Source organism: Xenopus laevis, chromosome 6S (assembly GCF_017654675.1).
Source record: "Xenopus laevis strain J_2021 chromosome 6S, Xenopus_laevis_v10.1, whole genome shotgun sequence".
Taxonomy (NCBI): Eukaryota; Metazoa; Chordata; class Amphibia; order Anura; family Pipidae; genus Xenopus; species Xenopus laevis.
This window is the reverse complement of record NC_054382.1, coordinates 101,202,744-101,333,931: the sequence shown is the minus strand read 5'-3', so window position 1 is coordinate 101,333,931 and position 131,188 is coordinate 101,202,744. Positions and strand designations below refer to the sequence as shown.

The window sequence follows — 131,188 nt, the reverse complement described above, 5'->3', positions numbered from 1 at the left end:
CACATGGTAGACTAGGATGAGGCGTCATATGGGAACAAACGAGATAATGGCATGAACAAGAAAAACACAATCCACAAGCAGAGCCATGCCTGAGGAATATATTTTTCTCCTGGCAGTTTATAGCCAGGGTTCCTGAAAAATATTTACTGCTTTGAAATTTGACATGAGCTTCATTAAACTGGAAAGGCGTTTGTCTATGCTGACCAGCCTTCAGCTGAGGCTTTAGTGTATGTCAAAACAGACTTTCCAATAAAAATGAAGCAGTGATTTTAGATATAAGTGAAAAGTAAAGTTCTTGTATATCTTTTTAGGCATGTATCTTTTTAAATTTTTTAGCTTTACTCTTTTTATTGAAGAGAGGAAAAACTCTCCAGAAGATGTATTGATCACCAAGAATTCCCCCTAGGTGGTCTAACCCCCACCGTGAGTAACCATTGTAGATGAAGAGGTAACTCTACATCAGGAAGAAAAAGGAATGTTAATGACCTGTAACTCTTTCCTGTTGGTCTTAAATTACCAGGCATTCATCATTATGTAGTTTCTCCATGCACACTTACATTGGATGGAGACTTTCCCTTGTGCTTAAATGCCGAATGCAAGGTTTTTTTTTTTTTGGCGTTGTAGAATGTTATTGTAAACATGAATTTGAAAAAATTACTTTTGATAGATAAAAAAAAGCATATTTATATACATTAAATAAACAATACAAACAACACCACAAAAGCTACTGTGATGTGTCTGGGGATCCCAAGATACACCCAGTTGTAGAAATTATATTATTGTACAAATTTCATCCTAGTGTACTCCATCCCTTTACATGGAGTAAATTATATTATACCCATGTTTGACGACTAAAAGTTAATTTAAGGATAAACGTTTTTTTAAAAGGATTAAAGAGGGTGGAATTTATATGTACAGTATATTGACTTTATTAGATACTAATTAGAAGTTAGTTGCAGTTAAATGATCACATGGTCTCTTGATAATTTTCATTGTTTACAATATTCACTTAAAGAATACGTAAACTTTTATATTTTTCTCTAATATTACTCTAAACAGCCCAGAATAACATACTTTTCCCTTCTCCGTTTAGTTTTATTTAATTTGTCTGAAACCGAATTGTAGCTCTTTTAGCTACTTCCTTATCTAGCGTGAAGCTCCGTCCCCTGAACTCTCCTCCTCTACTCAACTATGAAGACTTCAAAGAGGTGCCTACCACACATGTCTGGTTTCCATTAAAGTTGGTAGCGAGGATGCCCAGTAGGCACCTCATTGAGATCTTCATAGATGGAGAGAGAAGGAGAGTTCTGGGGGTGTAAGATAATAGTTTACTTCAAAGTAAATGCAACTTTGTCATCAGAATCTAAACATGACAGCAAATTATTTTATAATGTACTTAAAAATATGAATTGCACAGTATCTTAGCCAAAAGAATTCGGTTCTACACAAGACCCCCCCCCCCACACACACAGCTCCTTTGTATCATATAAGGCCATGTCACCCAAAATTCTGGCAAAAGCTACTTCACCAAAGGAATTGCTCAGTTACTGCAACTGGAATGACATACAGTCATATGAAAAAGTTTGGGGACCCCTCTTAATTCTTTGGAGTTTTGTTTATCATTGGCTGAACTTTCAAAGTAGCAACTTCCTTTTAATATATAACATGCCTTATGGAAACAGTAGTATTTCAGCAGTGACCTAAAGTTTATTGAATTAACAGAAAATATGCAATATGCATCATACCAAAAGCCTCTAGACGCCTCCTATAGCCTTTGATGAGTGTCTGGGTTCTGGGTGGCGGTATTTTTGTCAATCAGAATAGATAGAACCAGCGCACACCCTTGTCCAGTTCAGCCTGGAGCTCAGTCTTAGAGGCTCCAGCAACCTCACATCTGCTATAGAACAAGAGAAGATCGGCACACAGGCATTCAAATTGCAGGGTATACCTGCTCGTTTATTTGTGCGGAATGCAACGTTTCGGGGTCACGCCCCTTTGTCAAGCATGTGAAAACCATGACATGAACCAACCAAAGAGAGTGATCAATTAATAAATTAGCATATATGATTAACAATCAAAAATCCGTAAAAAAATTTTTAAAACAGTGTACATTATTATTATTAAAATTTTCCCCAAGTGAACATAATTAGTGTTGAAAGTGTAATAACAAAACTGGGTCAAATCCCCATACGAAATGTCCAATACACCCTTCTTCTGTGTTGAAAAATTCTTTCAGTGAAAACATCCTGAAATGGATTAAAAAGTAACAACCTAGGAACAAGTTGGCAACAATTATAAAATTAACAAAGTATCAAATAATCCACTATTTAACAAAATACAAGATGGCAACATTAAAAAGTTACATACTAACAAGACTACCCCTATCTATAAGGGGAAGGACAAAGGGAAACATTTTTTACCTGTCCCTGGAAAGATGTGAAGCTGTTTTTCATCTGTTAATAAAACAAAAGAATGTGTCAAAATTTAGGGTTACCATTTCACAAATAACAGGACAAATTATACTCTTCATTGAGACCCTTAGGATTTTTTATTTGGAGTAGCCAAATCCAAAAGCACTCTCCTATGTAACTGACATTTTATGTCTTGACCCTGACATGCCTCCACTTTCTCCAATATCTGCCAGGCTAGCTGAGCTACGCGATGTCCATGTGTAAAGAAATGTTTGGCTAATAAAGTTTCTTTCCTAAATGTTTCTTTATTCCCCACAGGAACAGCTATTGGTGTTGATGGTTTATAATTGCGTATAGTAGACTGATGTTCATTTAATCTAACTTTGATGGATCGAGAAGTTTGGCCAACATAAGCCAAGCCACATGGGCACTTAATACAATAAATCACACAATTTGTATTGCATGTAAAAAACCCTTTGAGGGTATGTTTTGAACCTTTTCGTGGATGTGTGACCAAATTACCTGCAATGGCCACAATTCCTACAGGGAAACGTGCCGTTGGCCTATTGAGACTCTGTTCACCACTCCTGGGTTTTGATTTAATCAAATCTCCAATGTTTTTTCCACGTCTGTAAGAGAAAAGTGGTGGTACCTGGAACAAGTGGCCATATTTGGGAATAACTACTTACAATGGGCCAATGTTTCAGCATGACATTACGTCTAGCCTTAGAATTACTATCATAAGAAGAGATAAAAGGAATTCTTGATGACCTGTTACTGTTTGTGTTCTTTTTTGTCAATCACTCCTTCCTCGGGTAGCACCTATATCCTTTCTCATAGACTCAAGGCTAGTATGATCGTACCCCTTTTATACAAATTTCATAAGCATATCCTTAGACTCCCTTTCATACAATTCATCTGTAAAATGTAATTCATCTTACACGTGCTAACTGACTTTTTGGGAGGCCCTTGAACAACCCAGGAGGGTGATACCATGTGGGTCTCAATAAATTGTCAGTGGGTTTTGTATAGACAGAGGTAATGAATGCGGTACCTTTGACAGTAATAGGGATGGGCGAATTTTTTCGCCTCGTTTCGCCGAAAAAATGACGCCCATAGACTTGTATGGCAGCGTGCGTCAAAAAAAAAAAGACGCGCGACAAAACAATTTCGCCGCGCGACAAAATGTTTTTGACGCCCATAGACTTTAATGGGCGTCTGCGACATTTCGCCAGCGGCGAATTTTTGGCGAATCGAAACGGGTCAAATTCGCCCATCCCTCAGTAACATTAACATCCAAAAAATGTATTTTATTGGAACTGGTTTCCAATGTAAATTTGATAGTTGTGTGTACTCCATTCAAATAGATTAGAAACTCATCAAGCTCTGCCCTGGTGCCTACCCATACGAAAAATGTGTCGTCCACATAGCGCATGTAAGCCTGAATCAAATTGGAAAATTGGTTGTTAATAAAAATACATTTTTTTCAAACCAGTCCATAAAAATGTTGGCATAAACAGGTGCCATGTTGGCACCCATGGCACAGCCTTGTAACTGTAAGACAAAATCATCTTTATACCGAAAATAATTTTTTTGCAAAACAAGATCCAGTAAATCACATAAAAAATTAACCATATGATTAGGTAAACACCCTTGTGCCAAATATGTACGAATACATTCGATTCCTTCACAATGAGGAATTGAGGTGAAAAGGTCCTTGACATCCAATGAACACAATAAAAAATCACCAGATGGAATAATAATGTTGTGAGGAAAATGCGCCGAAAGGGACGATCTCGGGAAAGTAGAGCGGTGATCCTGTTGCATCTATTAGGCAGCCATTCCACTCCAGTCACGTGGTATTCCAGAAGACAAAACGAAAAGGCACTAAGACTGCCATAGATAAGGGATCCGTAAGCAAGAAAATATTAAAAAATGTAAATTTTATTCAAAATGTTGCATTAAAAACATAGTGCAAACAAAAATAGATTGCAGGCAGGGTGAGAGCATGGCTCGACGCGTTTCGTGACTCAAAACTGGTCACTTCCTCAAGAAGCCTTCTTGAGGAAGTGACCAGTTTTGAGTCACGAAACGCGTCGAGCCATGCTCTCACCCTGCCTGCAATCTATTTTTGTTTGCACTATGTTTTTAATGCAACATTTTGAATAAAATTTACATTTTTTAATATTTTCTTGCTTACGGATCCCTTATCTATGGCAGTCTTAGTGCCTTTTCGTTTTGTCTTCAATAATAATGTTGTCCAATCTATTCCGAAATGCCACAGTGTCTCTTAAACACGGTTTCAAAGTAGGTAAAATTTCTTCAAGGTAAGTGTCAATATACATTGCCAACGGTTGCCAAATTGATCCTATATTCGACACGATTGGTCGCCCAGGGGGGTTAACCAATTGTTTATGAATCTTAGGAAGAAAATACACATGGGGGGCCTTAGGATATTCTGTGGTCAGAAGTTGACAAAGTTCATCAGATATCAATCCCTCCATTACTGCAGAGTGAAGTAAGATATTAATTTCGTTTTTAAAGGAATTGTTCAGTGTAAAAATAAAAACTGGGTAAATAGATAGCCTGTGCAAAATAAAAAATGTTTCTAATATAGTTAGTTAGCCAAAAATGCAATGTATAAAGGCTGGAGTGATTTGATGTATAACAAGTCAGTCAGAACCTGCTTTTCAGCTCTCTTGATTTACACAGACTGGTTACCCTGGTTACCAGGCAGTAACCAATCAGAGACTTGAGGGGGGGCCACATGGGTCATATCTGTTGCTTTTGAATCTGAGCTGAATGCTGAGGATCAATTACAAACTCACTGAACAGAAATGTCCCATGTGGCCCCCCTTCAAGTCGCTGACTATAGGTGGCCATACACGGATAGATCCGCTCGTTTGGCGATGTCGCCAAACGAGCGGATCTCCCTCCGATATGCCCACCTTGAGGTGGGCAATATCGGGCTGATCCGATCGTGGGCCCTAGGGCCCAACGATCGGATCCTAGCGTTCGCCAAACGGGCGGTCGGATCGCGGGACCGCATCAACGAACAGATGCGGCCGCGATCCGACGGGATTTTTAACCCCATCCGATCGAGATCTGCCCGACTTTCGGCCAGATCTCGATCGGGGAAGCCCGTCGGGGGCCCCCATACACGGGCCAATAAGCTGCCGACTTGGTCTGTCGGCAGCTTTTATCGGCCCGTGTATGGCCACCTTAACTCAGAGTTATAGAGCTGAAAAGCAGGAAGTTGGATTCTGGCTGTTTTATTAGACATCTGTTCACTCCAGTCTTTATAGATTACATTTTTGGCTAACTAACTATATTAGAAACATTTTTTATTTTGCACAGCCTATCTATTTACCCAGTTTTTATTTTCACACTGAACTATTCCTTTAAATTTAAACGTGGGATCATTAGTCAATTTTTTATAATGAGAGGTGTTCCTTAATTGACGCTCCGCCTCTACATTATAATCCACAGAATTCTGAAACACTATCCCACCCCCCTTATCAGCCTTGGTGATGGTAATAGAAACATTTTCCTTCAGAGATTTTATTGAAGCTCTTTGACCTGAGGAAATATTGGTATTTTTATACCTGGAGTGTGCATGCTGTATCTTACTTATTTCAGATGAAACAATAGTCTCGAAAACATCAATGTTAGGAAAATTTCCAAATGGAACAAACTTCAAACAATCTTGTTGGTCTTGTAACCTCTTTAGCACGTCTTTTTGGGACTTTGTGGGGGCTTCTTGCCAATAGTTAGGCTTCTAATTGTGGAAAGGCGTATGTTGGGAAAACCAAAATAGAAATCCGGGTAAGAATTGGCTAGCATAAGAGGGCAATTGGTAATTGTGACTTGGAGAAACAGAAGTATGTTACACCATTGAGCAAGCACTTCAAGGAACAGGTCCATAACAGTAAGCAGTTTAGGTGGATGGTACTGCAGATAGTGGATACTCCTTCTAGAGGTGGGAATTATAATAGACTCTTGTTACAAAAAAAAACAACGTGGATAGATAAACTTAATACAGTGTCCCCCATGGGGTCGAATGAAGTTCAGAATCATGCATGTTTCTTTTCGTTAAGTGATACATTTCTCAATTGTAATATGGAAATGACCTGTTATGTGGAGATAGAATTTTAGGTAATATATCTGTTTTATTTTTTATATTCACAGTTAATACAATGATACAGATGAGAACACTATATACTATATACTAAGTATATATATATATATATATATATATATATATATATATATATATATATATATATATATATATATATATATATATATACTTTTCCACGAGGAACTTCGGGTGATTTTGAAAAACAAAGTGCTCAGAGCTCCATCCCACTGGCGATTTAGATTCTAGCCAGCAAGAAGGCAGTTCAGGGAGATTAGTCGCCTGAAGAAGATGCGATTTGTTGCTGGGCGACTAATCGCCCCAAATCTCCACGTGTGTCTCTGCCCTAAAATGCAGAAGCATAAATCCATATTAAATTAAAAATAACGATTAGGGCAATAACATTACAATATTGTTAATAATATTAATTGTTAATAATATATAATTTCATACTTTTTAAAGCATTGTGAACATCACTTGCTTAACTGCTTAAAGAACAAAAAAAGCCAAAATTTTTAAAAGTCTTAGATCCCATATGTCTCTAAAGTGTTTGTGTGTGGTGAGTTTAAAAGGCCACACTGTAATCTTTTATATGAAAACTACACATAAAGGTTGGATTGGTCTCCAAATATACTGCAGCTTAAAGTTGTAATGTAAGCCCCCCCTCACCCAGAAAATATAGTTTTTCAGTAGTGGTACTTATTTTCATTTTACTTAAACCATGTATCTCAACCTTTAGTAGGTTGTTGATATACAACATGAATTGAAGTATTGTATTCTATTCTAGCCCCATATGTAATAAAAATAACACAACGTTTTCCCAGTTACAATAATCCTCAACAAACAATACAGGTGACCAGTAAATGCTGATAACTGGTTGTCATAGTTGATAATACCTGTAGCAAACTCTGTATCTTTTATTGCATGGCCCCATTAATATTAGGGAGATGTTATTGTAGATCACATTATCATTGGCATCATTTATTTATACAAAGCCAGCAGGACATGGCACAATTATATGCTTCCTTATTTTTCATCTGAATCATGTGAATGTAAAGGTAATATTTTGACCAAAAGAGACACTGGTGCTTAAAATTAATAGTAGAAAAATGTTATTCAAATATCTCAAAAATTTACGGTGTGAACAGTGAATACACAGTTTCTTTGAAGTTTCTTATGACGTTTGTGCAAATCCTACTTTATAGTATTATAATACACAAAAGCCATAAATGTCTTGTAAATTTTAACGGTGGCTAGTGATGTTATCAGTTATAAATGGTGAGTAGTGGTAATTTTTGTCACATGACTCACTAAAACTTATAATAAATAAGGTACTCCTTGTTGTAAAAATATGAGGATATTAGAAGTAACCTCAGAGTTCCATGACCTGTATATGATCATGGAACTCCTTGATGACTTATGATATCCTTTATTTTACTATAGGGGGTACTTTATTCACTATATATTGGTATTGGTCTTACTTTTTGGCCTCTTTGTGATTGGCTGTTTTGCCTTTAAATGTCCCCACGCATTGTCTGACTCACTGAGACTATGAAAAAGTTCCCTACAGGCATGAAATGCACAAGGCTATGTTTTTTAACATTGTGTAGTTTTTGTGACACTACTGTGGTCCAGTTCCAGCCTAAATATCCTAAATATATCCACTTCTTTGTGCTGACGGTCTGGAGTGTGTGCACCTGGACCCTACATTTATTAGAATTAGTGCTATCTACCTTACTTATTCCTCTTTTATTATCTATTATCCTAATGAAATTTGCCAAATATGTGTTGTATAATAAGGACCGTGGACTGTAAGCTCCACTGGGAAAGTTAATGGTGAATAATATATGTAAAGCACTGTATAACTGTAATGGTGCCGTATAAATAATGCTTACAGAAGAAAACAGGAGGTACCAAGAAAAAACATCCTAATTATGAATGCCAAGGGTTCACTGAACAGTGCCAATTGTGCATATGATTACCAAAGTATCTGGAGCTTAGAGACCCTGAAGTTAGCAAATGCAAATTGTCCCAGAGGCCACTTCAGCTACTGAACACATTTACTGCATTTTTGGGGGGTAAAAGCACAACAAAATACATTTACCCCACAAACCATATATTTTTGGAAAGTACACATTCTGACAAATCCAAAATGGGTAACCATGTCTTTCTACTCTTCACTAATGAGTTGCAATGCTTTCCCAAAATTGGCAGTTTTGATGAAATACCAGAAAACTATCTCAAAGCTTCCACTTTCTAGCATTTTATCTCCCACATAGCATTAGGTACCAAAAAAAAAATATGAACGCCAGGGGTCCACTGAGCAGCTAGATACCCCAAAATGAAGTTAGTGCATATTAATTGGCCCAGAGGTCACTTTAGCTACTGAAAAATGTATACATTTACTACATTTCATGGAGTGTAAAAAACCCACAAAATAAGTTGACCATATATTTTTGGAAAGTACACATTTGGCAGAATCCAAAATGGGTAACCATGTCTTTCTATTCCAAACTACTGAGTTGCAGTGCTTTCCCAAAATTGTTGGTTTTGATGAAATACCTGCAAATCACCGTATTTTATCTCCCACATAGCATTACATACAAAGCGAAGACATCCTAAATATTAATGTCAGAGATCTACTGAACAGTTTGATGCCCATTGTACTTAGGATTACCAGGCGCTGTCGCTTAGAGACCCCAAAATGAAGTTAGTGCATACACATTTGATAGCATGTATTTTTACTACCAAAATAAATACTGCCTGATTTATGTAGGGTAAAAGCAGCAAATTAGTAAGTCCACTACATAAAACCATATATTTTCTGAAAGTACACATTTTGATGAATCCACAAATGGGTAAATATGCCTTTCTACCGCAAACAACCACACTGCAAGGACATGCTAAACAGCGGTTTATATAAAATTTCTGAAAATCATCTCAAAGCTTGCACTTTACCCATTATATACCCCAGCTTTCATAAGTTACCAACATGAAACATCATAAATAAGCATGCCAGGGGTCTACTGAACACTTTGATGTCCAATATGCATAGCTTTACCTGATTATGTGGCATACAGAGACCCCCAAATGAAAACAGCACATATGAATTTTCATGTCTGACACTCTGGCTACTGCAATATAAGCACCTGATATGTGTATTATATGCTACTAGACATTAAGCCCGTTAATTTAACAGGCGCTAGAACATATGTAGTCAAACATTTATAAAAACAGAATTGTTCTTGTCTAAAAAAAATTCGCCAGAGACGGTCCGTGGGGCACATGCGCAGTAGCGCAATCCAACGGACACAGGGACTGGACGCAGAGACACTTCAACTTTATTATATAGGATAAGACCCACTAGCAGTAAGCAGACCCTAGAAAATCATATATTTTCAGAACATACACATTCTGACGAATCCAAATCGGATAAATATGCCTTTCTAAGGCAAACTACCAAACTGCAAGGCCATGCTAAAGTAGCAGTTTTTATGAAATCTCTGAAGATTGCCACAAAGCTTGCATTTTACCCCATTATATACCCCATATTTCTTAAGGTACCAACATAAAACATCCCAAGTAAGCGCACCAGGGGTCTACTGAACACTTTAATGTCCATTATGCAAAGATTTACCAAACAAGGTGGCACACAGAAGCCCACCTACGGAAAGCTGAAAATGCAATAAAATGGCTAAAAATGCTCCAAAATGGCTAAAATGCACCAAATTCACCAAAAGGTATTGTATAGTGTGGTTAGCAAATATGCTTTTTGCAATGGCAATAACACATTTTTTCAGGAAAATAAAAAAAAAAGATGCAGTAAAAAAATCCATAAAATTTTGTAAGTACATTTGGGGAAATGCGTGTTGTATGCAGGGGCGGAACTACCGGGGAAGCACTGCGCATATCCTGGCCAGTTCCGGGTTTACGGAGGGGGGCGGGGGGCCCGGCTGTGCGTCCTTCTAGTTCCGTTTCTGGTTGTATGTGTGCGCATGTGTACGAGTATGTGTTAGTTCTGTGAATGTGTTAACCCCCCCAATCCCCCAAAAAATGTATGTGTGTGTAAGTGTAAATGCAAGTGTGTATTAGTATAAAATGTGTGTGTTTGTGTGTGTGCATTGCAATAACCTGCGGTGTGCGGGCTGGAAATGCTGCAGGAGGACGAAAAGACATCAAACATGCAGAGGAGTGCGCCATCCTGCAGGATCCGGGTCGGGGCATTGATGTGGGTCCAGCCCACACGTGCCTGCCTAGGGGCACTAGGCTAATCATGGCCTAGGGTCCACTCATTCCCTCACTCTGTTGCCTAGGGGCAGGAGAACAAACAGGTCGTAAGGGAGTTGTTTTACAAGTCACTCCTCCACTCACAGACCTAGAAGTGCAGCAGAATGTAGAATCTATGTTCTGTGGCACGTCTGTACTTTTATCCACAGTAAGTAGATTCCACGTTCTGTGGCACTTAAAGGTTTAAGTTGTTCTCAACAAAAAAATGTATTTCTTTCCCACAGATAGAAAATCCAAATAAATAACTCATGAATTCATAAATATCACACAAGAAATGGCACGTGAAATTTCTCACATACAAATTTGCCAAGAAATAATTGTGATTGTGATAAAGCATCTCCTTAAATTGAGTCAATATCTGGGTTATTAAAAGACAGCATTATTAAGAACTTTTTACAAACTTATCGCCTTTTCTTTTTGCAATAGGGCTGAGTTTCTTCTTTTCTAAATAATAAAGCAATTTAGGTATATATCCTCTTTAATTTTCATATGCTTGATTTTTTTTCACTCCAAATACCTGCTGTTTGCTGCCTTGTAGAATTCCAAAGATCATCAATATATATATTTATGGTATAATGCCAAATTAAGTGTACTAGACTGATGCCATAAAAATGGAAAGATCATGTATGAGCAAGATGGACTTTCTGATTTAAACAACTGTGATACAATCTGATAAATCGTTGTTATGTATAGGAACACAAAAGGGAAAAAAATTATATTTGCCTTTTGTTTCTAACATGTTTACATTCACTGGCATGTACGTACATTTATATAATCAAGCTAAAATGGTTTAAGTGCTTATAATAAAATGTAGTTGGTTTTATTTGTGGGGTCATTGTCTATATGATTCTTTTACACTTCTGCCCTTTTCTAAACTTTCCCGAAACTGGTCATCCTAAAAAAATAAAAAGTCCTATGAAAACAGAATATGTTAAATAAGGCTGTTCCACTTTTTATTTTTTTAGGCAAAAATAAACCTGAGCATTTTCAGCCCCAAAATTATTTACACCAGCTTTTCCACATCAGCTCAATGAATAAGGATTTTACCAAACACACTTATTGGCTAATCTGTTAATCGTGACATGTTTGTTACTAGATCTCGCTGAAACAAAACAAAATAAATTGATCCAACAGGTTTAAAAATCCTGTTTAGAGCAAGGACCGCATTATTGAGTCAGTGCAGCCCAAACAGTCAGATCAGCCTAATCACCCAGCACAGTGCAGGCATATCAGGGAAAGATCCGCTCATGTTGCAACCTTGCTAAATTAGGAGATTTTTATATACAGTATATGGGCAGCTTTAGAACTGTTTATTTGTACAAATTACCATTATCAATGATGCTTTAAATAAACATGACAACTAGTGATGAGTGAATCTGTCCCATTTCACTTTGCCGGAAAATTTGCAAAACGGGACAGAAATCCGAAGCGATCCCGCCGGCGTTTCATATTCTTGCCGGTGGGAAGGCAGTGCAGGGAGATTAGTCGCCCGCAGTAGAGGAGATTTGTCCCTTGATGACTAATGGGCGTTTTTTCTTATAGCGACTTTTTTTGTCCTAATGCATGAAAGTCAATGGGTGTTTTTTTTTTATGGCGACTTTTTTTGTCTTAATGCATTAGTGCAGAGACACGCTGCAATTTGGGGAGATTAGTCACCCAGCGACAAATCTCCTCTTCTTTGGGGCGACCAATCTCCCTGAAACTGCCTCCGCCGGCTAAAATGTAAATCACCAGCGGCATGGTGCGCTTCGCTTTCGAAGTTGCCTTACGAGGAAACTTCAGGCGACTTCAGAAAACGAAGCACTGCAAGTGCCATCCCGTTGCCAATTATCATTCTAGCCGGTGGGAAGGTTGCTGGGAAACTAAACTCCCCGTATTGCAGCGTGTGTCTCTGCCCTTAAAGTTAATTGGCGTTTTTTCTTATGGTGACTTTTTTTTGTCCTAATACATTAAAGTAAATGGGAATTTTTTCTTATAGCGACTTTTTTGTCCTAATGCATTAAAGACAATGGGTGTTTTTTGTTATGGGTGTTTTTCTCTGCAAACTCTCCTATGGCGAATTTTCCCGAAAATTTGCACATGGTGAAATTTGGAATTTTGCCGCAAACCCATGGCTGGCGAATAAATGTGCTCTTCATTAATGACAACTTAAAAATTATACTTTTGTCTGAAACATAATCAGTAGCATATTTAGGCTGATGCAGGGGCATATGGTATGCCTATATGATTAAAAAAATATTTCCAGAAAAAACCCTATTTTCCCTGCTGTCGATTGCTTTCCAATTAAATCCAGCAGCAGAGGTAAAGGGTCCATCTAGTGGCGCAGCACACCGAGACTGCAGATTTCACAAAGGGGGTGGTCACAAGTACGTTGCCTTGGGTGGCACCGGACCTGAATACACTACTAGGCTAATGCCACACATGGAGTTTTTTCGGCTGCTGTTTTTAAATATCAATCTGACCTGATCCACCCAGTATTTATGGGCTTCATAGTGGCTCAGTGGCACTGCTGTCACTTCCGACATGACCTGAGCACCATCTCCAAGGAGTTTGTATGATCTGTTTAATATGATATTTGGACCCAAAACATGGAGCTGTGTAGTTGTACCAGGCACCAAATTAGAAGGATTTTCTGATGGCAGCCCTGCCTGCAACATGTAGATTCTAAAGGTATTCTATTTCAGAGGAACAAGGTGGCAGTCCTGTGCATTTGTAATCATAAATCATTTTCTTGCTGTACAGAGCTTTAAAAGACTAATCGATTGTACCTTTCTTCTATATACTGAAACACATTTCTGCCTGTGTGTTCTCACTAAATTTATATCCGTACAATTCTTGTTTCTTTCCTCCGTTTTACTTTGCAGCGAAGCATTGATGTTCATGGAGTGCACAATATATACAGGTCTCTGTTTAAGGTTCCTTTTAAGAATACAAACCAAGAATAAATACTGTGAGGTTTTTTTTTTCATCCCCTCCCCCAAAAATGTAATTAGATACCATGGGAAGGTATTTTCTACACAGTTCATAAACTTCACGTGAGGATCTAAGGCAGGAATGCAGAATAGGGTTAGTAAGGCGCATGCAGGCAGATGTTAAATGCCTATACTTACACACTATAACAATCAACTACCAAATATCAGCAATGCACAAATGTGCCTTCATTCATACATGGTGACCGCATGCCTGTGTATGTCTGGGTCAGTGTCGCCTTGAAACACTTGAAATGTACACTTGATAGGATTGCTATGAACAGAAGCTGACAAAGTCTGAGCGGAGTTCAAATTCATTTTCAGAGAAAATGTTAAGGAGAAGATTTGTTTGTGCATTGTTATTGTTCCCAGAGTAATGTTTTTATTTATTTATTAGCTCCTAGAAATCGCTCTCTCTATTATATATATATATATATACATATATATATATATATATATATATATATATATATATATATATATATATATATATATATATATATATAATTATTGAAGAGACCCACACTCCATTTCGTGAAGAAAATCTAGCTTCTTTTATTATGTACACTCTTCAATAATCCGGCAACACCAGGAATTTCTTGTGGTTGAAAAAAGTGTAATTGCATGTATGTATAATAGAGATATATATATATACACACACACATATACTCTCTCTCTGTCTGTCTCTCTCTCTTTCTCTCTCGATTAAGGGAAACAACCCTGGTGCAAACAGAGAATATGTATATAAATATGAGATCCCTTTTCCTGAGCACTCTTATCCAGAAAGTTCAGAAATACAGGGAAGTCGTTATAATTATATTTAAAAAAAAAAAATTACCTTTTATTTTCTATAACAGTTATCTATAAAACATTTCTTTGTACGTCATGATAACTAAGCAGCATGAATCCATATTGGTGGCAAAACAATCTCAATAAATAAAACAATTATTTGTATATATATATATATATATTTATATATTTGTATACGTATATACACACACACAATATGGGGCAGATTTATCAAGAAAGTCAAAAATACTTCGAAATTCGAATTTAAATATTGCTACATCGAAATCGAAGTTTTTTTCAGCGTATTTGGGTATCCTGCGGTCAAATTAAAATCGAGCGATTCGAAGGATTTCAGCGATTGATCGAACGATTTTACTTTAACTTCCAAAAACGTAGAAAAATGCTCTAGAAGGTCCCCATAGGCTAACATAGCACTTCGGCAGGTTTCATTTGGCGAAGTATTAAAGCCAAAGTTTTTTTAAAGAGACAGTACTTCGATTATCGAATGGTCAAAGTATTTTACTTCAAATCAAAGTCGTAGTATCCTATTCGATGGTCGAAGTATCCAAAAAATTACTTCGAATTTTTTTACTTCGAAAATTCCCTCAAATTCACTTCGACCCTTGATAAATCTGCCCCTATGTGTGTGTATTAGAACAGAAAGGGGTAAACAAATACTGTTTTCAATTGAAATTACACTGAAAAATCATTTCATGTATACATAGGGTACTTCTCCGAGCACTTTTGCAATGCACATTTATTTTGTATTATAAGCGGTTTCCGAGATATTTCCATTTTTTCAGAAATAGGCTTATTTTAGAGACAGCAACCCTAGGATTAACTGAGTACAGTTAATTGACAGTTTGGGTCACTGACACTCAGCAGAAACCTGTCTAGCAGTATAAAACTGTCTAAAACTACTATATATGTTCAAAACCATCAAAAATAGAAAATTAATATTAAATGCAAAAGTGTTTAGAGAAGCACCCTGAGCAAGTGTTTATCAATTTTCTTTAAAGAGATACTGACACCAGAAATGAAAACCTTTTTTTACATCATAATATTGTCTTTGCATGCTATCTATAATTTTGCCATAAAAGTATTTGCATGATGCTTTTACATTACCTGTCTGATCCCCCATGTTCCTGTATGAGAGGGCTGCCATATTTGTGCAGCAGGAATCCGTTAGCATTAGCAACTCTGACAGGTTAAGAAAGGACAGTCAGGTTGGCAAAACAGTCAGTTTTAGGAATTTCAAGTAACAATTACTTACAAAAGCCGCCCCATGAGTGAAAATCAATCAACATGACCTATATGTAACTTTTGATGTACATTAATATTTTGAATAATAATTTTGTGTCAGTATCACTTTGTTTAGATGACTGTTAATATAGTTAAACATTTGAATGAATCCCCTTGAATTGAAAATTAACCACATTTATAAGTAGGATTTCCATTTGAGGCTACACACATGCTAATATAATTGACACAATTTCAGAGACTAATAAATAAATGTCCTATCTGACCCACAGATAGGACAGGAGGAAAAGGCAGCTTTACAAAAATATTTCCAAGAAAATGTTTCCTCCAAGACTTCTCTTCAGAAACTAGAATTAAACAATCATAAAAGATTTCCCACTGTGTGCACTAAGGGGCAGATTTATCAAGGCTCAAAGTGAAAAATTGAATCTAAAAATTCAATTTTGAGCAATTTTTAGTGTACTTTGACTATTCGAATATCCAAATTTATCATGTACTGTCTCTTTAAAACTTCAAATTTGACCATTCGCCATCTAAAACCTGCCGCATTGCTGTTTTAGTCTATGGGGGACCTTCTAGAACCTATTTGGAGTCATTTGGTGGACTTTAAAAAATCAAAGTATATTTGGGGCAAATACTTCGATTCAAACAATTCGAATACAGCCTATAGACCCGAAGATTTTTTTAATAAATTTAAACTGTTCTTTTTGTATTCTAATTTCGAAGTTATGGGAGTTCAAAAAAACTCCCATTACTTCGAAATTCGACCCCTTGATAAATGTCCTGTCCGAATTTCCTAATATGGGAATTCAGACAGGTAATTTTCGCCCGAACAACCCTTCCAAAAATCCTCTGATCTGTGCAAGTCCTTCATTGTAGAGGGTGACACAGTGACTGGTCATTTTTTAGTCGTGTTTTAAGTGCAATATCCCAGCAGGGGGCAGCAGAGAACAATATATTTTCTGGTTAATTGGAATTTGTTGCAGCCTGTTGGTGTGTAAAACTATGATTTTATCTAGATTTGAAAAACCGAATCTAAATAAAGACCAAAACCTATTTTGTCAAAATAGGGACAAAAAGTTCAGGCTCACATAGTGTGGCAGATTATGGAAAGTCTGAACACATTTCTGAGGGTTTTATTGTTATTACAGTTTTGCTAATGAAGGTAAATTGCCCTTTATGCTAGGTCCACACGTGGGTGAAATCAGTTAAAATACGCTGGCTGACTCAGCAGATTTTGGTGAAGAACCACAACTGTTTTCATTTTCCACCAAAGTCAGTTTGTGCCACTTCTGATTCAACACTTCTGAATGCGGAAGAGAAAGCATACTACTTCCCACAGTTAAGCTGGCCATAGATGCAAAGATCCGATCGTACGAATCATCGTACGATCGGACTTTCCCATCTCCCGACCCGCCACTAACCATTCAGATCAAAGTCTTACCAGTCAGATTAGTTAAAGAACAGATCAGCAATGTTCTGCCCCTGACAGCAATCGTACGATATCTATGTCCAACCAAAGCTGGTGACAGTCTCCCACTGAAAATCGTACGATGGGCAATACACGCAGAGATATTATCGGCAGCCGACAGAAATTTTCTAACCTGTCCGATCGACCAAACGACCGATCTCCGCCTGACGAAAAATGTTGGGACTCTCCCCACACGGTTCGAAAATCGTGCAAATCCTGGATTTGTACGATCAGATCTTTGCGTCTATGGCCAGCTTAAGGCTGATATCAGCCAGCGTATTTCAACTAGCTGATTTTGGCCGACGTGTGGCCCTAGCCATAAGCTGCATTTCTCCCAAGAGACCTGCTCATCTTAAATAGTTGCAAATGTATGTAAGTGCGGGTGCTGAATATTCTGGGCTATTGACCAAAAAGCCTCTTATTTAATTTTCAGAAACCTTGTGGGGCTCATTTGTAAACTTTGCACAGAGCAGAACACAGAGTAAACACATTAACTGCACATTAACTGGAATTATGTTTTATTCAACTGAGGTGAGGGACCTATTACCTGTAATAGGAGTGGGAAAAAAGATCTAAATATTACAATCACATTTCCAACATTGGATAAGATTTTAGCTACAACACATAAATGATCCAGAGCAGTGAGAGTAAAAAAGATGAATTATAAATTAGCAACTAAATATATTTCCAGAGAGTTTGGATATATGTTGGAGATGCGGCCTAGATATAGGGACACAAACCCATATATGGTGTGTAAGGTTTTGAAGGAATATTGGGGTAAGATATTAAAAGCAATAGCTGAAATTACACATATAATAATTAATGAGAAAGATATACCATTAATTCTCTAGGAAAAAAAACAGCATATAGTCGGATCCACTTATTTTGCAGTTGTTAAATGCTGCCAGATCCTTAATGCCTAGATACTGGAAGAACACAGCACCTCCGGTATAGAAGGAGTGGCAGCAGTTAGTAGAGGAAACTAGAAAGATGCAAGAGATAACTCATATACTACAGAACACGAGCAAAAAGTATTGGAAAATTTGGGAACCCTGGCTATCTTTTCTCAAAAAAAAAAGTGAGGTGAGAATATCAAGATGATGGCATGCAACTGTAGATGAAAGAAAGAGACATACAAAAAATGGATAGAAAAAGCTTTATTGCATACGCTATGAGGTCACAATATGCGGTTTTAAAAAAACTTTCAATTGTCCTTTGTATATTAAGAAGTGATTTTTTGCAGAATTTATTTCCCTTTTCTTTTTTTTTTTGTATCTCCTTTTAACCCAAAAAATTATTTGGATGAAAAAAAATTGTGAAAAGTCACCAAAAACATTTGTCAATGGGCTTTTTTGCTTTTTTTAAAACATGCAACATTTTTTTACTATCCAATATATATATTATATATGGGTGTTTTTTCTTGGTGAAACGATGAAAAATATTTCCCTCATCCCTCAAGCTATCGGGTGGAGAGCACAGACTGACACCCTTGATAGAGACCCCAATGGAACAGATGTGGTTGTTGCATTGCTGGCTTGCTATGTCCATGTACAATTCTTAAAGGACCAGTAACATAACATTTTTTTTTTTTTTTTAAACTTTGTTTCTACTTAACGAAAAAAAAAACCACCAAGGCAGTTTTAAGTTTCATTTCTCAAAGTCTTTATTAATAAATTACCGATTCTCTGCTTGTGCTCCTCTTCAGAAACGGCGATACAGCGATGATCCATCGTGCGGCGCTCAGTTTCTCCTCCCTGGCTATCTCCTATAGATGAATATACAGATTGCAGCACTCCAATATCGCGTTAAAACCGCCTTTATTCTCAATGTAGCATAGCGACGTTTCGGACACAAAAAGTCCTTTATCAAGCAAACAAAGTATCATTAGCATTACCATTTCCTTTTATACTTATATCCACTAGTGGCCATCACCAGAAATTACATGTATTATATCATCCATATTGCATGGTTTACATATAATTCATACATGTCTGTATAACACCATTATTTACAAAACATTTCATATACTGAGCACTCCATTGTGTAAACTTCAATATTGTATTTTTATTCATGTCATAGGTAATTTCTACAACAGTCTATTTGTCTCTGTTTTTCCAATATGTTCGGCAGGTCTTTATGGTGTTCTCTAGAGAATAAAGAGTATAATGTAGTTAAAACATTAAAAGAATAAAATTATTTAAAAACAATCCTGTGTCATATCTATAGCACTGCACTTAATTCATATTCTTTGTCCATACCCTTAGGGGCTAGGGTCTCCAGATCCAACCTGCTTCACATTTCGTAGTTGTTTAACTCTATCTCCCCCTCTCCTGGGTTTGGGAACCAGCTGTAATACTTGGAAATGTAAGTGGGCTACAGAATGGCCAGCTTCAGAGAAATTATTTGCTATAGGTCTTTGTGTCATCTTTCTCCTGATATCAGACTTGTGCTTTCCTATTCTATCTTTAAGTTTTATATGAGGTGGATGAAACAAGGAATAAAGTAACAGTGTTTTTATCCGTTGGTTTTACATACAAATCTGTTGCTAATCTACCCTCATATTTATATACCAAAACATCAAGGAAGTTTATACATGACAGATCAAACTGTATAGTGAATTTCAAGGCTGGTAGGTATCCATTTAATTCCTCAAAGAAGGTTAATAGGGTCGAATGTGGCCCCTCCCACAGCATAAAGATATCGTCTATATAGCGATACCAAGCTCGACAATGTTGCTTAAATTCTCGATTTTTATAGACAAAATTCTTCTCAAATAAATTTACAAATATATTAGCATATGTGGGGGCCACATTTGACCCCATTGCAGTGCCGCAACGCTGTTCGTAGAAGGTGTCCTGAAACATAAAATAATTTCCTTCCAGTATGACACTTAAAAGATTATCAGACGTCTCTGAGCACCATCCCAACAGGGGTCATTATTGATACAGTGTTCAACGGCCTCCACACCACCTGAATGGGGTATATTGGTATTAAGACTCTCTATGTCTAGTGTAACCAAATGCACTTCCTCTCCTATTTCCACAAGCTCCTGCAACTTACCCAAAAATTGTGTTGTATCTAAAATAAATGATCTTTGTGTTTCTACATATGGGCGTAATATTTTATCAAGGAACACGGCTATGGGATTAAATACTGATTGTACACCTGCCATAATCGGACGTCCCGGTGGACACTGTAAATTTATAGATGTATAATACACAAAAGCCATGAATATCTTGTAAATTATATCCTTATAAACGGTGAGTTCTGATGTCATCAGTTATAAACGGTGAGTTCTGATGTCATTTCTGTCACATGACTCACTAAAACGTGTGTATTATAATAAATAAAGTACCCCCAGTTGTAAAATATGAGGATATTAGAAGTTAACTCGGAGTTCCATGACCTGTATAAAAACACTCGGCCTTCGGCCTCGTGTTTTTATATGGTCATGAAACTCCTCGAAAACTTATAATATCCTTATACTTTACAAGAGGGGGTACTTTATTCACTATATAAATAGATGTGGTACCCAGTAGTTTAACTGTCTGAACCCAGTGTCCACCAGTCTGGTTGTAGCAGTCTGTTTATTGCACAAAAAGAGATGTCTGTATGGTAGAAATCCATAAATATTAGGGATGCACTGAATCCACTATTTTGGATTCGGCTGAACCCCTGAATCCTTCACAAAAGATTCGGCTGAATGCCGAATCCTAATTTGCATATGCAAATTAGGGGTGGGAAGGGCAAACTTTTTTTACTTCCTTTCAGATTCGGTTCAGCCGGGCAGAAGGATTCGGTCGAATCCGAATCCTGCTGAAAAAGGCCGAATTCTGGCCGAATCCCGAACTGAATCCTGGATTCGGTGCATCCCTAATAAATATATTTGAAATTAAGCAAACAATGTGATATCATCATTGTGCCCTCCCCCCTCTACACTTCAGAATGTAATGGACTGATAATGGGTTTACACTTTATCACCTTGATGCACTTACACTGAATATACTTTAGACATCTCTCGCTGGCAGTCACATGGTTAAATATCACCTGTACAAAAACTGAATTTTTCTGCTGTTTTAAGTGATTCAGACACCTCGGGATTCCTAAAAATGTTTCTGTAGACTAAGAGCTGTGTGTTTCTGGTGCACATTAGCCCCAGCATTGGTCTCTCTGGAGCAGGGAGTGCAGCACTGGGAACAATGTGAAACAAGCAATGTCCCTGGTAATATACCAGCAGCCACAAGTTTTATACGTGTCCATGTTTGCCAAACACACAAGGCTATATTCTCATAACCAAGGTGTCCATAGTCTGTGGCTGTTCAGTTTTTGAATGAACTTTTAGCAGCTGCCATATTCAGTCTCCCTTCGAGAGGATGCTGGGAGTTTTTCGTTTACAAAGCACTTGTGCCTGCAAGTTTACATTTCTGTATGAATCACTGCCTTTAATCTTTCTTTATAACATTGAAAAATACCAGCAAGGATTTAAATAGATTTTTTTTAAAAAAAATGTGTTGAACATTGCATTGCTGTTAAGTGATAACTTTCCATATGTGAATATATATATATATATATATATATATATTTCTTTATAATAAAGAAATTGCTTTAATTGCTGTGTTGTTGAGTATCGGGTATTCATTAAGGGGCAATGGAAACCGTTAGAGCAAATCACTGGGGAACATCTACCAAGTCATGGCTGTAGAGCTGCCTGTCTTGTTTTCTGTGGGGAGTACCCCGGAAATACCCCGGGAGGGGGAGGGGTTACCCTACAGATAGTGACAGAACACCCCATGCACTACTAGTGATAGTAGCATAGTATCTGTATGTCTGTTATTATCCAAACTCCGAATACTTCATTTGCCATTAAGCCCCCCTTACTATCAGTGTTACATGGAAAAGCCTACTCTGGATACATGTCAGGCACAGTTACCAGCAATAAATACATCGAAAATCGAGTTTAGTGTTATCTCCAGATTCCTATTGACTGCAAATAGGGAACAGGCATTATGTGTTTTTCAGAGCATGGAATAAACATGGCAGTAGAAACATGGTGTGTGCTGCACATAGTTGTAGTTGTTGTCTTGAAAAAAATCTCCAGCATATATTCTTGAGCTTAAAGGGGTTGTTCATCTTTAAATTCACTTTTAGTATGATGTAGAGAGAGATATTCAGAGACAATTTGCATTTTTCATTATTTGTGAGTTTTTTTTTATTATTTTATTTAGCAGCTTTCCAGTTTGCAGCTTCAGGAAGCTGGTGCTAGGGTCCAAATTAACTTAGCAGCAACCATGCACTGATTGACTGACTAGATCAGACTGACTAGATCAGGATATGATTAGCAGAGGGCAAAAAAAAGGAATACTAATACTATAAATTAGATTTGCACAATATATTTGTAGCTTTTTTTTTTAAGGGGCCAGTGACACCCCCCCCCATATGAAAGCTAGAAAGAGTCAGAGGGCAAATAAATAAAAAACTATAAAAACAAATGTAATAAAAATGACTAGTTAAAAAATGCTTAGCATTAGTCATTCTATAACATAAAAGTTAACTTAAAGGTAAACCACCCCTTTAACAGAGCAAACAGGGACATTGAAGCTATGCCATGTTTGGTCCTTGCAACGTAGAGTATTAAATTACCAAAAGCACAGATAATCCCTGTTAAAAAAAACCTCAAACCTCCTGTTAACAAAACAGTCACAGCAAAGGAAGGTGGGCCATAAACTAGCATCTAATTATCTGCCTCACTAGAAAAGTAGATGATAGATTTCCAGGAATATGTCAGTCCCACTGACTTCCGTATGTTAGTCAAGGAATCCATTGCTTTTTTTTCACCCAATTCTCCAGTTTTGTCACTCTAATTTGGATTTTGAAAGAATGCACATTTGTCAGTCTATACAGCAGGGGGTTCTCAACCTTTTTTTACCCAAGAGCCACAAGCAAGTGTAAAAAAGAGTTAGGGAGCAACACAAGCATGAAAAAAATGTTCCTAGGGTGTCAAATAAAGGCTGTGATTAGCTATTTGGTAGCCCCTATGTGAACTGATAGTCTACAGCAGACTCTGTTTGGCAGTAAACCTGGTTTTTATGCAGACAAAACTTTAAGAGGTGAAAAGGACACTGCAAGCATATAGTAGTTCCCTAATCAATAGGGAATTAATTATTCTGGTTGCAGTTCAGTTTATGGGTTACCCTAAATACGTAATTTTAGAAATTAGAATTTTGTTAAACTCAAAGGATTGTACTCATAGTTTACCACACTTGGCACTTATCAATGATTCCTTACCTACTTACTAACATCATCACCACATTTTTAAAGGAGACAGAAAGTAATTTATACTTGGGAGTGCCAAAAATTAGGCCTGTGCTCTTATCAGCAGAAAACCACCAGTCCGGGGTTCTGCCACCGAGTTCCATGAAGTGTTTGTCTTCTCTCTTAAAATTTTCTGGGGCAGACGAATGCACAGTAGCTGGCTTTTTTGTTAAACTTCAGCTTTTCAACCTACTGCGCATGCACAGCCGCAAGAAAAAAAAAGTAGCAGGTAGAGGATCACACGTCACCGTGGTGCTCACTGGAAGAACCCCGAGCTGGTATCGTTTTCTCCTGATAGGGGCACCGGCCCGGAGTGTCAGGTAAGTAAATAAAATCACTTAGGGCTGTCTCAAGTTTTTGCACCGCCAAATATTAAAAACACTTTTTAAGCACTATTGAAAGGAAGAGCTAATCAGAGACTAAATGGGCATAAATAAACTACCAATTATATTTTGTGTACAATCCCATATGTAGGCTCAAGTGTGGTATATTGCGACAATTAACATAATGCATAAAGTAGAGAAAGTACAATCAAATATATCAGATAGTACTATATAGGAAGCTCAATGCCCCCCTAAACGTTGGCAGCATTTTCAATCAACATATATTACAGCTGCTTATCAGTCCCATGGGGCTCCCTATAGTTCCTTGGCCCCACAGCATTTGCGACTTCTGTTTCCTCTATAGTTACACTCCTGCTTCTTAAGAAAATGATCAGTTAGTTTGTATTACAAGCGCTATGTTGAAAAAAAATATATCCAACAAGTTCAACCTTTTGTCCCAGCACCTACCTAACTCCTTGTTGATCATTTGTGCAGCACATAGGGGATGTGGCCAAAAATGTTGCTACTACTCACTTGTGTTTATGGGGGGCCCCAATATTTCTGATGGCTGCTTTGCAGATAGACTAAATTAGCAGCTTATTGGGCAGTGTATACCGCCCTTCGATGGGCTTCCCTAGATCAAAATTTGGCCTAAAGTAGGCTAGATGATGATCGGGCAGTTCTTAAAATCCAGTCTGATAGAGGACAATGTTGGAGATCTGACTGCCCGTATTCTTCTGCTGAGGAAAGCGGACAATCATCTATGGGTGCCCTTGCACTTAGGATCTGGGGATCCTACTCCGAACTCCTGCATTAGGCTCTCTGGCACCCCTTACAAATGTTTTTTTAATCCCAACCAATGCCACCCAAGTGGTTGGCACCTCTGACTGGTGGAGACTATTGGCTTTTACATTGCTCATGAAAAGTAAAAATTCACAGTTCCATATAATATGTGTATAGATATATTTTCTGTACTGTAGAACATTGCTTTTTCTGGCTAGTGGTATATTCACTCTACAAGTATACGTATACTTAAACTAAACAATGATGTAAAGCCATAACATTTCTCGTGGTACAATTGCTCCATGTTGAATGAAACAGGAGGGGGGGGGGGCTGGGGTTCACAAGAAGGTTAAAGACAACTGGCAAATTGTTGCCATCACATTTCTAAAGCAACAGAAGAGGGCTATGAAAAAGGAATGTCGGAATAGTTTAGGCATGATCAAAGTGTGCAGGGTGGAAATGAGAGGGCTGAAGGTGAATGGAGGTCACAAACTGAAATCAAGCATTGCTTTCTTATTAGTATTCAACTGACTAGCCCGAGCCAAAAACCATAAATGATGGGCTAGTAATTTACCGTTTCTGTCATTTCAGGGTGACTAATGAAAACGTGGAAACTATTTTTTTCATATAATCTACACACTGAAGGGGTGTATGCCACACTTTGTTTTTCATGTAACCGCCTTCCAAACTGCTTGCAGAACTCATCACGATATTACTGAGGAAACAGACCCTGCGGATATTGGGAGGCCCAGGAAAAATGGGGGGGGGATTGGCAATAAGTAGTTTCAATCTATAGTTGTGGCTAAAAATATTGGCAGCTTTACATAAAATAACATATAAATAATTCACAATTTACTCTAAAATAAATTGATGCAAAACAAGTTTGAAGTTGACAGGTTGACAATTCCTTGTTCACAGAAGTAAAGCCAAAAGTTAAAAACAACCCTACCCCCTCCATTCTCCCACCAGCCTAATTGTTACCCCGGGCAAATGCCCCTAAGACTTCACTTACCCTGCTGTGCAGATTCTGTCCAGCGGAGTTCACGGGCACCATCTTCTTTTCTTCGGTAATCTTATAAATGAGACCAGCTGAGCGGCACATGCGCAGTTGGAGCAATTTTCTGTTTCGCGACAACCGCGCATGCGCCAAAACTCACAAAAATTGCTGGTCTCATTATGAAGATTACTGAAGCGGCTGAAGATGGCCCCCATGAACTCCGGTGCCTGAATCTGCACCGAGGGGTAAGTAAAAAGTTAGGGGCATTTTCCCGGGGTAACACTTAGGCTGTGGGTCTATGTAGGGTAGGGTTTTTTTAAATTTTGGGTTTGCTTCTCCTTTAAGCTTACTGAAATTTGATTTAAAGGGGCTGTTTACTTTTTGGTTATCTTTTACTATGTTAAAGAATGCCCTTTTTTTATATATATATAGTTAATGAAGTATTTGCCTCTTCTAGATCTTTTCCGCTTTCAAATGGGGGTTATTAACCCCAGCAGCCAAAACAACTATTGAACTTGTCAGCTTACAATGTTATTATTATTTTTCATTCCTGATATTGCTATTCAGGCCCTATCCTATTCATATTCCAGTCTTTTATTCAAACCACTGCCTGGTTGCTAAAGTAAACAAGACCACAAGCAACCAGATAGCTACTGAAATTCCAAACTGGAGAGCTGCTGAACGAAAAGCCGAATAACTGGAAAACCACAAAAAAATAATAATAAATAACACAGTTGCAGACTGTCTCAGAATATCAATGTCTATTTCATACTATGGGGCATATTTATTATGCTTTGTAAAAAAAACTGTGGGATAATACATCACACATCACCAGGCTTCGCCGTGTAAAATATGGCGTAATTTTTTTTAAATCCTGCAAGAAGCAATGTAAATTAACGATGTCAAATCTGGCATTCACATGGCGTCAAATTACACACACCTTGATAAACTCGCCATGTATTTTAAACCTTTTTTTCAATAAATATGCAGCATAAACGTTAACTTAAAGGTCAACAATGACTTTAATTCGGAACTTTACATATACAGGTATGAGACCTGTTATCCAGAAGGCTCAGGACCTGGGACTTTCTGGATAATGCATCGTTCCGTAATATGGATCTTCATACCTTAAGTCTACTAGAAAATCATGTAAACATTAAATACACCCAATAGGCTGGCTTTGCTTCCAGTAAGGATTAATTTTATTTTAGTTTGGATCAAGTATAAGATACTGTTTTATTATTACAGAGAAAAAAAGGAAATCATTTTTAAAAATTTGGATTATTTGGATACAATGGAGTCTATGGGAGGTCACCTTTCCGTATAATTATTAGCAAACTCCTCTTACTATATAATTCACCCTTTCCTAAATGAAACTCAGATCTACTTTGTTCTTCCACAGTTTAATGCAAGGAATAAAAACAATGTTTTTTTTTTCTGAACATCCAAGCAAAGTGAAATCATCATCTTGGCATTATATACAGTAAATAAAGGATGATAGTGATCTCTTAGATACAATGAATTTGTGAAACGCCGGTATTAGACATTCCAAGGAATGCGCAAAATCAGCCAAAGGTCAGGTTACTTTTCTAGTAAGGGGAAACCCTCCCTACTTGAACGTGACTTCATCTTTTCTGGACCCTTTGCTTTCCTAGTATTTAGTATTTCCTCCTGGTTCCATTCAATCAGTAATCAGAGCAGCAGGCATGAATGCTCAGTTTCCCAAGCTAGGGCTAAACTGGCAGAGAAAGGGTTAATCTTTTTACTGAAGTCCCTGCATACCCCACACACTGCACAGGAAGCAATAGGTCTCTAAATATGTTTCACATTTAAAGCGCAAGGAAACTTATATGCCACCCTGAGAAGACTCACAGCCATGTGTTGTTCCTAGACAAAAACACTCAAGTGCAACATGTGCCCCCCAGTGGCAGTAATTGTACATTAAAGCAGAAAAATTAAAAGCTGGAATCACTGCATTGTATCTGCTGTCAACTTGCTTGTAGTTCTTGCAATGGCAAACATAGCTTGAGTGGTAGGCACCACTAACCACAAATAAATCTGCAAAAATTAAGGGGGTTATTTATTGGAGTCCACTTTTTTCTCATTGTCCTTTAAAGGGAAAAAACAGTTTTTTTGTGGAAAAAAAATAATCAGATTTTTCTGGATTTATTAAACCCAGAGGGCATTAAAAGTCCAAATAAAAAAATACTCCAATTTAGACCTGCCGAGTTCATGCAGAAGTCAATGGGAGAAGTCCCAAAGATATCCTGATCTGCGCTGGGTTTCATGCAATAAGATTTCATGGTTTTCGTGCATCAAATCCAAAAAAGTCACAGTTTCCTGCAACAAATTCGATTTTTTTCATGATTTTATCGAGTTTTTACCGGATCAAGAAATTTTCAGTAAAATGTATTGATAAATAAAGGGGAAAAATCTTTGCGAATTTGGTCGGAATAGTTTTCAGAAAATTCTGATATGTTTTTGAATTTCTATAAATAACCCCCCAAAAGTAAAGCAGAAGCTGATGTTACCAGATAGGCCACAGTGAGGCTACCTTCTTCAAAGTATTATCGTTTATCTAGAGAGAGGTGGCATTAATGTTTAAAAGGTACAAATTAAAAATTAAAGCTAAGATCTGATTGGTTGTTATGGGTAATTGCATCAGTGAAATATAGCACCAGTGTTAGTAAACTAGTCTCACTTTCTAGACCTGCTAATTAATGCTACCTGTGCTAGAACTAACAGTACACAAAAACAAAGCTAAACAACCTGGTACCAAGTTAATTTGCAAATACGCCACATTATCTGGCCCTTCGATTAAGTACAGCATGAAATGCATAAGGCAGATATTATGGCTATGCTTTAAAGGGGTTGTTCACCTTCAAACAACTAGTTGTTTTCAGATAGATCACAAGAAATAAAGATTTTTTCCTATTACTTTCTATTTTCAACATGTCTGTTTTCCTAATATTGAAGTGTAAAGTGTAGTTTTTCACCTTCTGAGGCAGCTCTGTGGGGGGGGTCGCCGACCCTGTAAACTGCTCTAAATTGATACATTTAATTGATACATTTCTTATCTTTGTCCCTGCTGAGCAGAATCTCTGGGTTTCATTACAGGCAGCTGTTAGAATTGATACAATAGTTGCTGATACTCCAGAGATGCTGCTGAGAAATGTATCAACTAAATGTTACAAAATTGTATCAGTTTAAAGTCTGCACCTGAATTACTGAGCTGCCAGACTCAAACAGCAGAGACACAAACATTCAACTTTAAACTTAGATTTTGAAAAAACAGTAAAAATAAATAAATAACGGAAAGTAATTGAAAAAAGTCTCTTATTTCTGGGGAACAATTTGAAAACAACTGAACTGAAAAAAAGTTCAAATACATGTTTTTTACAAGCCTGCTTTGGAGTTTTCCCTTTGGAGCGTCTGCTATATCAATATACTGTTTATAAGTTTCCTCAATGCCAGGCAGATTTGGAGCCTGTACAGTAAGTTATGTCCAGCCTTATGAATGGAATGTATGCCACAAGATGGCTCTTTTCAGAAAGGTTTCTTACTCTATTCTGTAAGTAGCTTAAATAAAGGAAACATTCCTTAATAATAGCATATGATATATATTTTTTAAAGATCATTATAGAGAACTTTTTCATATAACAAATGTATGCACCTATGATTATTTGAGTTGGGCAAAGTTAGAAAACATCTTATCAGAGTACACAAAGGAAGTTATGATGCATGTAAAGGTACAGTACAAAATTCAAAGAATAGAACTTTCACATACCTCCCAATATTTGAAAAATGGAAAGAGGGTCAAAAAGATCTGCTGTGCGTATCCACCACCCCTACTAATCACCATTTACATTTCACAACATTTGGCAGGTTATGAAAGTTTGAACACATTTATGGGAGTATTAGGGCCATGTTTTATGTGTCAATTTTGCTAACGAAGGTGAAATTGCCCTTTAAGTCTCAGTTTCCCCAACAGACTTGCTTATCTTAAATAGTTAAAATTGTTTCTTTGCATATCTTAAATTGTTACAAATGTATCAAAGTGCTGGTGCTTTGTGTTCTGGGTTTCTGCCATAAAACCTCTTATTTTAATTAAGTTTCAGAAACGTTGCCACTTTTTCTCGCGTCAGTGCAGGAGATCAAACTTTTAGACTTTTAATAAAATGTCGGGACTGTGAACTGAGCTATTTCATACAAATACCCACAAAAATGCCACTGTTCAAGCCTGATTTGCCTCTAAGAAAATGATGGTGTAGATATAACAGAATATAACTAAATAATCTACAATTTTAAGCAATCTTTTTTTTCCTAGGTTTTATTTAAAATCCATAGCCTATTCTAACATATAGTACAATAAGGTTGAAGGGGATTATATATAAAACTCAAGGACCACACACATATTTACTATTCTACAATCCCTTTGAATGCCCATGCCAGAAAAAATATGTTGGTAAAATGTTGAAAAAACGTATACAGAAACACTGCAGCACTTTTAGAAATGCTGACAGTGAGAGTCCACAGCATTTTAGACACACACAAGTGGAGAGACTGTAACATGTGTCCAGGCAGCGTGGAGTCTAACAATTCATTTTTTTGTTTCAGATGCTGAGATATACTTTTGGCTATCTTTTGGTTTTCTCAAAAACATTTCCATAAAATATTATATTATACCAGCTCCTTTTACCATACTTACTTTTCCATGGTCTTTCGAAGTACTGTCTCTTTAAAAAAAACTTCGACCCCCTACTTCGCCACCTAAAACCTACCGAGGTGCAATGTTAGCTTATGGGGAAGGTCCCCATAGGCTTTCTAACAATTTTTTGGTCAATGAAAAATCGTTCAATCGATGGATTAAAATCCCTAGAAACGAACGATTCGAAGGATTTAATCGTTCGATCGAACGATTTTTTGTTCGATTGAACTATTTGCGGTAAATCCTTCGACTTCAATATTCGAAGTCGAAGGATTTACATTCGGCAGTCGAATATCGAGGATTAATTAACCCTCGATATTCGGCCATATGTAAATCTTCCCCTTAGTATTCTTTTGCAGTGGTAGTTAGACACGGTAACAACTGAGACCACTGCCCCTTGGTTCCTGCCTTCTCCCACTTTGTGATATCCCAGGACATCAGTTCGCCAAATAATTCAAGATAGTAGATTTTGGGATATATCCACATTTCATTTTCATATCTGCATATTAAATTTCAGGCTTTTAACTCTACATCAAGTTAGGGGAATAGCATTTTTTTGAATGAAGAGGATGATGAGCAAGTATATATAAAACTCAAGGACGATACATGTTTTTACTACTCTCCAACCCCTTTGTTTTGGTGAGCCTTTTTCAGAATTTTTGTATGTTTTGGGTTGTTTATCAACATTCTTATTTTAATGGTTTTAGAAGCCATGAATAAACTCTAAACTCTAAAACCATGAATGTGATGAAATATATTAAAAGATCAGACTATAAAAAGCACAAATAAAAAAAATCCAAATAAAATCATGAAAACCTCTAAAAATGTAAGTTTTTTTGGATAATTACTAGTGAAACTTTTTTTTAAAAAAAAAGTCAGAATTGATTAAAAATGGTCCAATAAGGATCTCCCATTCTCCCATGGAAGCAAGACTCTCTTAATTGGTGTCTTCATTTGCTCCAAAAAAAGATGGGGTTTCAAAAAAACTATTTGGTATTTTACAATGTGGTATGTACCCCTTTTTAACTGTAAGCAATGCAAACATGTGATGCGAGGTTAAGTGTTTCAACACCCTAGTACCGGACAATGTTTTGAGTTGCAGCCACACTTTCCATGTCTGTCCCAATATGATGTACTGTATATGTCATAGTTAGGGTCAGATTTATCAAGGGTCGAAGTGAATTCGAAGTTAAAAACTTTGAATTTCAAACTATTTTTTGGGTACTTCCACCATCGAATAGGCCTAAATTCCACTTCGATTCGAAGTGAAAATACTTTGACTATTCAACCATTAGATAATCGAAGTAATATCTCTTTAAAAAACTTCACTTCGACACTTCGCCACCTTAAACCTGCCGAATTGCTATGTTAGCCTATGGGGACCTCCTAGAACATATAGGCAACATTTGGCTAAGTTTTTAGAAGTGGAAGTATAATTGTACGTACGATCAATTCGAAGTACGATCGTAGTACAATCGTAGGATGTTAAAAATCTTTCGAAGTCTACTTCGAATTTCGAAGTATGCAATTCGATGGTCGAATTTCAAAGTTTTTTCCACTTCGAAATTCGACCCTTGATAAATCTGCCCCTTAATGTGGGAAATGTGATATTCCCATTATCAAAATATTTTAAGGAACAAGGACATACCTCTGACCAACTTAAATTCACTCCACTAAAAGGGGACCCGTCACCCAAAAATCATATTTTATCACATTAGTCAAGCAAAATGCTCTTTAATTACAAAATATAGATTATTTGAATCTTGTTTCCTTCAGTCTGGGAACTCATAATTATAACAAGCAGGCAGGAGCCATTTTGTGGACACTGTTATTAAGACAAGCCTTGTATCATCTCAGAATCTTGTTTGTGCACCAGAATGGGGGACCTGATGTCCATCCCCATGCCCTGGCTACACAATTAAATGGTTAACAGAATGGGGGAATATGGGGAGAGCAGTAACAGTGAAAGTTAATGTCTGCCCCGCCTCTATGCCTAAGGCATAGAGGAGGGGCAGACAATATTTGATCGACAGTTGAGATTACAACAGCTATGAATGCTTTAATAAAAAAACAGAAATTAGATTACATGCTTTGAAAAGGACTTTTGTTATACAGATTTTTGTCTGGATGACAGGTCCACTTTAAAATAGGAGGTGATCGGGAATTAAATCGTAACAGAGAGTGATATTGTGGATTAGGAGGTTGAATTCCCTGCACCCTAATGGTCTTAATAAGGATTATAATCAATATTGTTTTATGAATATATTTATACTATTCTATTTTAATATATGGACTATTAGGGGCTGATTCACTAAGGGTCGAATATCAATGGTTAATTAACCCTCGATATTCGACTAGGAACTAAAATCCTTCGACTTCAAATATCAAAGTCTAAGGATTTAGCGCAGATAGTACGATCGAATGATCGAAGGATTATTCCTTCGAATCGAACGATTCGAAGGATTTAAATCCAACGATCGAAGGAATATCCTTCGATCAAAAAAAGTTAGCAAAGCCTATGGGGACCTTCCCCATAGGCTAACATTGACTTCGGTAGCTTTTAGATGGCGAACTAGGGGGTCGAAGTTTTTCTTAAAGAGACAGTACTTCGACTATCGAATGGTCGAATTTCTGTTCACATGGCTTGAAGGAGAATATCACAAGACAATGATGTAATGATTTGTATTATATATATATATATATATATATATATATGCAGCACTTTACAAGAATTAAAGCATATACAGGGGTACAGTTTTGTACAGTTTTGTTATTCCATACACAGGGAAATTCTAATTCTTGTTCTTACAAGGCCAAAGAAATTATCAGTCCCTGTGAAGCCCTCCATGTAATAATCTCTCCCTTATCTCAGAGTATCTCATCCCCTACCTCTCCTTATCTCAGATCTAACAGGCTGCAGCTGGGGTGGAGTTTTGTCACACAGAAGGACACACACAGTGGACTGCGTAATTGCTATTGTTGTGTTCATAATAACCAAAAGTAGAATGTGATTTTATTTTCAGATTCTGCCCTGTTCAGTACAAGAATGAACAAAAACAAATGAACTAACTAATGAAAACTTTGTTGAGCACAAGCTCCATTCATTGACCTCATGCTACAAAAGTTCATGGCCATGTCCCTGATCATGCCTGAATTCTGACCCAAACTGTGTACTTTTGAGAGATAATTATGCTTGCATTCAGGTGCAGACTGATGCAAATATGGGCGTGGTCAAAATATCTGTCTCTCTTTCTATTTCCAAATTGTACTTGGGAGGTATGTGCATTTTACAGAAGAATTCATATTTAGCACTAACAATATTATATTTATTCTAAATGAAACGGCAGTGGCGATTCAAACTGAAGGTCATCCGCTCTGTCAATAACAGAACACGACCAGTTTTTAATCAATGTATTTCTCCAGAGTGAGGGAACTGACTGCCACAAACAAAAATGGCTGCAGAGACCGCCGTCTCATGCGTATGTACGAGTTCCTGTCGCAGTGACGTCACGGCGGCGGGGTTATAAATAGAGAAGTCGCTTCCCCCTTTTCTCTCTTTTCGAGTGTAGGCAGTTTGGCTTTACACGCGGCTTCTCCTGACTCACCGCTGTTCGCTCGGCAAGCACCGGAACACTCCGTCGGACGAATAAGTCGGTCAGGAAGGCGCTAAGAAAAATGGTACGTGTGACACACCGGGTTTCTGGTAGTTATTCTAAAGGCCTTTGTGTTCATTTCGCGCGGTGAGGCCCATGCTTTGAATGTAGCGCGGCTCTGGTTTAGGATTTGCGGCCCTGGGCCTCATGAGCGCAACTTTCCAGTATTCGCTTTAAAATAAAACTCTTTTTGACATTTTCTTAAGTTGTGTAAATTAAACTTACAGGCGTTGTTCACCTTTAAATTAACTTTTAAAGGAGAAGGAAAGCTACTGAGGCATTTTATTGCCAATAGATTAACTGCAATAGTGCAAGCTAGAATGCTATATTTATTCTGTAGAATGTTTTACCATACCTGAGTAAAAAGCTCTAGAAACTCTCTGTTTGTTTAGGATAGGAGCTGCAGTATTAACATGGTGTGACATCACTTCCTGCCTGAGTCTCTCCTTGCTCTGGGCTCAGATTACAGTAGAGAAGGGAGGGGGTGGGGGAAGAGGAGCAAACTGAGCATGCTCTTGCCCAGGGCAATGAGGTTTAAGCTGAAGGCAGGAAGTCAGATACAGAAGCCCATGTGTACACAATAGAAGGAAAGAAATGCAGTGTTTCTTTTGACAGGGGACTCAGAGCAGCACTACTTTGGGGGTTTACTGGTATATTTAGATGGACCTTTCTGATAAGGCTTACTTAGTTTTAACCTTTCCTTCTCCTTTAATATGATGCAGACAGTGATATTCTGAGTCAATTTGCTATTTTTTATTTAAGGTTTTTGAGTTATTTTAGCTTTTTATTCAGCAGCTCTTCAGTTTGCTTTTTAAGCAATCTGGTAACTAGGGTCCAAATTACCTTAGCAACCATGCACTGATTTGAATAAGAGGTATTAAAATTTGTCCATTACAATACATGTGTAGCCTTACAGAGCATTTGATTTTTTTAAAAGGGGTCAGCGACGCCCATTTGAAAGCTGGAAAGAGTCAGAAGAAAAAGGTGAATAACTATAAAACTATAAAAAAAATGACAACCAATTGAAAAGTTGCTTAGACTTGGACCTTCTATAACATACTAAAAGTTACCTTAAAGGTGAACCACCCCTTTAAATTAAAAACACTTGGTCTGACACGATGTAGAGGTCGGTTGTACTGGGCTGCTGCGTTATTTCAGGAGTCAGGAGCAGCAGTGACGAGAACACAAGCACAATGCCTGTCTCTTGCTTGTAGTTGGGAATAGTTGTTAAATCACTGATTGGAAAGTTGCTGAGACCTGAATGAATAGTACAGTTTTGGGTATTTAGCTGCAAATTCTAATTTCTAATCTCCACTGCAACTGCCAGTGCCTGGTGCTCTGTTGTGGGACATCACATGAAGCTTTGTGGCCTTGTAAGTCACTTATGTTTGGCACATAACAAGCTCCCTGAATACATTAAGTGGTGTCTAAAGCTGGCCATAGATGTAAAGATCTTTTCGTTATCGTGAGACCACGATTATTTCGAAACAATCGTTTAAATTTAAGATTTGTCCATCTATAAAGCTGCCTGCTTGGCCCTGCAAACATAGATTGCACTGGGACGATACATTTTTTTTTTTAACCTGGCCGATCACAATTTTCTGACAGATGGATGAAAAATCGTAACATGTACGATTGTTCGAATCCCACTAACGGTCGTTCACCAAAGGGAAAATCTTTTTGCGTCTATGGGGACCTTAATGCAGGGTTGTCTGGTCTAATTTTCAAAACCAGCCAAAGTCCACTACAAAACCAGCCCAAAAGTAGCCAAGAGGCACTTCAGGGCAGTAGCACACGCTGCTACTGGGCGAGATTAGCCATCCAGAGTCACATTGCCTCATCTTCGGGCGACTAATCTCCCCATAATGCCTTCCTGACAGCTAGAATTTAAATCGTCGAGCAGGTGGCACTCTCAGCGCTCTGTTTTCTGAAGTTGCCCGAAGTTTCCTTGTGAGGCGACTTGGGAAAACGAAGCATTCAGAGTGCCATCCCACGGGCAATTTACATTCTAGCCAGCAGGAAGGCATTTCAGGGAGATTAGTCGCCCGAAGAGGCAATTTGTCGCTGGGTGACTTAAGTTCCCCTAGTAGCAGCGTGTGCCAATGACCTCGAAAGTAGCCCAAAAATAGCAGTTTGCAGTGAAAAAGAATATATGTGAAAATACACCTTTCAAATTTCATGAAGCAAAATGGGACATAAATGCCAGTCACCAGGGATGTAACTACAGAGGAGTTATAGGGGACCCTAATACATAAACAATTTCAATAAAAATTGGTAAAACAGGCTAACCTCTAAACTTTAGGGGGCCAGCAGAGTTGTCCCCCAAATTCTCTGAAATTTTAAGAAAGTCGCTAGAAAATGTGATGCTTTAGACTAGAGTAACAAGAGACTAGGGTACAGTGGCCGAAATCTAACCCTTGACCCCTGACTACAGAAGTCTGTCCCATTAAATGCTGGGTATTGTAGCCTAACTTTAAACTTGGTATTTTTTAAATTATTAAACTGCATTATCCAACGTGCATTGGGAGACTCGGGCTCTGCACATTAGGGCAAGAAAAAACTGGTTTCCAAGGTACAAACCAACCAAAGGCCCAAATCCGTACCTTGGCTAGTTTGTACTTTCAAAACCCATCTGTGCTTTAAATTAGTAGCCCAATTTGGCTGGAAAACCGGCAACCCTGTTTTTCTTGTTTGTTTTTTGAATTGATACCTTATAAGTACTGGGTAGTTGTGAGCCAATTTAGTTAGTGCATGTGGAATTTTTAGGTGTACAGACTGCAGTACAGAACCAGTTCATAAGCACCCCACTTCAGTTTCCTACATGTTTGTATTCATGCTATCCTGTAGCTAAAAGTGACTTAATGTTGCATTTCTCTGGCAATTTGTGATATTAAATGGAAAATTAAAGCTTGTCTTACATTGTACTGTAGATTAACTTTTACCCATCTGTTACAACCCACCCCTTCCATGCGTGTAGTTTCTGGTAGGATTACTGAATCTAGATGTACAAGTACAAAGGGTAAACTTACACCGTCACAGGTTGTGTGAGAAAATCCCTTCAATTCTGTGGCTTTTGATTATTTGACAGCTCAACCTACAGCTTCACTTGATACACTGTCTAATCTGCCCTGCCTACCTCCTGCATTTTATTTACATTGACACTTACTTTCCTGTATTTCCAAGGTGCTGCCCATGCTTGGTGCACCCACATGGTCTGAGGGTTACCCCTGCACACTGTATAACTAAGCTCCGACCATATAATACAATCGCGCCTCTGGAATGCCAGAAAGTAAAGGCATATCTGAGGTTGTTATATTGAGGTGATAGGGTTGTGTTGCACCACACCTCTGCTGGTGTTGGGTTTAAATAGATTTACAGGGCTTAAAGGACCAGTAACATCAATTTGTTTTAATTTATTTCTTAAAGACTTAGTGAAAAATTGATGATGTTACTGATCCTTTAAGCTGTGACATACATGTTAAGAGACACTTGTTTGGCAAGGTTGCCAAATGGAACATAACTGCCTTATTTTTTCTCTTTCAATAACCTTTTGGGGTAAATCTTCCTTATCGATTTTTATTTGGCCTCCAGATCAAATATTGTATCGGAATAGGAAGCTATGCAGGTCTTTATCAATAAACTATGTAGTCTGACTGACAGAATTTTTAAACCTGCCCAGTAGATATCTGTCTGAATCTGTCCAATATCTATTGGATAGGCTGTCTGGGGGAGTAGGCAGCTACCTTTAAGTATTAGAGCACAGCTCCCCTTTGTGTTTCACTTAGGCTTAAATAAAGCCATCTGCTATTTCTACATTCTTTTGTCCCTTCATTCCACAGTCTGGGTATATACTGTTGTACATATATTGGCTTTTGAAAGTTAATCCTGGTGTCTGTATCTTTGGGCGAAAGGCTAACAAGGCTGCACTATGAAGCATATATAACCTGCTGACCAAGGTTCTGTTTTTGTATTTGAACAGGCTTTTAAAGACGCAGGCAAAGCCCCTGTAGAACAGGAAGTGGCAATCCATCGCATCAGGATCACTTTAACAAGTCGTAATGTGAAGTCTCTGGAAAAAGGTACATTTATTAGTTGGTTGCCACAAACCTTTTATAAAATCCAGAATTCAATAAACCGTTGCTCTGCAAAGGCAAGTTTCAGTTAAAATCAATATATTAAATTATCTATGGACTTGTATACTTGTGGGCGCCATCATCTAAGACTTTGAAAGAGAATTGGAAGAGGTTGGCAATGAGGATAATACTTTTCATGAATCAAAGTGATTGGTTTATACGCTATTCTGAGCTTTTTATACCTCGCTGAAAGTTTGAACACTGCACTCATACTAGACTTGTAAACGTCATATTTTTAAACTGTTTCTTTCATTCTGTTTTTAGTGTGCGCTGATCTGATCCGTGGTGCCAAAGAGAAGAACCTGAAGGTTAAGGGCCCAGTCCGTATGCCTACCAAGGTAGTTAAAAGCTGTGGAAAAGCTCTACGTTGGCAAGGCAAAGAATATACCATAACTGGCACAGCTGAGCATAGCAATTTACTGTCCAATGCATTTGCTCTAGAATACTTGAGCCCTTTATCAGGGAAGCCAATGCGTGTGATATTGCATTGTGGGCACGCTTAACTTTAAAGGGATACTGTCATGGGGAAAAAATTTTTTTTCAAAATGAATCAGTTAATAGTGCTGCTCCAGCAGAATTCTGCACTGAAATCCATTTCTCAAAAGAGCAAACAGATTTTTTTATATTCAATTTTGAAATCTGACACGGGGCTAGACATTTTGTCAATTTCCCAGCTGCCCCATGTCATGTGACTTGTGCCTGCACTTCAGGAGAGTAATGCTTTTTGGCAGGCTGCTGTTTCTCCTTCTCAATGTAACTGAAGGAGTCTCAGTGGGACATGGGTTTTTACGATTGAGTGTTGTTCTTAGACCTACCAGGCAGCTGTTATCTTGTGTTAGGGAGCTGTTATCTGGTTACCTTCCCATTGTTCTTTTGTTTGGCTGCTGGGGGGAAAAGGGAGGGGGTGATAATCACTCCAACTTGCATTACAGCAGTAAAGAGTGATTGAAGTTTATCAGAGCACAAGTCACATGACATGGGGCAGCTGGGAAATTGACAAAATGTCTATCCCCATGTCAGATTTCAAAATTGAATATAAAAAAATCTGTTTGCTCTTTTGAGAAATGGATTTCAGTGCAGAATTCTGCTGGAGCAGCACTATTAACTGATTCATTTTGAAATTTTTTTTTTTTCCCATGACAGTATCCCTTTAATGTTTAACCTTTAGTGTTGTACTGCATTACTACTGTTTTCTGGGGAATATCTGGTACTGTGCAGTATTGGTTAGTGTTTCTCAGCTGAAATAGCACCCTGCTTACGCTCTCAACATAATAGTGGCTTTTCAAGTTTCCTAATATATGGATTGCAATTTTGACCTGGCTACTGGCACAGCCCTGCCGAGATTATTAACATTAATATTTCCTCTTCTCCTTAGACTCTCCGTATCACAACAAGAAAGACACCTTGTGGTGAGGGTTCTAAGACCTGGGATCGTTTCCAGATGCGCATCCACAAGCGCCTGATTGACTTACACAGTCCTTCTGAGATTGTTAAGCAGATCACTTCCATCAGTATCGAACCTGGTGTAGAAGTTGAAGTTACAATTGCTGATGCATAAATGACACTTCTTTAATAAAAGTCATGTGGATTGTCACTTTCTGTTTTTTCTTTGCATATTACCTAGGCTGGTGGTGCTAAGCAGCACTTTATAAAGCCATTAAATCTGCACAATGACTTAAAAAAACAATTGTACATAAAGTGCTATGCCTCACTTTAAAATCTGGCATATGGCTGTTTGGGTGCCTGTCTGCTTAGAACTGTGACAGACTAACTGTCAATACTGAGCTTACTTTCCTATTCATATAAAAGGGCTCATCGGTGAAGGATATTGCTTGGGAGCTATTGCGTTTTTTTTACCCCAGAATTTAGAATGCAGAACATCAGATTTCAAACATTTTTTTTATGGATATTTGAGGTGGCAGTGAATATGAAATATCATGCTACTTGTTGCAGTATAGATAATGTGCGCTTCTCCACAAAGCATACAATATAATGGCATGTGCTAGAATGAAATAAAAACTTGTTCTTTACACCCCACAAAATATAAACTAAATCATAGCCCCAGCACAAGAGATGTTATGGTGTTTTGTATACCTGCCCTTTCTTATTACTTGTATCCAGCTATAAGAATATTTACATTGCGTAGACAGTCTGTATGCTACTACACTGTATGATGCTTGACTGAACAGCTAGTATTGTCTTTTGCTCCATATCCCAACATCAGTCATTGGTCCACCTTGGTGGGTATTTAGTGACAAAACACAATTTGGGTGTGTGTACCCAGGGCAAACAATTATGCTATGTAAAAACATTGGTTGCCCATAGCAACCAATTACATTTCAACATTTCCCCAAAAGCTGGAAAACAAAGATCTGCAATAAAAATTCTTACAAAGAAACACTAGAGGGTGCTGCTAAGTGAACATTAGTGATGGGCGAATTTATTCGCCAGGCGCGAATTCGCGGTGAATTTGCAAGATTTGCCGCCAGCAAATAAATTCTCGAAACGCCCGTGAAAATTCTCGGCAAAAATTCGCCAGCGTCAAAAAAAATTTCCAAAAAACGAGACGCCGGCGCGATTTTGCAAATGTTTTGCGAATTCCGTGCAAAATTCGCAATTTTTTCGGCAAAGCGAAACGGCGCAAATTCGCCAATCACTAGTGAACATATAACACACTAAACAGCTGGGACGTCCTTAGATTTGTTTTTCTGTTAAATAGTTTGCCAGAGAAGAAACCTAAAAAGTGCCTGGTCAGATCACGCAACTACCAAAAGGGCAAAAAGGCCTTGATTTAAAGGAACCGTTCAAAAATAAACTGGGTAAATCAGCTGTGCAAAATAAAGTGTTGCTAATATCGTTAGCCAAAAACATCATCTATAAATACTGGATGTCTAACAGAACATCCTGCTTTTCAGTTCTCTAAATTTGAGTTAGTCAGTGACTTGAGGGCATAACTTCAGTGATTCAAAAGCAAATAATTATGACTCATGTGACCCCCCCTCTAGTTTATGGTTACTGCCTGGTAACCAATTGGTGGAAACCAAGAGAGCTGAAAATCAGGAATTAGTGTTCTGGATATTGTTAGGCATCCAGTCATAAAAAAAATATAAACTGTTTTAATATTACAGAGAGAAATGAAATACATTTTAAATAATTTGAACTGGAGTCTATGAAAGATGCAGGTTAAATAGGGAAAGAAGCACAACAACTTATTCTGGCAAATGTCTTTATCACATACCAATACTCACATATACATATATTCAGTTCTGCTATAAAATGTAATAAAGGCATTTGTCAGAATAAGTTGGTGTGCTTCTTCCCTTTATATAACCTGGATGGTATATTTGACCTGAAAGTGGTCTGGGATGTGAATGCATCCGGTAGAGACAAGTAAGTGATGTGTTGCAGGAAAGAATTGTCTATGAAAAATGGCCTTCCCATATTCGGAGCTTTCTGGATAACTGGTCCCATACCTGTAATTGATACTTCATCTCTGCACTTGATTCAAGCATGTTGTAACCCTGTTGGTGGGGCCAAAATTATCAAAATTGAATAAAATTGTTCCCATTCAGGAGAATGGCTAGTGATGGGCGAATTTGCGCCGAAAAATTAGCGAAACGGCGGCCGTTTTTGACGCCGGCGTCTGTTTTTTCCGACACTGGCGAACATTCTTTTATTTTGACGCCGCCGAATTTTTGCCGCAAATTTTTGCCACAAATTTTTGCGGGCGTTTTGCGAATTTATTCGCTGGCGAATTCGCGCCTGGCGAATAAATTCGCCCATCACTAGGAATGGCGCATGTTTTTAATTTCTAGTGTTTTGACTCTGGGACATAACTGGAGACCTAACTGATTTACAGTTTCAGTGTATATGTGATATACAGATTATCCTCCCCATAAGGTTTATGGTGAGGACTAAAAAACTTTGCAATAGGGAATATTAATCCTATTTATGCCATGACTGCTTTGGGGAATTCCGCCTCAATTTAACAGTGAATATTTTTGCTTCCTCAGAACAATCAGGTTTCTCATCCACTGTAAGAATACTTTTCCCTTTTCAAAAGCAGAGCTTGCAAGCAACTGAGCACAGTTAAATGTCTTGCTTCATTATGATTATGGTGTCCACCTTCTTGTAACTGGGCATTTTTAAAGTTTGTTTTTGTTAGGGTCAACAGAAGTATGGTCCCTCAGCCTAGCAATCCCAAACAATGTCTCAACTGATGTTGCCTTTCAATTAACACCACATGGGAAACCGAACCAGGTTAGGATGAGAACGACTGAAAGAAGCCAAAAAGCCCTTCACTACCAATTACATGCAAAGTGAAGCCTTCTGAAATCAGAAGGTATTTACTTGTCTCATGCCATACACACAGCACTGCCTAGACACCAAAATGAGAGTTTTGATTCTCCCATACAGCATCATGGGCAGAGACATGCAAATCACTCCTTTATGTTCCTTTGGCCAACTATGCATCCAGAACCACTGGTGTATAGCACAAATACAGCCTAATGGTTAAGAGCCATATATCCAAACTTGCAGCCTGTTTCCATCTTGTTAGATCTCATCAGTGCAAGATATTGGAACATGGCTTCTGAGGGGTAGGACTTGGAGAGTAGCGAAATGGGAAACCGAACCTGGTTAGGGTGAGAAGGGCTGAAAGGAGCCAAAAAGCCCTTCAACAAAGTCTAGCAAAAGCTTACTGCTGATTGGTAGTTCTGGGTTTCTTCTGGACCAGGGAAAAATATTGCCACTTTATTATAGTAACCCACTTTTACCAATCGAAAGAATATACAAATGTTTCATCAGATAAGTAGTTGCTATAAATTTGTGGATCATCATATAATGTATAGGCGCCTAATGCCTTGGTTGAACCAGTTTATATATATATATATATATTTATATGTTTGTGAGTGCCAGAAGGCATAAGTCAGACTGCACTGGGGATGGTTCAACTGAGCACAACCCCCGACTCTTAGCCGGCATTGTAAAATTCAGGGCATGTCAGTCACCCACAATATTTTGGTGCTGACTTAACCTGTGTACCCTGTATGTTCTCTTAAGCAAATATGTGAGCTGGAAAAGTGTTAACGTTCATGCATGTAAAAGCAAATAGATTGGCGCTCACTTGTGTTTTTTCCATCATGCAGGGTGCTTTCATTAACCACCTCAACTCTGCAGCTTCCACCATGGGGGAGGCCCTTAATCATTGAACATTAGCTGGATAATTGACAATTTCCTGAGAAGTAGCTTACCCATCTGGTGGTTTTTCCCAAGCGCTGCCCTTCCTAGTGAAAATTAATTGCTATTTGTTCTGCATGGGCTCCGCTAATTGTTTGCTAGAACTCAATGTTAATTATTGCATTTATTTTCTTCCTATTGCGAGGTGTGTTTTTTCAGAATTTCCCAACGTAACAGTTTTTCCAGATTTCTGCAATTCTTGTGCTATTTCTATACTTTCTTTGCACATTCCATTTAAAGTAAAGGGTGGCTGGTAGATCAGAAGTCTGCTCCGAACGAATGACTTTTTCAAAGGTTGTGAATTTCTTGGCTACAGAAAAGGTTTAACCACGTTTGTATTAATTGCACTTGGATTTATTAGCAGTGATCAGTCATTGTATCCAAGCAAAGTATTTAATTCTAAAAATAGAAATATTCCTCTGTTTCCTACTGTGCTTTTTGATAGCTGCAAACTACTTACTGTGAATTAGTGGAATACTTAGCTGCAGTCTTAACTGCCTTCCTTATGGAGAACTTATAGTGGAATTGCACTTGTGGAGCTGCAGAAGATTCTGAACAGGGAACTGCTTTCAAGCAGTATGTATGCTTTCCCACATAGAAATTTAGTAAAAGTATGCTTACCATAATTTACATTTCTCCTAGTCCCTTTGGCAGCAAACTGAGATTTATTCTATCTTTCCTCCTATGTAGGAGAAGTGGAGGGAAAAGAGGGAAAATAAAGAGTTAATAGCCACACCCATAAATAGGAGAGGTCATTAGTGAATAAAGGGTAGACAACACAAAAAAGATGAGTTGTTTTACTGCCAGCTTCCTGAGTTGTCTTACTGCCAGATTCCCGAGTTGTCTTACTGCCAGCTTCCCGAGATGTCTTACTGCCATCTTCCTGAGTTGTCTTACTGCCAGCTTCCCGAGTTGTCTTACTGCCAGCTTCCTAAGTTGTCTTACTGCCAGCTTCCCGAGTTGTCTTACTGCCAGCTTCCCGAATTGTCTTACTGCCAGCTTCCTAAGTTGTCTTACTGCCAGCTTCATGAGTTGTCTTACTGTCAGCTTCCTGAGTTGTCTTACTGCCAGCTTCCTGAGTTGTCTTACTGCCAGCTTCCTGAGTTGTCTTACTGCCAGCTTCCTGAGTTGTCTTACTGCCAGCTTCCCGAGATGTCTTACTGCCAGCTTCCCGAGATGTCTTACTGCCAGCTTCCCGAGTTGTCTTACTGCCAGCTTCATGAGTTGTCTTACTGTCAGCTTCCCGAGTTGTCTTACTGCCAGCTTCCTGAGTTGTCTTACTGCCAGCTTCCTGAGTTGTCTTACTGCCAGCTTCCTGAGTTGTCTTACTGTCAGCTTCCCGAGATGTCTTACTGCCAGCTTCCCGAGTTGTCTTACTGCCAGCTTCATGAGTTGTCTTACTGCCAGCTTCCCGAGTTGTCTTACTGCCAGCTTCCCGAGATGTCTTACTGCCATCTTCCTGAGTTGTCTTACTGCCAGCTTCCCGAGTTGTCTTACTGCCAGCTTCATGAGTTGTCTTACTGTCAGCTTCCCGAGTTGTCTTACTGCCAGCTTCCCGAGATGTCTTACTGCCATCTTCCCGAGTTGTCTTACTGCCAGCTTCTTGAGTTGTCTTACTGCCAGCTTCCCGAGTTGTCTTACTGCCAGCTTCCCGAGTTGTCTTACTGCCAGCTTCCCGAGTTGTCTTACTGCCAGCTTCATGAGTTGTCTTACTGCCAGCTTCCCGAGTTGTCTTACTGCCAGCTTCCCGAGTTGTCTTACTGCCAGCTTCCCGAGTTGTCTTACTGCCAGCTTCATGAGTTGTCTTACTGCCAGCTTCCCGAGTTGTCTTACTGCCAGCTTCATGAGTTGTCTTACTGTCAGCTTCCCGAGTTGTCTTACTGTCAGCTTCCCGAGTTGTCTTACTGCCAGCTTCCTGAGTTGTCTTACTGCCAGCTTCCCGAGATGTCTTACTGCCATCTTCCTGAGTTGTCTTACTGCCAGCTTCCTGATCGGCTAAAATGTCCACCCTGTACAAGCATTTTAGGATTACTGCAAGTCGCTTCTCTGCTCTTCTGATTCATAGACACTACTGCAACTTCAGCCCATGTTCTAATTCCTAGTTGAGTGAGCTGTGATCTGGAAGTCTGGTCTGCAAGGGCCAAACAGTCATTGATGCATGCCATCTTTATGGTTGAATCTCTATAAAAGATGATTTGGACACTTTAAGACCTTTACTCTACCCTGCATAACTGATAAAACAGATTTAAATTCCCTCTGAAGTCTTTAGTATAATCCACATAGATTCTCAAGATTCTTGCTACATCCAGAAGAAGAAGCTCATGATCTTCCTGAATCTCTTGATTAATATAAGGAAGTACAATCTCTTGGGGGCCCATTTACTAAGGGTCAAATTCAACCCTTAGTAAATGTGCTCCTTGTTAGAAGAGGTAGATAGTGATAGGCAACATTTTTTTTTTGCCAGATTTTGCAGTGAAAAAACAACTACAGACTGATTGTACATAGACAGATTGTATAAAAAAGAAAAAGTGAAAACGCCCATTGACTTCAATGCGTTCAGGAAATTTTTTAGCAAAGTGAAACTGGTCAGATTTGCACACAATCTATCTACACAATCCTGAAGAAGACACACATCTTGTAACTCTCCAATTTGTTTAGTATGTAATGGCTACTGATAAAAGACAACAAAGAAATATGCCCCATTTTCCTATTTCGAAGTATTTTTTTAGGTACTTAGACCATCGAATTGGCTACTTCGAAATAAAAATCGTTCGACTATTCGACCATTCGATAGTCAAAGTACTGTCTCTTCGACCACCTACTTCGCCACCTAAAACCTACCGAGCACCAATGTTAGCCTATGGGGAAAGTCCCCATAGGCTTTCCTAGCAATTTGTGATCGAAGGAAAATCGTTTGATCGATGGATTAAAATCCTTGCGGTAAATCCTTCGACTTTGATATTCAAAGTCGAAGGATTTAATTTCGATGGTTGAATATCGAGGGTTAATTAACCCTCGATATTCGATCCTTAGTAAATGTGCCCCCAAATGTCTAATGTCTAAATTACTCTAAATTCTTTCTTGGGTAAACAAAGGGGGTTATTTATTAAAGTCAGATTTTTTTTTTCTCATTGGTCTTTTAAAGGGGAAAAATGTTTTCGTGGAAAGAAAAGCTCGAATTTTTTGAGAATTATTAAACCCTGAGGGTTTTAAAAGTCTGAATAAAAAATACTTCAACTCAGACCTGCCAAGTTCATGTAGAAGTCATTGGGAGATGTCCAGTTGATATCCTGATCTGCGATGGGTTTCAGAAAAAGTTGCGGTATTCGGACGTTCAGGTACAGTTGTGGGATCAGTTATCCAGAAAGCTCAGAATTACAGGAAGGCCATCTCTTATAGGCTGCATTGTAAACAAATAATGCACATTTTAAAATATAATTTTTTATTTTAGCTTTGGACATTCTGTATGCATTGGCTTTCCATTACTAAAACAGCAAAAAAAAGAAAAAAAAAGCTATAACTGTATTAGTAGAATTCCACTAGGTGTCACTGCAATGCAACTTTGTTTCCCTTACCGAGGCACTGCACTTGTGCACAGTGTTGCAAGAAGTTGCACAGAATACTAACACGTGGATTTTGTTGCTGCTGTACAGTCTGTGGGTCTCTTAGCAGTGAGGATGGAGATGCTTCTTGGGTGGCTTTCTTTGAAACCTACAATGAGTATGTTTACGATTTGCTGGACCAGTTTCCTTCATTTAAGAACCAAAAGTGACCAGCCCTCAAAATCTATGATAACCAATCAGGCACTTCTTTTTTTTTGTGTATTCACTTTTATTAATCAAAAAAATATTAACACATCAAAAGAATGTAACATTTTACACAGTATATTTGGCAAATGCATCAGATTCATTGAGTTATAAACATTGTAAACATTATACATCTTTGATATATGTCACACATTGTTTAATTAACCTAACTAAACTTCCTTAACTTTTACTGCCTTTCTTTTATCTCTGCTGTTAAAGCATACTTGAGTATAACCTAATTTTATTTTCCTCTTGTTTGATCTTAGATTACTTGGATGAAGCCCTCGAGTTCTACCTGAGGTAAGTATCCAAATAAACACAATAATATCCTTTCGTTGAACCCAATAAAGTCTTCTTTTAGGTTGTTGTTCACCCATACTTGATGGGGTCATCCTACGTATTGGTTGTTGTACTAGTACTAGTATTCTTTCCAGGGTAGCCATGTAGCATATGATTCGTACTTATTATTTATGTATGCCGTTAGTTCTTCCATTAAATAAATATCATTTACAATTTGGAACCATTTATCTTTGTTTGGTATATTTTTGCTCCTCCATAAAAGGGGGATTTGTGCTTTAGCTGCATTCAATAATTGTAAGAGTAACTCTTTATCTAACAGTCCCATTTTCTTGAGAATTACCGATGTTCTACACCATCTAGATAATAATTTGTAGGACGATTCCTGTAGTTTGTTACTTATTAGAGCACTTAAAAATATTCTTTCCCAGTCTTTTCCTGTAAGTTCGACATTTAGATCTTTTTCCCATAGTTTAGTGGGTATTCCGGATATTTCTTATCTATTAGTAACTTATATATAAGTGATAACATATGTCTTAATGGTATCGGAAACGCACAAATGCTCAAAGTTTGTAAGTGATCTTCAATCAGGCACTTCTTATGTAAAAGGTATCAATGTACTGTTCTGTGATCTCTGGGGCCCACCTTTGGGGAAAATGTTGTAACAGGTTAAAGAAAACAATGTAAATTGGTGACTATTTTAATTGGGCATCTTTCCTTTAGAAATGTGATGCTATTATGAGCACAAAGGTTACTCCCAAGTTTTGCTGAAATAATTAAAAAAGGATCCGGTTTACCAAATCTGCTCCACTGTATTCCATCAGCAGACGTGCACAAATAGTGCTGTTTGGGAGGCTGCGGCTTGAAGAATTCCAGCAAAGATCATGGACAAAGCAGAGGGGAGATGTGTGTTGTGTACACAGAGTAACTCGGCTTTTCCCTGGGTGATCGTTTGCATTTATGTATATTGTATATATTTAGTGGTGCTTGCGAAGCAAAGCATCACTACTGTTATCTTGCAAACTTATTTTTATTCTTCTTCCGTATGAAAGTTTGGCGCGTAACTAGTCCCGCACCGTTTGTCCTAGACCCATGAATGAGGTGTCAAATCGTGCGGCTTAATCGGGAATGGGGTGGTATGACTTTTCTAAGGGGTGGGTGGTTAATTGCCCCTTGCGGGGGCAATTAACCACCCCGAAAAGTCCCATAGATTAACATTGAGGCCAACTTTTGACGGATTCTAGCGCAGAGAGGGAATCTTGTAGAAACGTTAAATTTACCACATTTGAAGAGGTTTGTGCCCTTTGTCAGATGATACCCCACACGAGGGTATAAGTTTTACCCCCGGGGCAGGAGAGGTCCCCAAATTTGCCCCATTGACTTATAATGGGGAATTTATCGAATAATTAGTTTGTCGCAGACCCATGAATGAGGTGTCAAACCGTTCAGCTTATTCGGGAATGGGGTGTTGTGACTTTTCTGTCCTATTTTGGGGACCCAAAAAAGTGAGCGGAGCCGCAAACAACCAATCAGATTTTCCCTATTGACTTCAATGAGAAAATGTAAACAGCTGTAATTCTCACAGTAATAAAGCCAGAGCTCCCAAACTTGGCACCGTGGGTCACTGGGTGACTGCGGCCAAAATTTACAAAAAGTGGGCGGAGTCTACAACAGCCAATCAAATTTCAGCCATTCAATTAAATAGGAAAATGTTAAACTGCTGCCGCTCTTAGACGGTTAATGGCAGCCTCCTCAAAGTTGGCACAGTTGGTCACTGGGGGACTGGGATTAAAATTAAGAAAAGTGGGTGGAGCCAAAACCAACCAATCAGATTTCTTTGATTGGTTTTAATGGGAAAAATTAAGAAGGCTGCCATTCTCTCAGTATTGATGTCAGGGACCTTGAATATCACAAATGTGGTCGCTGGGGGTTTCCACTTCAAGTTTAGAAAAAGTGGGCGGAGCCACCAACAACCAATCAAATTTCATTCATTGATTTTCAATAGAAAAAAATAGAAATGCTGCCATTTTTACACATTAAATGACAGCATTCCCAAACTTTGGTATGTTAGTCACTGAGTGACTGTGGTTCACAATTAGGAAAAAAAGGGGCGGGGCAACAACAGCCAATCAGATTTCAGCCTTTGACCTTAATGAAAAATGATAAACTGCTGCTATTATCACGGTTTAAATGCTAGGTGTACCAAACTTGGCTCAATTACTCACTGGGTGACTGCGGTCAAAATTTAGGAAAAGTGGGTGGAGCCATAAACAGCCAATCCGTTTTCACCTATTGACTTCAATGTAAAATTTTTGATTACCGCCGTTCTCACAGTTTTAAAACCGGAGGCCCCAAACTTGGCACTGACCATGACTAGGTAACTGGGGTTAAAATTCAGAAAAATGGGCGGAGCTTAAGACAGCCAATCAAATTTTACCTAACGCTATTCAATGGGAATATTTAAATTCCTGTCATTCTTACACTGTTAATGTAAGAGTGCTCAAACTTGGTCCATTTGGTGACTGGGTTGCAAATTTTTAAAAGTGGGCGGAGCCAAAAATAGCCAGTTTGTTTGGATTGATTTCAATGGTAAAATTTGGTTGGCTTTAAATTTCACCGGTTTAATCCGGATTCTACCGACTTTGTGTACTCTCTAGGCACCAGGGGCGACTGGGCAAGACACCCAACATATATGGGGGGCCTGAGTTTTGCCACGGCAAGCACCACTCACATTTTCTTCAGGAAATGTACCTCTCTAGTTATTTATATAGTACTAAATATGTGCACAGCACTGTACAGTAGAACAGTAAAAGAAAAGAACAGTTTATTAAAGATACAACAGGAGGGAGGTCCCTGTCAAATAGAGCTTAACATTTTAAGTGGGTCACTTTCCCTGTAGAGCAAAGGAGAAACGTTAAACTATGTGGGTTTAAGAATCCATATATTGCTGGACTGCAGCTCCCAGCATGCTTTATCTCTCGGTTATATGTAGCCTGGCAACAACAGTCATTGAGAAACAGCGTTATATAGGTTTGTCCCCTTTAACACTGCCATCCTTGTCTTATTGTTACAGTTCAAGACTGATATTTTCTTTTTTTAGATTGGAACCTGTTTACTCTTTTCAGTGTCCGTACAAAATAGTTAATGAGTTTATTAAAAGTTAACTTAAGGGTAGTAGCAGATAGGGAGATAAGTCGCCCAGCGACAAATCTTCTCTACGTCGGGCGACTAATCCCCCCCGCCAGCCAGAATACGAATCGCTGGCGGAATGGCATACGAATCGCTTTGGATTTCCGAAGTTGTCTCACAAGGAAAATTCGGACGACTTCGAAAATCCCAAGCGATTCGTATGCCATCCCATCGGTAAATCGTATTCTTGCTGGCGGGAAGGCATTTCGGGGAGATTAGTCGGCCGAAATAGATAAGATTTGTCGCTGGGCTACTAATCTCCCTGTCTGCCACCACCCTAAAGGTGAACCACTCCTTTAAATTTTAGTATGGCTCATACCAATTCTATGCAAATTTTCAATTGGTCATTTATTGTTTATTTTTGTAATATTGACGCTAGCAACCATATTGCTGAAACTGCAAACTGAAGCGCTGCTTCACAAAAAGCTAAATGACTGAAAAAAAATAATAATAAAAAATAAAAACCAGTTGTAAATTGTCTCAGAATATCACTCTTCACATCATATTAAAAGTTAACTCAAAGGTGAACAACCCCTTTACAATCAAAAATAGTTCAAAGTTATCTTTTTTCTATTTTTATAGTTTTTTTTAATTATTTGCCCTCTTGTGTCTCTTTCCAGTATTCCTGTTCCGGTCTTATTCAAAGCCCTGCCTGGGTGCCAGGGTAAATTAGACCCTATCAACCAAGTGCATTTGCACTGCCATACCTGTGTGTGTGTGTTTGTGTATTTGGCCATAATCTAATTTTCTTGTACAGGAAAACTGAGGATGACGAAACCAAAGATTTATTTGTGAAGAAGAATGTTTTTCCAGCTTTAATCCCATTTATTTATTTCAGCCATAGCATATTTATAGTCTGACTCCTTAAACTAATTGCTGACGAAGACCCACAAGTACTTACTGTATCAGAGTGAGTATTATACTATATACTTTATTTGCAAGCAGAATGGCACAAAAAGCAATGGGGGGAAAAAACTTGGGATATGTGTGTTCACTTCCTTCCAAAGTAGAGAGCTTGTCAGCAATGGTTGTGATCAAATGGCTTGCGTATAGACAGGAGGCAAGCACTGGACTTGTCATCTGTCTCTGTGTGATCTGGCCCTATCTGAATGTTGCAATACTAGATTTGTATGAAAACTGCATGTTTCACTATAAATGTTTCTCTGTAGTAGACTTGTATCAGTCTGTAGATTAAAACAAATGCGTTCACTGATTGGGGTTTCAATGTGAGCCCTGAGAATATCATCTGATTGGCAGACCAAACCAAATTTGCAGTCTTCACATTCAGGAATGACTTCCAATGTCACCAAAGGTCAGTAGATGAGAGATCCAAGCTGCATACAGATACAGTCTGCCCATCTGCAATCACAACACAGTCTGTTGTGGCAGTGAGACTGAAGAGGCTGCAAATGACTGTATAATGACTGTATAATTAAAATGAAATATAGTTACCAAGTAGGCTTTGTTTAGCACTAGAGAATTCCACTTGTGTGGGCGCTGTTCTGGAAATCCATTAGAGGGCACAGATTGCATCTTCAAAAATCGGCTTTTGGACTCTGAGGAAGTGCCGAGATTTGCGGCAAGAAAAGCGTAAGTCCAGGACACCCACCGCATTTTGTTTGTACCACTGTGTGTGCACTAATAAAGCCGATTTTTGAAGATACAGTCTGTGCCCTCTAATGGATTTCCAGAACAGCGCCCACACAAGCGGGATTCTCTAGTGCTAAACAGTTGTACTAGCGAGGAGTTGCCGGCGTCTCGCGATGGCAGCGTCTGGAAGGACACAGCAACCGGGTGAGCTCTGATGCGGTCCGGATCATATTTTTTTTCTGTTGAGGCACCTATGCAAATGTTCAGGGAGGAGGGAGGTAATAATGATGCTGGAATAGGTATTTGGCCCCATGTGGAAGGACCTTCATGGGAAAAAAGTTTAAAAAAAATGATGTCCATTGAGCTAAACATTAAAGAGCATGTAAAGGCAAAAAAATTAAATCTCATTTTTACTTTCTTTAATGAAAAAGAAACCTATCTCCAATATACTTTAATTAAAAAATGTGTACCGTTTTTATAAGAAACCTGACTGTATGCAGTGAAATTCTCCCTTCATTTACTGCTGTGGATAGGAATTGTCAGATGGTCCCTAACTGCTGAGCAGGGAAACAATCATACTTATGAACAGCAGGGGGAGCCCCCGCCTTACTTCCCAGCCATGCAGAACTCAAGCAGCTTTGTTTATGATGATCCCTAAGCAGCCCAGACCACACTGAGCATGTGCACAGTCTTAGTCTTGAAAAGATGTTTAACAAAGTTACAAGATGGTGACCCCCTGTAGCCAACTTTGAAAGCGTAAATTATTTGTTTGATTAGGCTTGTGGTGCAGTAAGTTCATGTTTATATTTAGTATACAAAATACAGCATTCCTAGCCTTATTCTATTTTAGACTTTACATGCCCTTTAAGGAGGTTATTTACTAAACTCCAAATGCAAAAATCACGAAAAATTTTTGATTTTATTTATAAAATCAGACTTTTAAAAAATCACGAATTTTTCGGAATTTATTAAACCCAGAGGATGGAAAAGTCTGAATCAGAAAATCCGTCATTTTAGACCTGTCAAGGTTGCATATAAGTCAATGGGAGAATTCCCAATGATTTTTTGATGTGCGCTGAATTTCTTGAAATGCCCCGAAGTTTTCAGACAAAAATCAGAGTTTTCGGGTGAAAAATCCCAAAAAAACTTGAAAATCCGATGAAAAATCGAAAAAATCCTGAAAAAATGTTTTTTTCACGCAAAGCAAATTTTCAGGAAAATTTAATAATAAATAAGCATAAAAAACCCGAGCAGATTTGATCGAGTGTTTGTAGCAGAAAATATTGACATAAGTTCGGACTTTGATAAATGATGATTATCAAGATAAAGTGAAGCCAGCCCATAAATGTACATACAGTACCTGTCTGTAGTCAAGATGTAAAATAACTGTATAAAGCAGTTACTGCAAAAACGTACCGTAAATTCAAATTAGGCCATAAATACGCACAAATAAAATGATACACTTTGGTCACAACTTAAATATTTTTTAATTAAACCAGACTAAATTACAGCATTTAGAAGGATCAAAACATAAAAGGAGCAATTACACACCGGAAGTTCATTTTTTCAGCAGAGCTTATATTCAAGCTAAGGAATAAAATTGGGAAATATATTTATGTACATTCGTTTTCTGAGGGTGAGAGTAATGTGGCTGAGACTGTTCCCATTGGTGCTCTAAATTGCCAATCAAAACATACTTGGTTTAACCCATCAAAGTATGCAGAGCCAGGCTTTTAGTTGAAGCATGTGATATGAATTCTACCACTGAATTAGGTCATGGACCTGCCCAACAGGAGTTTTTCTTCAACCTGCTTTACCGAGGTCATCTATGTTCCTGATTTGGTTGCACAAACACAATTAACTATTAAAATATCACTTCTTGTCTTGATTCGGTTTAGAATTGTACCTGATTTTTACAGGATCTTCCAATGCTGCTGCTGCTGCAGTTTGAAAAGTACTTTATTTAGATATACTGTTCCTAAAGAGTGACAAGTGTTGTTCTGAATGGGTCATTACATCATCTCACTTAGTCTCTCACACGTCATCACTTACTCAATATAAAAATTCACATACTGCCAAAAAAAGCAGATTGCACTAGTTATGCACACCAACATGTTTTTTTAATTTGGTGTGCCACCACCCAAGGCCTAGGGGCAGATTTAGGTCGAAGTGAAAATTCGAATTAAAAAAATTCAAAGTTCAAACTCATTTTTGTGTACTTTGATTAGGAAATAGTCCATATTCCATTTAAAATTGGAATTTATCATGTTCTGTCTCTTTAAAACTTCAACTTTTACCATTTGCCATCTAAAAACTGCCGAATTGCTATTTTAGCCTATGGGCGACCTACTAGAACCAATTTGGAGTCAATTGGTGGACTTTGAAAAATCTTTTTGGGGAAAAACTTTGATTCGTACAATTCGAATACTAGATTACTTTGATTCGTATGATTGGAATTCATTCATGATCGAAAACAGACCAATTCAGCCAAAAAAAACTTTTTTTAGTCGAATTTCAACGTTCTAAAATTTAAAACTGGACCCTTGATAAATCTGCCCCTTAATATTCGGGGATGCCCATTCATCAAAGGCCAAAATTCGAATTCATGTGAATTTTTTTTACATTGAATATACTCACGATTCGACTGGGAGGTTATTTAAGAAAAAAATTCTAATGTCTAATATTTGATCTAAGGGTTCTGACCCGAAAATTTGAATCATATTCGATTTGTATTCGATTTGTACGAATTGAGTTTTTCCGAAAAAGAAAAAACTTGAATGTCAGGAAGGCTATTAACATCTCCAAATGGAGATTGACTTGTGAATGAAATTGGCAGGTTTAAGGTTGGCGAATATTCAAATTTACTTTTTCGACCCTTGATAAATCTGCCCTTAATATCTGAATATTTGTTCAAAGTTTATTTTTAGGGGGATTACAATTTGAATGTGTGAATTTTGATACTCGAAATTCGAATTTACTTTTCAACCCTTGATAAATCTGCCCCTAAATATCTGAATATTGGTTCAAAGTTTATTTTAAAGGCTACAGCCCCTGAGCCTCAAGGAGCAACCAACTTGGTTTGCTTCCCACTTTTCTCAGTGGGACTGAGCGGCACCCCTTCCAAGGTATTCCATAGTCATTTGTACTGCCATAGTCTCAAAAATATGCTGTTTTGAACAAAAGCTTGATATAGATATTTGGGTTATGGGGATGGCACGGCTGATATTTCAAAACTGTGTTGTTACATCTTTAATAAGATTTAAGGTAAACATCACAACTGGCACAGAGTAATAGAAGCCACCTGTCAACAATGATACAGGCAGCTTTTGGCTTTAAAATGATCAAATATGCACCTGTACCAGTCAATAACAGGCAGCAAAGGCATTTTTTTGCCTAAAGAGAAACCGCCAGTTTTGACATTAGCCTACGAGTCGCTACAAGTCTTACTTTTGGCACTAATCATCTGCTTCCGCCCAGACTGTACTAATCAGCAGCCAATCAGCAGTTTGTTTTATATTACTTTAACTGCAGTTGTTGGACTGGGGAAAAAATGCTTTTATTTCCATAACCTCTTGATTTCCAATTTTGTTGTTACGGCTGGTACAGGTCTGGATTTGTGGGAAGGCCACAGAGGCCTGGGCCAAGTTTTATTCCCTGTCCTGGTGCCAGGTCTTGACTGAGAATCTAAATAGGCCGTCATTTCAGCTACAGAGAGGCCCAATCACCACCACCAGCCCACCAATTACTGACTTTCTATGGCACCTTATAGCAGCCCCTCTGGCATTTGCAGAACCCACAGATTGCCAGTCCGTGACTTCCATAGCGCTGCTCCTGTTTCTTTCATGTAGAGGGACTTGTGGGGTAGTTGCAGTTCCCTATTGGCTCTTTCTTTAATGCACATCTGACAGGGGAAAGAGGCAGCAGACTGGGTATGCGATCTCCGGCCTAGGGGAGTATACATTTGAAATCCGGCCCTGGGTATACTATATTCTACACAAATATACAATATCTATAAACAGAATACAAATTGTAATTTAACGTCCTTGTTTCACAGGAATGGCAAGAAGCCTAAGATCATGGTACAAGTGCACTTAAAGGAATATTTCACATTCAGTTTTTCCACATTATTGGCAAAACAACCTGAGCATAATAAAACTATTATTATTATATTATTTATATTGAAGTTAGAAACTTTGTTAATACAATCAAAAATAAAAATTTTGCATTGTTTCTGAGATAATCAAGTTTATCTTCACTATCCCTCTCTCAGCATCTGTTTCTCTTCATTCTGTCTTCATGCAGCAGTTGGGTGTCAGATATTCATTGACAGTTAGATCCAATCTATCTTATAGGGGGGGCTCCCTTTCCTATCAGATGTATTAGAGCTCACTCAAATAACTGATTCCAGTACAAACAAAATCTAACAAAATAACTGCCTTTTGCACAAATTCTGCATGTAGAGAGACACGATGTCTGGTGATTTTAATAGAGTGAGTTCTAATACATCTTCTAGGCAAAAGGAGCCCCCTATAAGTTATATTGGATCTAACTGTCAATGAATATCTGACCCCCAACTGCTGCATGAAGAGAGAATGAAAAGAAACAGATGCTGAGAGAGGGACCGTGAAGATAAACTTCATTATTTCATAAACAGTACAGAATTTTTAATTGATTGGATTTAGAAAGTTTCTTATTTCAGTATGCGGACGCTTATATTAAATTTAAATTTTCGCAATAGTTCCCCTTTAAAGAATCACAGAACTGCCTTCAATTAACACATTTTGGTAATAATGTATAATGATATGACCTGTCCATGATGATCAGACAATAGAGCTTGCCCCATTCTTTATAGAAGATGTCCAACTCTCAGCTCCTGTGGCCCACAATGCCCATGATTCTTACAGTAGTTGTAGTCCAGAGCTTGTGAATACCAGGCCTGCAAATGTAACATCCCTGCCATGTTGTCATGACAACTGCTACACTTATAACACAGCTTCTTGATGGCAACCTTGCTCTATATCAGTGGTTACATATAAATACGCTGAATATTTGTAAAAGCAATTTTTGTGAATGAAAAATAGGTAAAACTTTTAAAAAAACAAAACAGCGTCTCTCAAATCTAACCATTAACTCACATAGTTATACAGCTTCATGTGACACAGAGTTTTATAAATACTACTCTTTGCACTTTGCATTCATATAAGAGGAACCATTCGGAGGGGTGAGAGTTGTAGGCGTAAGGAAGAATGTGCCATCGCTTAAATTAATTCTGTCAGGACGGTAATCACCTAAAGAGATATCTGTGTATGATCAACAATGTACAATACGATGCCTATTTATTTCCAAGTGCTTAAGATTTTGACACCAGCTCTGCACAAGGAACCAATGCAGAAAAGTGACACCAGTCAGCAGGCCATGATGTAAATGGGACCAGAATGTATTATCCATCTTTTTTAGCATGTTCAAACTTTCCAGATTGTGAGAGGCAAAAGAATGGAATAATCAGTTCAGTCTGTTTTCCTACACAATAACAAGGAAACGTGTGTCCGGCACTAAGGCTGTTGTTGATATTGAGCTTCTGTCGATGTGTAGAAATCATCCAGAACACTTTGTAAATAATCAAAAGTTGGCCGCTCCTCAGCTTTCTCCTTCCAGCACTCTTTCATGATGTCGTACAGTCCTTCAGGACAGTTTTCCATGCGGGGCATACGATAGCCTCGCTGCAGGGCGGACATCACATCTGAATTGCTCATTCCTATGGGAACAAAATAAATCTATTAGGTCTATTAGGTCAACTGTCTTTATCAGGCAATGGGGTAGATTCACTAACGGGAGAATTTTCGCCAGCATCAGCTTCGCTCAGCTCGCACTAGTTCGCCAGGCGCAAATGAGCTACGACTACACCAATTTACTAATATGGGGAGTTTCGTCCTTGGCGCCGAACGCTGGCGACTCTTCGCTAATGTTACTTTGGCAGTGCGAGCATTTCATAGCGAAGATGCGCCAGCGTTTGTTTTGTGCCTAGTGAAAATTCGCTAGTGATCTCTTGCTTAGGTCAATTTTCATAGGGCGGGTAATTTAAATTTGTATGGACATCTTTATTATAAATGTTGGGGCAAATGCTTGCAGTTACCACTTTTTATTACAAATGTCCAGGGAACCTTAATAAAGACAAGAGAGTTAATATAATGCCCTACACATGAGCCCACTGTAAAATAAGTGTTCGCTTCAAATAAGGAAAAGACGACAGGGTTTTTTTTTTAACTTTAATGCATTTTCGGCACACAGGATATATTGTAAGTGACAGAAGATTGAGAAAGATAGAGTGCGAATAGGGATGGGCGAATTTTTTCGCCTTGTTTCACTGCGGAAATGACGCCCATAGAGCGCTTATGTATTGAAGCATCCAATAGGGTAGACTATGGGCACTATGTGGCTCTAGGATGCACCTTCTTGTTGTTTGGTATCTTTGCACTCTTTTGATCTTAATTTAAATATCTGTAACTGATAAATGTCTCTGTGACACTGATATTCTAATATTTTATAAAATCCCTGTTCAGGTACGGGACCTGTTATCCAGCATGCTCGGGTCCTGGGTAATTCCAGATAAGGGAAGTTATGTAATTTGAATCCCCAATTTCTTAAACCTACTAAAACATCACATTAATTAAAGCCAATAGGATTGTTTTGCCTTCAATAAGGATTAATTATATCTTAGTTGGGATCAAGTACAAGGTACTGTTTTATTGTACAGAGAAAAAGGAAATCATTTTAAAAAATTTGATCAAAACTGGAGATGACCTTCCCGTAATTTGGAGCTTTCTGGATAAGGGATCCCATACCTGAATAACGTCCATATATGCAAACAACTTGCAAAAGTTTATCTAGAGATCCATCAATATATTCATTTACCTGGATAAGGAATCTTTCCAAAGGTTATTATTTCATACAGCAGAACGCCAAATGACCACACGTCCGATTTTATCGTGAACGAGCCGAAGTTAATTGCCTCTGGCGCAGTCCACTTAATTGGGAATTTAGCGCCTTAGAAAGGAAAGCAAGGAGTCACAATCGTGATATAGAGACATGACATCATGTTTTGTCCTTGAGATCTACACAACTAGTAACACGTCTTAAAAACATTAGTATTTGTGTATTGTGTAATACAATTATTGTAGAGCACTGTTGGGTTAAAGTTCACTGTATTCTATAACTTGTAAGTACCTCATATACCAGTTGTTAAGTTACTGACTTTTATTCTGATCCATGATGGTGATGTCACCTTTTATACTAACATGCCCTTACTGACTTTGGTTTACACAAATCACGCCATTTATAGCTGTGTTTGTTCAGCTAACAGACTGAATCATGTTTCCATTCATTCTATAGTACCTTATAATGGTGGGGTGCTAAACCAGTTTTTGAAGTTTCCCTTAGAAATGAGCCTGGCCATAGATGTAAAGATTTTAAAAGATTTTTTTATTATCGTGAGACCAAGATTATCTTGAAACGATCGTTTAAATGTTCGATTTGTCCATCAACTAAAAAGACCATTTCAATCGATATTGCCAGGAAAACTGAGGGTAGCTGCCTGCTTGTCCCTGCAAACATAGATTTCACTGTGACCGATTAAAATGTTTTAACCTGGCCGATCAATTTTCTGACAGATGTCGGACGAAAAATCGTTAGATGCACGATCGTTCGATTCCCACTAACCTCACGATAATTTGACGGATTGGTGGGATTGCACTAAAATCGGTCGTTCATCAAAGAAAAACCTTTGCGTCTATGGGGACCTTTAAGAGTAGGTTAGAGACAGTTTCAGGCTCCATTCATTGGTCACATTCCTTCCTGGAGTTTTTTGGAAGGGCGTTTTTCTATTTTGTCTTTGCAACAGCTGTTAAATGCCTTTAATAATCACATAAATTGACAAACGGAGCCTGAGCACTGATATGAATACAGTTTGCGTAGAAACAACTGACTTGTGAACTAAAGCACTCATCTAAGCACTATATATATATATATATATATATATATATATATATATATATAGTCAGTCTGTCCCTAAGCTCAGGTAACTTTCAACAGCCCAGAGAATGTTCTGTGAATCAGCAGAAAATACATGGAACTTCTTTTAAAGTTTTCTAGTAAAGACTGCAGTTATTTTTGGTTTAATAGTGGCTAATCACAGGATTGGGTTAAAATGTAGGGTAACAAATTCAAGCAGTTTCTTTTCATCCCTTTAAATGTTCGTGTCTGGATTTAAACATGACACTACCAAAAACACTTTTTTTTGTTAAAGGAACAACATAAATATGTTACTATCACAGTAATCACACCTCTGTGAGTTTTTATGCCGAGGACTTCCCACACCAGTCAGTTGAACTGAAGAAGTTGCTCGAATGAGTAGTGAAACTTCTTCAGTGATTACTCGGCAATTACATATGTAAATAATTTTGCTAAACATGACCACACAAAACAATTAAACCCTAGATATTGATATAATCGTAATCCATTTCTGCAGAACTCTTACTGGGCAAGTCTGGGGTTAACGTAGCACTGACTGTCCGTTTCTGTAGTGATCCTACTGGCATGTCTGGAGTTAATATGCTCATTATTCATTTTCTGGAGTGATTTTACTATATTACCTGGGTAATTATAGCTAAAGGAAGTGCGGCTTACAATTCCTGGCACCCCACTACATGTAGCACATTTTTTGGTACCATGCTAATATTTTGTTGACATTTTCTCTTGTCTATGTACATAGCAGAGTGTGGGGGGCAGCTGCAGCTGGAGGAGGGGGCAGGGTCCTAGAGTGAGGTTCTAAGATAGGCCTGGGTACTTCCTCCTGTTACTTAAGCCCATATGCGTGTGTGTGTATATTTTACATGAAGATTTAATAAAGTGAACTGAGACTTTTTTTAAACTCTTTTATTGCCACCCTGCTGAGTATCTCATTATTTTGCAGATCATTATGCTTCTTACAGGGTTTTAAATAAACAGGGTGCCAGGCAATTCCTTTTTTTTAGGGAGTCACAGCTTATTATTATAGGCATCCTCAGTATCTGCTAACAACCAGGCATCTTATTGTAAATAATGTATGTAATTTGATAGGGTAATAAAACATCTGCTGGAACAGATCTTGCCATTTATCTGTTTTACGGTACATTAGAAAGCAGAGCACATACCTTCCCTTGCGGTGTACTCATTATCTTCAATTACTCGTGCAAGACCAAAGTCAGCTATTTTGCACATTAAGGACTCCGAAACAAGCACATTAGCAGCTCTAAGATCTCGGTGGATGTAGTTCTTTTTTTCTATGTAAGCCATGCCTTCGGCAATCTGTTGGAGAGATTATTAAATTCATTAAGAGTACCTACAGGAGGCAACTGTAAATCTTTTCAAATTCAAGGTGTCAATAAAATAGCTTAAAGTTAGCATTTCCAGTGCTGAGCAAGTGAAGGAACGGCTAAACCGAAATTAAATGTTATTGCTTAAAATCAGTAGAGCTGAATGTTCAGCATTGGTATTTATGTTACAGGGGTTGCTCGCCTTTGTGTTAAGTTTTAGTATGATATTCTGAGACAATTTGCAATTGGTTTTCATTTTTTATTATTTGTGGTTTTTGAGTTATTTAGCTTTTTATTCACCAGCTCTCCAGTTTCATTGCAGTCTAATTGCTAGGGTCCAAATTACCCTAGCAACCATGCACTGATTTCAACAAGAGACTGGAATATGAATAGGAGAAGCCTGAAAAGAAATATGAGTAATACAAAGTAGCACTAACAATAAATGTGTAGCCTTAAAGTGCATTTGTTTTTAGATGGGGTCAGTGACGCCCATTTGAAAACTGGAAAGGGTCAGAAGAAGAAGGCAAATAATTAAAAAAAACTATAAAAAATAAATAGCGTAGGCCAAGGTAAGGTTTCTTAGAATTGGCCATTCTATAACATACTAAAAGTTAACTTAAAGGGGAACCACACTTTAATGTTGCTGCCATGACAAGACAATGTGAAAATCTTATTAAAGGTTTCAGTATGTGAAACAAGGAAAGCTGAGCCATGGCTGACTGCATTGTTGTACAGCTAGCTGGAAAACCAGATTGAATTTGACACCAGAATGTTCTTTAGTTTAGAGAAAACATAGCTAAAATGTATATTTCAGTTAAAAAAACACTATTAAACAGGCTCCCCAGTAAAAACAAAATCGTGTTGCTCGCTAATAATGTATATTCCCAATGAATAAATAGCTACCAGCCATTTTAGTCCCAGTCAATTACTGCTCAGCTCACTAATACTAAGATACAGGGAAAAGGGGTACCCCCATAAAACTGTGGGTGTATTATCTGTGTTTTTGGCTTTTTTCTGTTAAACATATCAATACAGGTGTGACTATTGAAGTGTATTGATTCGGAAGAATGAGACTTGGGAAAGTAGGTGAAAGAAAAGTGGTTTTTGCAAAAACAAGGTAGGTATTGCTTTTTTTGGAGAAGAGATTCTTCCAGGACCTGCCCCATCTGCTGCCAGCAATCACAATCCACCACAAAACCAAGATCTCACCACTCATTCTGTAGCGCTCAGTTATGTGGAGAACAATGAGGTACCAACAACACTTTACTCGACTTGGAATGACTTATAAACGATTTGTAAACTAAAACTACTACAAGCAACAAATCATCCTTTTATGTCATATTCCATTCCATTATAAAGTACAGTATATAATCCAGATCTAGCATACAGTACATATGTGGAAAGCTAAGGCAAAGGACAGATGGAGCATATTGTTTTTAGTGTGAGAGAAGCGGATTTGCTGCTTGTGGAACTGCTCCGTGTAGCCACATGCAGTAGAGCTGAGTGGAGGTCAGCCTGAAAAAGTCAGCTTTCATTTATTTGGGCTGACCTCCACTCTGCAGTGTGTGACTGCATGCAAGGAGAAGCATTTCAGCTGAATGGAGCTTGGACATGGATTGGATCCTCCTTTCTCTCAGACTGAAAAAAATACACAGGTTGAAAGCGCAGATCCAACGCTCTATCTGCCTTTGGTATGAAGCTAATTTTAGACCCTGAAATAAGCTGATCCTACATTGACAAAGTAGGAGAAAGCAATTTGTATTGATGTCCCTATTCTAATCTGACCCATTTTGCTCTGTTTAAAGGGCATGTAAAGTCTAAAATAGAATAAGGTTAGTAATGCTGTATTTTGTATACTAAATATAAACATGAACTCACTGCACCACATGCGCACCCACATATGCAAATTTATATTTGGGTTGGTGGGAACGCGTATTTGTTTTCAGTGAAGACTTAAGTGAGTACACCAAGCATATTTCTCTATGGTTACGCTATATTGATGACATAGTCATACTCTGGACAGGACCGGTACCTAAGTTTAAAGAATTTGTTGAAAAACTCAACATTAATGACATTAACCTGCGAGTAACCTCCGAAATTGATCATGACACGATCAATTTTTTGGACATTCATATTTTTCGAGATTCACACAACAATTTTCAAACTTCTGTATATAGAAAAGCCACGGCCACTAATAACTTGCTACATGCAGGCAGTCAACACCCTAAAAACTTGATTAAGGGGATACCAACAGGTCAATATCTCCGTGTTAGGAGACTTTGCAGCACCCTGCTTGAATTCAAAAATGAAGCAAAAAAACTCTATGATAGATTCAAACTAAGGGGCTACAGCCACAACTGTCTAAAAAAAGCCTATAAAAAAGCTCTAAAATGTGATCGAAATCAGTTATTGATTCCTAGGAGACACATGGAATCAAAAAAATCTACTAACACTGATAAACACCAGATCAGACTCATTGGTGATTACAGTTTACAACACAATGAAATTACCAATATTCTCCAAAAACACTGGCACATCCTTAGACAAGACTCGGATCTTCAAAAAATTATTGGTGAAAAACCGCTGATCACTTATAGACGTAGTAAAAATCTACATGACAGATTGATACACAGTCATTATACCAGCTCTACGAAAAAGACCTGGCTTTCACACAACACTAAGGGTTGCCACAAATGTGGGAACTGTGTAGCATGCCCGTTCGTTTCCAAAAGAACTACGTTTATTGGCCGCCTAGACATTAAAGAATTCTCCATCAAACACTTCATTAATTGTAAAACCACCGGCGTCATATACGTTATGGAGTGCAAATGTGGCAAGAGATACGTTGGCAAGACAAAGAGGGAATTCAGGAGGCGTATCATGGAACACGTGGGAGATGTTAAAAATAAAAGAAATACCTCTATTGCCAATCATATCAATGATCACCATAAAGGTGACTGTAATGTGATGAAATTCATTGCAGTCGACCACATTATGTCCACCACAAGAATAGGTGACATTGACAGAAAATTACTACAACGTGAAGCCTAATGGATATACTGGCTTAATAGCAAAACACCTGTGGGCCTCAATGAAGGGTTCACATTCAGTCCTTTTTTGTAATATCATCAATTTAATTAAATCTAAGTTTTCCCTATTTAATTTGATTTAGTATATTGTTTAAAACTTTTTCTCACTAAAACAGAACTTAATTGATATAGCTACGAGCTCCAAGATAATCTGAATTAATCAGAAACCCCTATCCTTTTATCCTATATGAGGCAATTGTAGCAAATATACTTCTCCACTTTCTACCTCAAAAGTAACCTTACGATACTTTCAAATGTCACCAAATGGATACAATTATATTGATACACTATGTAGCCCTGCATTGTCATAATCTTTGACACCACAGGGAACGCTCTAGCGCAACAAAATGAGTTACACATGCGCAGTACGAATCTCCTGACGACACGTAATACTTCCCTGATGGGCGCATACTTGTCACATGACCAGAATGACGTATGCGGAAGTACGCGCACAACAGCTAACGGCTTAGAAGCCTATTTATACTGCACTGAGAACACGCGCAAACCACCTATGCCCCTGAAGAAGCCGGCGTTACCGGTGAAACGCGTCGGGTGTGCATAGGTGGACGGTGGGAGACCAGCTCCCTTCCGCTCCCTACGTAGCCAGGTAGAAATTCTGGGGAACACCTAAACAAAACGGAAGGGAGGTGCGGGAGGCAGCGGTCTGGAGTGGGCACTATTTGTGGTTGCACTTTCAACCAAATTTGTCATTAAGGGAGCAACTGAGAAAAGTTAACAGTTGACTTAAGCACTACTAATGAGCGGTTTTTTGGATACTTTTTCACTTTGTATGCACGCTCCAGTGGGAGCGAAGTTAAACGAAAGTGCCTACCCTTACTTATCACCAATCCACCTATGTGGTTTTAATGAGTTTACATGTTTTTTAAGGGCACAGCCCTGTATCTCTGCGGCATTCAGACTTCGGCCTCAGAGATTCATTTTTGTGTGTGTTTGTTCGTATTCGGCGAGTGCGGTTTTTAATGATAACAATTAAATGTTAAGTTTTAAGGACTAAATTTATTTCAGCACCTGAACTAGTTACCTGGTGAACTATTGAGTGAATCTGGGAGTCACCCAGTATTCAATCTCATGAATTCGCAATTGTTTATTTGTATTTGTCACTGCACCACAAGCCTAATCAAACACATAATTGATGCTTTCAAAGTTGTCTACAAGGGCTCACCATCTTGTAACTTTGGTAAACATCTTTGCAAGACTAAGACTGTGCACATGCTCAGTGTGGTCTGGGCTGCTTAGGGATCATCATAAACAAAGCTGCTTGAGTTCTGCATGGCTGGGAAGTAAGGCGGGGGCTCCCCCTGCTGTTCATAAGTATGATTGTTTCCCTGCTCAGCAGTTAGGGACCATCTGACAATTCCTATCCACAGCAGTAAATGAAGGGAGAATTTCACTGCATACAGTCAGGTTTCTTATAAAAACGGTACACATTTTTTAATTAAAGTATATTGGTTTTTCATTAAAGAAAGTAAAAATGGGATTTTATTTGTTTGCCTTTACATGCCCTGTAAATGACACTTCCTTTTGATAAATTGTCCTCTGCTTGTCTTCAACCACCCTTGTAGCTTCTTCTATACAGCATTCCAAAGATACCCCAAAAATGCACTCATTATGCTTAACGTGGAAGGTATCCATCATGTTCAGTCCACTAAAAATATATAAACCCTGAAGCTGAACTCCCGTGGCAGATATAGTTGGACAGTTTCTGAATAGAGCGGCCAACTGCTGCCCATAGACACACATGCAGTTATCTTAAATTCAAGAACCAAGCGATTCTTATTGAACATGCTGCAAAATCCATGAATGTAATCACACCAACACCCACTGGTGACAAAAACACAAGCCAAGAATCTGCTTCCCTGCTGCAGACAGATGTGTAACGTTTCCCGTGTTCAAGAAGAGCAGCAGCAGGGGAGTGGAATCTTGGCCTGTGTTTTTCTGCAGGATAAGACCCGTAAAGTGTGGCCCTAGCCTAAAACAGCACGTGATTTAGTCCAATTATGTTAAAGGGCAAATCAACCCCAGAATAAAAGTTTGCTTAATAAAAGAAAACATGATTCTAATCATCTTTCCAATATACATTTATTAAACATTTTCAGTGCTATTTGTAAAACGATTGCTATTGAAAGCAACATTTGCTCCTGGTTGTTAGTTTTTAAACAATGTTGCAAAAGTCTTAGTTCCCCAGCAAAGACAGGTCTGTCAATCAGCTGCCTTGTCTTATTAAGATGGCCATGCACGGGCAGATTTGATCTGCTTATTTGGGTCCTTTAGTCCAATTCGGCAGTTTATCTGCCCCTGTATGGGAGCTCCCCGACAGATATCTGGCCAAAATTAGGCCAGATATCGATCGGGGAGGTTTGATTTTACCAATGATTGAGGACCACAATCCCATCACTGTTATCCGATAATGTGGCCCAAGGGCCAAACAATTGGATTAGCCTGATATTGCCCTGCCTTTGGTGGGCATATCAGGAGAAAGATCCACTCGTTTGGCAGCCGTGTGATCTTATAGTGTATTGCAACATTGCATCAACAGTTTGAGCCATCAGGGCAGAGAATAGACAAGGACAGACAAATACTGCTTTCAATAGCAATTGATATACAAATAATTTAAAAACCATACAAAGTTTGTAATTAAAACATATTACAATGTTGCTTAGAATCATGTTTTCTTTTATTAGGCAAATTTTTTTTTTGAGTTGACTTTCCTTTTAAATGCCAAGACTGCATTACTGTCCTCAAAATAAAAGTCATTCTTCATTGTATAAGATTAAATATTTAATTTGCTGTTGTAAACTATTTGCAATTGCTAAATGTTACCCTTTGTTTCTAGATATAAATGTTATGTTTGCATAGATGTTGCTCTCTTTCCCTTATTTCCTATTTACAGTAAGTAAAGGCAACACTGAGCTCATTGTGTGTGCACCTTGTTCCATTATGTATAAACAGTTGGTGATAACCCAAAACAATAGCACTTTCAGAAGGGCATATACTACACAATTACTCGCTGACAGCCAATACAAACTGCATTTTATTTTCAAGGATTTTAAATAATATTAGTAAAAAGTTGTCTGCATACAATAGGTACAATTAAGTGATGTTTTACCACTAATCTTCTGGTATATACTAGGTGTTTAACAAACTACAGGTATGGGACCTATTATCCAGAATGCTCGGGACCTGGGGCTTTCCAAATAATGGATCTTTCCTTTATTTGGATAAGCTAATTTCATACCTTACGTCTTCTAGAAAATCATGCGAACATTAAACAAACCCAATAGGCTGATTCTGCTTCCAGTAAGGATTAATTACATCTTAAGTTTGGATCAAGTACAAGCTACTGATTTATTATTATAGAGAAAAAGGAAATCATTTTTAAAAATTTGGATCATATGGATAAAATTGAGTCTATGAGAGAAAGCCTTTCCGTAATTTGGAGCATTCTGGATAAAGAGTTTCAGTATAATGGATTCCATACCTGTATTAATAAATGTTTCTTGTACTTTTTTTTAGCAATTTGATTCATGTCAACCTTTGCTTTTTCAGCATTGATAAAAGGCAGGACACAGAATTATTTTTCAGGCCCCTAAAATTTTTAGAGGTTGACTTGTTTTACCAATATTTATTGAAACTGTATATGAATTAAGGCCTTCCTCTATAGTTACACCCCTGGGCAGGACCCATATAAGGTGGACATATCACATATAAGGTGGAAACAAACTAGCAGTTCAAGTAAAAGAGAAAGAAAAGTAAATAAAAGAAAAATAGCCGAGACACCAGATTTGGAGACGTATACACCTCCTATCTCCTATAGCAGAATTAGTTACTAATGGGGTGGTACCTTCTCTAAAGGAGGACGTCTCCAACTCCCAGCATTCCCTTTGGGACTTTATAAGGACAAATAGTGGAATCTTATATCAAAACTCCCATATTGAGGTGCCACAGAGGGTGGCAATTATGACCAAGTTTATTATTGATATCATCAAATGCCCATGTGGACTGGTATATTTGGGCAAAACAATTCAGAGACAGAAGGGCAAATTCAAATTGTAGGCCTGCTTTAATTTGCACTAGTCAGTCAAATATGGCCATTAAATGCATGAGACGCTGCCAGTTCAGTTCCTGCCAAAGGTTTCTTTTTTTTTAAAGCATTTTTTGCTCAAGACAGAAAACCAGTTATTGATATAATACATACAAAGCAATCTTCCATGATAAGCCTGTCCCTCTTCCATACCCACTGACATCACTCACACATGCCTGTCACCACAGCAAAACCTAGCACCTATTGTCTCCCTGTCTATTATGGTAACCACAGGATCAATAAACACCTCCCGTATTGTCTAGTGTTATTATTACAGACCAACTATTTGTGTGCATAGCTCATAGCAGTAACACTGCAATAGACACAAACATGGGTTGCTAGTGTGAAGCACTGGAGCTGAAAAATATTAGGGTACCTCTGTTTAGAAAAGGTCATAATTATCAATTATGTTTTATAATGAAGTACCATTACAATCAATGATTCAGAATCCATAATAATAAGTCTGCCTATTTATAGATGATTCATTAGAACACACCTTGAATGCCGCATACAGATTCACACTGAATTTGTTTTGCATACAGTGGATATATCCAACATCTAAAAAAATATATTCAAGAGCAAGAAAATGTGTAGCCAGCGTTTCATATGGAGGATGGCAAGAAGATATTCATGATATGAAGGAAAGTGCTTTAACCTTCAGTATACATAGGGGTTTTTGTATGAGGAGCCAATAAAAGAAATTGCTTGCCAAGAAACACAGCGATAACATATTTCTTAGGTAGGGTTCAATGAGTTAGATGCAATTTAATTTAAGTAGAATTGATCCAAGGATCTAATAATTTCCATTCTGGGGTCAAAAATAAGCGTATAACCCCCACTACCCCCATTAGGGTATGTGTGACTTCTTCTGGTTCTTGAAGTTGTAGAGGATAATGGAAAAGACAAACTCAATAAAACTTGCCTAAATGGTTAGAGTTAATTAAGACTGGAAAACTCTTACTTGTGTGATAATAACCTGCATGTGGGGCATGGCATAGTACCAGGAAATCAAATGGTTGTCATAACAAAGGTATAAAACAAAGAGCAAGAATTCCCCGAGTACAGTTAAATAAACACGGAATATATTTGTTTTTCCTGTAGAGTAATGGTAGTATCACACCTTGTTTTAATTCTCCCTCAATATAGGAGCATTTCTGAAAACAGTATTTACCTGAGCAGAGAAATCAATTAACTTTGGAAGGATAATTTTGCCTCCTTCGTCACTCTTCAGAAAATCTAGAAGACTACCTGTTAAGAAAGATGCATAAAGCTGTCAAGGAATGAGTTCAGCACAAATAATCAGACTTCAGTTCCTCTAAAGAGGGGGCGTATTTCACTTTCACTGTGTTATTATAAGAATAGGTGTTGAAAGAACTGCAAATTAATAACAGCAAACTATATAGCCTTTTAAGGGTCTATTATGTGGGCTTGTTATTGCAGGAATGTCCACAATCCTACAGAAAACTATACCTCTCAAACAATGTAGGTCTCTATATAATATATTACATAAAACAGCTCTTATGTAAAACCCTGCTTCATGTAAATAAACCATTTTCATAATAATATACTTTTTTAGTAGTATGTGCCATTGGGGAATCATAAATAGAAAACTGCCATTTTAAAAAATAAGCAGCCCCCTGGGATCGTATGATTCACGGTGCACACAAACATGACAAACAAACCAAACATGTTAGGTCACATGAGCCAATTAACAGACAGAGTTCATTTGCAGTTACAGTTAGAGCTGCAGTATTTCTGGTCAGGTGATCTCTGAGGCAGCACACAGACCATCACAAAATGGTGGTTCAAGGCAAGAGATGTAAAAAAGCAATATTTACTTAAATATATATTCCAGTTTGATAAGATTCTTTAATATGCCACTGAATTTGATATAAACTATCTGTTGCTCAATATTCTCATTTTAGGGGTATCATTTTCCTATAACCCAAAAAATTTGATTCACAATTAGTAGTTGTAGATATAGTGCATTTATAGAGTTATGTAAAAATGCAATTTGCATAGATCTGGTAATCCATTGTGGGTTACTGCAACTTTTATTACATTTGGGGGCTGGATTGCCATAAGCACACTTGCTTAAAGTTGCAACAGCAAGGGGCCCAGCTCCCGATTGATACGCCCCTGAATGCAAGATAGATGTTTGCTTTCAAAAAGGTGAATAGTAAATACTACTTGCAGATTGGTTGCTGCGGGTTGACCTGGTTGATACCTTTATTACATTAATTCAAGAAGGTAAACCAATAGAAGTTGCAATGTTTGTACCAGCTCAAGAAACTTTGCAACCAATTATATTTTTGCTGAAGGACAGACTGTAGGTCTGCATACAAAACTATATTGCCAGCCTTGACTTACCCTTTGCCATGAATTCTGTGATAATGTAAATGGGTTCCTCTTTGGAGACCACAGCATATAGCCTTACAAGTTTGTCATGCTGGAGGGTCTTCATGAGGTTGGCTTCTTCCATGAATGCTTGTACAGACATGGACCCCACCTTTAAAGTTTTCACAGCTACCTTTGTGCTGTTGTTATAAAATCCTAAAAAATACAAAGTAGTGATATTAATTACAGACTGCATGCACAAGTTTTCAATTTGCTCTTCTTCGGGAATGTTAATTTGTAAGATTATATCTAATTATACATCACAACCAGCTCATTTTTCCTCCATTATGGGTAAAATAGTGCATAAAAATGTCATTGTCTTAACTGAAATGCACTTTTTTGGATAAGGGACTTGTATGAGAAAATACTTTATCCTCAGCTGATTCCCGGCATCCTTGGAACACCATTTGCAGGCAGTAAAGGATTACAGTTCTTCATTTAAACAACAGTGTACTGATCAATTTTAAACCCAAGAACCCAGCATTATGAGACAGTATTGCTTCATTGTTGCTGTGAATAATAGCTCACTGAATCTAATAGGCCGCATGTTCTTTGAAATATTTTTATACTACATATAACATGCCTGAAGATTGGATTTTGCCAAAATGAAATCTATATAACTGGCAAGTGGGAGGCCATAAAATCATCATCTGGCAATGAAGGTCCAGCTGGGGAGCTCTGTTTCTCCGGCTGTTTCTCCATCTTAATTGAGAGAACCATTGATTAAAGATCATGACCTAGAGACAGTGTCGGACTGGGACATCAGGGGCCCACCCAAAAACCTTTGACTACAGGCCCACCAATTAATCTTAGACCAGGGCCCACTATCAGTACTATTATTATTCCTCTCCTCACGCAACCTCTATTCGCCTAGTCTCTTTTCTTTACATACTATAGTCTATTATTCCATCTATTTAGCCTCTTTATTATCATAGAAATAGGGAATGGCCATGAAATATGCTAAATGTCTAGCAGCATAAGGCCCCACTTACACCTTGGCCCACCAGGACTTTTCCAGGTATGCCGGTGGGCCAGTCCGACACTGCCTAGAGACTAAAGCTGGCATTAAGCCAGAACATCTGATCTTTTCGAGGTCACAAAAATAAATTAATTGATGTTGCCACTCACATGCTGTCCAAAAAGAAAAAAGAAATTAAATGCTGCAATTTAGAAGGCCTGTCAAAAGGGCCATAGTTATTGCAATATAGCCCCCAGTTCTAAGGACACATATATCAAAAACAGAAAAATATCCCAAAACTCTATAACAAAGTTAAAAATCTAGTTTTTATTTAACATTGAGTTAAAGGAATAGACATACAGACCAACTGCTATTCCGCCTTACGCGTTTCATACCCTCTGGTACTTAATCATAGGAATATGCCTATTATTAAGTACCAAAGGGTATGAAACGCATAAGGCAGAATACCAGTTGGTCTGTACACCCACATGCTGTGCCAAATCACGGAAATCCAATCATGTTGCCTCCAATCCTCATCTTAGGGCTTTTTAAACCTGTCCGATATATAACAGACTGGTGGGCAGCCTGTGGGTTTGCCTCATACATTGGTTACCAATTTAGTCTGTGCCCATGTACAGCCTTTATATTAGTTTGAAAAGCATGTGCCTTTCACTGCACAAACAGGGAAATAAGGAAGTCAACATACCTGTGAAATATAAATAATATATTAATGCCCATAAGTCAGATGACTGGGCAGTAAATCATCCAGTCATCCAATTATTGTAATTGCATTATTGATGCTTAACCAGTTATTTTTGACATTTTTCTTATAGATAAAATACATTATCCCCATTAACTAGATAAAATGCCTTGTATAAGTTACTAATACAATGCTGACTGTTAACACAAGCAGTAGGATGAAATGCTGCAAAACACTGGAGTCTAGAAGCCCCTGCACTAAGGAAATTCTTTTTCCTCTCCCTCCAACACTGGGAGCATCTACACCACAAATGTCCTCAAGACAATTTAAAATGACCAATAATAGCCTGTGAAAGGATTGTTCAGTTTTATTTATATTCATATTGGTTCTGTACATCCCAGATGCACCTATGACAAAGTGTCAAAAATGAATGATATGTGCAACTGTCAAAAAATAGAAAGATTTTGCCATATTGGGAGCATTATCATAAACATGATGGGAAAATTGTGATTTGGAGTTTACAGAGAACTGGTGGAGCAAGGAAAGATACTTATTAGTTATAACAATTTAGGAAGAATAGTGGCATGAAAAAGAGTTTGTTTCTGCTGTTCTGCAATACACTAGGATATAGGATATCTATATATAGGATACGTAAAAAAAAAAAAACAAATTTTGAAGGCAATAATGAACAATACATAGTGCTGGTTTTACTTGGGGGATAAAAATTAATATTATCTATAAAAATGGCCCCTTTATTTTAGCTCCCTATAGATCTGCTATGGTTTCTGTCTGTGTTTCAAATGAAGGGCCAATCGCAGCCTTAAAGTCACATAAGACATGCTTCAGTTTCCTATCAGGTCAGCCTAGCTGCTGATTTAGCTGCTGGTTCCTATTCTACAGTGCAGTGTGCTGAGTGCCGCCAGCTTCCCTGCTCAACCTGGTAAAGGAGGTAGCAGAAAGCGAAAGAGATGGGCGGGATTAATTGTTTTTTTGAAGAAATATTCAAGAAATCAGCCTGAAGCACCACTTTTTTAAGAATAATCCTTCAGTATTTAGAGGTGTATAATAGACTGGTACATTCTTGTTTTTCCACATAAAATGTCTCCTTAAAGGGGAACTATTATGAAAATGAAAATTTAATATAAGCTTCGTCATACTAAAATAAGATATTTTCTAAATATGATTAATTAGAAATTCTGACCCATTTCTGAAATAATCAAGTTACACTTCACTCTTCTCCTCTCAGCATTTGTTTCTCTTCATTCTCTCCATGCAGGTGTTAGGAGTCTGATTTGGAATGACAGTTAAATCTAATTCAGCCTTTGGGGGGGGGGACTTGTTTTGTCTAGAAGATATATTAGAGCTCACTCTTTTAAAATCACCAGAAATCTAGTTTCCCTACTTACAGGGTTTGTGCCAAAGTCAGTTATTTTGTTTCATATTGTTTGTGCTGGAGTTGGTTATTTGAGTGAGCTCTAACACATCTACTAGATAAGGGAGCTTCCATAAAAGGTATATTGGATCAAACTCTCAACGAAAATCTGACATCCAACTCCTGTGTGAAGACAGAATGAAGAGAAACAGATTCTCAGAGGGTGAGAGTGGAGATAAACTGTACAGAATATTTAATTGATCATATTTTGAAAGTTTCTTATATGAGTATGATATCAACTGATAGAGATGCTACTGGGAATAATGAGCAGGTCTTTGTATTGATTTTTATATGAGAAGTAATAAAGAAGGAACATGTATGTGATTTAAAGATCTGGAGTGGAAGCTGGGATGCCAATGTGAACAAATCTCCAGCCCCCTCCTTGCAATTGCCAGCATGAAGGCGTTGCAACCTGGCCCAGTGTGCTAGCTGGAGCAGAAGACATGCCAGAGTCCTGCAATAGATTGTCCCAGAAGGCTGGGGAAGGATGGGGGTTATACCTAGTATAGGTAATCAATGAAGACGTTTCACTACTCATTCGAGCAGCTTCTTCAGTTCAACTGACTGGTGTGGGAAATTCTCGGCATATAAACTCTTCCACTAATCCAATCACAATGGCACATTGTAACTCTTCAAAAAGGTGACATCTGAAGAAATTCACAGAGGTGTTGATTCTGTGTAGTTACTGTGATAGGATTATCCAATGTGTCATGCAACTCCTAGAAACAGGTGTTACTTGTGAGAGTTGAAGAGTTACAATGTGCCATTGTGATTGGATTAGTGGAAGAGTTTATATGCCGAGAACTTCCCACACCAGTCAGTTGAACTGAAGAAGCTGCTCGGATGAGTAGTGAAACGTCTTCATTGATTACTCAGCAAGTCCAGTTGTTTTTAGATTTACCTATACTAGATATACCATGACCTGGATGAATGAAAATCTTCATAGTCAGATGGAGGTTATAGTTCAGGCAGGCAGGGAGAGCAATGGAGGGGAGAGACAAAGGGAGAACGATGGACATGAACTAGGGGTACGTAGAATATTTTTTAACAGGTACTTGCCCAGTGCTCCCCCTATCATTGCGCCCTAGGCAGATGCCTCTTCTGCCTACAACTAGTTCCGGCCCTGCTAGGAATGTTCAATTGAAGCAAACCAACTCCATTTCTCAATTTCTGTAAAGGTTGTGGACAAAACAGGCTCCAAACCGCAGAAGCTTTGCTGCAAGGTTTATTCAACACAACATGTTTCGAGCATTGTGGCTCTTTATCAAGTGTTCAAGTGAACACTTGATAAAGAGCCACAATGCTCGAAACATGTTGTGTTGAATAAACCTTGCAGCAAAGCTTCTGCAGTTTGGAGCCTGTTTTGTCCACAACCTTTACAGAAATTGCAGTCTATTGGCTTCTAAGTGGGACAGAAGCAGTGGCGCAGGCAAGTAACGGTGTAATTGGTATCAACTTATATTATTTCAACTCCATTTCTCAGGCATTTAGCAGTTGTCTTTTATAGTTGGCATGAGCCACATTCATCTCTGGATGCTGAAAACTGACATGGAAACAGCTGACTGAAATGCAAATTGGCGTAATTTCCCAGAATGTGCAATAATCTGGGGAGGAAATAATTCTCATATTGGACAGCACAATCACAGCGTTAAAAAAGAGGAAACATCTTGAAGCAAATGCAAGCTGTACACTCTTCACACTAACACAAATACATGCTATTGTGCTCTCCTGTAATCAGACTGAATTATGAAACTAGAGAAACACGATGTTGAACTTTTACACCTTTTACTGTCAGATCGTTTCCAATGAATTTCCATGTTACAAAAGAATTGCATACAGTGGCAATACTCTAATAAATTCATTACAAGTGGGTACATAAAATTGGCACATTCCAAGGAAATATATCCTTTATAGCTTCCTGACTTTCTGACACGACAGAATTGACTGTAAAGTGTTTTAAAGTAATAAAAATATCAGGTAGTGTTGCCCTGCACTGGTAAAACTGATCTGTTTGCTTCAGAAACACTACTATAGTTCATATAAACAAGCTGCTGTGTAGCAATGGCAGAAACTGAAAAAAGGCTATATGGCACAGGTTAAATAGTGGATAACAGATAACACCATTATGTTCTACAGAGCTTATCTGATTTGTAACCTGAGCCTTTCTCCTTTGAATGGCTGCCCACATTGCTACACAGCAGCTTGTTTATATGAACTATAGTAGTGTTTCTGAAGCAAACACATCAGTTTTACCAGTGCAGGGCAACAGTACATGATATTTTCATTACTTTAAAACACTTACATTTTTTGGTGTTACTGTTCATTTAACAGGGAAATGCCTGTCTTCAAAACCCACACCTCTGCCTAAACCCTCCTCTACTCAGGATGCACTTCTGCCCTCAGCTCTAACTACAGCACTCATTAGCTGTCATAGTACCAGGTACATCCAATCATTAGCACTGGCAGCCTACTTAATAATAGTTTTATGGTCCTATATTCAGGCCTGGACTGGCAATCTTTGGATTCTGCAAAATGCCAGAAGTAAGATGCCATAATCAGTAACTATTAATTGATTGGGCGGGGGCGGTTTGGGCCTCTATTTAGCTGAAATACAAGGCCTACGTAAAATGATGCTATATACAATCTATAGTTCATTGAATTTACTTAGTTGCCTCTTCAGCAGCCTCAATTACTAGGTACTACGAGAAATAAGGTAGCCCCTACTACAAAATATAAGAATTATGGTAGAGTCCTGCAGCAGATCGGGTACCCGTGGGTTACCCGCAAAAACCTGCGGTACCCTGCGGGTTGCGGGTAGACGTTCCGGGTTTGGGTATAGATGTTTTGCAGTTTTGCGGGTCGGGGGTCCGGGTTGCGGATAAGGTACTGTCAGGTTGAGTAGCGGGTTGCAGGTACGGGTCGGGTACGGGTTATAAAAAGTGGACCCGTGCAGGACTCTAAATTATGGTACTGCCTCTGTGATTCCTAATAACATTTCAGCTCTGTGGTACATAACTGGACATAACTGGTACATTATGACTCGTATTCTAATACCATCATTGTATACCAGTGCACATATTTTCCTCTACCTAACACTGATGCTAGCAGATACATTAGAGAATTGAAGCTAATTCAATGACAGGTGTCCATCAACCCAAATTTACATTAAGTTCAAGCACATCAATAAGTATCAAAGTGTCAGTCTAAAGAGAGAGCTTAAGACAGCTGAGAGGCTGAGAGCTGATAATTATATATATATATATATATATATATATATATATATATATATATATATATATATATATATATATATATATATATATATATATATATATATATAATGAGAGCTCCTGTTTATTTCTGTGGGTATATTACCATTATTTTTGTATTGTACCCAGGCATGTTGCTTTATAAGGCATAAAATTCATTTGGCTTTCTAAATATTTATTTAAAGCAAGATTCTAAAAGCACATAGGGAAGTAATACAGGGGTTTGCAGAATGGAAACATTTTACTTGATGCAAGAAGATAAAGAGGAACAAAGTTATAGTTCAACCTCTGCATGTATTGCCGATTGTACGATTTTCAGTGGGAGACTGTCACCAGCTTTGGTCGGACATAACTTTCGTATGATTGCTATCAGGGGCAGAACATCGGCTGATCTGTTCTTTAACTAATTTATTTGATCGGAATGGTTAGTGGCGGGTCGGGAGATGGGAAAGTCCGATCGTATGATGATTCATACGATCGGATCTTTGCGTCTATGGCCAGCTTTAGATTTCTGATTACTGTGTGGGATCTTGCAAGCATAGAATAGTCTACTACCTTAAGTCTACTAGAAAATCATGTAAATATTAAATAAACTCAACAGTCTGTTTTTGCTTCTGATAAGTATTAATTACATCTCAGTTTGGATCAATTACAAGGTACTGTTTAATTAGTAAAGAGGAAAAAGTTAATTATTTATAAAAAATTGGATTATTTAGATAAAATGGAGTCTATGGGAGAAGGCCAGTCTGTTATTCGGAGCTTTCTGGATAACTGGTCTCTGGATAATGGATCCCACACCTGTACAAAGAAATATATGAAGCTCCAAAAACCCTTATGAAGTTCCTGAGAAGCCTACAGCCCTAAAAATAACTTGGAGTCTCTAGTGGGAGGGCATGGCCTAATGTATTCCTACGGCTGTGTACATTATTCTACTGTACATATTAACTCACATTATAATCACAATATATTTTTAGGAACCAAAAGCAGAGTTTTAGATGGTTTACAGTGATAGACAAAAAAACAAACAAATATTTTTGTAGCTCATTTCATGATGGAGTTCCTTTAATGCTTCTACTTTAGTGTAAGTGAGTCAAGAATGGGTGAATTTAAAAACTATGATATGAAAACTATGTCCAACTCACCCATCCACACGTCACCAAATTGACCGGCTCCAAGCTTTCTCGTCATCTTTATTGATTCCCTTGGAATTTCCCAAGCATCCTTGTCCCACGGCTTCTGCGGTTTAGGGCTAAAGCATGGTTTTTCAAGTTTCCTACATAGGCCATCTGGTTGCTCTAAAATAATCAACAGGACACAAAAGATCAGGTTATTATACTAAATTACACGTTCAACTAAACAGACTTCTTGCAGCCCACATTAAGCTTGAATGGTTCCCCAGCCATTGCAAAAAAGGAATTTATTGATATCAATTATACTTGAGTTTCCGAAGCCCAACTCTGCTTTTACCAGTGCATGGTACTAGTGCATTACAATTAAATGTATACAAAACATGCTCATGTTTTGGTATTATTCATCCTCTAAAGATACATCTGTGGTATAGGGTCTCCAAAGGTAAAGTAGTTACTCGCCACATAGGGGAAGTGGCCCAGGTGCACCGCCCTGAGCCCTCAGCACGTGGAGCGGACAAACCGAAAACCAATTGAGAGCAGGCACTCAAAGTTCAAAGTATAAAATGTTCATTGTGTCCACAGCCTTACGCGTTTCATGTCTTAAACACTTAATCATAGGCTTATCCTCTAAAGAACATGTTTATTAACATTGAAGACAAACACCAGTGATGTCACCCATAGCAACCACAAATAAGATTTTTAGAAGGCGCACACCCAATTTTAATTCAATAGTGAGGTGCTTGTCCCATGAAGACCGCCCAAGTAAAGTCTCCCAAAAATTCAGTATAAAGATAAATATAGGGACTGCACACTCGAATTTAAAAAGGCAAATTTTTATTACATTTACAAAAATACACTTACATTTTCAGCCATGGGTCAATATTGGGCCATAGCTGAAAATGTAAGTGTATTTTTGTAAATGTAATAAAAATTTGCCTTTTTAAATTCGAGTGTGCAGTCCCTATATTTATCTTTATACCCATAGCAACCAATCAGCAATTAGAATTGAACAGTCGACCTACAAGTTAGAAAACAAAAGCAATGATCTGATTGGATACTATGGGCCTCATCACCTGTGATGTTTGTCTCCAATGTTAATAAGCATGTCCCTCTCTCGTTGCAAGTGTAAGGGCAGAGACACAGTGTCAGATTCGGGGAGATTAATCGCCCAACGACATATCTTCTCTTCTTTGGGGCGACTAATCTCCCCAACTGCCTCCCCCTGCCTTCCCGTTGCAAGAATGTAAATGGCACTCAAAACGCTTTGTTTTCCAAAGTTTGTCCCGTGAATCTAGAATGTAAATCGCCGGCAGGAAGGTAGGGGAAGGCAGTTCAGCGAGATTATTTGTTGATTTGTTGTCATATTTTACTATTTATGTGTATAATTTGGCCCTTTCCTATTAATATTTATTCTGAACTCAAAACTGCCTACTGTTTGCCAGCGTAATTAAGATCTAGCCAGCAGATATCATTAGGAATTTTAAAGTGAAAAATGCAGAACAACCATCAAATAATTCCCATGCCTTGTGCAAGTTGTGTTAGAATGATATTATTTCTATGGGCTTATTTATCAAAAATTAAATTTGTGAGGTTTGCGATTTTTTTCCTACTTCGAATAAACTCACAGTTTAAAAAAAACTGGAATGAAAAAATTGTGAAAAAAAACCTGAAATGCCTCGAATTTATTGAGTTTATAAGCTTAAAACCTTAAATGTGTGAATTTACAAACTTGAAAACGTGAATTAAAAATAGCATTTAAGAAAAAATTCTTGAATTTAGCCTAGGACAACTATATGAACTCACCAGCTTTTAGATGCTGATTTTTTTTTACATTAGAGTTTTTTTTTTTTTTTTTTTTTTTGCTTGCAAATATAATTCGGATTTGTGAGTTTTTGTGCAAAAGAATTCGAATCATAGCAAAAATTCAAATTCAAACCTTGATAAAGAAAAAAACCAGACCAAGTGGGTGTAATATTATGAACAAGCAAACTGTGCTTGGATGCACATTGTATATATAGTGCATAAAAATATTTTTCTTTTTTTTATAATATATTTGTAGACCATGGGGGAATGTCGCACATGTAAAAGTGGGACACTTTTCGTATAACCAAGAAATGTATGTTATAGACAACTCTACATTAAGAGAAAGTGGAATTGGAATTATATGGTTCCAATATAATTCTCTCACCAGTTCCTTTGGTAGGATGGTCTATTTACCATGCGCCATATTGGAAAGAACCAACTAATAATGACACACATTTGCATCTGCTATTAGAATTCTTTATGGATAATGCAATAACTAATCCTAGCAAGCCAGACTTACTTTGATAATGCTGAATCATGTCACTGATGCAAGTAAATGTAATTCTAGGAGAAATGTAATAGCCACCATTATCTAAAGTCCTGATCTTGTAGTGCTTGATAACATCTCCAGTCTGTGGGTGATAATCTCTAATTGACAATGAGTAGCTGCCTGTGGAAGAAATGCAGTAAAATGTTATGTCATTTTTATACATACAATATTTACATTGTATTAATATTATTTTAATATATTTAGCACATTAATAAACTCTTTATTTACTCTTTAGAAAGTACTGCAGACACATATAACCATAAACAAAACATTATTTAGTTCGATAAGATGGGGGCTGATTAATCAGATATTGATCTGGGTTGATTGATCTGAAGTCAATTAAACGGCCATTTGATTTGATAGGACAGTTTGATATAACGAGAATAAATCAATATCAATATTTATAATTGTCCAACAAAATGGTCTTGTATACCCAATCCAGTGTAAGGTTAAGAGCATTGATCTTTTTGTTGCTCACCAGTTTCAAGGTTGATTGATCCATGCTATATTGATTGGAAACAAATTGTTCACAATCTGTTTTTTAATTTGGCATGAAAAATCTTAAAGGGATGCTGTCATGGGAAAAACATTTTTTTTCAAAATGAATCAGTTAATAGTGCTGCTCCAGCAGAATTCTGCACTGAAATCCATTTCTCAAAAGAGCAAACAGATTTTTTTATATTCAATTTTGAAATCTGACATGGGGCTAGACATGTTGTCCATTTCCCAGCTGCCCCAAGTCATGTGACTTGTGCTCTGATAAACTTCAATCACTTTTTACTGCTGTACTGCAAGTTGGAGTGATGTCACCCCCCCCCCCCAGCAGCCAAACAAAAGAACAATGGGAAGGTAACCAGATAACAGCTCCCTAACACAAGCTAACAGATCTGAGAACAGCACTCAATAGTAAAAACCCATGTCCCCTTGAGACACATTCAGTTACATTGAGAAGGAAAAACAGCAGCCTGCCAAAAAGCATTTCTCTCCTAAAGTGCAGGCACAAGTCACGTGACGAGGGGCAGCTGGGAAATTGACAAAATGTCTAGCCCCATGTCAGATTTCAAAATTGAATATAAAAAAATCTGTTTGCTCTTTTGAGAAATTGATTTCAGTGCAGAATTCTGCTGGAGCAGCACTATTAGCTAATTCATTTTGAAAAATATGTTTTTTCCCATGACAGTATCCCTTTAAAACCTGTATTTAATGCATCTACATTGTTGAAAATCCCAAAATATTTATGAATTGATCTAAACCATTACATGGGATGTTTGATCTCTAAATTGATATGTGACAGTCAGAATCGATCAATAATTTTTTTTTTAATAAATAAAATCCAATAATATGTGCCAGAGAGGTCAGAGTTTTGTGCTTGGGAACGTAATCGAAGGAAACAAAGCATTTAAGGTGGAAAAAAATTAAGAACCTTTTGATGTTTCACTTTCTCTGATCATGAAAGCTCCAGGATTGTTACCAGGTGCCAAAATTTGCCTTTCTGCATCTTTTCTGGTAATGTCCTTAAAAAACCATCTGAAAATATAGGGTGTATTATGAACTATTTTATGGTAAAAACAAAAAATAAAACAGACATATAAATAATGGAGATAACGCCTTAAATGCACTAATTCCATTAAAAGCATCAAAAAGTTATTGTTAAATGTTATAATTTATTATTAAATAAAAATAAAGGCTAACTTACTCTTCTGTTTCTAGTGTGTTCACTCGGGCCACATAATTGCTTGGTATAAAACCCTCTTTCTTGGTTGATAGAGACTTAGCTTTCCACCATTCTCCATGCCTGCAGGAAAGAGAAAATAGAAGGTTCTAGTTCTATGGCTGTTTTATTGGATTTAAAGCAATATAAATCGTCCATGACAGAACCAAAAGTGGCCATACATGGGCAGATCTAAGCTGCATGTATGGGGCTTTCCAACGGGCCTCCCCAACCAATATGTGGGCAAAAATTGTCTAGATGTCGATCAGACGGGTTTGATTTTTCTGTGATCGAGGACCACATCAATTAGTTGATGCCGCCCTCATAGCATCCCCGCCCATTCTAGGGATGCACCGGACTCACTATTTTGCATTCGGCCGAACCCCCAAATCCTTCGGGAAAGATTCAGCCGAATACCGAAACGAGTCCACATCCTAATTTGCATATGCAAATTAGGAGAGGGAAGGGGAAAAAATATTTTTGTTTTACGATAAAAAGTCATGTGATTTCCCTCCCCGCTCCTAATTTGCATATACAAATTCGGATTCGGTTCAGCCAGGCAGAAGGATTCAGCCGGATTCGGTGTATCCCTAGTCCATTCCCATCGGGCTGAAAGATCAGATTACTTCTTTATTACCCTGTTTGATGTCTGATTAGTACTTTTAACTGATCACCCTGTGCGGACTGGGTAAAATTTGATTTTGAGCCAAAGCAGATGTGTTTGTCAATTCAGAAAATTACTTTCAACTACTTTGATCAGTTGACCACCATTCTGTTCTATCAGGGTGTTAGAGCTCAGTGAAGAGATGGGCTTTAACGCCCCACTGGATCTTTTATCCCTATTGCAAAGGGGGGAGACTTAATGATTATGAGAAATTGTTGTCTGAATGTCCAATTGCTCCTAAATAATATAGACACGCGTTTCAAACACAAGTTTCAAACAGACACAAGTATCAAAACACAAAAAATTGGGTATCACACCTTTATCAAATTTGTCAACGCCACCACCATAACACCTCCAGACTCTGCTGAATAGTTTGCTTTCAACACCCTAGTGGTCACTTAACATGGCAAAGCATCAACTGCAGATCCCAAAAAACAAGCTACACTGCTGTGGGCAAAAGAGTTGTCACATCTGTGATGTCACTGTTTTGTAAACAAACTAATTTTTTTAAAAAATTATTAACGATAGGCTTTTTTTTGCTACAATGCCAAAATATGTATATATAAAACTTACTCTTCAAGAACCTTCAGTTTTTCTCCTTTCTTGAAACTCAAGTCATCTTGGTGGATTCCCTGATATGGATACAAGGCAACCACAATATTCCCCTGTTCGTCTATATCTAAAAACAACATATGTTTTAGTAGGTTTTTGCACGTGTTAAATTGGTTTTGTGAAAATCAGTTATTGGGAGAACATACCTTGTATCATTTTTTGACCTGGTAAAAGGCTTGATGTACGAGAAACCTAAAAACAGAATATTAACATTTGGTTATATCTACAGGAATATTATTTAAGATTCGAGAACATTACAGGTAATGTATTTATTATGTGTTGACTGCATCTTTCTAGCTTACCACTCAAAATCTACAAGGTATTATTACATATACAGTATAATGCATGATTTCATTGTCTGACAATTACACTTTTACAATTGTACAATACAATGTTTTTTTTTGCCCAGTCAAATAAGGACCGGGCATCTTGTCAAAACAGAAAGAGGAAAGGTGAAAAATACAGGAGGTACACTGTAAGAGAATCTGTTTCAAGAAAGTTCTTCTTTTAACAGGATAATGATGCCACCCATCAGCTAAAGTAACATTGGAGTAGCTCATGGTGAATGCCCTACAATGGCCCAGGCAAACCCTTGTCTTAATCCAGTTGGAAATATGTGGCATGAGTTTAAATTGAGGAGCAAAAGTGTCATCTTACAAAATATGGAGCAATGCTAACTAGAAGAATGACTAGAAATCACCCCTGAACGGTGTAATTTTGCAGGTCAATATATTTATTTTTCTACTAGAGACACACCAACACCTGAAGTCACAGTCTTAGAACTGCGAGTTGCAAATGAAATCAACCATAATATAATTTCAATTGTAACCAATTGTAACTAGTTTCATAGAATTTACAGCATTGCACAATTTATTATCATCAGCAAAAGCAGATATAGTACAGTAATCGCAAAACCTACTTCAAATATAAACAAGCTATTCCCTCTCTATATTGTACATAGTCGCCATGATTGTGGTGCTTTATTGACTGTGTTTGAGTGGTTTGAAGTGAAAGCATGACATGAACCTCACCCCACTCAAGCCAAGCAGGAATGTCAGCTATTCTGACCTCTCTAAATATTCGGATTCTACAGAATATGAAAGACTAAATATTTCATTCTATCTGACTGCATTATTTGATGCCTGAACATTTTCTAATGCCCATGCCTGAAAAACAAATTACCTTGAGTACAAATATTCACATTTGTACAGAAACCTGGTAAGTTGATATACATTTATTTACTGTAACGCTCTATACAACCAGGGCACACTCTTCCAGTACTCAAGCAGAGACATTTCACATATTTTTGAAATGTAAAACTGTGAATGCTTCCTTGTTTTTAGCTTGTAAAAAAAACTACCTTGGCCATACATAACTGCAGATAAAGAATGGCAGCAGGAATCTTAAAGTGGCCAGACAGGTGTAGTCACAAAAAAAAGGATCTACGTCCAATTAGGCCTCTTTGATGATGTTGGAATAAAAATTATTACATGTTACAGTATTGGAAGATTGAGGTCTCTGTGAAATTATTTAAATAAAGGCAACGAGACAAGAGACAAGCGACTACAGAGAACTTTTGAACTTAACTTAGTATCAGGCTATATAAAAAGTGGAGTAAAATATTACTGGCGATGTTGCCCATAACAATAAATCAGCAATTAGATTTCAACAGTTAGAAAACATTAGCAAAGATCTTATTGGTGGATAAGGATTCACTCCACTTTTTATGTCGCATGATAAATATACCCCTAAAGGTGGCCGTACACTATAAGATCCTTTCATTTGGCGAGGTCGCCAAAATGAGTGGATCGTTCTCCTGATATGTCCACCAAAGGCAGGGCAATATCGGACTAATCTGATCGTTCGGCCCTAGAGCCAAACTATAGGATTACAGCAATGGGAATCGGTGTTGACGGGACAAGAACCACATCAACTAGCCAATGCGGTCCTTGATCGTGGGGAAAATAAAACCCGTCTGATTGATATCTGGCCTATTTTCAGGGAGACTAATTTCGAAGGCCCCATACATGAGCAGATAAACTGCTGGATCAGTCTAAAGGACCCAAATTGGCACCTCAAATCTGCCCATGTATGGCCACCTTAAAACTGGCCACATATGCCTGAATTTGGTCAAAAAGTTTGGCTGATTTCAATAATACTACTCCATTTGGATAACTAAATGCCAGGTTTGGTGACCTTTTTTGACCAATCCTCTTGATTCTATGAGATCACAGATCATCTGTCAAGTTTGAATATTATTTACGTTGCATCAGCAGTTTAAGAAGTGAAATGGAGCTGCGATGGCAACAGAACAAGAACGTTTATGGTCACTTATGTGGTACCTAACCGTTAGCCAGTGTTGTATTGGATAGATATCAAGCCCTGATGGCAGATAGTAGCTAACATTTCTACATGTTGTGAATCATATTAATGGCCTAGAGCAATAGCTAAAAGAAAATCATGCAGTTCTGCTCGCAGAACATTTTCACTTTGTGCTTTTCACAAGACTTAAAAACAGGGAAGTAACTTTTAAATAAAGCCAGGAAGGTGCTCTTCAATAGAGATAAATATATACCAAAGCAAATATTAAAATATGTATTAGTAGCATAAAACACAGGGGAAGCAGGAACAAAGAAATGCTTATGCGCGTAATTTAAGTGATAAAGAATGAATGGGAAATTCCCCTCTCTGACCTTTCTTGTTGAAATTACCTGAATCTAAACATACCTTCCATTTAGCGCTAATACTTTCCTCACTCTTATCACCAGCTGTGACCAATTGTCCCCTGACCACAACAGCAATGTTGGCCTTTGGCTCATGCCAGCAAATAACTGCACTTGTCAGGGAATAATTTCTAAGCCATCCACAAAGGGGCAAAGGCAATCCCCACTGATATACTGCAAGCTAGATTGTCTTTTAATTGCCTGTAGTGATAATATTTTTCTAGTAATCTGTTCTGTGTTGTTCATAAAGGATTTTTATTAATTCCTTCAAATATAAATCTATTAAAAATTCTTAGTATTTTTAAAAATGTAAAGGTCGCCCCTGCCCAACCTAGAGGCAGAACAGTGTCAATAACAATAGACTTCAAACTTGTCACAGGGGGTCACCATCTTGGAAAGTGTCTGTGACACTCACATGCTCAGTGGGCTCTGAGCAGCTGTTGAGAAGCTAAGCTTAGGGGTCGCGACTCCTCACTAATTATCCAGCAGAAAATGAGGTTGGACTGTGATATAAGCTGATACTACAGGGCTGATTTTTAAATTCTGATGCTGATTGCACTGGTCTCTGTGCTGCCATGTAGTAATTATCTGTATTAATTACTGATCAGGCTTATATTGTGACATTTCTATTCTATGTATTCTGTATATTGTGAGTGGATCCCTAAGCTCAGTGACAGCAGCACAGAGCATGTGCAGTGAATCAGTAGAAAAGAAGATGGGGAGCTACTGGGGCATCTTTGGAGACACAGATCTTTACTGCTAAAGGCCTGTGGTTGCCTTGGGCTGGCACAGAAGCCAAAACATATTGTACAACATTTCTGGCCTACTTCTTTAGTTAACTTTTAGTTCTCCTCTAATTAATTTTTTTTTGGTTTTAGTTCTCCTTTAATTCATTTTTTTGGAGCTTCAAGACTTCTGTTTAGCCTCCTGCTTCATCTAAAAATCACAGCTGGCACAATTTAATTCCACTGTATTGAGAATTAGATCAAATATTAAAATCAATCTGTATTTGATCAGTCAGAGATTAATTGTGGGCTTGGTCAGTCTGAACAAAGATAAGGCATGCTGACCCTCATTCTGAAAAAAACATGGAGTTGTTTCACCTACAAGCACTTTTTTCAGTTCAGTTGATTTCAGATAGATCATCAAAAAATAAAGACTTTTTCCAAGTACTTTCTATTTGTGACCGTAAAGTATAATATTCCAGCTCTGGGGAAAGGGGGTTTCGTTGACCCTTTTACTGTTCTAAATTGATAGATGATACATTTGTTATTTTTGTCCCTGCTGAACAGAATCCCTGAGTTTCATTAAAGGAACAGTAACACCAAAAAATTAAAGTGTTTTAAAGTAATGACAATATAATATAGTGTTGCCCTGCACTGGTACAACCGGTGAGTTTGCTTTAGAAACACAACTATAGTTTATATAAACAAGCTGCTGTGTAGCCATGGGGGCAGCCATTCAAGCACATGATACATAGTAGGTAATAGATATGTTGTGAAGCATTCCATTGTACAATACAAACCTTATCTGTTATCTGCTGTTTATCCTGTGCCTTTTCACCTTTTTATAGCTTAAATGGCTGCCCCCATGGCTACACAGCAGCTTGTTTATATGAACTACTGTAGAGTTTCTGAAGCAAACGCATCAGTTGTACCAGTGCAGCGCAACAGTACATTATATTTTCATACTTTGAAACAATTTCATTTTTTTGGTGTTACTGTTCCTTTAACGGCGGCTGATTGAAACAATAGTTGTTAATATTTCACAGATACAGTAGGGAGCAGGGAGTTAATACCCCCTGCGATCCCATGGGGTTGGTGTGAGCTGGTCAGGTCCAGTGCAACCCCCCCCCTACAATGGGCTGGCTGCCTGCGTCACCACTTAAGGAAGATTATCATTGGTGGTTCAGTGGCGGCGCAGCAGCCGAGGGGTTAAAAGCAGGAGCGGACTTACCCCCCTTCCTTTTCCAGCGACGAGCTTAGCAGGCAGGGCAGAATTTAATATTTACATTAAAATAAATAAATACATTTAAAAATTTAAAAAAAACCGGTGGTTGTGCCAGTTTGCATGGAGGAGAAATTATATTTACAAGTTACAATTTAAATTCTGGCCTGGTAATGGCATTCCTTATGTTAATACGTTTGGTAAGGCAGTCTGCTGAGGCAAGCAGAGGCTGGCCAGTCTGATTGAAATAATTCAAAGCTATCATTTATAATGCTTATGTCTATAGCAAGTGGAAGTGTTAGAATATGTGTTGGAATAAAATAAGCTGCGGCCTTTCACCACCTCACCTCGTGTCCAGAGTCTTTATGTATTACTGGGGTCAACGTGCATTGTGAGTTACCAACCCCATGCTGAGAAATGTATCAACTTATTGTATCAACTAACTGTAGCAAATTGAGAATGCTCCTGCGTCACTGAGCTGCCAGACTGAAACGCCAGAGACAGGAACATTAAACTTTAATTATGGGGAAACGGTAAAAAATAAATGATGGAAAGCAATTGAAAAGTGTTTACGGTGAATAATCTGAAAATGACTGAAATGAACAAAGTGTTTGGAAGGTGAACAACCCCTTTAGGCCTTCATAGACACTAACAGGAGAGGAACTAACTGCCGCATTACTGTATGTATTTAGCCACGTTTATGTATAAACTAAGGAATTTTAATGATAGGCGCAACCTTGATGATTGATTTTCTGTGACTTGGACTTTCCCCAATATCAGTGACATGGAAAAGATAATCACTGGCTGGCACTAGAGGAAACTGTTACCAATAAAACAGTAATATGAATGTAACCCAAGAATTCTTCAACCTTCCCACATGTCAATTTTCTATTAGAACTCTGTGAGGAGTAACAATAACAATAACTACAGGCTGACAAACTCTGAAATAAATACAAATAGCCCTTGCCTTGTATGCACTAAACCGTATAATATAATTACATTCATCTCATTTCGTGAATATTTTACATATTTGTTTAATGAAATTAATTTTGTCATCCAAATCCTTTTACCTTCACTTTGACATGTGATCACAGAAAGCACAGAAACAAGTTGCTCACGCATATATATATACACGTTCAAAGTCCAGTATTATTGAGCGTAGACACACAACATACTTGCACAGCAATACATCCAATGGGAAAACACTTGCCATTGTGTAATGTAGTGGTGGTGGTGGTAGTGGGGCAGCTTTTGGAGGGTGCCATTTTTTTGCATGCAAACACACTTGGGCTCATTTATCAACACTGGGCAAACCCGAAACGTTGATGTTTGGTGGCTGAATAAAAGGGGATATTCCCCGACTGCATTAATCGGAGTGTGTGCGGATCCGTTTCTTTTACACTTTGGTTGCTAAGGGACCCTGCCGAGTCAACGGAAGGAACGCACCACCAGCTTGCAGGATTGGTGAACTACAGGTGTGCGGTAGGAGAATTACATTGTAATCAAATTTGCTCATGAGCAGTTGCCTTTAGCAACCAATCAGAAATTAGCTTTTTAAAGCCAGCTGCAAGTAGTACAATGTATGCAGCAATCTGATTGGTTGCCATGGGTTACTGCCCATGAACAAATTTGACCAGTGTTGATAAATGAGCCCCACTGTTTAGAGCTTACCTACTCCAGAACCTGGATAATCACACAGCTGTTAAAAAGACTTTGTTCACACAGCCTAAAAAAATAGAAAGGCCCAATACAGCTGTTGGTGGGTTCAGCAAATTGTACTTATAGCTCCCACCAACAGTTGAATAGGACTGTAGATTGGACAAAGGTGGTACATGTATTGGATTCGTTATCTGGAAATTCGTTATCCGTTATCCAAAAAGCTCAGAATTACGCTCAGGCCATCCCCCATATACTCCATTTCATACATATAATCCATATTTGTAAAAGTGATTTCCCTTTCCTCCGAAATAATAAAACAGTAAATTTTACTGGATCCAAACTAAGATATAATTAATCCTTATTGGAAGCAAAACCAGCCAATTGGGTTTATGTAATGTTTAAATTATTTTCTAGTAGACTTAAGTCATGAATATCTGAATTACGGAAGATCTGCTTTCTGGTCATTCGGGAGCATTCGGGATAACAAGTGCCATACCTGTATAACCATTGCTGTTATTTTGACCTACTATATGATACTCTGTCTACCTACAACAGGGACTCTGTGTGTGTAGGTACCTGGTCAGTAGCATCTGTTCAGATTTACTAAATACACTCAGAGCAGCAGTTCGCTGTATGCAGACAAAAAACAATGACTATCTACTGGGTTCTTTCTAAAAGGGGGCAAATGTGAGAGACCCTGTGTAGTTAGGCAAAATGGAGTAAATACATTTTGTATCTCATTTTGTATCTCATATAACGTCTCAGCTGCATAGCCTGTAGCCTCCAGTTGCAGGTTAACAATTTATTTTCTGCTGTTGGGAGAGGCTTGGAGTTGAGATTGAGCAATGCCTGAATTGCTGCAGAATGGAAATACAGAATTTTTCATAGAAAAAAAAACTTTTTCGAGATTTATTAAAGCCCAGATGGTGTTAAAAGTCTAAATAAAAAAGGACTCCCACTCCGAGATGGCAGATGTCCTGTTGACATTTTGAAGATAAACTGATTTGTGCTGGGTTTCATTCAATAATCGGTGGATTTCGTGGTTTCGGGGGTCAACTATGAAAAAAAAGTCACAGTTTTTGGCGACAAATCCGAAAAATTATACGATTTGGATTTTTCAAAATTTTATTAAGTGTTCACCAGCACAATATATTTTCCTAAAAATGTATTGATAAATAGAGGGGGAGTCAGTGTGGATTTGGTCAGAGTGGTTTTCAGAAAATCAAGAGAAAATGTCTGATTTTGCTAAATAACCCCCTCAGTCTTTTATCACCTTATTCCAACCACAAACCTCAGAGCACACATAGCCAAAATTTAACTTCCAACCAGGTAGGCCACGGAATTATTTGAAAGGGAAATAAGCCATTGCATTACTTTTTGTTATAGTTTTAGAAGACTGGGCGGTTGATGTAATATTGAAAGGCAGGTACAGGTCAGGTCACATATTATGTGGCATACACATAATATAAAAAGTACATCAAGTTCAACCCCTCCAAATAAGAACCCAGCATCCATACACGCCCCTCCATACACTCACATATATTCTATATACCCATATCTACACAAACTATAGAGTTTAGTATCACAATAGCCTTTGATATTATGTCTGTCCAAAAAATCATCCAAGCCATTCTTAAAGGCATTAACTGAATCAGCCATCACAACATCACCCGGCAGTGCATTCCACAACCTCACTGTCCTGACTGTGAAGAACCCCCTACGTTGCTTCAAATGAAAGTTCTTTTCTTCTAGTCTAAAGGGGTGGCCTCTGGTACGGTGATCCACTTTATGGGTAAAAAGGTCCCCTGTTATTTGTCTATAATGTCCTCTAATGTACTTGTAAAGTGTAATCATGTCCCCTCGCAAGCGCCTTTTTTCCAGAGAAAACAACCCCAACCTTGAAGGAGAAGGAAAGCTACAGAGGCATTTTATTGCCAATAGATTAGCTGCAATAGTACAAGCTAGAATTCTATATTTATTCTGTAGAATGTTTTACCATACCTAAGTAAAAAGCTCTTGAAACTCTCTGTTTGTTTAGAATAGGAGCTGCAGTATTTATGTGGTGTGACATCACTTCCTGCCTGAGTCTCTCCCTGCTCTGGGCTCAGATTACAGTAGAGAAGGGAGGGGCGGGGGGAGAGGAGCAAACTGAGCATGCTCTTGCCCAGGGCAATGAGGTTTAAGCTGAAGGCAGGAAATCTGATACAGAAGCCCATGTGTACACAATAGAAGGAAAGAAATGCAGTATTTCTTTTGACAGGGGACTCAGAGCAACATTACTTTGGGGGTTTACTGGTATATTTAGATGGGCCTTTCTGATAAGGCTTACTTAGTTTTAACCTTTCCTTCTCCTTTAACAGTCTACCATCATAATTTAAGTCTTCCATCCCCTCTAACCAGTTTAGTTGCACGTCTCTGCACTCTCTCCAGCTCATTTATATCCCTCAAAACTGTCTAAAACCAGGCCCGGATTTGTGGAAAGGCCACCAAGGCCCGGGCCTAGGGCAGCAGGATTTTAGGAGGGGGCGGCATGCTGCCCAACCACATACACATTGGTTCAAAAACACTGGAGATGCGCTGAAGATTTAATAATTTTTTAAATTTCCCCATTGATGATGAAAATTTGCACGAATAAAGGAGAGGGGACAGTGACGACAAACGGCAGTGGGCCTATGGGCGCCCTCTATGTAAATCCGGCCCTGTCCAAAACTGCACTGCATACTCCAGATGAGGCCTTACCAGGGACCTATAAAGAGGCAAAGTTATGTTTTCATCCCTTGAGTTAATGCCCTTTTTTATGCAAGACAGAACTTTATTTGCTTTAGTAGCCACAGAATGACACTGCCCAGAATAAGACAACTCCTCTAATTGTGGCATCCTCTGGGGACCCAAGATAAAGAAACAGTGGGGTTTATGTAACTTGGAGTTCATACATGGATACTGAAACAATAATGCAATTATAAAAAGTTGGTTGGTTTAATATAACAGAGTCACAATGGGGTCCCGGAACACCTGTTAGACCACCCTGCTTTAAGGAATAATTAATTATTACTATTTTTAGATGTGCTTCCTTTCCCAGCATGAAAGAGGAACATTTTAGTTGATGAGAGGAAGTCTACGCAGTTTTTATTTTTGCATTGCAAAATGTGCTTGAGAAAGGGCATACTCCCTGGCCTACAGTCATATTGTTCTATTCCACAAATAGAAGATTTCTACTGCACATTAGATACTTTCACCGGGTTCTCCTTCGAGAAGGCAAGGCTTTGCTTCCAGTTATTTATATTCTATTTTTTCCCCCTTTAAAAGTCCGACCAGAAAAAATTGTACTTTAAAAAATAACCCCCGACTCACTAGTAGATCATTGCAACCAATCATATATTTGCTATGTATGATACAAATCAGCCATAGGGTAGTTACTGGAATTGATACAATAGTTGCTAATATTCCACAGATACTGCTGAGAAATGTATTAACTAAATGTATCAATTAAATGTAGCAAATTGTAACAGTTCAGATGCTCCTGGGTCACTAAACTGCCAGACCGAGACACTAGAGACACAAACATTAACATTTGCACTTCAATTTTGGGAAAACGGTAAAAAATAAAAGAGGTAAAGCAATTGCAAAAAGTTTTTTTTTACGGTGAACAATCTGAAAAAAAAACTCAACTGAAAAAAAGTGTTTGGAAGGTGAACAACCCCTGTAAAGAAATCTCAGGTGTTGGTTATGACAAACTAGAGACTTTGTCTTTTTCCTAAAAGTCTAGCAATAGTTCCAAACAATTATTAGAATGTGCCATAACTGTTAAAGGAGAATGAAAGCTTACCCCATAATCTTTGCAGGAATAAAAGTCCACAACATATTGTACTGAATTGCTAAGTTAATTCTGTTACAGGCATTTGCAGAGTTAAAATCTAAACTTCTAAATGTCTCAGTTCCATTTATCGTTAGGCTGACACCAGGGTAATCTGTTGCACATGCGTGAAAATTCCTCAAACTGTGACTCCTTAGAGCGACGTCAATCAAGGAAGCAAAGCAGCGCTCATAAGTAGAATGCGGCTGCGCATAGTTTTAGAATGGAAAAAGCCGTAGGTCGGCTGCCTCAGGCAGTGTTAGGATGGAATGCAAAGAATTTGGTGACGTCACCCTAGTGCTGCCGGCAGGCTTTGAATGGCGCAGCATATAGAGGGAAGGAAAACACTGATAGGAGAAGCAGTAAGTTCTGCCAAAACATCATGAAGATGCAGTTAATATACATTACACTTCATTTCAACCTTTCCTTGTCCTTTAAAGGGATACTGTAATGGGAATTTTTTTTTCAAAATTTATTAGTTAATAGTGCTGCTCCAGTAGAATTCTGCACTGAAATCCATTTCTCAAAAGAGCAAACAGATTTTTTTATATTCGATTTTGAAATCTGACATGGGGCTAGACATATTGTCAATTTCCCAGCTGCCCCAAGTCATGTGACTTGTGCTCTGATAAACTTCAATCACTCTTTACTGCTGTACTGCAAGTTAGAGTGATATCACCCCCCTCCCTTTCCCCCCCCAGCAGCCAAACAAAAGAACAATGGGAAGGTAACCAGATAACAGCTCCCTAACACAAGATAACAGCTGCCTGGTAAATCTAAGAACAACACTCAATAGTAAAAACCCATGTCCCACTGAGACACATTCAGTTACATTGAGAAGGAAAAACAGCAGCCTGCCAGAAAGCATTTCTCTCCTGAAGTGCAGACACAAGTCACATGACCAGGGGCAGCTGGGAAATTGACAAAATGTCTAGCCCCATGTCAGATTTCAAAATTGAATATAAAAAAATCTGTTTGCTCTTTTGAGAAATGGATTTCAGTGCAGAATTCTACTGGAGCAGCGCTATTAACTGATTCATTTTGAAAAAATTTTTTTTTCCCATGACAGTATCCCTTTAAGCATATTTACAACTTCAGCTTCAAATTGGAACATTGTTAAGGCACAATAGGCATATACGTTAACAGAATAATATGTCAGTTAATCGACTGTTGGTTAGTGGAATCAAACTTCGACTGACCAATACGGAGTTCTCACACCCTGCGTTAAACCCTGGACTTTTCATACTGCAGCCACATACTTCCCCTGAGAATTTTCAACAATTAACTGATAAACAATTCCCCCTTCCACATAACACTGTAGTTGCAAAATCAGGCACACAGTATTTCCATTGTTATGTGCCTATATAAAGAGACTGCTGAGACAAGGGAAAAAAGTTCCTTATTGCATGGGGTTGAATACAGCAATTCCTAACTTCGATCTATACCATATTGCATTTCTGCCTACCATGCAAAACTGGATGCAAAACATTATATTTTTGACAGAACTAAGGTTTTTTTCTATTCATTGCAAATAATTAATTGCAAGGGTGTTATTTGGCTCTTTGCACAAAAACACCATCTAAAGCAAACATTGGACACAGCTTAAATAAATGTTTCTAGACAGCCACATATATTGTTACGGTTTGCAGTATGAGGCATTCCAATGAATTCTCTTCTTCTTCCATCTACTTACTGGCCTTTGCAGTTTAGCCGTTGGATCTGGCACATAAATAGTTCGATCATTTTTACGTACTGGATTATTCTTCCCCATCTCATCTTGAGGATTGGCTGTTCTTGATTTTATACATCCCATAGTTTCTGTAGAAATATAAGAAGGCAGAATGTATTTTAATACAGAGACCTAAGAAGTGCATAAAGTGCATTGTGTTCCTGTGCTCTCCATGAATTCAGGGGGCTTCAGTTGAACAAAATGCTAGTAGAAAGTTCCCCAATTTACCACAATCAATGCATGTTATATTCTGATGTTAAATATTGCACCTACACATGTCCTAACTTGAAAAGATGTGTAAACCTCTCTTATTGAAGGAAGGAAAAAAACATTTTTTTAAAATGCATCTGTTAATTATTATTATTATTATTATTAACATGTATTATATAGCGCCAACATATTGCGTAGCACTGTAAAGTAAATGTGATTACACAACTAAATCACATGAATTCTATACATAGATTAATAGCTCTTCTTCAGCAGAGCAGCATTGAAATCTATTTTTCAAAAGAGCAAACAATTTTTTTATATTTCATCTTGAAATCTGACATGGGGATAGACATGCTCTTAGTTTTTCAGGTGCCCTTAGCCATGTGACTTGTGCTCTGATCAACTTCAGTCATTCTTTACTCTGTACTGCAAGTTGGAGTGACATCAGCCCAGGGCCAGATCTTGTCTTTTGCCGCCCCTAGCCTCCTGGGTCCTAGCGCCCACCCACCCGTGCGTGCCCACCCTGTAAGCGCATGCGCCGGCCAGGTCCTAGTGCCTGCTGGCGAATGTGCTCACATCCTTCCCCAGCGAGCACGCGGGCACACGAGCGCCAGCGGCTCCCAATGACACTGTAGAAGTGACTGGGCGACCCACAAATTTTGCCGCCCTAGCCCCGGGCCTGCATCAACCTCCTCCCTACCCCACCCCCAGCAGTCTACCAACATGAACAGGTAACAAGATTACAGCTCCCTGACACCTTCATCGCTAAAAATTCTCCCATGCCCCTAGCATTAGATATGAGAATAGAAGTCAGTAGTAAAACACCCAAGTTCGGCCATGACTCTGAAAGCACAGGATCAGACACAATGACCTGAGATGGCTGCCTACACAAAAATATCACAAAATCAATTTATTGGTTCAAGAATAACATTTTAAATGATAGAATGAATCTGCAATGTGCACAGTGTAATTTAGTAATAAAAACAATACCATAAAAATTTTGACAGAATCCCTCTAAAGAACCTGAAGCCTACCCTACCTCCCAATGCTCATTGGCTTCTTCAAACCCTCTATGCTGACCATGTTTTCCTATTACCAAGAAAATGTATTGCTTCTGCATTTATAAGTAATTCCCTGCCACATCCTTCAAAGCTATGTTCCTCCCTTAACATCTATCATTCCATGGAGATAAACGCTTCTGGTGGTATCAGTATGAAATCTATATCCAACATGTACTGTAGCCATGTACTTGCTTGTTTGGCCAAGTGACCATCTATTTGGAATTCACCTATGAACCCCCTTCTCCACAGGAGGCCAAAAGAGAAACACATTCTTCTAATAGAAGTATGGAATTGCTGTAAAGAGCAATATAAAATCTCTATGTGAGACTGTTAAGTCCTTACTTATTACGCTTAGATCCAAAGGCCTTTAGAGCTGGGTCTGCAAGTTTGATTTGTTATTAAATTAAACTTGTTGCTATTCATGGTACAAAGCGAAGGTTAATGTTGCTGTGATCAACCTTTCAGTAGCAAAAAAAAAAAATCAAAATAGACAGTAATAGAATGAGGACATTTACACCTCCAGATATAGCCACCCAGAGAAAATTATAGTTATTTTGTGAAAGGCCCAAAGATATGATCTGTCCTGTTCAATCATTATATATATGTTATATGTTACACTTAGATCACAAAACCTTTAGAGCTGGACCTAACACTTATACGGTAGTGTCCAATAATTTTTTGTTATAATTAGGGTTGCCAACCGACCTAGCTGGTAAAACATCTGCCAAGTTCAGGCCAATATTATAAATTTACTGGCAATGTAGCTGCTGGTACATTTGTAATGCCCTTGAGATTAACCCTTGGACTGCTCTTCATCTGCCCAAATCGTAGCTTATTTATATGCTGATCCACTCCTAAATCTTCCATCCTGCCATCACATAGCCACACCCCTTTTACAGTATAAACCCACCCCCTTAATGCCATACACCACCCCTTTTATATCAGCGCCCCCACACTCTTTTGTGTCTGCCCCTCGAGTGCCTGTAAAAATGTTCATAAAGGTGGCAACCCTACCTTTAATGCTTTATTTTACACTCCATGAACTATAAACAATATGCAATCATTTACACTGTCTATGGGCCTTCCCATAATCTGGAGCTGTATGGATAATGGGTTTCCAGATAACGGATGTCTCCCAAAAACCCTTCTAGTAACACCCACCCTTTTAAACTTGCTGTTGGCTGCTTTCACTGACTGTGTAGGAGAGCTGGTATTTTGCGCAGTAGTATCTGACAGGGAACTACATGATATATTTCCCTGTGTGCAGACATTGCTGTAATTTGCAACTCACATTCTACTATGCATCTAGGCATGGGCCATAGGGCCACCCATTTGTAACAAAACAGAACGGCCAGGATCTATGGGGTGCGTTTGAAATAAAAACAATTGTTTTTAGCCCATATTAAAATCAGGAACCTGCATTAATTTTCATTGCATACACTGAGGGTAATTTTCAGAAATGCAATATGTCCCTTTTAATGATCCCACTTTAAAGTAATTGAATTTAATTATTCAAGATCTTGACTTTTATACGGAATGCTGAACAAATTACCAGGTTATGAACACAGTTAAAAAAAGCACAAAGGGTCCTATTATGAAGCTCGTAGGGCAAGATGCAAAAAAGGGGCAATTTTGCAATCATACATTTGTGACAAGCAACTTAGTGGAAGTCTGTCTAGTGCACCTAAGCTATAGCACCAACTAATGTGGGCGAGAAGCAGAGCTTAACACTGCAGGCACAAATAACACTCTACACAGGCAAGGTACTTTATCCCAGGTAAATAATACATATATGAAAGGCATGTACGGGAGCACCAATTTCATACATCAATGGCACCCATGGACATTGTGCTTCATTTACAGTGGGATTAATATTTTGTGACAGTTTCGATGCAGTCTGAGTGATTAGCAGGGATGTTGTGGGATCACTACACTCTCAACACTAACTAAAATCTATACTCCTCATTCTTACACTTAAGGGGCAAAAATTCGCCAGCGACAGCTTCGCAACACTTCACCAGGCGTAAATTCGCCAGGGCAATGCCAATTCCCTAAAGTGCGAAGTTGCGTCAAGGGCGACAAACGCTGGCGAATTTTTGCTAGCGTTACTTCGGCAATCAAAGCGAAGATGCCCTAGCGTCACCTAATTTGCATACGTAAAAAGGTTACATGAACGTATATGTTGCAGCAAATACATTACATTATACAAGTCCAGGGAACCTTAATGAATAAAATAGAGTTATAATGCCCTACACATGAGCCCAGTGCAGGCTAGCTAGAAAAGACGCTAGCGTTTTTTAAAGTTTTGCACTAAAAATTGAGGAAGATCTATGCACTCCATTGCACTTCCACTGGTCTGAGCTGGCGAAGGCAATCAGGTAACGTTCAGTAAAATCCGCATCTAAATTGCGGAGTTACATTCGTTCGCCAGAGCGAAAATTCGCCTAGAGTGCGAAGCAACGCTGTCGTCTATCTCCTTCGCTATCGAAGTGACGTCTGTGCCCGTTAGGGAATCGGCAAAGTTCTGAAATGATGTCACGCTGGCGAATTTTGCTAGTGTTAGTCACTTCCCCCTTAAGGGAATCTGCCCCATGGAGTTTTGAGAATGTATGTGCCAAGACAAACTATGGGCAGGGGATGGAGGTGTTGCATTTTAACATTCAGTCTACAGTAGTGTATGGGCCGAGTGTGTTTAATATACCATCACATATTTTTATTTGCAGAGCTAGATTTTGGAGATTTGAGGAAAAAGCTGCAAACCCTACATGCCCTGTGCTAAATAATGTAAACTGATTGTTATATTCATTCACACTGGAAATTAGATTTTATTGAAAGTATCAAGCTATATTTACCTGCAGCATGGGTTGATCATAAATCCCTTAAAGTCTCTATATCTTCACTGATTAGGCTAGAAAATGAAATCATTTTGAAAAGTCTTCACTTGTTTTCATGGCACTTTTTGTACTGCACCAGCATGCAAATAATTCACACTAAAATATTTCAATTCCTTTTTTTGTGTTTGTTAAAATAGATAAGGTTGACAGCACAGAAACAGGAAGTTTTCAGCTCTGTCTGTGTAGATATACTAAACAGTTCTAGCACATCTGTCAGCCATCAAAACACTAGTTACGCCTGTATTTAAATGGAATCACTCATTCTTTACCAGCTCATATTTTCTAAGAGATGCAGATGGTGGCAATTCTCTGGAAATCCCTGTTTTCCCAAACCAATTAAAACACTCGTTTTGCCACAGCTTTGTATAAGAAGGGAATACCCTTAATGGAAAACTAACCCCTAAAAATGAATACGACCAAAAATGCCATAATTTATATAATGACCTTTTTGCACCTGCCTAAAGTTTCAGCCTCTCAATAGCAGCAATGATCCAGGACTTCAAACTTGTCACAGGGGGTCACCATCTTGGAAAGTATCTGTGACACTCACATGCTCAAAATGAGGTTGGCCTGTAATATAAGCTGATGCTACAGGGTTGATTATTAAATTCTGATGCTGTTTGTACTGGTTTCTGAGCTGCCATGTAGTAATTATCTGTATTAATTATTAATCAGCCTTATATTACGACATTTCTATTCTATGTGTACTGTATATTGTGAGTTAGTCCCTAAGCTCAGTAAGTGACAGCAGCCCAGAGCATGTGCAGTGAATCAGCAGAAAAGAAGATGGGGAGCTACTGGGGCATCTTTGGAGACACAGATCTTTATTGCTAAAGGGCTGTGGTTGCCTTGGGCTGGTACAGAAGCCCAAAACATAATATACAACATTTCTAGCCTACTTTTTTATTTAAGCTTTGGTTCTCATTTAAGACTTGCAGTTAGCAACGCATTGCAAAATGAAATTCCAAACCATACTGGAGGTGTCACGGTCGGCACCCAACACCAGAACAAATGCCAAGCACCCTGGTCTCGGTTCGTGCTTCACCTGTAGTGTGACCGCCTTTACTTGGATGCCACCAGGACTTAAAAGAGAGGTGCAAGGCTAGAGGTTCTGGATAGGCAGAGGGCCATGACTATTAGCTAGAGTCTTTAGGCCGAAGGTCGCGGTACAAGACGTTAGGCAATAGAGTAGTCAGATCAGGCCAGGTCGGGGCAGGCAGAGAATAACCATAGTCAGGAAGGCAAGGGTCAAACCAGGAAGTCAATCAGAGGGATTGAGCAGAAGAGGTAGTCGGTATTCAGGCAAGGGTCAGAATCCAGAGGTCAGAATAGTCAAAAGCCAGGCAGGGGTCACAACAGAAATCAAACAGGTTCAGAACAGATAGCAAAAGCTCAGAAGCACCAGGAACAAGCTCCTATCATGGGCAGCATGTAAAAGGAAAATTTATCTTTAAAAACCTTTTAAATTTCGCGCCATTGCGCGCTGGCGTCACCACACCAGAGCGCCTTTAAATCACAAGGAGGCGCGCCGCACGCACCATAAGTTCTTGTTATTTACCATTATTAGGATGAAAAAATATAATCTGCTACATGGGTGTTGTACATTTAATTACAACAGTAGGTGTATCATTGCAATGAAATTTCCAAGGACCCAAACCTCATATTGTAGACTCTACAGTGACAACTTCTCTAAATGTAGACCCTACACTGAGCACCCCTGATTTAGGCATGAGAATGCTTCACATTCTCCATGCATGGGTGTTATGCAGGGAATGCAGCTGCGTTTTCATCCGACAGTCGGATAAATGTAGTTGTTACCTGCGATTTCTCCTTCACTTCCGTTTTCATTAGAACATCCGACACGTCGCATGCGTTTAGTCGCATTGCGACGTGTCGGCTCCAATCGCGTCGTCAAGTCCTACCCTTAAGGTATGTAGATCCAAATTACAAAAAGATTTTCCCTCATCTGAAAAAACCCAGGTCCCGAGCATTCTAGATAACAGGTCCCTGCCTGTAATAGGCCTATCTGAAAGGCTACACAAACTCCCTTTCCATGAGTCTTCAACATTCATAGGCAGCCTTGAGCAATAGTCTAGAATTACTAGAATCCAATTGAAATTAAACTTTGTGGACTGGTTAAACTAATTAGCAAATATGATGCAACTCTTGAGGCTGAGCTTGCTGCTGCTGCCTACCTCCAGCTCTTGGACTGGGGAAATGGTTGGGGTTGATATTATAAGGAGTGCAGTATCAATGATTACACTTAGTGGCAAATTTATCAAGGGTCGAATTTCGAGGTGATGAGAGTTTTTTTAAACTCCCATCAACTTGAAATTCGAATAGAAAAAAGGCCGAAATTTAAAATAAAAAAAAAAAAATGTAACTTCGAGTTAATAGGCTATATCCGATCGTTCCAATCGAATTCGGATCATATTCGATCGAATTCTTTTCAAAGTATTTAAAAAAAAGTCCACTAAATGACTCCAAATACTGTAGGTTCTAGGAGGTCCCTTATAGGCTAAAACAGCAATTCAGCAGGTTTTAGAGGGCAAATAGTCGTAGTAGAATTTTTAAAGAGACAGTACATGATAAATTTCCAAATTCAAATCGAATTGGACTATTCCCTAGTCGAAGTACACTAAAATTAGCTCAAAATTCAAATTTAAAAATTAAATTTTCAATTTGACCCTTGATAAATCTGCCCCTTAAAGAACTGAAGCTCCTCTTATATACATACATTTCTTAACTTGCCTCACACTGCACTGGTTTAAAGCCATGTCCCAATGGCCAGGAAGCAGACTTGGAAGGAAATGATATTTCAAGCAAATTAAAAATGAATTATGTGTGACACTGTTTATTTTGGGAGAGAAGAATCATTACTTTTGAACCAGATGTCTTTGCTTTAAGAGTCAACAAATATTTGGGAGAGTAACAAATAAACTCGGTCACTTGTGAAACCAAGGAAACTTATGCAAGAAGCTGCCGAGGAAGATAATGTCCTATAATTGCTTTTTCTGTACCCATTTCTGTACTCATTTCTATGACATTAGGTAACAAAGCTGTCATCTCACAACACAGGATACTACTGCTTCACACGAGGTGCTCTGAAAGGCAAAATTAGAACTGTTTTCACTGACACTATAACAGCAGTCTGTTTGAGCAAATCTTTAGCTCCTTCTGTTCAGTGATACATACATACACTACCCTGATTATGATGATATGATAAAATATATATAACAATAGCCCAAACATAGTGGTTAATAAATTGGTGTCTAATTAAAGTGAGCTTAGTGTCACGAGTGATCACTATAAGTGACAAAAATGCTCTTGACAGTTGTGCTGTATAAAGTACAGGTATGGGATCCATTATCCAGAAAGCTCAGTGTTATGGAAAGACCACCTCCCATAGACTCCATTTTATCCAAATAATCCAAATTTTAAAAAAGTGATTTCCTTTTTCTCTGTAATAATAAAACAGTAGATTGTACTTGATCCAAACGAAGATATAATTAATCCTTATTGGAAAAAAAACCCAGCCTATTGGGTTTATTTAATGTTTGCATGATATTAAGTAGACATCCAACTTACAGAAAGATCTGTTATCTGGAAAACCCCTGATCCCGAGAATTCTGGATCCAGGTCCCATACTATTCAAATATTTATAAAGCTGCTGCCAAAAATGTATGTACATATGCATATTGTTTTGTGGAGTGATATTTGTACACATGTAGAATTCAGGGGATTCTTATGGTATTTTTGTTTTTGAAATAAAGGTATGGAATCTGTTATCCAGAAACCAATTATCCAGAAAGCTCCAACTCTTGGGAAGGCCATCTCCCATAGACTCAATATAATCAAATTATTCAAAATGAAATGATTTCCTTTTTCTTTGTAATAATAAAACAGTACTCTGTACTTGATCAAAACTAAGAAATAATTCATCCTTATTAGAGGCAAACCATCCTATTGGGTCTCTTTAATGTTTAAATTAATTGTAAATAAGGGGCCCATTTACTTGTGCTCGAGTGAAGGAATAGAATAAAAAAAACTTCGAATTTCGAATGTTTTTTTTGGCTACTTCGACCATCGAATTGGCTACTTCGACCATCGACTACGACTTCGAATCGAACGATTCGAACTAAAAATCGTTTGACTATTCGACGATTTCATAGTCGAAGTACTGTAAAAAAAACTTCGACCCCCTAGTTCGCCACTTAAAACCTACCGAAGTGCCATGTAGCCTATGGAGAACAATTTTTTCGGTCGAAGAAAAATCGTTCGATCGATGGATTAAAATCCTTCGAATCAAACGTTTCAAAGGATATAATCGTTCGATCAAAGATTTTTTGTTCGATTGAACTATTTGCGGTAAATCCTTCGACTTCGATATTCGAAGTCGAAGGAATAAGTGTCAAGTATAAAGCCCAGCTACTCTTGCAGATACAAGCGGCTTCACAGCTGGGTCAGGTTGTTGCTATGGATGACTTCAATTATCCAGACATTGACTGGGGTAATGGGGTTGCTAAGACAGAAAAAGCGAGTAGGTTTGTAAATATGCTGAATGACAACTTTTTATTCCAGCTCGTTCAAGAACCTACTAGGAATAACTAACTCTCTTTTGGACCTTGTAATAACTAACAATACTGAACTCATCTCTAACATTTGTGTGGGAGAGCATTTAGGGAATAGTGATCATAATATGGTCTCCTTTGAGATTCTGTTGCAGAAGCAATTCTATAAGGGAGTAACTAAAACACTAAATTTCAGATGTGCAAACTTTGACAGTATAAGGGCATCTCTGCAACATATTAAGTGGGAAATGCTTTTCACAGGGTTAAACACAGAACAAAAATGGGAAGTCTTTAAAATGCTGCTTAATAAATATACTTGTCAGTATATTCCACTTGTAAGCAAGGAACGTCGTTGCAAAGCAAAACCTTTTTGGTTCAATAGAAGCGTTGGTGTTGAGGTGGGTAAGAAAAGACGTGCTTTTAAGGCTTTCAAGTTAGCTGGTACAGCCGAAACATTTATAAGGTACAAGGAGGTCAATAAATCATGCAAAGAAGCTATAAGGCAAGCTAAAATTGATACAGAAAAGGATATTGCAGCAAGCAGTAAAAAAAATCCAAAATTATTTTTTAAAAATGTTAATAGTAAAAAAATGAAGCAGGAAGGGGTGGGACCCTTACTATCAGAGGGGGGTCAGCTGGTTGATGAAAACAAAATAAAAGCGCAGATTCTGAACTCATATTTTTCATCTGTCTACACAAATGAGGAACCAGTAAGTGAAGGTTTCCTTCTTAACAGTCCCAATTCTAGTACCGGTAATACAAATAATGATGCATGGTTCACACATGATGAAATTCAAAAGAGACTAGAACATGTTAAGATTAACAAAGGTCCGGGGCCAGATGGTATTCATCTCAGGGTAATTAGCGAGCTTAGCTCTGTGATTGCCAAACCTCTTTACTTAATTTTTCAGGATTCATTGAGATCTGGCATAGTGCCGAGAGACTGGCGAATTGCTAATGTGGTGCCTCTATTCAAAAAAGGATCCCGTTCTCAGCCTCAAAACTATAGGCCAGTTAGTCTGACGTCAGTGATAGGAAAGCTTTTCGAAGGGTTAATAAAGGATAAGATACTGAACGTCATAGCAAATCATAATACTATGAGTTTGTGCCAGCATGGTTTTATGTGTAATAGATCTTGCCAGACTAACTTAATTTCTTTTTATGAGAAGGTAAGTAGAGACCTCGATTCTGGGATGGCAGTGGATGTGATTTACTTAGACTTTGCTAAAGCATTTGATACAGTGCCACACAAAAGGTTACTGGTTAAATTAAGGAATGTTGGCCTGGAACATAGTATTTGTACCTGGATAGAGAACTGGCTAAAAGATAGACTACAAAGAGTGGTGGTAAATGGAACATTTTCTAATTGGACCAGTGTTGTTAGTGGAGTACCGCAGGGCTCTGTACTAGGTCCCTTGCTTTTCAACTTGTTTATTAATGACCTGGAGGTGGGCATTGAAAGTACTGTTTCTATTTTTGCAGATGATACTAAATTGTGCAGAACTATAGGTTCCATGTAGGATGCTGCCACTTTGCAGAGTGATTTGTCTAAGTTGGAAAGCTGGGCAGCAAACTGGAAAATGAGGTTCAATGTTGATAAATGCAGGTTATGCACTTTGGCAAAAATAATATAAATGCAAGTTATACACTAAATGGCAGTGTGTTGGGAGTTTCCTTAAATGAGAAGGATCTAGGGGTCTTTGTAGATAAACGTTGTCTAATTCTGGGCAGTGTCATTCTGTGGCTACTAAAGCAAATAAAGTTCTGTCTTGCATAAAAAAGGGCATTAACTCAAGAGATGAAAACATAATTCTGCCTCTTTATAGGTCCCTGGTAAGGCCTCATCTGGAGTATGCAGTGCAGTTTTGGACTCCAGTCCTTAAGAGGGATATAAATGAGCTGGAGAGAGTGCAGAGACTAAGTGCAACTAAACTGGTTAGAGGGATGGAAGACTTAAATTATAAGGGTAGACTGTCAAGGTTGGGGTTGTTTTCTCTGGAAAAAAGGAGCTTGCGAGGGGACATGATTACACTTTACAAGTACATTAGAGGACATTATAGACAAATAGCAGGGGACCTTTTTACCCATAAAGTCGATCACCGTACCAGAGGCCACCCCTTCAGACTAGAAGAAAAGAACTTTCATTTGAAGCAACGTAGGGGGTTCTTCACAGTCAGGACAGTAAGGTTGTGGAATGCACTGCTGGGTGATGTTGTGATGGCTGATTCAGTTAATGCCTTTAAGAATGGCTTGGATGATTTTTTGGACAAACATAAAATCAAAGGCTATTGTGATACTAAGCTCTATAGTTAGTATAGATATGGGTATATAGAATTTAATTAAAAGTAGGGAGGGGTATGTGTATGGATGCTGGGTTTTCATTTGGAGGGGTTGAACTTGATGGACTTTGTCTTTTTTCAACCCAATTTAACTATGTAACTATGTAACATTCACAAAGATAAAGCAATTCAGTTTAACATGGACATAGTTTACATTACTGCTTTGATACCATTCAACAACCGATGTCATAGAAGCATTTAAGTCAATGACTACCAATTACAAACTTTTGCTCAACCTGAGATAAGAAATAAGGAAGTGATACTCAATAGAAAAGCTGGATAAGAGTGTTTAGAAAAGGAAAAATGCAATAAGGAAATACTGGCAGAAAATGATATGTGAAAAGATCAGAAAATGATATGTGAAAAGATCAAAGAACAATACAAAAAAAGGAAAATAAGGAAATAAAGTATAAGGAAAACAGAATTATTTCATGCTGTTCAAATGCTTTTACTGGGCACCTTAAGACTTTGTTTAACCACACATATTTAACAATATGGGATACATACTAGTATCGAGCATTAATATACACCTTTACTCATTGGGACCCATATGTTGAATAGGATTTTATAGCAGCACAGAGTTTAATAAGGCTATATGTGTGGGCAGCATAAGCTGGTGTCCATAAATACTTTCATGCCCCTATCCACTAGATTCTCCCTAACTGGCCAATTTATTATAACAAAATACAGCGCTCCTGTTACTACTATTCTTTAAACCAGGAATACCCCTTCTTATTTCCACTCTGTTTTCAAATCCCAGATATAAATATGGCCAAGGACTCCACAGTCTCCAAGTAGGGTTCATCTACCAAAAAACCAAGGTACCCCAGTGTGTTGAGCCGTTTTGCACAGTAAAATGCATATCCATTCGAGTGTCCATTCAAAGCAAACATTTTATAATGAATAACATTAATTACACAGAATATTCAGGAATTATTTTGTACCAGATAAATCAAAACCTTACATGGAAATGAAACTACATTAGCAAGTTCTTTTTCTTCTTGCTTCATACTGTATGTGTGGAGTTCCTCAGGCAAAAACCCCTTTTGACAATAAGTTATTACAGTTTTGCTAATGATGGTGAATTGCCCTTTAAGCTGTGAGTCTAACTTATCCCAAGAGACCTGTTATCTTATATTGTTACAATTACTTATTTGCTTATATCAAAATTGTTACAAAAGTATCTTATCTGAACGGTGTAGCTTTTCTGGGCTCTCTGCCAAAAAAGTTAGGAAAATTGTTTCTTTTTCTGGCTGTTCAGTGCTGAGAAAATCGTGACTTTCCAGTACAAAAGAGTGACTGCAGGTTGAGCTGTCAAAAGAGGGACTGTCCCTCTAAAAACGGGTCAGTTGGGAGGTATGTATCAACTAACTTCAACCTATGCCTCTCTAGCTGTTAAATACAACTCAAAAAACAGTATCTCAGTGACATCAAGCTGAAAATATAGTATACATTTAGAGAAATAACATAATGTGATTCTAAACAAAGTTCATCCTTCATTTATTTAAATATAGAGCATAATGTTAGGGTATAGTTTTTAGCACGTTTCGAGCATTCTTCTTTTCATAACAAATTGGGTCTGGAATATTATTACTCTTGCCAGTATCATTTCTATACACTGCTAAGCAAGAACACCACAGAAGAACAGTTAGGTCTCCAATGAATTATTATGTGTCAACACTATAGGAATATCAGTCATCTAGGTACAAGCATTCTTTGCTTAGTGGCTTTCTGCTGGTTAAAGGTCCTCTCATACCCTTCCACATAGTATTCCTTCTGCTGGGAGATAGAAAACAGATTAACCCTTCATTCCCAATGCCAACATTTTTTGATGTGTTAGTGTTAATACATAATTTGTAAAATACACACATTTGTCTAGTACCTTCTGTTAAGGTTTTCACCAAATGCTGGAATATTGTTGGTCAGATTTGCTCCCTTCAGCTACAAGAGCATTCATAAGGTTGGGTATTAATGTTAGGGATGAGGACTTGCAGTCTGCATTGCAATGTATCCCACGGTACATTTGGGGTCAGGTCAGGGCTCTATGAGGACCAGTAAAGTTCTTTCAATCTTATCTAAGGAGATCAATTCTCTAATTCGTCTCTTTGTGCATCATTGTGCTGAAACTACAAAAGACCTTTGCTGGAGTATTGCCACAACAACACAGCATTGTCATAGATGTCATTGCACACCTTGGCATTACGGTTTGCTTTCACTGGAACCAAAGTCCTTAAAGGAGAACTAAACCCTAAAAATGAATATGGCTAAAATGCCATATTTTATATAATGAACTTATTACACAGCCTAAAGTTTCAGCTTGTCAATAGCAGCAATGATCCAGGACTTCAAACTTGTCACAGGGAGTCACCATCTTGGAAAGTGTCTGTGACACTCACATGCTCAGTGATTTCTGAGCAGCTGTTGAGAAGCTAAGCTTAGGGGTCGTCACAAATTATCAAGCAGAAAATGAGGTTGGGCTGTAATATAAGCTGATGCTACAGGGCTGGTGCTGGTTGTACTGGTTACCGTGCTGCCACGTAGTAACTATCGGTATTAATTACTAATCAACCTTATATTGTGACATTTATATTCTATGTGTACTGTATATTATGAGTGGGTCTCTCAGCTCAGTAAGTGACAGCAGCACAGAGCATGTGCAGTGAATCAGCAGAAAAGAAGATGGGGAGCTACTGGGGCATCTTCAGAACACAGATCTTTCCTGCTAAAGGTCTGTTGTTGCTTTGGGCTGGTACAGAAGCCCACACCATTGTGTACAACATTTCTAGCCTACTTCTTTAGTAAAGCTTTAGTTCTCCTTTAACCATACAAACAGCCAATAGAATTTTTCTTTAATCTGCTAAATCTGCTCTTATCCCTCCTGCCAGATGGTAAATGAAGTTCATCACTCTAATGAATAGGTTCCGACTACTCCAGAGTTCAGTGTTGAAGTTACACATTGTGACCGTACACATGAACAAAATTCAGCATGACTGGAAGCCACCATATGTAAAGGCACATGACATGGGTTGAGAGAATGGAGACACTTGTATGTAAGTTCAAGGGGGACTACTATATCCAGTTCAACCTACTCTACAGATACAATTTGAAACAGTTACACATTTGTTTGGTCAGATGAGTGGAATTTAAAATATGAACAAAAACGTTTTGTCAACTACTCATCTGAGTAGAAATATTTTCTTTATACCACAAACTGAAGATGTGAGAAGATTATTGTAATTTAATTTGGCAAAATAGTTTCATGTTTCCTCCTTTTGCTACCAGAAGATGCTGATCACAACATTTAAGCCGAGTGGATTCCATTTTGCATACCAACTTTGTTTTGGGGAAGTGTTCTCAATGGCCACCTCATTTACTAGAACTGACTAATCTACCCGTCACCATAATTAGGAAATTTCCGTCTGTCAGAAGCATTGCAACATTTGGCAAATGACAGACTATCAAAATCATTTTAGCAGCTTCTCTCTATTTGGGGTCAACTTTTACAAGAATGTTAGTTACACAGAGGTTCAAAAAGCAGTTAGAAAAGAGGTTGTGCTGTATATTATGTACATACTCAATGGGGCTCATTTATAAACACTGGATGAATTTGCATATGGGCAGTAACCCATAGTAACCAATAAGTGCCTGACTTTTCTCAGCTAGTTCCAAGTTAAACAATGAAAGCATTGAAATGAGCATGAGCATTAAATATTGTATCCCTTTGAAAAGTCTTAGCCTTATAAAGTCTTACTATGCACATAAGTAGCAGGGCTTTACAAATAGAGGCCTATGAGCAGCATATCGTAATTTATTTGGCCGCAAACTGCCCATGAGAACCACTGGCACTGACAAAGCACCAATTTATGCTATAGACATGGGAGTAAGTTCAGATAACAAGTGAAACAAATATATTCTTGTGCACATGCAGTTTAAGTACCAGGTATCCAAAAATAAAAAAACAAGAAGGGTGTCTCAGGCCTCAAAGAAATTACAAGTTGGTAGCAAATAAGAAGTAATAAGTGCAACACTAGAGAGTAACGCTGAGATCTTCAGACTTTTCCAGATTGGAGGTCTAATATCATTCTGTCCCAATGCTATAATAAAACATCACCCTTCGATAGTTCCACAAGTATCAATGACAGCTAATAGCTATTCATCCCAAATCGCAAGCTAAGAAGCCTCCTGCCTAGTTTGGGGACTAATGCAGTAATGGGCACAATGGTAAACAAGTTGAGAGTCTGAAATAGGGACGGACTGAATTCACTATTTTAAGTTTCGGCTAAACCCCCAATATTTTGTGTTATTAAGCCGAATGGCGAACCGAATCCGAACCCTAAATTGCATATAAAAATTAGGGAATCAAACAAAAGACTGTTTTGTTTGTGTGACGAAAAGTCATGTGTTTTTTTTTTATTCAGATTCTATTCAGCCAGGTGCTTGGATTCGGCTGAATCCGGCTGAAAAAGGCAGGATCTCGGTTGAATGCCAAACTGAATCCTAGATTCGGTGCATCTCTAGTCTGAGGGGATTTGGGAGTGTCTGTTGATTAAGGAAAAAGGGATTAAGAGGACGTGGAGCAGCAAGGAAGAAGAGTAGTACATGCCACTGCGAAGAACGTGGCAGCATTCAGGAGCATGTGTTGGATACAAATGTGACATTTAAGCTTATTTCAGGTACATAGTTAATTTGAGTCCAAAGTCCATCAAGATCAACACCTCCAAACAACCCCCAGTGCACATACATACAGACCTCTACAGATCTATCACAAGGCTTAACATTACACCTGCTTGCTACCTTGAAACAATATGGCATGAATTATGGCTACCTTGTTTCCTCTATAAAACAAAGTTCTTCTAAAATTGTGGGGCGCAGCAATTTGTCATAAAATTTCTTTAATATTTTTTCTCCTCTAAGACGAAGATAAGTATCTGTAACATGCTGCATGGTGCACTTCTGTATATGAGATAGCGGCACCAACGTTGACAACACGCTGTATTGGCAGTCACTCACAAAGCCTGCAATGGACTCACTACCTTGCAGATTAAGTGCAGGCAAATGCAAACTCAAACTTTCATTGTTTCCAGTAGACACGTAGAGCCAGTGAATCCCCCTGCTTATGAAATATCACCATTTCCTCACATTTTGGAATGTAATTTATAGAAAACCCATGGTTGGAAATCAGAGAGATCTTTGTTTTTTAAAATAAATACTTTTTTTTAAAATGGCCAATGTGCATATTCATTCTCAGTTTTACAGTATTAGATCATTTATCATATACAGAGTACAATCACATATATATATAAACTGTCCAGAGAATACAGTGCAGTATTACAGTGTTTTCTAAAGGATATATCTACACAACCAACGTGCCACTCCCATAGTATTGTACAAAAGCAAATATGTTGAGATTAAATGATCTGTGCAAACAATAAGCTTGGTCTGGGACTTTTACTGTCGGTGTAAGGGCAAATAGATGCTTAGATTAACTGAACCTATAAGTAGGGTGTATTTTACAATTGAAATCCTGGAAGTAACATGAGCAAAGAATAAATGAAGAAAAAAGGGTTAGACATAATGGAGAAATTGATTCATTATACATGGAATGTCAGCTCTTTATGAAGAGAGTGAAGGTAACGAACAATGTAAAATAAGGTGGAGGATAACTGAGGATTATGTTCTATACCTGGCAGCAAGATCCGCAGCCAGATCTGGATTCAAGGTATAATCGTATCCTGCATGTGAATAGGTAGCCCAGTGAGTCTGACTTATTTCATATATAGTGGACAACTCGATTTTTAAATCAGGTCAAACTGGTTGCGTAAACACTGGGAAATTTCTTCCCCACTCTGACTGGGCTGCCAAACTTACTCCTGATGATAAAACTGAGAGGCTGCCGTAATCCTCTGCCCTCTAACAGTAACAGTAACTTGGCACGTAAGCAGTGGTGCCAGGCAATGGTTTGTGGCTGCATAGGAGAGGGAGCCAGATGAAAAGTGCCTTCCAGGCACCTGTACATTAATGTTTAGGTGTTTTACTTTTAAGTCTATTTGGAGGATGTTATTTCAGGTGCTTTGACATACAGTAGCACTGAATGTGGCAAACTAAATGCCCCAAATCTGTCTGGGCCATATCAGGGCCCCCTGCCCCCCCCCCCAAAGGCCCCTGCCCCAGCGGCAAATCCCTACAAGCCCCTGCCCCAGCAAATATCTCCTTGTCCACCTTTACCCAAGCCCCCCCTGCCGCCAGTGCATACTTGCTTGCACATCATTTTTATCAGGCGGCAGTCAGAAAGGAACTCAGGAGACCAAGACCTGTCGGATGAGGGGAGTGGGTCTGGGCCTGCGTGGCCCAATAGTGCTGGGGCCCACCGGGTTTTCATACATATACACAGCTTGCTCCCAAAAGCCCTGCCACAAAAAAAACTACAGGTATAATTCGGTATCCAGAATGCTCAGGGCCTGAGGTTTTCCAGATAATGGATCTTTCCATAATTTAGATCTTGATGCCTACTTTAAAACCATGCTAACATTAAGTAAACCCAATAGGCTGGTTTTGCTTCCAATAATAATTATATCTTAGTTTGGATCAAGTACAAGCTACTGTTTTATTGTTAAAGAGAAAAAGGAAATCATCTTGAAAAATTTTGATCATTCAGATAAAATTGAGTAGATGGGAGACTGCATTAAGTCCGAGCTTTCTGGATAACATGTTTCCGGATAACGGATCCTATACCCGTACCTATATTTATTTCAATTGAAAGTATCAAACTATTTTAAAAAATCTTAAATGAGCATTCATTGTAAAAGGTATGTGGGGCATGTGTGTTCGGTGGTGTTACTGGTCTTTCAATCCTCTCTCTGTTCAAAACCCAGTTTTGAAATACGAAAATGTATTTTAATTTTCTCTACAGATAATGTATACATGTGGCCCTGACTGTACACACAGTGATTTGCTGGCTCCTACAACAGGACTGTCATAATCCATCCATGTTTTCATCAAACAAATCAGCAAATGCAAGATACTGTTTAATCCAGTGTTTTTATTTCCCAAGAATAGAGTTAACATAAAGGAATGATCAACTTAAAATATATGGACATATAATAAATCTTGTCATGACTGATGTTTTATAATTTTATAGATCCGCATACCAGCCTCAAATAGAAGTAACGTATAAATAGCTGTTATTAAGTTAGCAAACCCGGGACTTAGTTGAGGGACACAAGTGAGGGGTGTTATAAAGAAATTACTGAATTTGGGTAAAGTATAAATACTTGTTGGGCATAAAAAATATACACTGATTAATGTGATGAGACAGTGGAAAATTTTTGATATTACAGATCGAGAAGGAAGTGGTAGAATAAGCGATTGATAGAGAGGGAAGTGGTAAAACTGATAGTTGATCAAAAGACCTGAGAAAATGACAGGGTAGGTGGGATAATGTGGCAGAGAGGTTGGTTATATAATCAAGAACAGACAAAATGCCTAGTGTATCTTGCTGGTGCTACATACATACAAGTACCGGTAAGTCCTTTAATTTCCATGCTTAGGAATAATGGATGTTATTTTGATATGTCCAACACATTCACTCAGCACTTTACTGACATTATACATCATTCATATTCAGCCCTGGCCCAGGGATTCTTATCACATTCACACACAGTAGGTGCAGTTTTATTAGCATGCCTTTATGTTTTTGGAGTGGGGAAGTATTAAAACTCTACCACTTTTACTGCCATTATATCTGGATAATCATACTAAGGCACATGAGTTTTGTGCTAAGATGCATGCTGAAACTGAGAGATGCAGAAAGCGACTTGTTTCGGAAGAAGGGTGGTATTCTCAGCTTCGGGGAAGGCAAACTGAGAGGTTCTGTATGTCACTTCACTTCCCCTTTCACATAAAAAAAAGCAGACACAGCATGGTCAGATTCTTTCCATGACATCTGCATTTAAAAAAAAGAACTATGGTATCTTATTATAATATAATGTAAAAGAATAAAAATAAAATCTCGTTCTAAGCATTTGTCCAATACACCTTAAATTAACATTTCCCTTCGCTTTCTTCCCTAAACTCACTGTTCGTTCTGACTCTTGAAAGAATGCAGCAGAAGGCAACTCTCTACCATGTCTGGTAATCAGCAGGCTTCTGCTACAATGTTCCAGGAGTCAGAAACTATATATATAAGGGTTCTTATGGATGGGCCACATGCCATGTTCCACCTGCGTTCTGCGCATACGTGCATCATCGTAAAGACGGGCCCATAAAGAAGAATTCCATGCGTGTGGACCTGCACTCCCCCTTGAATAGATTCAAACTGAACGTAGGGGAGCACAGGGCGAAAATGCCTGTTAGTAAGAGCACTAAGGAATAAGGTTTGGGATTAGGACAAACAGCCAAAAAGTTGTGAGTTTTTCTCCAATAAGTAAAGACCAAAATATGATAAAAAAATTCTTAGGACATACAGGTAAAGGCCTGATGCGTTTCGTGCCTACTGGGGCACTTACTCATAAGCCTATGAGTAAGTGCCCCAGTTGGCACAAAATGCGTCAGGCCTTCACCTGTATGTCCTAATAAATTACTTGAATTTTTTATCATATTTTGGTCTTTACTTATTGGAGAAAAACTCACAACTTGTTGGCCGTTGTCACGTTATGCACCCACAGACTGGGGTGAACTGCGAGTATATTTCTCCTCCCACTACTATTGTTCCTGATATTTGTTATTTATTTATGGTGGTGTAGTTATTGGCATTTCTGCATAATTTGTTGCTAATTTGAATAAGGAAAAACTAGCCATATTTGCAAGCCCTGGATTCAACCAAAACATTAGTGTTTTAAACTGTGGACCAGGGCCGGAACTAGGGGTAGGCAGAGTAGGCACGTGCCTAGGGCGCAAAGCTGAGGGGGTGCCAGGCACGTACCTGCTCTGTCACCTACCCCGTGTCCGGTCCCGTCTCTCCCCGACTGCCACTGGTGGCTTGCGCTTCTGCGCATGCGTGAACACATTTTGCGCATGCGCGCTGGAGCGAAATTTCGCGCATGCGCGCTGGGCAAAAAAAAAATATACGCATGCGCAGTCAAGCGCGCACAGAGCCGGCGCCGTGGCCCGCCAGGTTGCCTAGGGTGCCTGGCCGGGTTGGCCCGGCTCTGCTGTGGACAAATTAATGCAATACATTTTTGTTCACAAATGATGCAATTTATTTTATTTTACTAAGATTAATATATGCAAATGAGAGTTTGAATTCAGTTCTGTATTCAGAAAAAAAATGTTTGACAAATCTTTGCTATCCAGAATGCAACTGGGCTGGATGATATCACAGGCAGACAAACAGGGAAAGGATTCCTCATGTCCCCTACAGTAGCTAAACCCTATTAGAATAAATTCATTACCACACCCTGGTCTGTTTCAATTCATATGTAATAGAAAGCTGTTAAAACTGCCTAATATAATGTGATTTACTTTCGGTATTGAGGCCCTATATGTGTCTCTTAACAATCTTTCCTCTAACTCCTTATTTTATTTGTAATAAAAACTTGCTGCTAAAGGAAAGATAAGTTTGGATAGCCATGATTTTTTCTAGATTGTAAATAAAGTTGCTAATTGCTAATGATTGACTGTTTCTGATCAATTCTCAACAGGTACAGACACTGATACACTAACACTTGGCATGACTCTTTGGCATGTCTATGATTGGAGAACATTACACAGAAAGTCTTTAATGGCCATCCATTACTTTAATTCTAAATACTGTACAGGTGTACACTACAGAATTTGGGTATAGGATCTATTATCTGGAAACCAGTCATGTAGAAAGAATGATGGATTGCCATTTCCAATTGTCTCATATCTACAGAATTTTTTTTATAATTTTCTGATTTGCTTTTTCTCTATAATACAATAGCACCTTGTACTTGAAGTATAAATCTAAGTTAGTAACAAAACATATTGCCTGTTTATATGTTTTTAAGTAACCTTATGTCATGGTAATCCACATTACAGAAAGACCCATTTTTTGAAAAAACAGGAGGACCCAATCATTATGGAAGAAAGATCATATCCTTATAGTTGTTATATTTATATATTTGTATTGTGTGTTGATTAAATGATACAGATCTCATTTTTTCCCCCAAAAGTGATAATTCCACAGCTGCGCTTTCCAAGCCTTAGTTAACACATTTGTTCTGTAGCATTGTTACATAGAGCATTCTGGGAGTCACTTTCAAGTCTTCCAGGCTACTGTGCCACTATATAATAACTACTTTGGGAATTCACTCAGATGGCATTAGTGGCAAAATCATTTTCCAAGTGAAAGACAGAGACACCCAGGGTAGAGAGCAAAGTTTGGCACAACACTTGAACTTGGACTTGAATGCACTTATTATAATGAATGTATTGTTAATTAGGTCCTGTGTTGTGCCAAACATTGTTTTTTACATTTATATAAGCAACCTGAACTTTCTCTGACACTGTCATATTACACTTAACACACCTTTTAAATATGCTGTTAATCATTCTTTTTTATTGCTTTTGTCTTGCCAAGAGTTCAGTTTCTTCAACTTGCAGTCTGTGGAATCTTTCCCTTTAATCTAATGCAGTTGGGCTCTCTTCACCCTCCCCCCAAGGTTAGGTTATCAGGTCTGGAGAAAAATTGCAGATGCTTTGAAAAAATCCAGCTTAAAAGGCTGCATTTAACTAAATTCCATTATTTTTTCAATCAGTGCAGCCCAGCAATCTGCATTTAATAGAAACATCCCAGATTTTTTAAATGCTTTGGTAACCTTATCCTAGGGACTTGAGCAGTAGCTGGTGATACTTAGCCTGTAGGCTATTTGAGATGGGATTTTGGGAGAACTCTACAGGACTCTTTTGAAAGCCCAGTGAAGGCTAGTTAGGGCAAGATGTGGGGGTGCAAATATTGTATTTTATGTCCCTTAGTCCCTTAGCAGAGAAGATCTGTCTCTCCAAAGATGCCCCTGTAGCTCCCCATCTTCTTTTCTGATGATTAACTGCACATGCTCTATACAGCTGTAACTTACTGAGTTCAGGGAGAGAAGCACATTATACTGAATATATATAATATACATGTAACAATAAAAGGCTAATTAGTAAATAATTCATATTATTGGTACATGGCAGCTCAGAACAACACAATTAGCACCAGAATTTAATAATCAGCCCTGTAGCATCATCTTATATGACAGGTAAACCTCATTTTCTGCTTGAGGATCTGTGATAACACCTAAGCTTAGCTTCTCAACAGCTGCTCAAAACCCACCCTATAAAATATCACTGGAGGTAAATAGTTAGGACCACCATAAGGGGGTTACCTTTAAAAAAATGTATGTACTACCCCAAGTAAATTAATAAACAGGAAACAAGAGACTGTGCATTGCTAAATCCCCTCTCTTCTGTATGCTATTTTGGCCAGATTAGTTGCACTTTCATTGTACTTATTGTATATATTGAGTCAACATATTCCTTTCCCAGCAAATCTTTATAAACCACCACAGATACATTTTATGTAAATTAGATCTATATATATTGCTAGAAATATCCCATCATAAAAATGGCTACAAAAAAAGGAGAAACCCTGCTTCTTTAGCTTTTTTCCCCTCTATTCATTACATTGGAAGCATGCATCAGTTTTACCACCTAGGTGGCAACCCCCAGAAATGATTTAAGGTCACACTATGCAAATTGTACTTTTTCCTGTTTTGTAACTTTTAGCAGCTTGTTCTTTAAGTCAGTAATAGATTATACATTTCCACTCTACCATTCCAGTTAAACACTGGTTGCTAAATCATTGAAACAGAACACAAAACAAGAAAAACTAAAACTTGATAGATAACTTGTGTCTATAGCAGGAGGTCTCATTTCTCAGCAATGCTTTGCATACGTATCATCATTTACATCCAGAATTCATCTACCATCACCACCAAAAGTGCAGTTACCGAGATTATACATCTTTCGCATCAGTCCCTGTTCCAGTGGAGCTTACACTTTCACATTAAACACATTCACACAATAAAGTCAAGTTTACCAGGAGGCAATTAAACTGCCTGTATGCATAAAGGCAAATTGTAAAATTACTATAAATTAAAGAGATCTTTCTTTAATTGAGAGATCTCTCTTTTCTTTAAAGAAAAAAATCATGGTATTAATGTTTAAAAACAAAATCAATATAAATAAGGAAATAATTATCTAGAAAAATAGATGATCTACTATTTCATTATGGTCTTCCTCAAACTAGAGAAATATTGGATAATTTCAACAATCAATCAAACAATCAGTGGCAATTAGAAAAACTCTGGTCCCAGTCGTGAGTATTTTTAGAATTGGGATGAAATTTGGACTGGATTATTATTGCCAATAACAACAATTTCTGAACTGTCAACATTTTCACTGCATTGTTCAACTGAAGAGTGTATACAGCAGATGTGCAAATAACATACAAATACTGACTGATATGGGAGGTAAAAATGGCCCTGCTCATTAGAAATTACAATCGAAGGTGACCCATTTTATAGAAAAGGAAAGTGAAATCTGTGATAAAGATAAAGGTAGATTTTAAGCATAATAATAATCCTGTTTAAAATAAAATAAGGAGGATCTTCTAAGAGGGTATAGAATACAGAATACAAAATTGATGAGGCTGATACAAGTGTAAATGCTATACAATGTGAAATAAATGCAAAAAAATAGAAAAATTTGCCCAGTGTCCCCAAAAGTCTTTAGTAGGGGATAATGAAGGATGTGAGTGACCTCTATAGTCAGTTTTGCTGTGGGTGTTGCATATGAGCAGGGGCGTAACTCCAGAGGAAGCAGACCAGGCTGTTACTCAATTTCAATATATCCTGGTCCAAAAAGTCAACTTACTGATATTTTGGAGCCCTACATTAAATTTGCTGTGGGGCCCACTAACATTTAATTATGCCACTGCACATGAGGGAGGCAATTTCATTTAAATCAGAGCCACGGTTGAGCGTAGATTGGCAGAACCTGAATCTGTGATCATGCAGTCATGTTAGCATGCGGCTGTGGTTATATATTAAAAAAAGAAAGATAGCATGAATTTCGTTATAAGATTAATTGATGACCATAAATGTTGATGCACGTTGGGCAGCTGTTAATAAGGGTGGAATAAATAAAATTATCTCAGGTTCCACTGTAGATCACTGCATAATGGTTGGGCGGATAAAGGACTTTATCACACCCTATCACACCCTATATTTGTTCCAAAACTATGCCTTCATACCTCATCACCTTTTTAAAGAGATGGATATAATAAAACCTGCATATACAGTACAGTGTATATAACTATAATAGTATATTGGAGGTGTTACATACATTTATCTTTGGTGTTTAATGTTGATGGGCAAATTTATTCGGCAGGCGCGAATTCCCGCTTTTTCGCTGCCGGTGAATACATTCGCTAATTTGCTGTGAAAATTCTGATGCTGGTGCCAGTTCCAATGTCGGCGACACTTAAAAAGACGCCCATTGACATTAATGTGCGTCAAATGTTGCTGGCATTGAATTGTCACATTTCGTGAATTTTTGCCCATCACTGATGTTGGTGTTTTATTTAAAAGAAGCGTAAGAAGCAGCACTGAATCTTATTCACAGTAATAAGAAAGCCATTGGATTAGAATTGTTGACAGCATTATGAATTATTTTGATCAAATAACAACATTCTGGTTAAATCAGTTTGCTTAGAGCACATTTTTTATTACAACTTTTGAAAATATGAAAATAGGCAGCCTTCCCTCAATGCTTGTATAGAATTAAGTGGCATATAAAAGAATGTTACCAAACTGGAATATATATTTAAGTAAATATTGCCCTTTTATATCTTTTTCCTTGAGCCCCCATTTTATTATATTCTCAGAGATCACCTGACCAGAGATACTGCAGCTCTAACTGTAACAGGAAGAAGTGTAGAAGCAAAAGACAGAACTGTGGGGCAAATTTACTTACCTTCGAAGTTGCACCAGCGTTGGCTTCGCCAGGCGTAGTTTCACCAGCGCTATGCAAATTCACTAAAATGCGAAGTTGGACTCAGGGAGGTGAATGGTAGCGACCGTTAATTCGTCAAGCAAAGCGAAGTTACGCTAGCGATGTCTAATTTGCATACAGTGCCAAGTTAAAGTACAATGGACATATATGTAGCAGCAAATACATTACACTACACAAGCCTGGGAAAGCTTCATAAAATAAAATAAGTTGTTATTTTGCCCTACACATGAATCCACAGTATAGTTTAGGTGCCATATGTTAGGAAATGTAGGGGGGGGAAGGAGGGTACCCCCAAAAAATTTTACGATATGTTTCAGCCTATCACCCTTAAAAAAAAGATGCCAGCGTTTTTTGGGACTTTTTTTGAAGCAAGCCCTATCTACTCTATTGCACTTCGCCTGGTCTGAGGTGGCGAAGGCAAGTCTGGCGAAAGAGGTAACGTTCAGTAAAATGCGCAAGTTAGTGAATTAGCGTAGTTACGTCCCTTCGCCATAGCGCAACATCGCCTGGCGTAAGGGTGCGAAGTAGCGCTAGAGTAGGTCCACTTCGCAAGCGAATTTACGCCAGTGCCCATTAGTAAATCGGCGAAGTAACAAAATGACGTCATGCTGGAGAATTTCCGATTGTGTTAGGCACTTCGCACTTTAGTGCCCCCATGTCTTTTAATTGGCTCATGTATGGTTTGTTTTGTGAATCATAGGGTCCAAGGGGTGGCCATTAGTTCTTAAAAAGGGCAATTTTCTATTTATGATTACCCAATGGCACATACTACGAAAAAAAGTATATTATTATGAAAATGGTTTATTTTCATGAAGCAGGGTTTTACACATGAGCTGTTTTATGCAATATATTTCTATAGTAACCTACATTGTTCAGGAGTATAGTTTTCCTTTAATAGACCTGGGGTTGGAATTCACAAACATGGATTAAACTGAAATTGGAGGGAATTGCAGAGTCAAATCCAAGGCACAGAAAGGGTTAAACAAGCACTGCTTTCAGTGGCAATTACATTGAAAATGTTCAATTAATGTACAGGGCAAGAATTATATTTTCTGTCTTTATCCAACATTTTTTATGGCAGACAACACATTTAGTAGACCCGCCTTCTCTTATTTTCAGTTCAGCTTATAGTGCCAAAGCCCAGATGTTGCTGAACTAGCCCTGCTGCCATTAGTATTCAGTAGCTGGGGGAGAGGGTCACTATGGAAAGCCCTGATCTCTGTGACTCAGAGTCGTTAATGGTAGGGAAAAAATAGGGAAACTAGATATGAAGTACCTAACTGAAACAAATACTTTAACTTACCGGCAGCAGTGACGTGCTCACAGCAGGCTCTCCACACCTTTATTAGCGTGTATTTCCTTTATCAGGCATAGATAGTGTCTCTTTATGAAACAATAATTTTTATACATAATGCTTAATATGATTAAAGGAACAGTAACACCAAAAGATTAAAGTGTTTTAAAAGAATAGTGTTTCCCTCTACTAGTAAAACTAGTATTTGCTTCAGAAACTCTACAATAGTTTATACGAACAAGCTGCTGTGTAGCCATGGGGGCAGCCATTCAAAGCTGAAAAAGGAGAAAAAGCACAGAATACACAGCAGATAACAGATAAGCTGAATGTATCTGTTATCAACTGTGTATCCTGTTCTTGAATGGCTGCCTCCATGGCTACACAGCAGCTTATTTATATAAACTATAGTAGAGTTTCTGAAGCAAACACAACAATTTTACCATGAAGGCAACAATTCATTATATTTTCATTCTTTTTAAACAATTAAATTTTTTGATGTTACTGTTCTTTAACCTCTAGGGCAGTACTGTCCAATATACAAATGTAATGTATTGTGTATAGGGCAGCACAACTTTCAGTTTGTAAAGCTGGCCATAGACGCAACGATCCGATCGTACGAACCAACGTACGATCGGACTTTCCCATCTCCCGACCTGCCACTAACCATTCAGATCAAAGTCTTACCATTCCGATCAAATAAAGTAGTAAAAGAAAAGATCAGCCAATGTTCTGCCCCTAACAGCAATCGTACGATAGTTATGTCTGACAAAGCTGGTGACAGTCTCCCACTGAAAATCGTACGATCCGCAATACATGCAGAGATATTATCGGCAGCCGACAGAAATTTTCTAACCTGTCCGATTGACCAAACAACCGATCTTCGCCGGACGAAAAATGTCGGGACTCTCCACACCCTGTCCAAAAATCGTACGAATCCACGATTCGTCCGATCCGATTGTTGCGTCGATGGCCAGCTTTAGGCAGAAACTGTCTGAGCAATGAGCAACTTTCTGAGCATAATGGGCTTTCATTCCAATATTTGTCTCCCCATGTGTTATGATCCAGTTGTTTGGCCTTAGGGACAAATGATCGGATCAGCTTTCACCCACCTCAAGGTGGGCATATGGGGGAGCGGGAGATCTGCTCATTTGGCAACTTCACCAAACGATTGGATCTTTCAGTGTATGGCCAGCTTTACTTTAGTGAACCAACTTTCATTCTACTGGTTTCCTATGCACAATTTCACAATGCCCTGATGGTGCACAATGCCCAGAGCATTTTCAGTCCCATTGTTTCTAAACAATACACCAGAAATAATGGCATTTTCTTGATTTTTGAGTATCAATTAATACAGCAAATTGTTATGCTAATCAAATACAAGTGAGCTACTCCTAAGGGAAGAATATAAAGTACCCCTGCATTATTTGTACAAGATAAAAGACATACAATATGTTTATTTAAGTAAATAGCTACAAACAGGAGAGAATGAGTTACTGAATGGAATAAACTTGGTTAGCCAGGGAGGAATAAAATAACATGCAATTTAAATCATAGTTTGGGGAAGAAAGTTACTGTATGTAAATATGAACTTTTAATGCATCCAAACTCAGTGGTAACATTTTAAGTATAACCAAGTCAACAAAGGAGGTTTTGCATCCAACTAGAGAGGCACACACCTTTAAATGCTAAAAACTCCTTTGTCTCTGCAACGTTTCACAGCAGCCAAATTCTGATATCAGTAATGCTTCATAACAGTATTGTCCTACCTGCAGCCACCCACAGTTTATAATACGGCACATACAAAGTATAGAAGAAATATTTGCTATTGGATTTTAAAAATAGAAGGTCCGTACCATTAAAAGGTTTAAGCTTTTATAACTGCTTTACTAATGATCTGGATTTGGTGCAGCATGTAGGTCCCCTACATACTAATTGTTTGATCCCCAGCCATGCCAATGACCAAATTATAACAGAGGTCTAAGCAGATCCATCATAAGAGGAGTATATCAACGCATCAATGTGGTCCTTGCTCAATGAAATTTTCAAACGTGTCCAAAACATATCTGCCGACTTTGGACCAGATAACAGTCGGGTGGAAATTGGGGAATAAGCCGACATGATCTGAAAGGGCAGAATTGGCAGTTTAAACCTCTCCATGTATGGCAACAATCCCAGTCTGATGGGAAAGCAGCTAGACAGACCTGAGAGGGAACTTCAGTATCTTTCCCAAAGTAAAGGCAACACTGTGATAGGCCACTCACATCCTATTTCTGGGAAAGGACCATAACTACATGCCAACCATTCATTTATAACTGCCTGCATAGTGAGGCCAGTTTTAATAAATGGTATACATCTCCTTCCCTACTGAACTACAATGACCAGCATTCCCTGTCAGCCTTGCTGGAAATTAAAGTACAACAATGACTGGAGATAATCAGGTTTTGATTTTTAACAAAAACAAGGCCCCAAATATTTGCCACAGTTGGTGACAACTCTAAGGTTCCCTGCTCCCATAAGGTCTATAATTTTACTTATAAAAGGACAAGCAGAAGTGAAAAAAAGAAATGTCTCGCTAAAGGAGAAGCGTTACAACATATTAAGCTAATTAGACTTTGCCTATTCAGGCTATGAAAGGCAGATTTGTGCTGACCCAGCTATTATTTGCTAAGCAGCATTCCATCTTGTTTGCACACCATTAATTGTTTCATTTTCTAATCAGTTCTTATGCCTTTGTAAGTGTAAAATGGTGCTGAGCTGTACAGGGGAGGAAAGCTGCACTTCTACAGCACTTGAGTCCACCATAACCTGATAACAACAAGAACTTGTCATGCTTGCTGTTGCTAAACAGCAAAGCTCATCATTTTTAACAAGCTATTTTGTTTATTCACAAACAGAAAAATACACATGCCAACCATATCTGGAACCCTTTCACAAATTTGATCTGCAGAACGCAAGTGCTTGATGTCTGCAAGCCAGAACTGTGCCAAACATTTACTCATGAGTCTTGCACATACTCAATACTCATGGCCTGAGTTCAAATCGGAATCAGTGCATATCTGCAGCCTAGGGGGTCCTATAAAAACCCCTCCTGGTGAAACCCATGTCCCAGTCACTAGTATCCAGTTTTCCCTATATCGTTTTAAGTGCCTGTGATAATTTTATTACAATGGTTTAAATAAAACTAACTGATCAGAGGGCTCAAACCCACCCTCTGGAAAACACCCTGCCCCAAAATCTCCCAGGCTGTATAGAGGGCTAGCAATCTATCATCCATGCTTATAGAGTCAGATTTTCATTTTTGACCACTCAGAATCTGGTCAGTCCCATTTTACACAGTACAGTTGGCAAATACACTTTGTCCCCATGACTCTGCATATTTACAGACTGAAATTTCCATTTAAAATCCTGCTATTGGCTTTGTTAAGGGCAGGACGATTTGTGTAGAAAGCATGTTACTTGCTCTCTGACTACAGACTATAATATGTCTTGTTCCCACTGCCACCTCTATTTACTCTGAAAAGGAATCAGTGACAATGCTATAAGTTGCATCTGATGTTAAACTAAAACTCACTACAGCGTTCACCAGCTTTACGAGTGTTCAGATCTTTAATGGTTGACCTTTCAGAACAGTTGTGTATTCCTTTTTCAAAGCAAATTAACAAATATATCCAGTGTCAGACTGGGATTCCCTACTAGAAAACCTTAGACCAGTGATCCCCAACCAGTAGCTTGTGAGCAACCTGGATGTTGCTCCCAATGGCCTCAAAGCAGGTGCTTATTACTGAATTCCAGGCTTGGAGGCAAGTTTTAGTTGTATAAAAACCAGGTGTACTGCTAAACAGAGCCTCAATGTAGGTTGACAATCCACATATGGGCCTACCAAATGGCCAATCACAGCACTTATTTGGCACCCCAAGAACATTTTTCATGCTAGTGTTGCTCCCCAACTCCTTTTACTTCTGAATGTTGCTCACGGGTTTAAAAGGTTGGGGATCCCTGCCTTAGACCATTGGAACACTTTTCAAACTATTATTCCTTCTTTGCTCACTCAACTTTTTTATCCTCCTAGTTTTTTATATCTACATACTATTCTCATCTGTTATTAATCATTTTTCCCATAAAAGTTATAGGGTATGACAATGAAATAGCCTAAATAGTTAGAAGCAAGAGGGCCCTGGTATCACAGTGGGTCAGTCCGACACTAAATATTTCATGTTCCGAAACATCAGAAATTAAAGATTTAAACACTTGTAAAGCTTATGTACCCTGCTGAATGCTGCTAAGAATTTGAACCACTTGGTATTGGTTATACCCTATCATCAAAAGTACCAAGTTATCTCATTTGATCTGCAGGAGTGCAGCTAATTTAAGAGACTTGAATGAAATTAATCACTGGAGGGCTGTTGAAAGTAGAATTCAGCTCTATAGCATAACAGAACATCCAGAAGCAAATGTACAGAGACCATATAGTACCACATCAGTCATAGGCAATTTATTTGCAATTCAAATGAATGGGAAGTGGCTGATGGCCGGAAGTGTGTTTTGATCAGCGTGGTTCTCCCAGAGAGAACCTCAACGAGAATCATCAGCCTCAACACAGGAATTCTGACATGATGTAGGACTTATAACAAAATCAGTGATCAGTATAGGCAAGTCTCAGGGTTTCCACTGTAAAACCTCTGAGCTTTTCGGGTTATCACCATGATGAACAGAGTACAAATGAAGGTTTTTACTATGTAACTACACAAATGATAATTTTGGCCTGCAACTGAATCCAAAAAAGGGGAAGGGAAACACTCACTTAATACTGTAAATCTTTGCTTCACATAGCAACTTAAAAGAGAAGTTGTGTAAATATTTCCATTAAGCTCTCATTACTTCTGCTTTCGATCATCCAGCATCCAGCAAATCGATATTCTTTCTATAAAACTTGTAGGAATGGATTTATATGGGCAGAGCCTGTTCTAAGGGGGCAGAAAACAATTCATTTTGAAGGGTAGCAATGATGTGAACACCCACAACCTTAAAAGGCTGATCTGGTCACAATATAATGCACAGTATTCACTTAATACACTATTGCAACCTGGCAACTCTCAATGGCACCAATTACAGATTGTTATTTTGGAGAAGAAACCCATAGCAACCAATCAGTGATAAATTCTGGTCTATTTCATACAGTAAGATGAATGAAACGTTCCATACCTCTATGGGGAAGAGCATATGGACCACACTTTCTAGTATAGGCTTTCCTTATGTAAAACAATAGACTAGACAATGTTAGCCTGATTCACGTAGAAAGCTATAATCAGTCGTGTGTGTGGCATAGGTTCATTGAATAAATGCACTCATCAGTCCACAACAGGTAGTTTGACCAAGTTTAGTAACTCGAGGAGAATTAGTTGACCGGTGATAAACCACCTCTTCTTCGGGGCGGCTATTCTCCCTTAACTGCCTCCCACCGGCTAGAATCTAAATTGCTGGCGGGATGGCACTTGGAGCGATTAGTTTTCCGAAGTCGCCCGAAGTTTCCTAGTCATGCAACTTCGGGCGACTTCTGGAAACAAAGCACACCGATTGCCATCCCGCCGGCGATTTACACTCTAGCTGGCAGGAGACAGTTCGGGGAGATTAGTCGGCCCGAAGAAGAGGAGATTTGTTTCTGGGCGACTAATCTCCCCGAATCTGAGCGTGTGTCTCTGCCCTAATGCTGCATTAGAACAACCTATATATATAGGATATGAAACAGATTATGTGACAGCTTGCAACAAAACAAAAATAGGATATATTGCAGTGGTGGTGTTAAACTACAGCTCTCAGAACTCAACAACAACCTTTGGCTGGTGGTTGAAATGCAGGAGAAATAGGGCAAAAACACATGGGAAGCCATAGGTTGCCCTTTCCTGTATTATTGTATCCTTTGAGGTAAACAACTATAAATAACTAATGATAGCATTGTCTTTCCTCATAGGCAACAGTACAATCTGTTTTGAGTCTACAAGTTGCTGGTGTGTCAAGGGATTAGCTTGTTTCCAGATAAGGAAATGGCTCATAGGCAAAGTAACCCAGCTACTCACACATGGGGCATTAGGGTCTGGCCACATGGGCAGATTCAGAGAGATTAGTCACCAAGCGACAAATCTCCTCTTCTTCGCAGCAACTAATCTCCCCAATCTGCCTTACCCTGCCTTCCACCAGCTAAAATGAAAATCGCCCTGGGGGCACATGGAGCGCTTCGTTTTCCGAAGTCGCCCGTAATTGCCTCACGAGGAAACTTCAGGTGACTTCGGAAAACTAAGCACTCCGTGTGCCTGACCTCAGGGCGATTTTCATTTGAGCTGGGGGGGAGGCAGATCGGGGAGATTAGTTGCAGCGAAGAAGAGATTTGTCGCCTGGCGACTAATCTCCCCGAATCTGCCCGTGTGGCCAGACCCTTAGGGTAATGTCACACCTGGAGATTCAGGGAGATTTAGTCGCCCAGTGACTAATCGCCTCTTCTTTGGGGAGACTAATCTCCCCGAACTGCTTCCCCCTGTCTTCCGCCGGCTTCAATGAAAAAAACGCCTGCGGCATGGCACTCGCGGCGCTTCGTTTTCCGAAGTTTCCTCGTAAAGCAGGCAGAATTGTAGCAGGCAGAAGACAGGGGGAAGCAGTTCGGAAGATTAGTCGCCCCAAAGAAGAGGTGATTAGTCGACGGGCGACTAAATCTCCCCGAATCTCCAGGTGTAACCTTACCCTTAGGGCTCTTACAGACGAGCGTTTTTCCCTGCACTCCCCTGCGTTCCGTTTTTCTGCGTTCAGCCACAGGGGAGCGCAGGAATAGACGCATTAAATTTTTTCCAATGGGGCTGTACTCACAAAGACGCGTGTAGGCGCCGAAAGCAGGTTGAGACGCAACATGCTGCATTTTTCCTGTGTTCGGCACCTACACGCGCCTGCGTGAGTACAGCCCCATTGGAAAAAATGTAATGCGTCTATTCCTGCGCTCCCCTGCGGCTGAACGCAAAAAAAACGGAACGCAGGGGAGCGCAGGGAAAAACGCTCGTCTGTAAGAGCCCTTAGGGAATAGGAAATGAGTCTATTTGCTACACACATCATATACAATGTTCTCCTGAGTAGGATCCTCCATGTGATCAATCCCCCCCTATCGATTTGCGAAACACATGATCCAATGTTAAAGAAGCCTCGGGCAATCAGGGTTGAGCTGTTTCTGCTGTGAGGAGAGTGACAGGCTGTGGGATTATAATGAGAGCACATGCTACAGGCTGACAGAGAGCAGGTGGATCACTTACTGTGGTCGGTCTGTTAGTGACCAGTCGTTCCTTTGGTCCCCAGGATAAAGCACGGCGTGTCTCACTAGGAAATGGCCACAGCCCAGAGGAGTCTTTAGGTTCCCAAAACCCAGCAAAACCAGTCCTGCCGCTGCCTCAGCTCTGCCACTTGCTCTCGCTCCAGTCACTGGAGGAACTTCTGCTCTCTGGGCTTTGTGTGTGAGTGTTTTTTTAGCACTTACTTCCTGGTGTCTCTGTGCCCAGTGGATTTGCATAAAGTTTAACAGGCTGGAGGGCAGGGAAAATCCTATTGTGAGGGAAAAAAGAAACCTGGAGCTATTCATATGAACTGATAAGGTGTAATTTCAGGCAGGGGTGAGTATTGTGCAGGCAGACAGGCTACACGAGGATCTGCAGCTGAATAGTAACTACAGCCGGCAAAGACACCACAGTGAAGGACGCTGGATGTTCTAGATCAGCATTAGTGCAACCACATATAATTCTTACAGACAACAGATCAATTACATAATGTAAACACTGGGGTCATTAAGAAAGTTTGCGCAGAGCACATTTATTCACATATGGTTGTGGAGCGAATACATTGGAGCTGGAAATACCCATGGATTGACTTTTATATGCTAATTCCAAGCCTACTTATGTGAGTGAAATGTTCTCTTTTAAACTTATTTATTAAAGGTCTTTTACACGATGTTGAGCACATCTTTTTAGAAAATGATGGATGCTAACAGCGCTTAGAAAAAAAGGGGCAACAATTATTTACTGCGTAAGCAATACTTATAAACGTCTGTAAGTATAAAATCTGGAAACACCGACGGTGCCATTTAAAGTTGTTCTGGTTAAAGGGCAAGCTAATCCCACAGGTTAACCTACCCCACTATCACTGCGGGTGTAATAATAAAGGGATCCTGTCATCAGAAAACATGTTTTTTTTGAAAGTGCATCAGTAAATAGTGCTACTCCAGCAGAATTCTGCACTGAAATCCATTTCTCAAAAGAGCAAACAGATTGTTATATATTCAATATTGAAATCTGACATGGGGCTAGACATTTTGTCAATTTCCCAGCTGCCCCTGGTCATGTGACTTGTGCCTGCACTTTAGAAGAGAAATGCTTTCTGGCAGGCTGCTGTTTTTCCTTCTTAAATGTGTCTCAGTGACACATGGGTTTTTACTATTGGGTGTTGTTCTTAGATCTACCAGGCAGCTGTTATCTTGTGTTAGGGAGCTGTTATCTGGTTACCTTCCCATTGTTCTTTTGTTTGGCTGCTGGGGGGGGGGGAAGGGAGGGGGTGATATCACTCCAACTTGCAGTACAGCAGTAAAGAGTGATTGAAGTTTATCAAAGCACAAGTCACATGACTTGGGGCAGCTGGGAAATTGACAATATGTCTAGCCCCATGTCAGATTTCAAAATTTAATATAAAAAAATCTGTTTGCTCTTTTGAGAAATGGATTTCAGTGCAGAATTCTGCTGGAGCAGCAC

At 38.4% G+C, this 131,188-nt stretch overlaps 2 protein-coding genes and 1 non-coding gene across 5 annotated transcripts; 2 read left to right on the top strand and 1 right to left on the bottom strand.

The window, feature by feature from the left end:
- Positions 1 to 34,016: 34,016 nt before the first annotated feature.
- Positions 34,017 to 39,828, top strand: rps20.S (ribosomal protein S20 S homeolog). The gene is given in 4 exon segments (NM_001092903.1): positions 34,017 to 34,126; positions 38,081 to 38,180; positions 38,499 to 38,572; positions 39,610 to 39,828. Coding segments are annotated over 4 exon segments (360 nt in total). The 5' UTR covers positions 34,017 to 34,123; the 3' UTR covers positions 39,793 to 39,828.
- LOC121395307 lies at positions 38,348 to 38,412 on the top strand. The gene has a single exon (XR_005962398.1). It is a non-coding gene; the product is annotated as a small nucleolar RNA U54 (small nucleolar RNA).
- Positions 39,829 to 57,013: 17,185 nt separating the features above from the next.
- lyn.S (LYN proto-oncogene, Src family tyrosine kinase S homeolog) lies at positions 57,014 to 130,027 on the bottom strand. 3 transcript variants are annotated; one of them, XM_018223729.2, is made up of 13 exons: positions 129,707 to 130,027; positions 96,057 to 96,121; positions 84,268 to 84,313; positions 84,083 to 84,188; positions 82,831 to 82,929; positions 82,558 to 82,661; positions 81,105 to 81,254; positions 78,794 to 78,946; positions 71,266 to 71,448; positions 70,067 to 70,143; positions 61,543 to 61,696; positions 59,267 to 59,398; positions 57,014 to 58,109 (listed from the first exon to the last, which is right to left on the bottom strand). In XM_018223729.2, the coding sequence occupies exons 2-13, from the start codon at positions 96,114 to 96,116 to the stop codon at positions 57,907 to 57,909; spliced, it is 1,467 nt and encodes a 488-aa protein (XP_018079218.1). In that variant the 5' UTR covers positions 96,117 to 96,121; positions 129,707 to 130,027; the 3' UTR covers positions 57,014 to 57,906. The 3 variants fall into 3 exon arrangements, with proteins under 3 accessions (XP_018079218.1, XP_018079217.1, XP_018079219.1); XM_018223728.2 differs by having other exon boundaries at positions 95,997 to 96,121; positions 129,707 to 130,023; XM_018223730.2 differs by lacking the exons at positions 96,057 to 96,121; positions 129,707 to 130,027 and adding an exon at positions 94,277 to 94,449.
- Positions 130,028 to 131,188: the final 1,161 nt, after the last annotated feature.

Bases quoted from the DNA above. Each gene is read 5' to 3' on its own strand.
- lyn.S (XM_018223728.2), bottom strand. From the start codon at position 96,116: ATGGGATGTATAAAATCAAGAACAGCCAATCCTCAAGATGAGATGGGG. The intron at 81,255-82,557 runs GTTCTTAATTTT...TTTCTTCCACAG, and splicing joins AGAAAGTGAAACATCAAAAG to GCAGCTACTCATTGTCAATT. The intron at 78,947-81,104 runs GTAAGTCTGGCT...TGATTATTTTAG, and splicing joins CATGATTCAGCATTATCAAA to AGCAACCAGATGGCCTATGT.